At 44.1% G+C, this 144179-nt stretch overlaps 5 protein-coding genes across 6 annotated transcripts in view; 2 read left to right on the top strand and 3 right to left on the bottom strand.

Annotated features, from left to right (window-relative positions):
- gfm2 (GTP dependent ribosome recycling factor mitochondrial 2) overlaps nt 1-10456 on the bottom strand; it is an 11818-nt gene extending 1362 nt beyond the window's left edge. The window contains exons 1-17 of the mRNA XM_056290828.1: nt 10248-10456; nt 10086-10170; nt 9910-9955; nt 9705-9802; nt 9471-9596; nt 9282-9370; nt 9077-9165; nt 8888-8948; nt 8497-8682; nt 8297-8377; nt 8007-8155; nt 7689-7829; nt 6857-6956; nt 6496-6682; nt 4635-4711; nt 4335-4473; nt 2822-3007 (exon numbers count right to left, since the gene is read on the bottom strand). Coding sequence (XP_056146803.1) covers nt 2822-3007; nt 4335-4473; nt 4635-4711; nt 6496-6682; nt 6857-6956; nt 7689-7829; nt 8007-8155; nt 8297-8377; nt 8497-8682; nt 8888-8948; nt 9077-9165; nt 9282-9370; nt 9471-9596; nt 9705-9802; nt 9910-9955; nt 10086-10170; nt 10248-10256 — 1849 coding nt within the window. The 5' untranslated portion in view covers nt 10257-10456. The remainder of the gene's footprint in view (nt 1-2821; nt 3008-4334; nt 4474-4634; nt 4712-6495; nt 6683-6856; nt 6957-7688; nt 7830-8006; nt 8156-8296; nt 8378-8496; nt 8683-8887; nt 8949-9076; nt 9166-9281; nt 9371-9470; nt 9597-9704; nt 9803-9909; nt 9956-10085; nt 10171-10247) is intronic.
- Nucleotides 10457-10822: 366 nt separating this feature from the next.
- On the top strand, nt 10823-17827 carry nsa2 (NSA2 ribosome biogenesis homolog (S. cerevisiae)). The gene is made up of 6 exons (XM_056290795.1): nt 10823-10971; nt 11964-12151; nt 13102-13252; nt 14771-14950; nt 15139-15331; nt 17546-17827. Exons 1-6 carry the CDS (start codon nt 10969-10971, stop codon nt 17611-17613), a joined length of 783 nt encoding a protein of 260 aa, XP_056146770.1. The 5' UTR covers nt 10823-10968; the 3' UTR covers nt 17614-17827.
- A 9095-nt stretch (nt 17828-26922) lies between these two features.
- Nucleotides 26923-35996, bottom strand: tor1 (torsin family 1). Of its 2 annotated transcripts, none has more exons than XM_056290739.1 (5): nt 35615-35996; nt 33836-34101; nt 33563-33738; nt 27545-27672; nt 26923-27408 (listed from the first exon to the last, which is right to left on the bottom strand). In XM_056290739.1, exons 1-5 carry the CDS (start codon nt 35811-35813, stop codon nt 27164-27166), a joined length of 1014 nt encoding a protein of 337 aa, XP_056146714.1. In that variant the 5' UTR covers nt 35814-35996; the 3' UTR covers nt 26923-27163. The 2 variants fall into 2 exon arrangements, with proteins under 2 accessions (XP_056146714.1, XP_056146715.1); XM_056290740.1 differs by lacking the exon at nt 35615-35996 and adding an exon at nt 35057-35319.
- A 21995-nt stretch (nt 35997-57991) lies between these two features.
- Nucleotides 57992-128200, top strand: agpat2 (1-acylglycerol-3-phosphate O-acyltransferase 2 (lysophosphatidic acid acyltransferase, beta)). Its single transcript, XM_056290749.1, has 6 exons — nt 57992-58696; nt 92541-92674; nt 106898-107073; nt 107362-107457; nt 124520-124592; nt 124846-128200. The coding sequence occupies exons 1-6, from the start codon at nt 58521-58523 to the stop codon at nt 125001-125003; spliced, it is 813 nt and encodes a 270-aa protein (XP_056146724.1). The 5' UTR covers nt 57992-58520; the 3' UTR covers nt 125004-128200.
- Nucleotides 128201-129211: 1011 nt separating this feature from the next.
- Nucleotides 129212-139016, bottom strand: egfl7 (EGF-like-domain, multiple 7). The gene is given in 9 exon segments (XM_056290593.1): nt 129212-129736; nt 130366-130528; nt 130865-130941; nt 133671-133874; nt 134453-134548; nt 134671-134783; nt 137486-137608; nt 138936-138967; nt 138969-139016. Coding segments are annotated over 9 exon segments (876 nt in total). The 3' UTR covers nt 129212-129716.
- Between the last annotated feature and the right edge of the window lie 5163 nt (nt 139017-144179).

The raw sequence follows: 144179 nt of genomic DNA, 5'->3' as shown, positions 1-144179 counted from the left end.
TGTGTGGAGAACTATGGTAGATGAGTAGCTGGTACCTGCTCTTATTGTCTGAGGTCTGCCTGGCATATAGTCTTATAACCACTTACAGATGGAATTACACAGACCAAGGTCCCTAAGGTTTCGCAGCAACTTAGACGGTACAACGGTATTAAATGCAGCGCTATAGTCTATAAACAACATTCTGACATAGGTGTTTTGTCCTTCAAGGTGTTTTAACAGTATGGACAGCCAATGACACAGCATCTTCCACACTTCTACTTGACCGATAAGCAAACTGTAGTGGATCAAGGTTGGCAGGAATGTTAAGATTTATGTGTGTCTTCACTAATTTTTCAAAGCATTTCATTACTGAGGTCAAAGCAACAGGTCTGTAGCCATTAAGACAGGATAGGGGTGATTTTTTTTGGGTACTGCCCAATAAGGGTTTTCTTAAAGCGTGTAGGAACCACACATAGTGACAATGGCAGGTTGAAAATGTCTGTAACAACATTTGCTGGCTGACTAGAGCAGGTCTTAAGGACACGAGATGGGACACCGTCTGGGCCGGCAGCTTTGCGTGCTTTGACAGATTCAAAAACCTTACATCAGCCTCTGTCACTTGATGTGTTACCTCGTTGGGTGAGTACTCAACAAGGTTTTGTGTGTTGTCCGGTGGTCCCGAGTTAAACTCAAAGCGAGCACAGAACCTGTTCAGGTCATCAGGGAGTGAAGCGGTGGTGTTGGTAAAAACCACCCGGCTTGGGTTTGTTGTCTGTTATTTGCTTGCAGACCCTGCCACATGCGCCCGGAGTCCCCGCCGTCGTAATGCTGTTCTAGTTTATCCCAGTATTGTTTTTTGGCTGAGTTGATGGTTTTCCTCAGCACGTACCTGGCTTGCTTGCAGCAGTCCTTATCCCCGGCTTTAAAAGCGGCAGTCCTTGTAATCTCAGCCAAATGTTGTAATTGAGCCAAGGTTTCTGATTCGGATAGGAGCGGATGGTACGAGTGGGAATACAGGTGTCCGTCCACACAGAATAAAACACAGTCAGTAACTTTATCAGTGTATTCGTTCAGGTTCAGAGGGTTTCTACAAAACAACCAGTCTGTTGAATCAAAAAAGCTGCTCGCCCAGACGGCATCCCTTCCCGTGTCCTCAAGGCAAGTTACCTTCAGCTAGCTCAGGTTTCTACTGACATTTTAACCTGTCCTTGCCATTGTGTGTGGTTCCACTGTTTTCAGAAACCACCATTGTGCCTGTACCTCAGGTAACACCTGTCTCTTGCCTTAATGAATACCGACCTGTTGCTTTGACCTCTGTTATTATGAAGTGTCTGGAAAGATTGGTCATATCAAATAGTATGACAATTTAACATTCCTGCTACCCTTTGACCCACTGCAGTTTGCCTACTGTTCCAATAGATCTGTAGATGATGCTATCTCACTTGCTCTGCATACTGCTTTAGTACACCTTGAAAAGAAAAATACCTATGTCGGAATGTTGTGTATTGATTACAGCTCTGCTTTGAATACAATTGTACCATCCAAACTAGTGTTGAAACTCAAGAGGTCCTGATCTGGGCAACCCCTGATAGGCAGGCCCCTGACTGTGAGCATAGATAAAACATACTCATCCATATTAGTTCTTAGGACCAGCGCACCTCAGGGCTGCTATCTCAGTCCCCTATTGTACAGTCTGTTTAGACACAACTGTGTTGCAAAATATGACAACAGCATCATCAAATTCACACAAGACACCCCAGTGACTGGACTAATACGTGACAGTAATGAGAGGACCAGAAGGGAAGTGGAAGATTTAACCATATGGTGCCATGATGACAACCTCTGTCTAAATGTCAAGTAGACAAAAGAAATCATTGTTGACTTTAGAAAGATCAGAGAAAAGCACATCCCTATTTCCATCAGCGGTTCATCTGTTGAAATTGTGGACATTTCCAGATTTCCCCGTTTACACAAGAAACCCTCACATGTCTCAACACCAACTGCATCCTCAAGAAGGCTGTATTTTCTGAGGCATCTCAAGAGTTTTGGTACATGAATTTTTATCGCAGTACCATGGAGAGTGTCTTGACAGGCTGTATAACAGTGTGGTTTGGCAACCTGACAGCTCAGGACTACAGACTGCTTCAAAGAACTGTAAAGACAGCAGCAAAAATCCACTCGCTGCAAAAGGAAATCCCAAAACATTATTAAGGTGACCAGCCACCCCGCTCACGTTCGGTTCTCGCTCTTTCCATCTAAAGAATGCCACCGGAGCATCGAATCACACACCACCTGTCTCAGTAATAGTTTCTTTCCACAGGCAGTCAGGTTGCTTAACAGCTGACGCACCCATATGCACCTATACATCATTGTGTTATTGTGTACTGTATCTACTACTACTACTACTACTTTCGCTGTGTTGTATGATTGATAAATCCATGAGGCGTGTGAGAGGGACGTGTGTCGCCACGCCCAAAACGACTCCAAATAAGCCACAAGGTGAATAAAACCATGAACTCCACTGTGCTACACGAGAGCACTTCTCTTCGTGATGACGTAAGCGTGCTCAGGCCCGAACGTTGAGCGCAATGTGAGTGCAGGCTAGTGGGGGAGTGGAGAGGGAGGACGATTGTGCTCGGGCCTAGTGTGAGTCCGCCCCAAGATTTACTGCGAAACATTTCAATAACATCGAAATACACTTCATTTTCCAAGCATCGTGAGTTCGATAGCTTCTTAAATTCAGTTTCTGCCGAGAACGATTTTGCTCCATAACTAATTTTGTTCCCACAGAACCCGTCGTCTGCAATACTTTAATTAGCTCAACGGCTTCAGCCTGTGTTACCTTGAAGGTAAGAGGAACGCACGCCGTTCTCCACCGCCTCCTTAACTTCCAGGGACAGCTGCACATCCACTTCCTCTTCAAACATTACGTCACAAGAGCTGCCTACAGAGTTGTCCACAAGTGGACGAACCGCAAGGTTCACGGTCACAACGTGTCTTCTCTCCCCCACAGTACGATCCAGTGTATCTGTAACAAACAAAAAAAATTAAGCCTTTCCAGGACTCCATGCACTTAACACAACTCAGTCTCTCCAGTCATTTATTGATTGTACCCAGGGCCTGGGTACACCTGACAGTGAGGAGTTTTGCCAGGGGGACGTAGCGCTATTCCCCCCAGTTCCCCCTCCCCCCCAAACAGGCGCCCCGCCCGACCAGAGGAGGCACTAGTGCAGCGACCAGGACACACATCCACATCTGGCTTCCCACCCGCAGACACGGCCAGTTGTGTCTGTAGGGACGCCCGACCAAGCTGGAGGTAACACGGGAGGCCCTGTTTGAACTTGGACACATGAGGCCCTGCTCACTGACATGCATGAATCACAGTCACGCACACACATAGCTGTTTTGAGTCTATTGCACACAGTTATTCTAGTTCTGCTGCACCCATAATGTCAGTGTAATACATTTTAACAAGTTGAATAATACAGCATCATCGTGCACATAGTCTCAGCTAGGACTTTTTGCTATTATACGATTTCAAATGGGGAAAAAAAATCAACCGTAAAACTTTTGGCTTTACATCAAGTCAGCTCAGCTGTCACTTTATTTTGGCATGTTGCAGTACGACTACGTTGTAATTCAACATTTCAAGTCTACACAGATCATTTCTCATTGTGCGTAGCTTACGGTCACAGCCACATTCACCTGCTAGCTCTGGACACCAGCTCAGCCACCACCTCTCTGGAAGTGTTGACAAAATTAATCCAGCGGTCCTCACAAGTGTCTTATACGAAAATACACACGCTGCAAATAACAGGGCGGGGCTCAGTTATAGCAGCTTTCAGTTTGCAGACGGTGTCTTTACCCAACTAAATTCTTAGCTCACTGGTTTATCCTTCGTGAACGGCCGTTCTCAGCTCACGAGCCAGGGAGCTGAACTGAACGCTGTTCGGCGTGCGGGACTATGCAGTCAGAGCTCTGGTCAAGCACCGAACGAGTCGCTGAACAAAACCATTGAACGAATCTTTTTAATGAGCCGATTCTAATGAGTCAGTGCACTGAAAAGAACTGCTTTGCCCGTCACTATAGTGAGCAGCATGTAACAATACACACACTGTGTAACAATGCAATATTGAAAATGAAAAAACCTGAATAATTTTGTTAAATTTCTTCATGTGACCTTGACCATGCATAGTGGAATTGACACAGAGGTTTCAATTTAGAAGGACGTGGGATCAAGAACAGTCATAAAAAAATTGCATATTAAAAAACAAAAACTGCAGGATTACAGGCCAGGAGTGAGGCCCTGTGCGGTCGCGCACTTTGCACAGCCCACGTGACAGTTCTGATTGTACCTGTAGTAGAGATGTGCTGGAGAATAGTCTCCCTGTAGGCCACCTGTAGTGGTCCAAGGTGAGTCTCAATGCCATACTCTCTCCTGATCCGGTCATGGATGATCTCAATGTGCAGCTCTCCCATCCCACACAAAATGGTCTGAGAGTGGATATTAAATTGACAGTGAAAACTACATTTTGTAAATGTTGTTGATGTAATGTTAAATAAAATACAAAATAAAATCAGGGCATTACTATAACAATAATAAAAATAATGATAATAACTGTTACTAATACCACCCAACAGTATGATAACCTCACCTGTCCGGAGTCAGGGTCAACCCTGACTTTGAGGCTGGGGTCTTCTCTCTGAAGGCAGGTGAGTGCATTCTCAAGATCTTTCAAAACAAATCACGAAGCATTAATGGTAAAGGTTATTATACTGATATTTAGCCACTTATCATTTTTCAGTTTTACTATCAGGATGACATGCTTGCTAAGACCAGGGCGCCAATGTTTCCCCTTGGCTTTGAAGCCAAAGGGCGTTTAAATCTGCAGGGGGCGACAAAAATGCTGCCAAAAGAGGCATTTCTCCATAGACCACCATTATAATCTGAAACAGAAACTTGGTAATTACACTGTTTCCGGTGTCCAGTCAGCATTTGAAATTAAAAGAAATAAAAATAGATTTAGTTGTAAAAGAACAGTCATCCATTGCCTGAAAATTTCCTGAATTATTTAAAAAAAATCCATATTAAACATAATACATTGTGCAAAGGAACGTTAAGGATGAATTTCATGATAAACTTCGTCCAGATCTGTGTGCGTAGATCTACTTTATCTAACATCACTGTATCAGCATAACTGTGTCCATCTGTCTTCATGTTTGTCCTATTTAAAAGTTTACATCATTGATCAGCATCTGGTACACGGTTTCTGATGTGCATGCAGGTGGCTTGAAATGAACAACACAGCACTTTTTAATGAAGCCTAACTATTAGGTTTCTAGTGATTTGTGATCGCGTTACTATGCTGCAGTGGACTTTAGTTAGATCCATTGTGCGCACTGCCTTTTTAATATGGTGGGGATTATATATACGTCGCTGCTGACTGGGTAACACCTCCGACACACCCACCAAACAAGAGAAAACATAGCTCAAAGCCCATTGCACACTGCCTCAAGGAACCATGCTGCTCAACCCGGAAACCGTAGCAAAACGGCACACACCGTTTTCAGATTGAACGTGCCCCCATGGGTGGTTGAGGTGATTATAAGCTGGGGCTTGGATGTCAAGTCTGTTTCTGATTTGGTGTACTCATCACCGCAGATGCAGTCCGTCCCTAATCTAGCAGTAATTGGTTGGAGCACATGCACTACATCTGTGTGGCACCATCATATAACCACACCTTCCAATGACTGCCAGTTCAGCTGAAGAGGTAAATTACTTTGTGACTGCAGTAGCTCTTTAAGTGTGCCATGTTCTCCAACTAGAAATCTTGTCAAGTTGTTACAGGTGTAACAAGCTTTACTGTCTGTTCAACCACTCACTGTCAATAAATTCAACTACCATTCAAATGGTGACTGCAAAGCATTTACTGGACGAAAGCATTTACCTTTCGTCTTTTGGACAAAAGCTTCATTACCATTACTGAACAAAAGTCCATCCGTTCTATCCATTATCCAATCCTGCTCTCAGGGTCACAGGGATGCTGGAGCCTATCCCAGCAGTCATCGGGCAGCAGGCGGGGAGACACCCTGGGCAGGCCGCTAGGCCATCACAGGGCTGACCTATATATTGCTGATACTTATAATATATTGTAACAATCATGAATAAGTAGACTTGCCAGCCCCTGGCCAACGGGCCAGCGCCTCACATAAGTAGGCTGGCGAGTCTACTTATGCGAGGCGACTTATGCGAGTCTACTTAGGTGAGACTACTTTCAAATGGACAAATGTCCATTTGAAAATTCAAAAACTAGTTGACAATGTTTATGTTTGTCAACATGATCGATAATGTTGAATAGCCATTTTAACCCTAATGTCTAGGAACCATTTTTCAAGAGGCAGCCTTACCAGCTGCCTCTCTTGAGGAAAGATGGCATGGTGATGTAAAATACCACTAACAGAAATCGTTTTAATGGTTTTTCAATTAGGTGCTCATATTGTTTGATTTACACTGACCGGTCTGTTTGGCCATGGTGGGTGGTTCTATAGAGCAGAAGAAGACTGGCTCAGGAACCTCTACCCCAGACAGGATTAGATTTGCTTGCTCTCCACTTTTCTTTCCTTTATCCCCATCCTCTTGGGCCCGGCAGGCTGCAGCTGCTGCTGAAGCCTTGGATGAAACAATGGTGTCCCCCGTGACTGTCTAAATGAAAGACAAACATATACAAACATATGTACCACGAAAATTATGACTTTCGAGGAGGAAATAACATCATGAGGAAAGTACAGCATAAATAAATTACAGTGAAATGATAAAGTTAATTAGAACTTTGAATACGGTAAGCTTTATAGAGCGAAGAAGAGTGGGGTTCTCTACCTGCTTGAGTCCTACAGTCAGAGCAATGTTTCCAGCAGTCAGGGATGAGATCTCCACATGTTGATCAGCAAATGGCACCAATAGCCTGCTCATCCGCTCACTAGGGGGGTCCACATTCATAAAGTTATGAATTGAAAATAAATTAGATGCTGAAGGTATCACATTAAAAAGAATACAATGAAAGGCATATTGGCTGATTTTGGGAATAATACCTATTTAATAATATTAGAATGCATTCTAGAACAGAAATGGGCAACTGGTGGCCTGCGGGCCACATTCAGCCCCCGTTCTCATTCAGTACAGCCCGTGGGCTAATTTTCAAATATCAATAAATTGTTGATTTCACAGGCGTTGGAAGCAAGCGGGCCATTTGACCACATTTGAACCAGATCCCAATTGTAATTAAACTGTCCACTGATAGAGGGTGCTCCCTCGAAACACAAGAGGCCTGTAGCCAAGAAACTGCTTGCACATGGTCTCGTCTTGGTCTTGGTGGACCTCTTCCGCAACAACACACGATGAGAAGAGACATGTTCAAGGGAAGGGGGGACTGGGGGGAATAGCGTGATCCTCCCATGCGCTACATCCCCCTGGTGAAACTCCTCACTGTCAGGTGAAAAGAAGCAGCTGGCAACTCCACATGTATCAGAGGAGTGGGGTAATTGGCCAAGTGCAATTGGGGAGAAAAATCTGGAAAAAAAAAACTTTTTGTGGCCCTCTGTATCATCAAAGTTGCCCATCCTAGTTCTAGAATATACTTGTAACAGTTATCATGATCCAGCAACGCACGCAGAAGTCAGTGTGTAATTGAGGTGTAATGGGAGACACCTACATATTGTTGCTGTTGATGTTGTAGACAGCTGTCTGGGGTTTTACAGTACCAGAGTAGATCCTCAAAAAAACCAGGGGACCGCGTTGCTTGTTATGGAGAACCTTAAAGGCCAGGGCGCAAAGGTCATCCTTGTACCACTTCCTGTATGAAAATTAATGGCCAAAATGTGCAGGTGTAGAGCAAATAGAGCTACCTCAACAACCAGAAGGCTGCATGCTCAGATTGTTCATTCATATGGAATGCTTAGTTACAACAGATTATGTTAAAATGCTGTTAAGAATGTTTCTACTTCTGTAAAATAGTACACAATTTACTCACACCAGGTCATGGTGTCTCTCATTGGGTGCAGGTAGATAGGCAGTGATGGCATCTAGAAGAGGCTGAACACCTTTGTTTCTCAAAGAGCTCCCACAGACCACCGGGACCCCTTTACGTGCCAGAGTTATACGCCGCACAGCCTCTTGGAGCTGACAACAAATGCAAAAGACAAACTTGAAACAGGTCAACACATATCTCTATCCATTCTGTGCAAAAATGTGCTTCCTTTATTCCCAGGTAAATATTTCCCTTTAAGTTCTCATACTATGGTCAAACAACACAGTGCTTACTTTGGTGGAAGGAACAGCATCAAAATTATCACCAAAATCTGTTAGTAATAGTTCAGCAAACTCATCATCCAGATCAGCAATCTGTAAATGAAAAGGAAAGATGCTTTATTGGCAGAAAACATTTGAATAAAATAATTAACTTCCACTTAAATAGTATTCTTTAAGTTTTGTCAGTGTTGTGAAAATGTTATTACTTGTACCTGCTCAATTAAACCTGCCCGGGCTTCTCTGGCCGTCTGTAGGAGTTTGGGGTTGTCGGATTGACTCAGGGGTTTGATGTCAAACATACGCCCATCATCTTCTCTGGTTTTCATCGTCCACGTTAACTTTTGGTTTGTTAGCAAGTCAACCAAACCAATAAAACTCTTTCCACTGCCAATTGGAATCTGGGAAATAATTGTACATTACAACTCAACAAGAATATATGTTGGACACTGATTATAGTTATACTATCAAGAGGAAAATGACATTGTCATGGCTATGGTTAATAATTGTAACGAATTAGCTATCTTAAACATTTAGAAGATTAGGTTTACTCCTTAATGACTTGACCTTATTTTAATTTCATAAAATGTTTTAATTTATATTTACCTGGAGGAGGACTGGGTTGGCTTGGAGCTTATTCTTTATGCTCTCGATGGAAAAACTTAAACTATGGGGAAAAAATGTACTTTAAGACTCCTTATCTCAAATCTTAAAAAAATCCACCCTAATTCTACAAAAAACAAAACAAAAACAAGAACAATTTTTTAAAGGTTGGTGAAATGTTGTATCACTGACTTTGCTGCTGGCTTATCCATCTTGTTCAGGAAACAAATACAAGGCACACGATGTTTTTCTGCTTGTCTCCATACTGTTAGAGTCTGAGCCTGTTAGCATTAAAAACAAAACGGAAAAACACATAAGTTTAGAGCATACCTAAATATCTAGCAAAACAGTTTTAGAAATCCAAAAATAAGCAGGTTCAGATTGGTAGAAAAAAAACCTCAACACCAGCGGAGGCATCAAACACAGCAACTGCCCCATCAAGAACACGAAGTGCCCGCTCCACTTCTAACGTGAAGTCAACATGTCCTAAAATAGACACATTCATGCAAAACACAGATGACTTTTAATTTCTGTCAGTTTTAGTCCCTCAGAGACGTCTTCTTAAATGAATTGTCACTGATTTTACCTGGGGTGTCTATTAGATTTATTCTGTGACTTTTCCAATCAAAGGTGACTGCTGCTGACTGTATGGTGATCCCTCGCTCCCTCTCCTGAACCATAAAATCTGTAACTGTATCCCCATCATCAACATCTAAAAAAGAGATTGAGAGAAATAATAAATAAGACTGCCAAGGAAAACAATATAGGGATAATTAAATGATTGAAAAATGTCAATATCTTGTCTTTACCATAAACTCACCTCCCAGTGTCCTCGTATAGCCAGCGTAATAGAGCATTCTTTCTGTGGTAGTAGTCTTTCCTGCATCTATGTGGGCCAAAATGCCAATGTTTCGGATCCTATGCATATAGCATTAAAGCATGGGCATGAAAGGTCAGTTTGGATCCGAGAACACATTCGCTCCAAAAAACATTTTCAAAAAGTAATTGCAGCTACTATCACTTACTTGGATATATCTGGATTAACCACGGTTCGCAAAGATTTGACATAATCTGTGATCATGACCAAGGGGTACGTACATTAGTGGTGAAGTGACTGGAAAGTAGTATCATTTTGTGACACGATAAACAGAGACAAATTAAAACAGCACACAAAAGTGTCAAATCAATTAAATGACTCTACCTGGAGTTAGGCTGTAATGCCTTCTTACACGACCGATTACTCTCCAATTGCGCATTTTGATCCCATTTCTTAATAAATACCTACCCTGTGGACAACAAAGGTAGTTTTAGATTGATACAACATAAGCCATTGACAGCAAAATTATTATCATTGACCTCTTACCAAAGCCATCGTGCTAAGAGTACCGAAGCCCTTTGGTCGGATGTTCAATATTTGTTATAGCTTCAAAACCCGAACCTAAATCTCTTAATGACCACTAGCTGAGACCATGGTGAGGTCGCAGTCAAGAAACTGCCTGGACGAAGCAGCGTCAACTCAAATGTGTTAGCTATGGTGTTTACTCGGGTAGCAAATATTGATGTGTACATCAACATTTCATTCGGCCCCATAGAGAAATATTGATTACAACGACTTTTTAACTAAACTGTGCGAGCCATTCAACTGTCAAATGACGTCCCTTTTGGTTTGCCGTACGTTTTCAAAACACGTCCCACGAGAACAGATCCCCTCGTCTACATAGTTCCAGGCAAGCAAACAAAATGTTCGGTGTTCTTTCTTTGTAAGAGTAGAATCGTTTTGCTATATAAATCCAGAGTAACGTGCACATTGCAATAATTATGATATAAAGTGAATTCTTTGGTGTAAACCAATATCACAATATAGTAATACAAATGGGTACGTAATGCGCTTGTTCCCAGCCGGCTATGCTGACGGAATGCACAACTCGTGACGTCACGATGACGTACTTCCTTTAAGTACTGGCGTTTGGGGACGGCAACACCTACGTCCCAAGCGGCGATAAAAAAAAGACGAAATAACCGGTCCGGTGGAAACAACTTCAACCCGGTGTACATCCACCGCTATATTAAAATAAAAAGGCAAAATGGTAAGGATGCAGCTGCTTATATTCTGTTATTTTAAACCTATAAAAGGCTGTACGTCGAGTTAGCATGGTGCGCTATTACGCTTACACGTGGCTAAGTAGCGTTTCAGCACGACTTTCCGAATATAAAAATGGCATTACCGTAACTTTACTTAAGCATTTTTTTATACATTAAATTTGCTGCCGTCAAATGTATCGGTATTATTGGCTCGGTTACTGAAATATTTTGATAAATGTATAAAACGAGATTGTTACGTTTGAATTGAATGTAAACAAAGTTGTTGTTTTGAGATGCGTTTAGTGCTGCGCAAGCGTGAACGACCCCAAGTTTTCACCAAGTTTGGCTTTTACTTTGAACCGGGCGAACGTGAGCTGAAGCTTGATTTTAAACACGAACTAGCCCAACCCTGAGAATAGAAATGATCAGATTTATGTGAACGTCGTTAGTTTTACCCAAATGCTGTGCAAGTTTTCTTACGATGATATTGTGTCATATTGGGCCATATTGCCCGGCCCGACTGTAGCAGTTTTGTCTTACTTTTTTATTAGTCTTACTATTTTCACTATTCGTGTTAAAACCCCTATTGTAGCTAGGATAAGGAATAACAACCCTATAGTTGTAATCTATGTTTCTAATTTGGTATTTGGGAAACACAGGTTCTGATGAATATCACAGTGAATTTACCAAATCCAGATTCATAAATTATGATCAAATGAAAAGTTCAATTGTGTGAGACATAACGTGGAAGTTTTTCACCTATCTAAAAGTCGAATTCAAATTTTCTCCCTTCTCCAGACACACATGTATGTGTGTGTGTGCGCATATATAATGTGTGTGTAGGAGAGATACTGTTTTCATGATGTTTTGCATCATCCAAGAGCTAATACTTGCTTTTTGTGCTGTGAAATTTAGGTTGTTGTGCAGTGGATCTCAGCATTTCTAGATGTGTTGCTATGCATATATCTCAAATTATGCTTGTCCTAATAATTTTTAGCCCCAGAACGAGCACATTGAGTTGCACCGCAAGCGTCACGGCTACCGTTTGGACCACCATGAGAGAAAGAGGAAGAAAGAGAGCCGTGAGGCCCATGAGCGATCCCACAAAGCCAGAAAGATGATTGGGTTAAAGGCCAAACTTTACCATAAACAGAGACATGCTGAGAAGATCCAAATGAAGAAGACGTATGTATACCCCAGTCTGTCTGATAAATGCTTATTCCCCTTCCTGAGTGCAGGCTTTCAGTTGTTTCCTCTAGTGTTGCCTTACTACTATTACTACTACTACTACTACTACAACTACTACGTTTTTATTGATTATTTTTTTTTGCCTTTGCTGCTAAGGTAACCTAACTGCCCCACAAAAAGAGACAAGGGGGAGGGCAATAAAAACATAGACCTAAAAGTTGAAGTAAATTGGAAATTATTTGTGCTGATAGTAGTACTAATAATAACTCAATAAAAATAGTAATAATAGGGCTTCCGGGTAGCGTAGCAGTCTATTCTGTTGCCTACCAACACCAGGATCACCGGTTCGAATCCCTGTTTTACCTCCAGCTTGGTCGGACATCCCTACAGACACAATTGGGCGTGTCTGTGGGTGGGAAACTGAATATGGGTATGTGTCTTGGTCGCTGCACTAGCGCCTCGTCTGGTTGGTCGTGGTGCCTGTTCAGTGGGGAGAAGTAACTGGGGGGATTAGTGTCATCCTCCCACGCACTACGTCCCCTGGGCAAAACTCCTCACTGTCAGGTGAAAAGAAGGGGCTGGTGACTCCACATGCATTGGAGGAGGCATGTGGTAGTCTGCAGCCCTCCCTGGCTCAGCAGAGGGGGTGGGGCAGCGATTGGAACGGCTCGCAAGAGTGGGATAACTGTCCAGATACAATTGGGGAGAAAAAAGGGGGGAAATAATTTTAAAAAATAGTATTAATAGCTAATATAGTGTTGTCATTATTGTTATAATTATAACTACTGGCTGAATGAAACATTGCAATGTGGAATTATTTTTTAACGGAAAGGAAACTGCCCAATGAACCCTGGGCAATAGTAAGCAAGGAAAAAAATATTTACAAATCCTCATTAACAAAAAAAATATTTGTGAAAATAATTTGGATTCTACTTGGGCCTTTGCAGCATCAAAATGCATGAACAGAGGAAGACTAAACAGAAGAATGATGACAAGACCCCAGAGGGAGCAATGCCCGCCTACCTGCTGGACAGAGAGGGACAGTCTCGTGCAAAGGTCCTCTCCAACATGATTAAACAGAAGAGGAAAGAAAAGGCTGTAAGTATTGGTTGATATCTGCTTGTTTTGAGATTTCTTTTAGATTTAAGGCTTTTTGTAAGTGTGTGATGGTCTCTGGCATGCCACTGTCAATATTCAGTATCATACAGAAACAAAAATATGGACCGTTTCTTTTTTTGCAAAACAAATCACTCACATGTGATCGGTCATCTTAAATTATAGATGTAAACCTGTCCAAAAATGGCTTAGGTTTCTTCAGTGCTCCCCCCCATTATTTTTTTTATTACTGTGATTGTAACATAAAGAATGAAACTATGTATAGGGGTGCAGGGACATCCTTACCCAGAAAGACAGTTTTCATAGAACACAGTGTTTCCGCTGGTAACATTTTTCCATGGCGACCTGCTACAGCAAAATCATTACCGCCACGGCAAAAAATAAACAATCAATCATCTAATCCAACGCTTTGGTGACACAAACATCCCCCTCCCCTGTGCAGACATTTGGAATTCAGTCAATTAATGGCCTAAATTCAAGTGATTGCATATGTTACCTTTCCAGATGAGGGGCTCCAAACTATAGTAGGGAGACCTCCAGGTTTAGGCTTTTTTAACGGACTTTTAACCTGACTCATAGCAGGTCACAGTAACAGTTACTGAAAGCACAGCCTTTAAGTAACTATAACAAAAAAGACAGAAGGACCGTTATTTCGAACAGCTCTCGGGAAGGAGCAAAGCCATAAGATCCAAATCCCTTCAAAAAGTCGTAATTCCCAACACTTACCCTCTCCCTTTTTCTTAACTACAGAGTTTGACTGTTTAAGTCTTTTTTACAGCCTCTATTCTGCCCTGTATCTGTGACCATAGAAATGGCTTCCGCCACCCCAGCTCACCCTTGCCTTTTGCTCTCTGCCGTTATAGTTGAGTTGTGTCAGCTGAGGTGAACCTTCTTTCTCACACCAATTTCTTCAGCCATAACCTCCCAACTCCTGGCTACTTCTTTTTTTGTCTTCCATGGGTAGCTGTCTAATGGGGTGTTACAAAATATGGACTATCGGTGTGTCAAAGTAACGGTTTTGCTGTTATTTTAAACTAACTTGTGCACAGGTTCAAAAATGCTTGGCTTGAATAGGGTATATGATAAAATAGAAAAAATAAACTTGGACACAACCCAATTTATTACAAAACAGGTTACAGTAAAGTCCACCATTCTTATTCATAAGAAAGAATTATAACTTAAGATGTTATTAAGAGGTTTTTTTCGAGAGTTGCTTTTAGGAACATTCTTATGAACTTCTTATAACTCATGTTAAGAACGTTCCAGCCCCAGTTCTGCTCCACATTCCCCAAATCTCCTGTTTGTGTGACACTGCCCCAAGTTTTATGGGGTGCGCAGAGAACCACTGGCCAAAATCAAAAATCATTTCAACTATTTTGCCTTGGGCGGTCATATTCTTACTGTGGTGAATCACCATTGTAGGGTAAATAAAAGGGAAGCACTGTTCTTACACAGATCAGTATATGCCCCCTAACTAATGTTTTTTTTTCCCCCAATTAGGGTAAATGGGAGGTGCCCCTGCCAAAGGTACGGGCTCAAGGAGAAACAGAGGTCCTCAAAGTAATCAGAACAGGAAAGAGGCAAAAGAAGGCTTGGAAGAGAATGGTCACAAAAGTGTGTTTTGTCGGTGATGGTTTCACTCGGAAGCCCCCAAAGTATGAGCGTTTCATCCGTCCCATGGTAAGATGACACTACATTTCATTTAATCTATTTTTTTAGGATAAATGTTTTGTACATGTACTTTTGTGTGCTTAATAAATAGTTGTATATGTTCACTCATGTAATAGGCAGGAGTGGATGGATTATAAACTGCTGTTGTCACCATTTAAACGTCTGGGTAACATGAGATTTATCCCTTTCTACTCTAGGGCTTGCGTTTTAAGAAGGCTCACGTAACACATCCAGAGCTGAAAGCTACTTTCTGTCTCCCCATCTTGGGAGTAAAGAAGAACCCTTCATCACCCCTTTACACAACATTGGGCGTCATCACCAAGGGCACAGTGATAGAGGTCAATGTCAGTGAACTGGGTTTAGTTACACAAGGAGGAAAAGTTGTCTGGGGTGAGTGCAAAATTGTCTTTTAACAAAACATCTAATTATTACTTCATACAATACTTGGTGCAAGACTGAAAGCAAGTATGATTCCACAACTGGCTACAGTGTTCATTTATGTATTTGTCACTACCTGTTGAATCAACAGTAAACACAGAATATATTGGTTTGATTAATGTATCCTGAAATTGAGATGGAATGATTGTGAAATTTGGTTGCAATGAAGATGTCAAGTGTTTCATCTCAACTCAAAATGAACTATTGCTCATTTTGTCCAATAAACATTGCAAAATATATTATTATTTGAAAATGATGTATATCTTGTCTTCATGCATGCTCAATAATCCAGGTAGGAAAATCAAAGAAGGTAGTGTCAGTTCATCTGGACACAACATTTATCAACAGAATCGTTTCATCACTCATCTAAGTGACCTCTTCAGTCTAAACTGGCTGCAGGTATCCCCAGCCTTATAAACAATACATTGGCATAACGACCCAAACCAACGACCAATTTCATATGCAAATAGGCGTGACCATTAATTAGAGTTTCATTGGCCATGTGTACTATCACAGAGGATTTGGGAATGTTTGAACCGTGGTTTGAATGGGGAGTCTACAGTGCATCCGGAAAGTATTCACACCCCTTCACTTTTCCCACATTTTGTTATGTTACAGCCTTATTCCAAAATGGATTAAATTCCTGTTTTTTTCTCATCAATCTACATACAATACCCCATAATGACAAAGTGAAAAGGTTTTGTAGAAATTTTTGCAAATTTATTAAAAATAAGATATTGCATGTACATAAGTATTCACACCCTTTACTCAGTACTTGGCTGAGGCACCCTTGGCAGCGATTACAGCCTCAAGTCTTCTTGGGTATGAAGCTACAGGCTTGGCACACCTATATTTGGGGTATTTCTCCCATTCCTCTCTGCAGATCCTCTCGATCTCTGTAAGGTTAGATGGGTAGCGTCGCTGCACAGCTATTTTCAGGTCTTTCCAGAGATGTTCAATTGGGTTCAAGTCTGGGCTCTGGCTGGGCCACTCAAGGACATTCACAGACTTGTCCCAAAGCCACTCCTTCGTTGTCTTGGCTGTTTGCTTAGGGTCGTTGTCGTGTTGAAAGGTAAACCTTCGCCCCAGTCTGAGGTTCTGAGCGCTCTGGAGCAGGTTTTCATCAAGGATCTCTCTGTACTTTGCTCCATTCATCTTTCCCTCGATCCTGAATAGTCTCCCAGTTCCTGCCGCTGAAAAATATCCCCACAGCATGATGCTGCCACCACCATGCTTCACTGTAGGGATGGTATTAGCAAGGTGATGAGAGGTGTCTGGTTTCCTCCAGACGTAACATTTGGCATTCAGGCCAAAGAGTTCAATCTTGGTTTCATCAGACCAGAGAATCTTGTTTCTCATGGTCCGAGAGTCCTTTAGGTGCTTTCTGGCAAACTCCAAGTGGGCTGTCATGTGCCTTTTACTGAGCAGAGGCTTCCGTCTAGCCACTCTACCATAAAGGCCTAATTGGTGGAGTGCTGCAGAGATGGTTGTCCTTCTAGAAGGTTCTCCCATCTCCACAGAGGAACGCTGGAGCTCTGTCAGAATGACCATTGGGTTCATCTCAAGGATGATCAGTGGAAACAGGATGAACCTGAGCTCAATTTTGAGTGTCGTAGCAAAGGGTGTGAATACTTATGTACATGCAATATTCCAGTTTTTTATTTTTAATAAATTTGCGAAAATTTCTACAAAACCCTTTTAACTTTGTCATTATGGGGTATTGTGTGTCGATTGATGAGGAAAAAAAAGGAATTTAATCCATTTTGGAATAAGGCTGTAACATAACAAAATGTGGGGAAAGTGAAGTGGTGTGAATACTTTCCGGATGCACTTTATGTGAAGACAGAATGACCATCCCTGAACTGGGGGGCTAAGAGCCCCAAATCTTTTGTGAATAGTACACATGGCCATTGAAACTCTAGTTAATGGTCACAGCAATTTGCATATGAAACGGATCGTTGGTTTGGGTCGTTATGCCGCTGTATTGTTTATAAGAGTGGGGACACCTGCAGTCAGCTGAGACTGAAGAGGTCACTTAGATGAGTGATGAAACGTTTCTGTTGATAAACGTTGTGTCCAGATGAACTGATTAAACTTTCTTTGATGTATATATTAGTTTGCTTTGTTACGTTGTAATTTTGTAACTAAATGGTTTTTGTTTTCCAGGTAAATATGCCCAGGTGACTAACAACCCAGAGAATGATGGCTGCATTAATGCGGTTCTGCTAGTGTGAAAGGACTTCTGCCTTACATGGACTACTGTTAACACCATGGATTTATTGGGCCTATGTGGTTGAAATAATGAACACAGAAGATCAATACGCCGACGTCTTCAAATCATTAAACCATGTTGATGGATCGCTTCGCAACTAAAGAACACTCAAAAGGAAAATGAAAGCTGCACTTTGCTCAGTGAAATGTTTTGGAAATAAACCGGGCATGATAATATTTACTTTTCCTTTATTTGTTTTAGTAACATGTTTGATGTTGAGAGTATCAAAAAGCAGGCTGTCTGTCATCCAGCAGGGATTTAGTATCGTCTCTTACTGATTTAGGGATGGAGTAGATGTGACAACAGTGTCAGTGAAGATGGCAATGATAATTGACCTTTCGCAAAGCCCCCCCCCCCTCCTTCAGTTACTGTTACTACGCCTGCCAAGCTTTCCAGAACCATCCAGGAATTAGCCAGAAAAGTCCAAGACACGAAGGAAGAAATCAGCAGATTCCCAGAGAAAACAAGTGATGTATTTTGGAGTAATTCATCCTTAATATCATCCCGTGCAAGGCAGAAGGGGTTACAGTATGCGGGGGGAGGTATACATTCAGAATATTAAGCTTGAGTGGACTCCGGGCCGCCGGGTGCGACTAACTGAGGGTACATCTATAAATGTAGTTATAGTAGCTCATTCTGTCAGGTAGGAAATACTATCTATCAGAATGGACTGCTACCTCTATAGATGCGGTTAAAAGTAAGGCAAGGCAAGTTTGTATAGCACCTTATCATCGCAGAGGTCACTCAAAGTGCTTTACAGGCAAAAAAGGGGAAAAAAACAAAAGCATAAATAAAATAAATACAAAGTACAGACAATTTTTAAAAAAGTACCAAGAAGTTTCAAATTTAGTAAAATAAAAGTGCCATAACGCTGATTAATTAAAAGTAACAACAATCGGAGCAGAATATATAAAAATAGCAAAATATACAAAACACACACACACATACATAAACACACACACCATGAACTTAGCCATAGGTTGTTTTAAAAAGTAAGGTATGACTGTGTGCGTGTGTGTGTGTGTATGTTGGCCCTGTGTGATGGCCTGGTGGCCTGTCCAGGATGTCTCCCTGCTTGCCACCCAATGACTGCTGGGATAGACTCCAGCATCCCCACGACCCTGAGAGCAGGATAAGTGGTTCGGATAATGGATTGATGGATGGTTTTTAACCTGCTTTTAAATGTGTCCACTGTGGGGCCTCCCTCAGGTCCTCAGACAGGTCCATCTACTCTATCTACCTAGCTCGAGGGATGGTTAAAAGACCACTGCCATCGGACTTCAGAGTTCTTGCTGGTTTATATAGTGTGGTCAGCTTGAGATGGAATATAACGGGTAAGATGGGGCAAGCCCATTAAGGATTTTACAAGTCAGCAGAAGCACCTTGAATTCTGATCTAACATGGATAGGAAGTCAATGAAGGGAGGCAAGAATCGGTGTAATATGGTCAAATTTTCCAGATTTAGTTAGGATTCTAACTGCAGCATTCTGAACCAGCTGAACACTTTTAGTGGCAGACCTGAAAACAGAACAATACAGTAATCAAGTCTGGATGAAACAAATGCATGTATTAGAGTCTGCGTCAGCCATGGAGGGAAAAGACCGAATTTTAGCTATGTTACATAAGTGGAAAAAAAGGCAGTCTTGGTGATTTCCTTAATGTGCTTATCAAAAGAAAGGCTGGGATCAAACATGACACCACCAATATTTTTGGCTGCCACACTTTGTGAAGCCACAGAGTTGTCGATTGTTATCGTTACTTGATCAAATTGGTGTCTGTGTCTAGCAGGGCCAATGACCAGCATCTCGGTTTTATCTGAATTTAAAAGGAGAAAGTTACGTAACATCCAATTTTTCACAGTGGGCAAGTAGGTCTCTAAATTAGTCATTTGAGTATGATCATCAGCCCTTATAGGCACATACAGCTGAGTATCATCAGCACAGCAATGGAGATGTATTCCATAACTGCGTATAATTTGGCCAAGAGGTGAAATATAAAGAGAAAAGTAGAGGGCCAAGAACTGAGCCCTGAGGCACACCATGTTTAACATCAGAGAATTTTGATATAATATTACTATAGCAGAAACAATGTGTTCTTCCAGATAAGTAGAACTTAAGCCAAGAGCGAGCTAAGCCAGAGACACCAAAATAACAATTTAATCTATCTAAAAGTATACAGTGATCGATGGTGTCAAAGGCTGCACTAAGGTCAAGTAGTAGACGCACAGAAGTGGAATCAGAGTCCATAGCTGGTAAAAGATCGTTCACCACTCTGGTCAGAGCAGTTTCAGTGGAGTGACAGGGCCTTAAAGCCGATTGAAAAGGTTCATGTAGATGGTTTTCTTCTATATGGGTCGAAAGTTGTTGATACAAAACACTCTTTCGTACTTTAGAAAAGAATGGAAGATTACAGACTGGCCGATAGTTATTAAGAGACCCTGGATCGAGGTGCGGTTTTTTAAGTAGAGGTTTAACCACAGCTGTCTTAAAACTGCTGGGAACAATGCCAGTAGTAAGTGATAAATTAACAATGTCTAGCATTGTAGGTCCCAGAAAAGGCCAGAGGTTTTTAAAAAACGTTTTGCTGGTAAGGGGTCAAGTAGGCAAGCAGTTGGTTTAGAAGCTTACACGAACTTAGTCAAAGTATTAAGAGAGATAAGCTGTAGTAACTGGGACTGTCAGTGACTCATTGTATAGATATGAATTTGGTAAGACATGATCTGCAGGAGTAGCTGGAGTCGAAGAACTAATTTTGTTTATGATTTCATCAACCTTATTGCAGGAAAAAGTCTAGAAACTCATGGGCCATGAATGGTAAGCAGCTAATAGACAGCTGCTTTTTTAGTAAGTTTAGTAAGTTTGTACGTTTTGTTTTAGTCTTGCCGTTGAAACAATAAAAATGAACACTGCTATACACCTCTAATGTCATTTCCATCTAAATGGTGTAGAAGAAGCTCACACCAGTCAATGGAACTGTCACCCTCCTGTAATAATAATAATAATAATGCATTTTATTTGTGGGCGCCTTTCAAAACACTCAAGGACACCTTACAGAACATAGTTAAAAAAAACGACAGAAAAACAGCACTGTATCAGACAGCGTAAAATCAAAACAAAGCAGGGTAGACAATAAGAAGTTAACACAACAGGTAAGTATAAAATCAACATCTGCACAAAACTCAGTGAAGCGTGGATCAGACTGAATATGCCAGTTTGAAAATGTACGTTTTGAGATGGGGAAGGTTGAAAGAGAGTCAATGTTGCGAATTTGTTGTGGGAGAGAGTTCCATAGACGGGGGGCAGAACGACTGAAGGCTGTAGTCCCCATGGTAGTCAAGCGGGGCGATGGTGTAGTGAATTGGAGAGCAGAAGAGGATCTGAGAGTGCAGGAGGGCGTGCGGATATGAAGGAGTTCAGAAAGATAGGAAGGAGCTAAGTTATCAAGGGCCTTAAAGGTGAGTAGCAGGATCTTGAAGTCAATACGGTATAAAAAAGGAAGCCAATGGAATTGCTGAAGAACAGGAGTGATATGATCTACTGAAGGAGTTCTGGTAATGATACGGGCAGCTGAATTCTGGACCAACTGAAGCTTGTGAAGACACTTGAGGGGAAGATCAAAAAGGATAGAATTACAGAAGTCAATACGGGATGTAACCAGGGTGTGAGTGAGTATGGCTGTGCTTTTAGGTGTAAGTGATGGCCGAAGACGATTAATATTGCGTAGGTGGAATTATGCAGACCGAGTAACATTGTAGATGTGAGTTTTAAAAGATAATGTGCTGTCCAGGATGACACCCAGACTCTTAACCTGAAGCGATGGGGGAACTATAGAATTGTCAATAGTAAGAAAAAAACTGTCTGTTTTGGCCAAAGTAGATTTAGTGCCAACTAAAAGGACCTTAGTTTTATCACTATTAAGTTTGAGGAAGTGGTATGAAAACCAGGATTTAATTTCTAGTAAGCAGTCAGAAAGGGATGTGGGCGGAAGAGTGGAGGTAGGTTTGGTGGATAGATAAAGCTGGGTGTCATCCGCGTAGCAATGAAATTGAATGCCAAATTTCCTGAAAATGTAGCCAAGAGGTAGTAGGTAAATAATAAATAGAAGGGGTCCCAGTACAGAGCCCCGGGGAACACCGGTAGTAACAGGAAAGGAGTGAGAGCTCAAATTTTTAAGTTGGACAAACTGTACTGTACTCAGTTTAACTGGACTGTACTCAGTCTCATCTCCTTTCTTGATTCATCCAACAATTGCAGAGTCACCAGATAATTTCTGTGGAGACCCTGTCCTGTCCTTTGCATCTTCTATACCTCTGCACCATACCCTTATGGTGCACTTTCTTGCAGCACAGTGCCCTCCTGAAACTGAGATTTCTTCACCATCTCTTTGGAACATGCTAAATGTTGATTCAAACGAGTCCAGGAGAGTAGGAGATGTTGCGGAGGGCATGTTTAAATCCCACCATTGTGCCCTTTTTATCATTAGGTAATGTCTCAAGAGTAGTAGTAGTAATAATAATAATAATAACAATAATAATAATAATGGATTACATTTATATACCACTTTATCTAGACAAAAAAATAATTTAGAATTAAATTCTAAGTTTAATTCTAAAGAGATTTCCCTGTTGAACAACCACTTATTCATATTATGGCAGGTCTAATGTTCTGAATATGTATTACAGTATTTCCTGTTTTGGTTGCGTCGAGGGACTTTTATTCTGAAACTACGAATTGATTCTTAGTATTTCCTATCACGAACGAAAGAAGGAACATTAACGGTGAAATGAAATCTCATTAAGTCGAATTTTAATGTATTAGCACCCTCCGAAGAGGCACAAGGTTAGTGTTCTTTGTATTGTATTGTTGTGTGTTTTTGTGCTTTGACGTAAGTTTGAAGCCTTAAGGAACCTCACAGCTCTTCTAGGTTGAGTATCGGTTAACAGATGTGAGCAAATGTTAAGCTAGGGTAACGCTTGAAGCTACATGGCTATGCAGCTAATGTATTTCTATTTGTGCTTTATATCTAGCTCTTACGGTGGTTGGGGGTTTTTAAATAAATGAAAAATCATCAGTTGAAGTGTTGACCATCATTCAGTGGGGATGCTACAAATGGATTCATTTATGTCATGGTTTAAACTCTAACAGCACATATTAAACATATTGTAGCGATTTCGGAGGGCAGTCCGGGAGACCGTCGCCCCAGCCGGGACGCGAACCCGTGTCTCCCACTCCGCAAGCGACAACGTTAACCAGTCGACTAAATGATCCGATCCGTTAGTCAGGACCAACGTGTCTACTTATCCGTGCACGTTACACTATAGTTTACTGGGAAACGTGGTGTGATGGATTGTGGCCCTACAGGAAGGGTAAGGCAGTGTATAAAATTGACATAAGTTAAATAGACGGGGCGTCCGGGTGGCGTGGAAGTCTGGTCCGTTGCCTACCAACACGGGGATCGGCGGTTTGAATCCCCGCGTTACCTCCGGCTTTGTAGGGCGTCCCTAGAGACACAAATTTGCCGTGTCTGCGGGTGGGAAGCCGGATGTGGGTATGTGTCCTGGTCACTGCACTAGCGCCCCCTCTGGTCGGTCGGGGCGCCTGTACGGAACTGGGGGGGGAATAGCGTGATCCTCCCACGCGCTACGTCCCCCTGGTGAAACTCCTCACTGTCAGGTGAAACTAAGCGGCTGGCGACTCCACACGTATCGGAGGAGGCATGTGGTAGTCTGCAGCCCTCCCCGGATCGGCAGAGGGGGTGGAGCAGCGACCAGGACGGCTCAGAAGAGTGGGGTAATTGGGCGGGTACAAGTTAAACTAACTTGTACCCTAACTGTGCAAGTTAAATAGACGACTTGTATCATAGCTTTAAATTTGAAGTGTGTGATATTTTACTTCTTTACTGCTCCCACTGGTCCTTCACCATCTTAAGTCACCAATAGAAACCAGTTCATCCGCATCTCGCACAGCGCATCCAAAATCATTGGCCTTCCCACCCCTGACGTAACAGACCTCAATAGCAAAGCCAGGATACACAGAGCACGAACCATAACTCAAGATCCCACTCACCCCCATAAATCATGACACACATCGCTAAGATGGGGATGCAGGTACAGGACCAGGACTCTCACCTGGAGTTTTGTTCCTCTGCCACTGAAGTTCTAAACTCAGTCTTGTGTTCATGTGTTGTTGCCTCCCTGTCCTGTCTGTATTTCGTATGATACATATGTGTACATGTTTGTGAGGACAATAAAGTATCCATCCATCTATATATCTAGTCATCAACGTAACATTTAAACATGACAATATTGTCAAAAATGACAACTTGTCAAAGACACAAACATGTTTTTGGAAAATCCTTCAAGTTATCTGCCATTTCTTAAAACCTTTTAAGACAATACTGATCAGACATGATTGTAATGAGATTCAAGTCATAACAAAATGGAAAGTTTATTTGGAATTATGTACTTCTGATTCCATATCAACTTTGACCTGGCGCCATTTTGACTGCATTAATGAGCAGTCTTTTACTTTGGTATTGAAATGTCATCATGCTCGCTGACACAGTCGACCGCCAACAGTTGCTCTAAAAGTCAAATAAGGCAAGATTTGCAGGTTTTATTTTAAAATTTCACTGTCAATAACATCTAGATGCAAAACTGTTTTAAAACCAGTGTACATTACAAATGTATCAACTACAGTGTGACTTATTTTCAGCTAGGTATTCAAAATCAAAGCAAATAAAATTACATATGGTCAGCAAATTTCACTTTTCTGCTTGATATTACCTACATTATGATACACGTGTACACAGCCTCCCTATAAATTTCATTCCTCAATTCAAGTTCTTACTAAAAATGAGTGAGCTACATTTAATTTTGCAATTATATGTGCAGACTCATGATTAACACGCGGAGCCAATATTTTCTTTGCATTTACAGGTTAATCTTTTCTTATATACTAATAACCTTTAATCCCAGATAACTGTAAGACCATCAGCATATTGCTGTAGAAACAAACTCAAAAATCAGCACTGGAGATGCATTCCTACAAGATAGGCAACATAATTAACAATTCAATGTACAACAATTCCCCAAAACATTAAAACCATTGACAGGTAAGTGAATAACATTGATTATCTTGTTACAATGGCACCTTATAAGGGGTGGGATACATCGGGTAGCAAGTGAACAGTTCTTGAAGTTGATGTGTTGGAAGCATGAAAAATGGGCAAACGTAAGAATCTGAGTGACTCTGACAAGGGCCAAATCGTGATGGCTAGACGACTGGGCCACAGCATCTCCAAAATAGCAGGTCTTGAGGGGTTTTCCAAGTCAGCAGTGGTCAGTACCTACCAAAGTGGCCCAAGGTTACACAACTGGTGAACTGGCAACAGGGTCATGGGTGCCCGAGGCTCACTGATGCGTGTGGGGGGCAAAAGCTAGCCCGTGTGGTCCGATCCCACAGAACAGCTACTGTAGCTCAAATTGCTGAAAAAGATAATGCTGGCTACAATAGACAGGCATCAGAACAGTGCATCACAGCTTGCTGCGTATGGGGCTGCATAGCTGCAGATCAGAATGCCCATGTTGACTCCTGTCTAGTGCTGAAAGTGCCTGCAATGGGCATGTGAGCGCAAGAACTGGACCATGGAGCAGTAGAAGAAGGTGGCCTGGTCTGATGAATCACATTTTCTTTTACACTATGTTGACAGCCGGATATGTGTGCGTCGTTTGCCTGGGCAAGAGATGGCACCAGGATGCACTGTGGGAAGAAGGCAAGCAGGTGGAGCCAGTGTGATACTCTGGGCAATGATCTGCTGGGAAACCTTGGGTCCTGGCATTCATGTGGACGTTACTTTGACACGTACCATCTACCTAAACATTGTTGCAGACCAGATACAGCCTTTCATGGCAACAGTATTCCCTGATGGCAGTGGCCTCTTTCAGCAGGATAATGCATCCTGCCATACTGTAAAAATTATTCAGGAATGGTTTGAGGAACATGACAAAGAGTTCGAAGTGTTGCCTTGGCATCCAAGTTCCCCAGATCTCAATCCAATCGAGCATCTGTGGGATGTGCTGGAAATATAACTCTGATCCATGGAAGCCCCAACCTCACAACTTACAGGACTTTAAGGATCTGCTGCTAAAGTCTTGCTGCCAGATACCAGATGACACATTCGGAGGTCTTGTGGAATCCATGCCTCGACGGGTCAGAGCTGCTTTAGCGGCATGAAGGGACCTGCACAATATTAGGCAGGTAGTTTTAATGTTTTGGCTGATCTGTGTCTTCGACTAATTGCAAGTAACTGCGGACTGTTAAAGCTGAACCGCAAGGCAAAGCTCTCAGTCAATCTTCAAGGCAAAGCTCTCAGTCAATCTCAGTCAAAAAACCAGTCAATCTTTGTTCCAACCCTCATGGTCATGAGCTTTGGGTAGTGACCGAGAAAGGGTGAGATCGCAGATACAAGCGGCTGAAATGAGTGTCCTCCATAGGGTTTGTGTGTTCAGCCTTAGAGATAGGGTGAGGAGCTCGGATATGCAGAGAGAGTTCCGAGTAGAGCTGCTGCTCTTTTGCGTTGAAAGGAGCCAACTGAGGTGGTTCGGGCATCTGATTAGGATGCCTCCTGGGCGCCTTCCTTTGGAGCTTGTCCGGGCATGTCCAACTGGGAGGAGACCCCGGGGTAGACCCACAACTCACTGGCAGGACTACATGTCCAATCTGGCCTGGGAATGCTGTGGGATCCCCCAGGAGGAGCTACAGGGCGTTGCTGGGGATAGGGACATCTGGAGTTTCCTACTTAGCTTGTTGCCACCACAACCCGACCCCGGAGAAGCGGCTGATGATGAAATGAGATGTGGACTGTCACGACAGTTAAATAATTATGTTAGATTGACAAGGGAGTTTGTACAAATCATAGAAGCTGAGGCCAATACAGCAACTTTTTGCCCAGCAAAGATGTCCCTGTGCAAAATAGCAGAATTGCTTTGTAGCAATTATCCTGATAATTTGTAATATTGGGCTATACAAATAAAATTGACTTGACTTGATAATCTGACACAACGGGTTTACAAACAGCTGAAAAATAGTAAGAATTTAGGCCTGTATTTTTGTCAGCGCATAGCAGATGTTAGCTTTATAATTATTACTGTGTATGTTTGTAGCGGTTCCTCGGGGTGAATAAAACAAAACAAAGCTAAACAAAACAAAAAAATAAAAATAGGAGATAGTCATCAAGATTCTCACGAACATACAACATAAAAAGGCAAGGATCTCGCACCTTGATTAGTTACCAAGATTTCACTGAAATCTTCTGTCTTCTTTTAATTCATTGCCCTCATGCTGTCCAAGCAGCTAGTCCATTAAGTGTAAGAGAGAGGTCCTGATGATGTCCTCCATATCACTCTGTTGTTAATCTAACTTTATTTCCTCTCATCTGTCATCCGTTTGAGAGCAGTTTTTTACAAAGTGTACACAGTCTGTAAATAAAAGCACCTCCATCGGAATCTGAGTTCATTTATAGTAATCTAGTTTGGACGATATAGTTTTGCAGCCTTTGACAGAAAAGACTCTGTCCTCTTTAGGATAGTAAACAACTTCCTGGGCCACCTGGATAGCAATATTTTGATTTTGTTCCCAGCCCCTTGCTTCCATCTCAGTTTTGGCACACTGGATAACATGTCGGTATTCCAGAGGTAAGAATGGAACAAAGACGTCCACAAGGTTCTTGTCTATTAAGTCTGTATGCCAAAAGCCACCTACAGAAAAACATTGCAAGGAGACGCAATTATGAGAAAATCAGTGGAATTTAAGTAATCAGATACATTTTCACGAGATATGGCTCCAGAGTACACAACATTTTTGTAAAAAAGTGACAATTTTCTGAAAACTCACTTTTCTTGTTGTTGAAAACTGACAGAGAGAGTAGTGTTTCCAGGTCTTTCAGTTCCATATCCTCTCGCTTTCGCCCTGATTTCTTGAAGTCCAAAGCTGCTTGCGTAATACCATCTCCTCCAGCATTACTGTGGATAGTACCATTGACAGTGTATCAACAGTAATTAATCCATGATTCACTCTCATTTCTGCACTCTTCACAATAAGCACAAGAAAACACAAAGGAGACTACCAAAGACCGTAGTCTACACCTAGGCCTATTTTTTTTTTTTTGCATAACAAGGGAAGAACTAAAATGAATTTGGAATTTGTTTGTTCTCATTGTGAATTAGTTTTTTTTCCCAGTTTAGCCATTCTGTGAATAATAATGTTTAAAATTGTTTAACACAAAAGCCACACACAAGGACACTCTTTACATCTAGGTGCAAAGCTATAAGAAAGGACAAAAAAAAAAAATCCCTGAAAGAGCCAATATGCTCCCTTACTTAATCTTGATTATTCATGTGAATTAAATAACAACTATAAACAACTTTTCTACTAGTTCTTTCTGCAAAGTCATAATGGATGCTATTGTTGTAAAAGATGAGCTGCCTACCCAAGCTGCACCAAACCCTTTCTTTGACTGAAAGGCTTAATGAAAGGATGCAACATGCTTTTCTCTGTAAACAGATGCCCCACTCTGGCACGAGACCTGTAATTAGGGATGCACGATATTGGATTTTTGCTGATATCCGATATTTTTCAACTCATTTTGGCCGATTGCTGATATACGCATATTTTTTTCCACCTAATTGCAGAGAACATCAAGTTTCTCCTGTAGTGGATTGAACTGAAGCTGTTACACTGCCCATGAAAGCAGCACGCACACACATCGTGCTGCTGATCTCTGTTTTTACGCAGCTGGTCTATTTTTTTTTCTATGCGCAACTATGCAGCAACAAGTAAAAACTATAGAGAAATGGGGAAAATGAGTACAATCTCTTTACAAATAATTAAAATAATTACCTCATTGCACCAGAGGCAATGCAATGCAGCAATGCAATATTTTAGGTTTTTTATCATCCATCCATCCAAGCCGCTTATCCCAATCGGGGTTGCGGGGATGCTGGAGCCTATCCCAGCTGTCATTGGGCGGCAGGCAGGGAGACACCCTGGACAGACCACCAGTCCATCATAGAGGTTTTTTATCATTGCACATTAAAATAAATCAATCAAATCCATGTGTATCCATGATCCTGTAGTTAAAATGATCTATGTCTTTATGCATGCTCAAAAATCCACATAAGAAAACCACAGAAAGGGCGTCCGAGTAGCATAGCGGTCTATTCTGTTGCCTACCAACACAGGGATCGCCGGTTCGAATCTCTGTGTTACCTCCGGCTTGTCGGGTGTCCCTACAGACACAATTGGCCGAGCCTGCAGGTGGGAAGCCAGATGTGAGTATGTGTCCTGGTCGCTGTACTAGCGCCTCCTCTGGTCGGTCGGGGCGCCTGTACAGGGGGGAGGGGGAACTGGGGGGAATAGCGTGATCCTCCCATGCGCTATTTCCCCTGGCGAAACTCCTCACTGTCAGGTGAAAAGAAACGGCTAGCAACTCTACATGTCTCGAAGGAGGCATGCAGTTCGGGTGAGGGGGTGGAGCAGCGACTGGCACGGCTCGGAAGAGTGGGATAATTAGCCGGGTACAATTGGGTAGAAAAGGGGGGGGGGAATAAAAACAAAAGAAGGTCTCAGTAAGCTGAATCAGTTCATTTGGACACAACGTTTATTGTAAGAGAAACGTTTCATCACTCATCTAAGTGACCTCTTCCGTCTCACCTGACTGCAGGTATCCCACCCTTATAAACAATACAGTGGTATAACGACTGAAACCAACGATCGGTTTCATATGAAAATAGGCCCTTTTCACAATGACGCCAATTAACTTCTGCCTTTCCGCGAAGCAGGTTATCTTCACTTCCGTTTGCGCCATAGACGACTCATGGATGTAGAGACGACTTCTGAAAACGCAGGAATGCACAACCTGAAGTAATTTTGAAAGGTAACGTTAAGACTAGCTAATCATAGTCATATGATTATGACTATGATTCTGTCTGTCTGTCTTTCTTTAAAGTAATTTTTTCTGACCATCTATCTATCTATCTATCTATCTATCTATCTATCTATCTATCTATCTATCTATCTATCTATCTATCTATCTATCTATCTATCTATCTATCTATCTATCTATCTGCCAGGCATGGCTGAAATATTTTAGTTTTCGTCTCTGAATGGTCGACAGAAGGATCATATTTGTGCCAAGTTGTTGTAGCACACTTTCATTTGTCGTTTTTCTATCCAACTTAGTCTCCGCAAACGGCGGCAAAACCACATTTTGGCAGACTGGCCATATGACTGTTTATAGTATCTTCATTTTCAGATTGGTTGAGATGTCGTGATCGTTCCATAAGTTATTTAGTGGAATTCAAGATCTCTCTCTCTCTCTCGCAAGATCCCTCTCTCTCGCTCTCTTGTAAGATCTCTCTCTCTCAAGATCTCGCTTTTTTTCTGACTATGATTTAAAGTTATTGCCTTTAACCTACGTTATTTAGCATAATCAAACAGGTACCGTTTGATGAAGAATTTGTAGCCTTTATCGAGTTTGGACCGTTTGGTTAATGCAAATGTTTCGGCAATCCGTGGTACATCATCTAGCCGAATTTCAGGCAGGTTTGTGAGCGACTGTGTACTCCATAGTCCGTCCGGAAGTTAGCATACCCTGCAAGGAGTCAGAACGGAAGTTCTGTGACGTCATGTGAAAAGGGCCTATTGCCGTGACCATTAATCAGAGTTTCAACTGTGGGTGAGACAAACTAATTTTACCATCGACGCGTCTAGATGACACCACTTTCCAACATGTGACTGAGTTCACAGAGAAGACTCAGCAAAAGAGGTTTGACCCACTTGCTGCACGCCAAAGACATCGACAGACAACGGACGGTGCCCTAAATGGCAGACAGAGAGACGAATGCCAGACACATGTCAACGATGTGGACAAGTGGTTGAGGAATCTGTCTGACAGTCAACTCACCCAGGTGGAGAAAGACGTCCTTACTAAAGGGCTGAATTTTGCTGTCACGTCGCGGCAAATCCCACTAGTGGAACTGATCACAGCCACAAAATCGCCGATCCGTAAAAACATCGTGGACCCAGACACGGAGCAGCTGCGGACGAACGTTTCAGCCTGCCTCAGCAATGTGAAGGCACCGCTGTTCAACATCAGCAGAGACGAGAGGAAAGCACTCACAACTCTCGGTAAGGACAATAACATTATCATCCTTCAGGCAGACAAAGGTAGATGCACTGTTGTATTAAACCAGACAGACTATCATGAGAAGGTTTCGGAACAGTTTCCTCCACTCTTGTACATCACCCTGTTCCTCCCTCTTCTTGAAATATCTATTTATCACAGCAGTTTCCACCCTTTTCCAAAAATCTACCACCATCTGTCCTTCCACATGTCCCTCCTTGACGTCATACCTACCCATCACCTCCTCATCACCTCTGTTCCCTTCACCAACATGCCCACTGAAGTCCCCTCCAATCACCACTCTCTCTCCCTTGGGTACACTCTCCACCACTTCATCCAACTCACTCCAGAAGTCTTCTTTCTCTTCCATCTCACACCCAACTTGCGAGGCATATGCGCTGATAACATTCATCAATACACCTTCGATTTTCCAGCTTGGTACTCATCACTCTGTCCAACACTCTCTTCACCTCCAGCACACTCTTGACATACTCTTCCTTCAGAATTACCCCTACCCCATTCGACATGGTAGAAGAGTTTGAACCCGCCTCCGATGCTCCTGGCCTTACGCCCCTTCCACCTCGTCTCTTGCACACACAGTATATCTACCTTGCTTCTCTCCATCATATCAGCCAGCGCTCTCCTTTTACCGGTCATAGTGCCAACATTCAAAGTTCCAACTCTCACCTCCAAACTCCTACGCTTCCTCCTCTCCTGCTGCCTCTGGACATACCTTCCCCCCTCTCCTTGTCCTTCGCCCAACAGTAGCATAGTTTACACCAGCACGCTGCTGGCCAGCCGTACCGGTGGCGGTCGTTGGTAACCTGGGCTTCGACCGAGCTGGTATTGAAATCTGATTTATGATCCGCATATTTGATTTGGCAAAGATTTCAACAGGATGCCCTTCCTGACGCAACCCTCCCCATTTATTCGGGCTTGGGACCGGCGCGAAGAATGCACTGGCTAGTGCATCCTCAGCCTTCCTTATGTTAATTTTCTTAAATAAGGCCGTGACACGTTCTTGAGATATCACAATATTATTCTGAGGAACAAGGGACTCCCTCAACCTGGAAACATTATGAGTCAAATCAGACCTTTCAAAGCGAAAGAAAAAAGAATTAAAAATGTTTGACAGATCAGCATCCTCCACTCCATTAACACTAATAAGTTGCTTGGTCTCACTTGCACAATGGAGGCCATTGATTTGATCCCTTGCCAGGCTGCTCTAAGGCCACCACTGCTACACTGCATTTCTATTTCTCACATCTATGGAGACGGCCTTTTTGTTGAGAGGATTGCCAGTGTAAAAGATCCTTTTCTTTTTATCAATAACTGATTTGAGCTCTGTAGTTATGCAAAGTTTGTTATTTGGGTAAGTAACAACCTTTTTATTTGGGATAACTGAGTCAACACAGAATGTGATGTAAGACGAGATAGTGTCAGAAGGTTCATCAAACTCATCACAAACATCATAAAGCACTGCCAGTCAGTGCAATCAAAACATGCCTGAAGAGAGGAGACACTGTCCTCTGACCAAGTCTTTACTTGTTTCTCCCCACACCCAAGGCGCCTGAAGGCGGGTTTGTACATGGGCAAAAGATACACACTGCTATGGCATGACGCATGGGCAAGGAGTTGTAAGCGCCACACAGTGAACCATAACACAGGTCTATCGTAGTGTTTTTTTGTGTGGTGGCACAAGTCACATCCTGTTTGTATGTCCTCAGAGTCTTGTTTAAAATACAGTGGTTAAAATCTCCAAGGATAAATTTGGGGGCGTCTGGGCTGATTGAATCGAGCCTGTGTATTACATTGGCAATCAGTTTTGCAGCGGCAGATGTATTAGAGTTCATCTGTCACCATCTTACAATGCTGTGATTAAAACCATTCCCAAATCCCCTGTGAACAGTACACATGGCCATTGAAACTTTAGTTAATGGTCACGGCAATTTGCATATGAAATCGACTGTTGTTTTTGGTAGTTATTCCACTGTATTGTTTATAAGAGTGGGGATACCTGCAGTCAGTTGAGACTTTACAGGTCACTTTGATGAGTGATGAAACGTTTCTCTCTAAATAAACGTGTCCAGATGAACTGACTCAACATTCTGTGATCTAAACGATCTAGTTAATGAATTCAGTACCAGTTAAAGCATTTACCAATCAACTTGCCTGTTTTCCAAAGTAGTCTACTTGAAGTCTCCTAAGAAAACGCACTGGCACGCAATCACATGCAACACTGACGCAGTGGGTGTAGCAGGTAAAAAAAAAAACCTGTAAAAAAAAAAAACCCTCCGCCCTGCCTACGTGATACGTGGCATGCATGCCTGATCAATGGTTCACGTCATGCGCGCATAATTAAAGCGTCATTTCATCGGCCTGTCTTATTGGCATTTCGGGCTGATGCAGTAATTTCATGACATGCCGATATCATTGCGCATCCCGACCTGTAATCTTATAAAGAAAAAATACTGCTTTAACCGTACTTGGATGCAGCTCCTTCAAGCCTACTTAGCATTCGCTCTTTCTTTGTGTTGATGTAAAGAAAAAGGCACACTAAGCTGTAAAAAGTCAGATAGCGTGAATGTGGCCAAAAGTAGTTTTATGATTTTGAGGGCAGGTTCGACACCTAGTTGCCTCACAGAAGTTCAAACTTTCACTTTGTGTTTACTGTCAATTTATTCTCACATGTTTTTCCTGTTTTTTTAATGTCTTTAAGCTGTAATCACCTGAGGAAAATGAAGATGGCTTTCCGATAGCTGACTCCATCCAGTTTGACATAGTAATCCAGGAAAGGCTTTATGCTATCAGTCAGGCTAGGGTGCATCTTGTCCATTTCATCAAAGATGAACATGGATTCTGCACAGTTGGTGACATTGCCTTTAATCCACTCCCGTAACTGATTCTGCAGAAAAGAAAAACTTCATTAAGACACACAGATCACACCAGTGCATTAATATTTTGTATATAAATGGAATAGTAATTTGGGGCTCCAAGCATACCTTATAGAGCTCAAGTTTTTCAACATGTTGGAAGTGAAACGTTGATATAAATGTGTGGACAAAATTGCTTTCCATCCCCTCCTTGTAAATGTTTTGGGCAATCAACTGACTAACAAAATTCTTCCCTGTACCGCTCGATCCATGGAGAGAAAGGACAAGAGGCTTTTTCGGGTTGTCGTTGTTCATGAATCCAGTCACAGCTTTCAGAATTGTGCGTGATGCTATGTGCTGTCCATACAGTTTGCGCTGCAGGTCAGCCTCCAAACCTTAAAAAAGAAAATCATGTTAAAAAGTAAACAGTTTTCAAGATTTAAATAATAAAAATGCTCATTGTTATAGATGGTTGGGCATGTTGATCTTTTTTCATGTGCTGTAGCAAGAAGTCTTTGGGGCAATTGAAAAAAGTTAAGAAATCGAGTGCCACATCCTTAATACATTACTTCCACAACAACACCGAGCACACTATTTGGTCGCCCAAATACCATCAGCCTTTTTTTTTTTTTTTTTTAACTAATCTTGGTGCTCTGTCAGGTAGGAATCTTGGGGTAATATTCGATGCTAACCTCAGTTTTGATACACCAAACATGTCGTCCAGTCATGCTTTCTCCAGCTCAAGCTAACCTCCAAAATTAGGTCCCTTTTTATCAATAGCCGAGCTGCGAAAAGTTGTACATGCTTGTAGCTGTTAATATTTTATTGCTCTCTTTCAAGGCCTTAAATGGCTATGCTCCTGCACACACACTTCTGATCTATTGACCGGGTATACGCCCACTCGACCTTCGAGATCCGCAGTTGGCAGCCCTGCTGGTTGTTCCCAGGTTTCGATTTGTTAGAAAAGGTGATCAGAGTTTTTACTGTTAGAGCCCCCACACTGTGGAACTAAGACAAACCAAGTCTCTAGCTTCCTATAAATCTTGTCTTAAAACTGTTCTTTTCATGCGAGTTCTTACAAATGTTTGATATATGTTTTTACTGTTTTGATTTTTACTCTTACTTATTCAGTCTTGCTCTTGTTTTTGCCTTGTCTGGTTCTATTTCTTCGTAAGGCACGTTGTAACAGTGTTTTAGTAAAGTGCTACACAAATGTGATTTGTGATTATATTCTCTTGCAGCTACAGCTTCCTGATCACAGCCGTTATTAACGGCTGCTGAGTTGTCGAGTCGCCGCGACACACCCAGGGAAACGGCGAAAACGAGGAGCGACGTGTACCCTTCTCTCACCTGTAGCGTTAAACTTCAGCCATCTCGAGTCGCAGCTTTCGTGGAGGTAATTGTAAATCGACCGACCTAACGCTGCTCCGACGCCGACGACAAACGACGCGGTGAACACGTCGAACGCATTTACGACAACACTCGCAATGGCAACGTACAGCACTAAAGTTTTGCACGTTGTTATCGCTCTCATCGTCACTTATTTCCCAGAGATTAGCGTTAACGTATAACACAACAATGCAACATATAAAATCCCGTTCAGATACCAGACCGGACCGTGGTCGATAAGTCGCGCGTTTCCTTATACGTCATCAATGGGCGACAACAAAACATTCAACGCCCAGCATCGCGTCGTCGTGTTCCCAACGAATTGGCGTTGGCGGTCGTCGCCGTGCGTACCCGTCCTCGGGTTTGATGAGCTGTGTCGGACGCATCGGTTTAGCTTTACTTTTACTATCCACTGCACTTCGAAGCGTATGAGCTAACGCAGTAAGAACCTTCATATGAATACAAAGCCGTTAACGTCAAGGGTAAACGTTCAGATATACGTAGGACGTCTTAAAATACCTGATTTGTTAAAAGAAATCCACTCCGGCCGACAGCATTCGTGGAAATAGTAGAATATATTCTGGTAGCGGGCTAAAAAGCCGGTGAGGGCTGCTGCCATGCCAACTGCAATGCTGGTGCTGACGGGTTCAATCGCCAAGGCCCCGCTGGTGCACACCAGAATCCAGCACAGCAAAACGTGGCGCTTCTCGGGCGCCATCTCATGCGACCGTTGACGGTTTATTCACGAAAACCATTACGCGTATCCAATAAAAGGTGATTTATTGAGACAACTCCGACTTGTAAGCTAAAGAGAGCTGATATTGCAGGGCGAACCGGGAGGGCGCGCCACAGGCTCGAGCACGCGCAAGGCTAGACTGACGTCAGTCCTAAACCGTCATTGGCCGAGCCGTTCCGAAAACCCGATTTGTTTGACGCATGCGCGGAGACGCGTCTCCTTCCTGGCGGCGATATTATGAACCCTACATAGGCCTCGCCAAAATCCCGTTTCTGGCTTTGTCACGTGTGCGCCACCGTAGCAACGCGAAAATATGTTGTTATGGGGTTAGCGCTCATCAAGGATACGCTGTACACCCACAATTTAACCTGTCTAAGTTATCCACAATCAACATTAACGTTTTTAACTCAATCTTTGCTTGCTCCACGTTTGAGCATAGGATACTTCACCCCTTATCATGACTACAAACAAAACGAGCTCCTATATTGTAGTAATATGACTTTTACAAGTCTTACACATTAGCGCCACCTTCAGCTCTTGCACATTAGCGCCACCCTCAGGAAGATGACATATTTGACTCTGTCGTGATGTACTACTCAATGTAACCTTTTAGCTGGGGTTCATTCTGATTCTTTGTCTCATCAAGCCTCAAATGCATCACAATTATAATACCAATAACGTATCCAAGGAGCTGAGGCAGACCTTGTAACCTAAAATTGTTAGGTTAGTCAACTTAAGGCTATTCTTTCCCTCACAATCATAATTTCAACCCCATGGTTCACTTTTTAGACGATTCATAAGTTCAAATTGAAGGTAGCTAACGTTAGCTTTGCTTCGCACCGAGTTGATAGTTGATTGTTTCCTTAGCAACGCAGCGGAAATCCGACGTCCGTTCGCGGAAATCCGGCGTCCGTTCGCGAGATTTGGGACAGGGTACGGGATTTTGGCGAGGGCTATGTAGGGTTCATAATATCGCTTCCTGGCGGCATTTTTCGTTTTTGTTTACTTTTGGAATGATGGAGCGATAAGGAAATTGGACTTTTGTTAAATACTTTATTTATTTTAGGTTAAACGTCTTATTCATAAACGTAAACGCGTTAAGACACAACCTTTATTGGTGATCTTTAAAAGAGGACTAAAACTGTATTTATGGAAAATAAATTAATATTATTGATGCCTTACACTTATTAGCTTTTGTTTTGTTGTTGTTGTTGTTGTTGTTGTTTTGTTTGTTTGCTTCTTATTTTGCTTTTGTGTTTGCACTGTGTGTTCGGTTCTCCTATACATGATGCATCATTTTGGGAAAAAAATATAAAACATTTTTTTCCGTTTTTGTAAAAAACGTAAATGAATATGCATTTTTCTTGTTTTTGTAAAGAACGTCTAACACGTGGCGCTAATGAAATAGAAGAATACATTTATCCTTATTGAATAAACACCCTTTTCCTGTTTGGGAGCCAATTTCGTTATCCAGTAACAAAAGGAAAGAAAAGAAAAGAAAAAGGTTGGTAAAAGGCTTGAATTGCTTGTGTAAACTACTAATAAGACACGTTAGCCCCTAGTTAACGGATCGGACCCTTTAACCAAGCGGTTAGTGATGTCGCCTTGTGGTGCTGTACACCCAGTATCGAATCCCGCACCGGGAAAGAAAATAACCGGTTACACTTGAATAAAGTAAATGTTAAAAAGAAAAACTAAATTACCCTAACCATTCAATCATGAAAATTAAATGTATATTATGATCAATTTTAACCTAACATACTTTTTAAATTCATCACATTTAAGTGGACCACTAGATTTTGGTAGTAGCTATTGTTTAAGTCACACTCAAGATATTTTATCAATATGTATTTCTAAAGCGATGTTGCGCTCATCAACATAAAGGGTGACTTCAGCTAAACTTTCCTCAACAGATTTTTGCATTTAAGAAAAAAAGGAATAATTTTTGAACCTTTCACCAAGACACTCCTTTATTTTTGCCATGTACAACTACCCTTGGGGCGGCACGGTGATGCAGTGGTTGGCGCGGTCACCTCACAGCAAGAAGGTCCTGGGTTCGAGCCCCGGGGTAGTCCAACCTTGGGGGTCGTCCCGGGTCGTCCTCTGTGTGGAGTTTGCATGTTCTCCCCGTGTCTGCGTGGGCTTCCTCCGGGTGCTCCGGTTTCCTCCCACAGTTCAAAGACATGTAGGTCAGGTGAATCGGCCATACTAAATTGTCCCTAGGTGTGTGTGTGTGTGTGTGTGTGTGTGTGTGTGTGTGTGTGTGTGTGTGTGTGTGTGTGTGTGTGTGTGTGTGTGTGTGTGTGTGTGTGTGAGAGATAGTAGTCTAGCAGCCTGTTCAGGGTGTCTCCCCGCCAGCCGCCCAATGACTGCTGGGATAGGCTCCCGCGACCGTGAGAGCAGGATAAGCGGTTCGGAAAATGGATGGATGGATGGATGGATGGATGGGTGGGTGGATAACTATCCTTTCAACTGGTACATATAGACCAGTTCATTGACGACCCACCTGATCTGAAATTGTCCTCTTCAACGCTGTCAATCGCAACTTTCCTGCTGTGCGACGGTTTGGCGGAGGTGGAGTTTCACAAGCTGAAGGGAGGCTCAAGGGTTCCCTGGAGGCGATGGGATGCTTCCTCTGTCCAGTAGGCAAATCTCCGTCCATATCTTTGGATAACACCATTGTACCATTTGGACACCGGTGACTTAATATAGCCAAGATACTGAAATTGTATCTGTAGTGTCAGTCACACCTTTCTATGCAAAACATCTGCACAAGCTGAATGCACCACCACCAGCGACACAATGGCATTTCCCACTAAAATGAAATAAAACGGACACATTTACCAGTAGTTTGATGGTATACTTACCATCGTACCCCCCCTCCCTCCCCCCCATCCACCCCTGTATGTCTGTGTTATGTTTATCTGTTGTCTTGTTTCACCCCGTTTATTGTGACGTGACTTAGAGTGTTAGAAAAGCGCTATGTAAGTTTAATTTATTATTATTATTATTATTACCCTCAGCACGAAGACGCCACAGGAATTTCTTGTCGTCTGTTGAGGAAAATACTGAAAAATGGAAAGTGGATCCTAAATTAAATGAGTTTGAAATACAACTGCTAGCTTGTTAGCCTTGCACAATTCCATCAGTTAAGATGTACTTCAAAGCCTCTTCCTGTTTTCTTAGTCCAGGATCCCGGGTCAATGAAGGCTGCAGTGTGTCTGGCAATCCAGAGAAAACACAATTATAAGTGTAATTGAATGATCAGGTCTGTAGCCTGAGAACAAGGCTCCCTGTTGAACTTGTAGCCAGAGAACAGGCTTGGCCATAGAACAAGTCCGGTAAATGATTTTAGTCAACCTAAATATGGTTCTGTAGGCCTCATCTCCAAAACCATCAGGGCGAAGAGAGTCGAGATAAAGTATCTGTCTCTCAGCTACCAAACTAACCTGCATAGGATATTTTGTCATTATCCATGAAAACAGAACACACTAACCCCTTCTGTTGAGCTGAAAAATAAAAACCTACAAAGGTCATAAAGGGACACTGGACACAGAGCAGATAGTGATCAGCTTCATCCTGCTGCCTGCAAGCGGGTAACAGTACGGCATCCTTGGAGCTCAAGCTTTCCTAATAATAATGGGACAAAATAACACACCTCAGCATACAGAAACACTTCTGTGTCTGTGTTCCAATATAGTGTTTTCTTGGGTGATGTGTGTATGATCACAACAAAAAGAACTTACTGGCAAACAAAGCAGTGGGTCCAAATTATGTCTTTCCAGGTGGGCACAACATAGAGGTCCACAATGTGGACATCTTTTCCCTTATGGCAAGAGCATTAAGAATGCTTAAACACATATGCATCACAATATGTACATTACACAGGTGATAGTAATACCCGGTAGCATAAATTACACGCCTTTGTGCGGCGTCTCCCACAATCTTGAGGCGAGCATTCCCAATCTGAGATTAACTGTAGAAAGCAGTTGACTACACAGTTAAAGCTGCCATGTGTAACATGCATTACCTGGGAGTTTCTTGGTTGTGCAGTAAACTAAGACACTCAACACACTCACATTAGATTCCACGCACGGGCTTAAACCCAGGCTCCGAGTCTTCCGGTGTGAGGCGGATCTGGACTTGCTTCACAATCAGCTCTCCTGATGGCCGATTTTTGTCCAACACAGTCTTCAGATAAAAGTAAAGAACATTTGACATGATTAAATAATGGGAAAAAAAATACAAAATATGCAAAGGTGTCACTGGATGGAAAGATGCTTACTAGATCATCCTGAAGAGGGCCTCAGTCTTTCTCCCACTTTGCACCTAAGCATATGGATGCTCCAAGTCATGTACCCAATACCCATTGTCAAGTGACAGGCATATACCATTACCCAATGTTGAACACCCTGTCTCAGTGTAGGCCGGTAGCACCCAGCATTAAGCCTGTTTCTGGCGCCTGTGATGCCCTTGTGATTTCCGGTTCCAGGGTTATCGTGGCCCTCCGTCCGAACACATCTCTTCTCTTCCTCTGACAGCACGAGCTGCATGTACTGCCTGCTGGGCCGGTGTAGAAGAGTCTCGTCTATTTTAAGAGGAACAAAAGGAAGAAAGGCTGAGAAAGTTGCAGTTCAAATGAAAAGGACATGACTATACATCTGATTGAGAGTAAACTACAGTAAACATAAGGTCACTTGTGTACTGCTTCTCCTTCCTACTCGGGTGCAGGAGCTGAAGAAGTAAATGTAACTTTTAAATGCTGTTGGACAGCATTATATATTTCAAACCAATTACATTTGTGTATTCAGCACATCTGTTCATATCCCTCCACTGGCTCCCAGTTGCTGCCTCCGTCAAATTCAAAACCTTGATGCTCGGTTACAAAACAGCTCCCGCCTACCTGAACTCCCTCATCCGGGTCTCCCTACGCTCTGCCAATGAACGGCGCCTGGCACTTCCGCCACAACGGGGCGCTAAGTCACTAGCCAGACTCTTCTCTTCTGCAGTTCCCCGGTGGTGGAACGAGTCACCAAACTCCATTTGATCCACCGAGTCCGTCTTTAAGAAGAAGCTGAAGACCCAGGTCTTTCTCCAACACCTCCACACCTGATGGTATTCGCTTCTATGCACCCTATGCATTCTCTCTGTGCACTGCCCTGTTGACACCTATGTCCTATCGGACTTGAACCTGTTTTTTTTTGGGTATTTACTTGCGTTATTGTCTCCTGACTAGCTCCTTGCTTCCCACTGCTTCAAGGTTGCACCGGAAATTAAATTTTGTACGGACTTCTTCAAAAGGTGAGTTGCTGCCAGATTCCTCTGATAAATGGGTGCCAGACCAAATATTTCTCTCCATCCAGTCACTGAAAAATAAAGACCTATTTCTAAAAAGAACGACTCTGCCAGTCCGGATGGGAACGTCATGCGGTGTGAAATTCAGTGCAATAGTTTCCAATATGATAGTACTTGTGAATGGAATGAGGATAAGTTTACAGGTGATTTTTGAACAAAAAAGTCACAATGTAAAAGAAAATCACTAACACCAATCTTAAAAAAAAAATCCACGGGAACACACTACCAAAGGTGTTGTTATTAATAGACATGTTCTTAACCATTTGATCTTTAAAGTTGCATTTATACAATAAAGGTCAATGGCCTGTAGACCACAATCTTCATGATCTTTTACCATGGTTGCTTTCTGATAAGATTTTCTTTTCGAAATGTGGTCAGAGTTTAACTTGTTGATGGTCTTTATCGCTTTGTTAAATATGGAATGAGAATAAGTTGGATAAATGCGCCTTGAAAGACTTTCCATCTTTGTATTCGACTAAATATTTGACCACAGTTTTAATGGGGTTACCATATGTTGCCACTAGATGGCAGTCATGCATAGCTAACAATTCACACCAAGTTCAGCTGTAAACTACACTAAGCACAAAAAGTAAGGAAATGTGTGTTTGGTAGATTATTTCTTTGTTGTAACAATGCTTCTTGGCAATAAATCTTACACCGTTGGAAAGCCTGTTTATTTCCCTTTTAAATGGTGCCACATTTGTAAGGAACATGCATTTGTGGGATGAGCAGCAGAGCTGAGTATGTGGGTTGAGCCCATGAAAGATTTGCCAAATCTTCTCTGCCAATGCCAAACAGCTTATTTTGCTGTTGCTATTGACTCTTGTTTTGAGCTTCTGGTACCCCAGGTGCTGACAATCAGCTGCCTGATATAAGATTTCTTGCCGAGAAGCATTGTTACAACAAAGAGATAATATACCAAACACACATTTCCTTACTTTTTGTGCTAAGTTTAGATAGTGTAACGCTCACGGACGTTGATCCTTAACTCGCGGGTCGGAACCTTTAGTCGACTGGTTAACGTTGTCGCTTGCGGTGTGGGAGCCACGAGTTCGCGTCCCGGCTGTGGCGGTTCCCGCGGCTGCCCCCCGAATTCGCTACAATACTTTGGAAAATAAGTCTATAAACTGAATAGCCTTTGAAACCTGCTCAAAATCTTTCATAAACAAAATTCTGTCGTCTGCCAGCTGATTTACGATTATTTGGTTCTGAAGACACTCAATTGCTCAATATCTGAATTTTTGATAACAAAAGAGAGCGTTTCCACAGGAACTAAGAAGAGTGATGGTTAAAGTGGGCAGTCTTATTTCATACCTCTCTTAATTGTAAATCAAGGGGAAGTACCACCTGATAAAGACATTGAGCTATTAGTGTCCTGATAAAAGCATTTGATTACGTTCTTTCCAAAACCACAGAGTTCCAATGCCTTGAAAATAAAACAATGTTTTATAATGTCAAAAGCTTTATAAAATCAAGAAAAAGAATAAAGCCATCATCCTTTATATAATCACGCTATTCAAGCAAGTCTAGGACTAGGCGCACGTAGTTATGTTTGGATCTGCTTCTCATAAATCCTGACTGATTGTCAGTTATTTGAGAAAGCCCTTCTTTGAGATGATCTGAAAATAGGTGTGTTAGCAGTGTGTAATCATTGATGAGGAGCGTCACTGGCCACCAATTCGCCAATATTTTGGGATTTTTACCTGATTGGAATAAGAACTATTACACCTTGCCTCGTAGTCTATGGAAGGGATACATTTTCTATAGTTTCTTTTAGTGTTTCAAACAAAAGTGCTTTGATATGTTCCCAAAATATTTATAAAAGTTTGCTGTAAGGTCACCTGGGCCAGGAGAACGACCAGGAGTCAAGCACTGCGATTCCTTCTCTGGATCATCATATGAGCTCTCTGCCTCACAGTCATTCCCGAAATTCTCATTTATTTGAGGAATGAAGTCTTTGGCTCTGTCAAAGAAGGTTTTGCTGTACTGGATGAGAAATTAGAAGAATATAAATTACTATAAATGAATACATTTCATTGGCTGTTCTCTTTGGGTCAGACCCTTCAGTGTTCCCCGTTGTTCCCTGATGATCAATGTTCCCCTATTATTATTTTTTTCTGGCGGGTTTTCTCTAATCTAGAAAAATAAGAAGAATTTATCTCTCCTTCCTCGATCCATTTTGTTTTAGAGCCAACGAAATCTCCCTTTGCTTCCTTTATGTAAATATCATGCAATTTGATTTGTAGTGCGAGTCATTTCCTTTTGTCAGCATCAGTAATTGTGGATTAATTGCAGAATAGACCGCTGCCAGTGTGGCCTCTTCTAGCTGGATGGGTTGTTTTAGTTGTTTACTAAAGGATATGCAAAAGTTTCTTATTCTAAATTTCAAAAATTTCCATTTGGAGATATACGAAGACACACCGGCATCTTCAGAAACTTCAGCAATACTATTGTAACGATCACGAATGACTACATTTGTTAGCCCTTGGCTAATGGGCCGGACCCTTTAGTTGACTGGTTAGCGCAGTCGCGCGTGGTAAGGGCGACCTAGGTTCGCTTCCCAGCTGCCCCCTGAATCCGCTACATTCGTGTCAGACGTGGGATGGCGAGACCGCGAGGCCATCGGAAGCGCGTGCGCCCAGAGGCGTGAGGGAGCTGATATGCTGAAGCGCGGGGACGCGCTTCCCGAAGGGTGGGTGGGGGGGGGGGTAATGTAACGACCACGGATGACTACAACGAGTCGGACCCTTTACTTGACTGGTTAGCGCGGGCGACCCGGGTTTTCTTCCTGGCTAACCAACCCCTGGACAGTAGACCTCAGAATCTAACTGGCTGGCATTAAACTTCCAATAATCCTTATTTCGCTTGTAAGCATTAATAGGGTTCAAAGCCAAACTAATAAAATAGTGGTCAGATAAAAGAATGGTAAATATAGAACAGTCAGCAATAGATTCTTTTATACCCTCAGAAATTAAACAAAAATCAATCCTAGACCTTGAACCAAGAAAATTGATTTACATTTGGAAATATAAAGCACAATGGGTCAACCAGATTGTGACTACTGCACAATTTGATTAGATGAGGATTATTTTGATGATTTTGAAATTTAGCCATCCAACCACTCATTATATACCATAGTGAAATCACCTCCTAGTACAGTATTATCAGCTGGGTATCAAAACCCAGATCCTTAATAAGATTATTGATTTCGGAAAGTAAGCTCTTATTCTGGTTTATATTATTGTATGCATAAATATTCCCCAAAAGAACAAAAGGATGCTCAACTGACAATACACATAGGATTCGGTGTCCGTCCATGCTTTTTTTTTTTTTGGAAGTAATTATTTTGCCAGGGAAGCTGTTCAATAGAATTGCAGTACCTGCAGAGCAATTGGTTCCATGACGAAATAAAATCTTATCACCCCATTGGCTGGTCCAGAACCTTTCATCAGTTTCATTAGAATGAGTCTCTTGTAACAAAACACAATGTGGTTTCTATTCTTTTTGCAGAAAAGATAAATGGCCTTTTGTTTAACACGGTCTCTAAGGCCCCTTACAAAGTTCCAGGTATTAGGTCAATGAAGGGTTATATGAATTAAGATGAATAGGTAGTTAGGGGACCATACTTTCTCCAGCCACTGAGGATGCACAAGGCAGTACATTCTTAGTGCCGGCCCCCTCCCAGATAAATGGGGAGGGTTGCATCAGGAAGGGCATCCGGCATAAAACCTTTGCCAAATCAAATACACGGATCATAAATCAGATTCCCATACCAGCTCAGTCGAGGCCTGGGTTACCAACACCCGCCACTAGTACTGTTGGCCAGCAGGGTGTCAATGGAAACTATGCTACTGCTAGGCGAAGGAGAAGGAGAGGGGGAAGGCATGTCCAGAGGTAACGGGAGAGGAGGAAGAGTAGGAGTGTGGATGTGAGAGTCAGATTTTGAGTGTTGGTATTATGACGGGAAAAGGGAGAGAGCTGGCTGATAGGTGGAAAGGGAGTAAGGCCAGGAGCATTGGAGGTGGGTTCAAACTCTTCTACAATTGTGTGGGTAGTAGGAGAAATGGGGTAGGGGTAAATCTGAAGGAAGAGTATGTCAAGAGTGTGTTGGAGGTGGAAAGATTGAGAGTGATGAGAACGAATCTAGGAAGGTACTTGGTATGTCATTTGCACAGAGGAAGGAAGACAAGAAGACTTGGCGGTGGAATGAGGAAGTAGGGCAAAGCAGAGGAAGAGGTTGACAAAGAAGAAGTGGGATAGTCAGAGAGAAAGTAAACAGGAGTACACGGAGATGCGGCTGAAGTGAAGAGAGAGGTGGCAAAGGCAACGTAAAAGGTGTATGGTGAGTTGTATGAGAGGCTGGACACTAAGGAAAGAGAGAAGGACTTGTACCGATTGGCTAGACAGAGGGACCGAGCTGGGAAGGATGTGCAGCAGGTTAGGGTGATGAAGGATAGAGATGGAAATGTGCTGACAAGCGAGGAGAGTGTGTTGAGGAGGTGGAATGAGTACTTTGAGGGGCTGAGGAATGAATAAAATGATAGAGAGAGAGAGAGAGAGAGAAAGAGAGAGAGAGAGAGAGAGAGAGAGAGAGAGAGAGAGAGAGAGAGAGAGAGAGAGAGAGAGAAGGTTGGACGATTCGGGGATAGTGAATCCGGAAGTGCAGTGGATCAGCAAGGAGGAAGTGAAGGTGCCTATGAAGAGGATGAAGAGTGGAACGGCGGTTGATCCAGATGACATACCTGTGGCGGCATGGAGGTGTTTAGGAGAGATGGCAGTGGGGTCTTTTAACTAGATTGTTTAACCCAATATTGGAAAGTGAGAGGATGCCTGAGGAGTGGAGAAGAAGCATACTGGTACCGATGTTCAAGAAAAAGTTTCTGTTCAAGCAAGCAACAAGCAGAAACAGCTCTCCTACATCTCAGAGTTCTCCTACATCTCAGAGTTCACCACTACATCTCAGCATTCACCACTACATCTCAGAGTTCACCACTACATCTCAGAGTTCAGCATTCACCACTACATCTCAGAGTTCAGCATTCACCACTACATCTCAGAGTTCTCCTACATCTCAGAGTTCACCACTACATCTCAGAGTTCACCACTACATCTCAGAGTTCACCACTACATCTCAGAGTTCACCACTACATCTCAGAGTTCACCACTACATCTCAGAGTTCTCCTACATCTCAGAGTTCACCACTACATCTCAGAGTTCACCACTACATCTCAGAGTTCACCACTACATCTCAGAGTTCACCATGGATGTGCAGCATGTCACTGGCAAAACCAACCTCATCGCCGACTGCCTCTCCTGGGCCATGGCGGGGCCCGTCCACGTGGGACTTGACTACACCCTCATGGCAGCTGACCAGGCCGCCAACCCGGACGTGCAGGTTTTCAGGATGGCTATCACAGGGGTGCAGTTAAAGGACGTGGCTTTCGATGACACTAGTACCACGCTCCTGTGTCTATTTGTCTGTATATATCAATATAGATGTAGGACAACATTTTTTACTACATAGCAGTACAAGCTTGTTCCATGCGTCGCGCACTCACCAGCTGCTAATGCGGTTCAACAATGAAAACACAGTACACGTTTCCCCGTGTCACGCCCCTAATTTCGGTGGACAGCAACCAATCAGAGGAGGAAACTTTTGAACTATTACAACCGTTGGGGTAGATAGTTACGATGCACAGCACAGGGGTAGAAAACATTACAATCAGTGGGGTCAGGGGCGTGTTTTGAAAAAGCATTTAAAGGGCCAGGGCACTGTTGAAATAGCCTACATTTAGAATATAACAAGGTAACGTCAAATGGGGTAATTTATGTAAATCATATAGTGGGGTGGCATTGGGGCACAGTTAGAAGGGCAGGCAGTTAAAATATAAGAAACTACAACATGTAATAAATGCCACATGTGTATCATCTAATGGGGGGGAAGGTAATAAAGACATTATTTTACTTGTAGTTACAAAGGAGATATTTTTTTTCGGTGTCTACAGCTGGTGGCCAATTCGTTTCTATTATTCAAGGTGGACATATCAGGTCTGCAAACAATAAAATGCGTCTACCTCTGCCAAGCACAGATTACATCTTTTACCCCTAACTGAATATGCATTGCATTACATCTTTTACCCCTAACTCAATATGCATTGCTCTTTGTAAGGATTTTCCATGAGACAGAATAACTGATATTCTTGTCTACCAATGACCAAATGAGGCGGCTTAAGGCTGTTGCGTTTCTTGCATGCTCATTTCTGAAGCTACTCATATGGGCGTTGAACCTCATTTTAAAAGGGCTCTCTGTTAATCCCACGTGAGTGTCCACATTGCAGTTGTCTTCTCTTGTCACCGAGGCCTGGTAGATGACTCCCTCTGTCTGGCATTTTCCTTCAAGAGGACATGATGCCGTAGCATGGCATTTGCAGTTGGAGATGTTTGGCCCATATATATATGTATGTATGTATGTATGTGTGTGTGTGTGTGTATATATATATATAATCCAGTGATTCAAGTACATTCTTTATGAGCCAGTACAAGCCTGTTTCATGCCATAAGCAATCATCACTGGATTATTTTGCTCCTTATTTGTTGAGCACTTTCCCTACTGTTGAGTGTTTCTTTTAACAAAGTTTATATATATATATATGTATATATATATATATATATATATGTATATATATATATATATATATATATATATATATATATATATATATATATATATATATATATATAAACACAATCATGTTTATTAAATATACTAAGGAATCCCAAACATGAACATTACTAAAAACAAGGTATGGTAAAAATTATGATGATGACAATAAAATCCATATAAAACAATATCAGGAGGCGCTACAGCCCAAAATTGCAAAGTTGGCGCTGTGTAGTGTAAGAACTACCAGTCAGGGGCAAGGGTCACTGTCTACTGAACTGAGTAGGAAAATTTAGGTGAAGACTCACTCTAGCCAAATGGAAAAGGGTGGTGAGATTACACACACACACACACACACACACACACACACACACACACACACACACACACACACACACACACACAAAACTAAAGATAAAGTGCAAGGTACAAACACAGCAAACACCATACAACTGTGCAAGAGAAGGAGTGGTTACTTGGTGTGATCGGCCCTGGTTTGAACAGGCCCATGACTCCCTTCCTGGATGGAGTTCTGGAACACAGAGAGAATCATTAGGGAGGGCAGATGGGAAGTCTAGACACGTCTAAAAAAACCTCTTAGAAACTTGCATAGAACCTAGGTAAACCAGCAGCCAGTCCTGCAAGAAAAGAACCACAGAAAAAACCCACTAAATGAGTATTAAAGAGGGTTATAAAGGAGGGTAAGGCTTTACCTTAACAGTCACAAAATGGGTTAAATCAGCTCTCACAGGGCAGGGACAGGCTTCACCTCTTTATCGTCAGCTCTTTCTCGCTTTATCAACAACCCAGGGAGCGTGCTGATAGCCGGGGGAAACTCTGACCTACAACCTTAAAACACTCAGTCAACTCCCCAAGCCACATACAGGACTTCAAACCTCAAATCAGCTCACCACGGGGACGAGGGGCAGTGCATTCACAGCCTGAGGGTTTACCCGGTATTTATATATAGAGGAGCATCAATGAGCTGCACCTGGTGCCCATTGGAACCGGATCAGGTTCACTTAAGGGGGACTGAAATGTAAGTTGGACTAGCTAACGCCCTCTGGCCTCCCATTCCCTCATCAGGAAAAAAAAAAGTAAACTACCAGCCCAATTTACTATGTCCTCTTCTATAGTACTGCAAAAGTTACTTATGACAATTCCAGCTCTGAACCAAAAACTAAGACACTAGTATAGCCTAAGCAAACACAACTGAGAGGGAGAGTTGTCATCAAAACCAAAAACAGCTAATTTCTAAAGCACACAAGATGCTGACAATGGGGTGTGAGGGTGAAAAACAGACGACAGCCACCCCTTCCTACCACACCAACAACATTTCATGTAAGACTACACATCATGACAGTACATATAGTCAAGTGACCATTAGCAACAGACACTTCATAACAATGGACAGGGAACAGTGATCATGGCATTTTGGAAAAATTCATTCATTCATTCATTCATTCATTCATTCATTCATTCATTCATTCATTCATTCATTCATCAGCTGCTTCTCCGGGGTCGGGTCACGGTGGCAGCAAGCTAAGTAGGGCACTCCAGATGTCCCTCTCCCCAGCAACGCCCTCCAGCTCCTCCTGGGGAATTCCAAAGCGTTCCCAGGCCAGATTGGACATGTAGTCCCTCCAGCGAGTTCTGGGTCTACCCCGGGGTCTCCTCCCAGTTGGCCGTGCTCGGTAAACCTCCAAAGGAAGGCGCCCTGGAGGCATCCTAATCAGATGCCCGAACCACCTCAACTGGCTCCTTTCGACACGAAGGAGCAGCAGCTCTACTCCAAGCTCCCTCCGGATGTCCGAGCTCCTCAACCTATCTCTAAGGCTAGAGAGACTCAGAACTCCAGAAGTTCTGAGTCTCTCTAGCCTTCTTTTATGCTGGAAACAACCACCACAAACAAGCAATACTGTTAATATCCCGGTTCCTCTTGACTGTCTCATTATGAGCGATCACATTCCAGCGTTATTGCACATTCAGCTGGAGCGCTATTCTGGTCCGCCCAAATGTTTTAAGGCGAATTGTAGCTTTCAGATGACTTCGGAAATCAGAAGATCCATCGTTGGCCCATGTACTATCAGAATCAGAATTAGAAATCAGAGACACTTTATTTGTCATTTCATTTCATGCACTTGCACACACGAAATGAAACGAGACATGGTTTCCCCTAGCCCACAGCAGTGCAACACAAACACACAACCACATCTAAAAACTACATGAACGACGAGAACACATATATCCAAACTATTACATATATTAAAACTAAAAAAAAAAAAAAAACTAAAAAAAATCACTGTCCAGGAGAACGAAAGCCAGAACGAAAGCCAGCCCATGTTTGGCATGGGCTAACAGTTAGCTTAGTCTGCCCCGCTTCCACATCCTGTCAGACCGCCCTCGGTGTTTCCTCTTCGGGCACAGCTCTGGTCAGGGCCGTGGTCCTTGGGCCCATAGGACACAGCAGACCAAGCTCTCCCAGCCGATCCAGTGCCAGCTCTTCAAGCCATCGAACAAAGACAAATTTAGACGCAGATGTGGAAAAAGACACAGACTGAGCTCCCTCAGCCGATCCAACGCTGGCTCTCCCAGCCAGACACCTTTGACACACCTCCGTGCATTCCACACGACGGCACTAAAAACACAGTCAAGTCTAGGCAAGGCCGCTGCCAGACCGCCCTCAGTGTTATCGGAACTGCCGGTCTGCCTGGGCTAACAGTTAGCTTAGCCTTACCCGTTTCCGTGTCCTGTCAGACCGCCTTCAGTGTTACCACTTTGGGCGCAGCTCCAGGCAGGGCTGTGGTCCCTGGGCCCACAGGATGCAGCAGACCAAGCTCTCGCAGCCGATCCAGCGCCAGCTCTCCCGGCCATCAAACGAAGACAAACTTGGATGCTGATGTGGAAAAAGACACTGTATGGATGGTACTGGGTGGGGCTGCCGCAAGTGTGAATTTGCGCCGCCATCTTCCCACACCGATACTGGGTGAGGCTGCTGCAAACGTGAATTTCTACCCACATCTCCCCACACTGGAAGCAGAAGCATAGGAAACATAGCATATCCTGAGACTTTATAGTATTACTTACCCAGACCTGTCCTGGTAGTCTGTATAAAGAAGAAGAAGATAGGTGCGTCTGTTCTTTCTCATTTTGTTTGTTGAAGCTGCCAAACACAAGTAAAGCTAAAGAAAAGCTACTTCTGGAGTTCTGAGTCCTCACTGATGTTTTTTTTTTTATACACGATGTTATATTGGCGACAAGGACAATCTGGAGATAATCAGCAACCTGGCCAATGTGCACTGATTGAGTTATTGATTGCTTGATTGTTGGAGATTCTAGCAGGACAAAGGACTTGATGAAGGGGGGGAAGAAACATGCAGGTGAGATGGGCGACAATTTGAACGCTGCCACTATTTGATACAAAAGCGCACGCATGGGAGGAATACTGTGAAATTATGGGACATTTCTTTACTGCAAAGGACATTGAGGATGAAGATAAGAAGAAATCCATATTGCTCAGTGTGGTGGGTTCACAAACCTACAGCTTGACCCAACATTTCAACCCAACATTTCCAGATTTGTTGTCTTTGAGAGAGTCAATACATTTTTATACCTCTTTTAAACTCACTTTCTGATCACAAATTGATATAAAACTGTCATCATTGACTTTAATGTTCATATGTCTCAATGCCTTTAATGTCCACATGTTTTTAAGAAACATGTCCATATTATCTTCATTTCCATAAGCAATGGCATATAACTTCTGATAAAAATAAGCTACATACTGCGAAATGACTTGTTTGTCTTCACATACCAGATCCCAAGCCGCTCTCTTAGATCCTCTGGCGCTGGCCTGCTCAATGTCCCTAGAATGAACTACAAAAAATATGCATTTTATGTATGAAAGGTGCTATAGAAATAAATTTTATTATGATCATTAATTTTAAGTTTACACAGGGATGATAGCTAATAATTCTTTTTTTCACAGTTAAAGAAGTATTTGGTGCATTTTTCACCTTGCTCTAACCTCTTCCTCCTAGACCTGACAAAGGCGCCCCTGGCCTTACCCTCATAAATTTTGTCCAAATCAAGTTGTAGAGATGACAGTTCTCTCAGTTCTTCTGATAGTGTACTATTTTAGTAATTATCTGGGATTATCTTCCCCTGTTTGCTCTACCAATCCCTTTCCCAACTGATAAAGCTAAATTTCTAATGTCATATTTCATTAATTCCCAACGTTTTCCAAAATCATCAGTTAAATTTGCCTTGCGCCGCCGTCTTCCCACACCGGAAGCAGGAGTTACATGGCGTCTTTGTGGATTTAGAGAAAGCATATGACAGGGCGACAGAGAGGAGGCGTGGTGTTGTATGAGGAAGTCGGCAGTGGCAGAGAAGGTTTGGGGTACATCAGTTATCATTTAAGTCAACAATAATGTGGTTTTAAACATGAGTAGATCCGGCCAATTTAACTTTAGTAGAGCCAAATAAAAATAACCACGTCCTCTTTTCATATCAAGTCTGCATACGTTGATTGAAACACTGTTTTCTATACCAACTAATGACAAAAGACTCAACAAAATCAAACTGCGCTTTAATGATGTTTATTATAGCGCTTTTAATTTTTATAGGCGTGGGAAGATGGCGGCGTGAACTAGCGTTTGCAGCGGACTCACCCAAGTTTGTGTCTTTGTGTGACATTTTTTTATCTTTATTCATTTATTTATTTTTGTTGGTCGATTTTCCCCCCATTCACTTAATGGCTAGGCGAGCTGGCTGAGACAGCTTATAGCCCTTCCGGAGCTGTACGGCCCTGCCCAGAACTGTACCCAAGAAGAAACACTGAGGCGGTCTGGCGGCGGCTTTGCCTAGCGTCAACTTTGCAGTGTTTTTGTCTGCGTCTGCGTTGTCATGTGGAGTCCGGGGGAGGTGTGTCGAAGGTATCTGGCTGGGAGAGCTGGCGTAGGATCAGCTGAGGGAGCCTGGTCTGCTTCGTCCGATGGGCCCAGGGACCACGGACCCTGCCTGGAGATACACTTGATTTCCACTTGGTCAAGATTAATCTTCTAGCCAGTAGAGTGACAAAAGCTAAAACGTCTTTTTTGTTTTTGATTTAGAGAGGGAAGGCAATGAAGGGGAGACCCCAAACAAATCACTGAGTGCATTTGGTTCTATTTTCCCCCCAATTAATCTCTGGTAGGGTATTGAAAATCTCATCTCATCTCATCTCATCTCATCTCATCTCATCTCATCTCATCTCATCTCATCTCATCTCATCTCATCATCAGCTGCTTCTTCGGGGTCAGGTTACGGAGACACGTCCCTCTCCCCAGCAACACCCTCCAGCTCCTCCTGAGAGATCCCAAGGCATTCCCAGGCCAGACTGGACATGTAGTCCTTCCAGGGAGTTATGTGTCTCCTCCCAGTTGGACATGCCCGGAAAACCTCCAAAGGAAGGCGTCCAGGAGGCATCCTAATCCGATGCACGAACCACCTCAACTGGCTCCTTTTGGTGAAAAGGAGCAGCGGCTCTACTCAAAGCTCCCTCCGGATGTTCGAGGTCCTCACCCTATCTCTAAAGCTGAGCCCAGACACCCTACGGAGGAAACTCATCTCACTTGTATCTCGCTTGTATCCGCAATCTCACCCTTCTAGTCACTACCCAAAACTCATGACCATAGGTGAGGGTGGAAACGAAGATTGACTGGTAAATTGAGAGCTTTGCCTTCCGGCTCAGCTCCCTCTTCACCACAATGGTTCAGTACAATGTCCGCATTACTGCTGATGCTCCACCAACCCGCCTGTCAATCTCCAGCTCCATCCTACCCTCACTCGTGAGCAAGACCCCGAGATACTTGAACTCCTTTATTTGAGGCAACAACTCATCCCCAACCCGGAGGGAGCAACCCACCATTTTTTGGTAGAGAACCATGGCCCCAGACTTGGAGTTGCTGACTCTCATCCTGTCCATTTCACACGCAGTGGCAAACTGCCCCAATGCGCACTGGTGGTCACGTTCTGATGAAGCCAACAAAACCACATCATCTGTGAAGAGCAGAGATGCAATTCTGAGGTTCCCAAAACGGACACACTCCTCACCTTGGCTGCGCCTTGAGATCCTATCTATGAATATTACAAACAGTATCAGAGAAGAGGGACAACTTGGGCGGGGTTCCGACACTCACCGAAAATGTGTTTGAATTTGTGTTGAGAATGTGGACACAGCTGTCACTGTGCTTATACAAGGACCGGATGGCTTGTAGTAACTGCCCTGGTACCCCATACTCCCGCAGTACCCCCCACAGAGTGCCCCGGGGTACACGGTCGTAAGCCTTCTCCATGTCCATAAAACACATGTAGACTGGCTGGTCAAACTTCAATGCCTCTCTTAGCACTTCTGCAACGATAAAGAGTTGGTCCGTTGTTCCACGGCCAGAACAGAATCCGCATTGTTCCTCCTGGATCCAAGGTTCGGCAATCAGTTGGAGCCTCCTTTCCAGCACCCTAGAGTAGACTTTCCCAGGGAGGTTGAGCAATGTGATGCCCCGATAATTGGAGCACAACCTCCGGTCCTGTTTTATAAATATGAGAACTACCACCCCAGTCTGCCACTCCACAGGTACTGTCCCTTACCTCCACACAACACTGAAGAGGCGTGTAAGACAAGACAGCCCAACAGTGTCCAGAGCCTTCAGCATCACAGGTGAATCTCATCCACACCTGGTGTCTTGCCACTGGGGAGCTTCTTAACTACTTAACTACTTCTTAACTACTTAACTAACGACCTCGGCCAGGGATATGGGTAGGGCTTCCCCTGAGTCTTCAGGCTCTACCTCCTCCACTGAGGACATGTTAGCCGGGTTCAGGAGCTCCTCAAAGTGTTCTTTCCACCACCCCCAGTCCGAGTCAACAGTTCCCCTCCCCGGCTGAACACAGCCTGAGTCAAGCCCTGCTTTCCCTTCCTGAGTTGCCAGATGGTTTGTCAGAACTTCCTTGGGGCCAACCAAAAGTCCTCCTCCATAACTTCACCAAACTCCTCCCACACCCGAGTTTTTGCTTCTGCGACTGCCAAAGCTGCAGCCCTTCTGGCCTCCTGTCTGCTGCTTCAAGAGACCCCTGGGCCAACCAAGCCTGAAAGGCCTCCTTTTTCAGCATGACAAGTTTCTTAGGTTGCCACCTCAGCAGGCACCAATGACCTTATGACCACAGCTCCTACCTGCTGCATCTGCAATAGAGCTTTGAATATGGTCCACTCAGACTCCATGTCCCCAGTCCCCCTCGGGATACACGAGAACCTCTTCTGGAGGTGGAAGTTGAAGACCTCACAGACAGGGGCCCCGCCAGATGTTCCCAGTTCACCCTCACTACACGTTTGGTTTTGCCAGGTCTGTCCAGCAGCCTTCTCCACCATCTGATTCAACTTACCACCAGGTGGTGATCAGTTGACAGCTCTGCTCCTCTCTTCACCCGAGTGTCCAAAACATACGGCTGCAGATCTGATGATATGACTACAAAGTCTATCATCAATCTTCGGCCTAAAGTGTTTTGGTACCAAGTGTACGTATGAACTACCTTATGTTCGAACATGGTGTTTGTTATGGCCAATCCATGACTCGCACAGAAGTCTAATAACAAGGCACTGCTCGGGTTCTGACCAGGGGGGGCATTCCTCCCAATCACACCCCTCCAGGTTTTTCTATCGTTGCCCACATGAGCGTTGAAGTCCCCCAGCAGAACTATAGCCTCCCCAGGCGGAACCCTATCCAAGACATGCCCCAGAGACTGCAAGAAGGCCTTATACTCCAAACTGCTATCATGTGCATAAGCACACACAACAATAAGAGCCTTCCCCCCAGCAACTCGCAGTCATATATAGGTGACCTTCTCATTCCCTGGGGAGAACTCCAACATGGCGGCGCTCAACTGGGGACTTGTGAGTATCCCCACACCCACCTGGCACCTGTCACCTTGGCCAACTCCTGAAAAGTAAAGAGTCCAGCCCCTCTCCAGGAATTCGGTACCAGAGCCCATGCTATGTGTGGAGCTGAGCCCAACTATATTTAGTTGGTACCACTCCACTTCCCGCACCAGTTCAGGCTCCTTCCATGCCAAAGAGGTGACATTGCACGTCCCAAGGACCAATCTGCAATGTCGGAAGTCAGCTCGCCGAAACACGAAGTCAGCACGCCTTTGCCTGCTGCCTGGCCTGCATTGCCCCCTACCCCAATGCTCATCCCCGTGCGTGTGGTGGGTCCACGGGGTGGTGGGTCCATGTTGTTTTTTCAGGCTGGGCCCGACCGGGCCCCATGGGCCAAGGCTGACGAGCTCCCTTCCCATGCCTTGCTCCAGGAGGGGGCCCCGGTTTCCCTTTTCCAGGCGTGGTGCTGTAGCTCTGCTGTAATAACAATAAATGTAACTACAGTACAGCATTAAAATTGAGTGAGAATTTGTGTATAGGTATAAAAAACATTAAAGAACCATTTCTTACTTTTCAAACTCACCACCGACCACTGTGCCCGGAGCGGGTCGCGACCGAGGGAGGTGGGCCGTTTGACGCCAGAAACGAGAGCCCACTCAGGGCTGGCTCCCTGCCTCACCGAGTAAGTGACAAAACGATACGAGCTTTTCACCTCTCTCTGAACGCTTTATTATTTCGTTCTCCCTTTCTCCGATGCATGACCCTGACTTGCATCACATTTACGCTTTGAAGCCATGATCAGGTGGGTAAAAAAAAGTCAAAACACAACGCACACAACAATGTTTACGCGATCCGACTTAAAAATGGCGACGATGGCGTGGCGTTGTTCTCCCTCGGGCCAACGAACCGCCTAAAACTGCCCAAAATACGACTGTAGCAGGGGGAAAGTTCTTATGGGTTTCCAGGATATGGGCACTCAGCATGCAAGCGGAGTGGATTTGGTCTGGAAAGGAGTGTGAAATGGATGGTAAAACGTGCTGAGTTTTGATGAGGAAAAGTGATGATGACAAAACCCATATTTATCGAAGTGGAAGACATATTCCTCCTTTTAAAGGCCTAATGGTTCCTTTGCCCAGGAGTAGCGCCGAGAGACCCGCACAATTACTGAGATGTAGAGGCCAAAAAAATGTATTACTGCACATCTGCCAAGTCTAGTTGCCACCAGCAGCGGAGGGGGGCACCAGAGCTCGCTCACTTAAGTGTCAAGGACATGCTGCCATAACGGGAGTAACAAAAGGGCCTATCATTAAAATGTTGCCGGTATGTGAAGGGGATTCTGACATGGCTGTGGATTGGTGCTGGTGGCATGGGATTATGCACTGAGTCACTGTACCAAAGAGCTCTTACTAAACATGCTGCAACTATTCCTCTAAGGGATGTATGAAAAACATCCCGTGCATAAGCCTGTGTGTGCCCAATGACTGCTGGGACAGACTCCAGTATCCCCGAGAGCAGGATGAGCGGTTTGGATAGTGGATGGATGGATCCTGTGCATCAATATTTATCTTTTTATTTGAGAGATTATGATCATTTAATGCAGGCGTCAGTAGTTTTAACACAATTGGAAAAAAATGTACTGTTGGCTGAAATCTCTTCTAAATTAAAACAAGTTGTTATCCAATAAACATTTTCACTGAGTAAACATTCCCCTTGCATTCCGATGTATCACGTCTAACCAACTTTGAATTGCGGCAGCATTTCGCAGATTGATGGGTGGGTGGGGGGGGGGGGGGCTCGTACACCCTCCTTTCAGGTTGGAGATGTAATGCCGTTTTCCGAGCCAACATTACGCAGCACACCTTTTGCGGATTGTAAATCACGGCACCGGTGTCAGCCCGGGCAGTAGGCGTCCTTTCCGCTGTGCACACCCTTTTATAGCCCGACGACAGCTTCATCTAAATGATAAAACCTTGTGGGCATAGCCTGGTAATTAAGTATCTGCAGTTCACGCATACACAAGCCATACTCTTGTTGTGAACGAATGGCTGAACCTCAGTGGCTTGCATCTGCAGCCTTATTATCTCGAAAGGGAAAAAAAAAGCATCCCGCTTTGACAGTCAAATGAACTAAGCGAAACGGCCATAAGAGCGTTGCTTCATTATTTATTTATTTTTTTGGAGGGGTGAACTTTGTTTCACAAGCCGATTTTGCACACAGCCGAATTTGAACTCTGACCCCGAGATCTTCGCTCGCGCGCTCTTGTGCAAGAGGGGGCGAAAGCGGCGTCGGAGAAACAGACAAGCGGGTTGAGATTGACGTCACCCTCCCAGTCTCGCCTTTCACCACGGTTAACGCACGACGACCGCGAACGCCTGCGGTTCTCCACACATCGCGACGGCACCATCGCGCAACCGATCGCCGATGCGACCAGACGCGGCGCCTCCGCGACCGGAAATAGAAACTTCCACCGACGACGACTTGACTCCACCTCATGATGCCGTTTAGCAACAGATGAGGAGGGCTTCACGTTCGCTGTACAGACACCCCCCAAAACGCGTCCCCCCCTCCCTCCCCCCCGTCTTTACAGCGGGTCATCGGAGAAGTAGCGCGCCGCTAACGTTGTAATGTTTGTCAGGGTCGCGGTGCCACAGCTCACCGTCGCGCTATAGCTAACTGCCAGTCGGTCTTGCTAGTGGCGCTCTCGCCGAGCCGCGTTATTTCCTGCTGGGAACCCCCCCCCCCTCCCGGAGGGTCGCTATGGATGTGCTATGGATAACACCGCTGCTGCTGTTTCCGCTGCTGCTGTGGACGAGCGGCACGTTTGTTTTTTACTTCAAGAAATGTTTCTACGTCGCTTGGATGATGTGTTTGGCCTTGCTGGCGATTCCCCTGTGTGTGCTGAAGAGCGGCGGCAGAGACATCGAGAACATGAGGTGAGTCGCTCGCGTAAACACCCAGGAGCGGCGCCTTTTGACATTCAGCGCTAGCTAGCCGGACGGCTAGCCGCTCGTCGCACGGGGGGGGAAGCGGAGCCCTTTCAGAGGCAACGTTTCGTCACCGATCGTGCGGGGGAGCAACGCAAGACTTCCGGCGTACGGCGATCTTGCAGGTAGCGGGTCAAGTTAGCTCTTCCAAGGGAAAGCAAAGCCGCAACTGACGTGGATATTTGAACCGGTGGGGAAGGGTAACGCCGGGGTCGTTCACCGCTACGTTTGACTTCTGGGTGGCACGCCGCGGCGTGTTTACCTCAAGAGCGCTGCCGCCGTTAGCCCGAAGGTACGGCGCATTATCCGGCGCCCGCGGGTCCTCTCGTGCCAGCCCGGCGGCGTCGTCAAGCCGACGCAACCCCTGTTCTAGAACCCAGCCTGCCCCCGCGGCTCAGCTCCCGCTCCCGAGCTCGTGTCGTGTTCTGGTACTCCGCGTTGTCGGGGTCACGCGTAATAAGCGTGCCTCGCCTCCGTGGATCGCATCGCTGTCGGCTTTACGACGGCGTCTTCGGTGGCTTCGGTAGTCGGTCTGCTGTCCGTGGTTAAACGGGGCGGCTCACGACGCGGTTTCTGCTTGTCGGTTTCAAGTTTTCCGGAGGCTAAACGTTACCCTCGTTTTGGTGCCCGCTACCTTCCCGTTTACACGGGCTGCCGTTCGAGTCGCCCATCATCACCTTTTGATGGAATTTGTCGTGTTACACCAGAACCCCAGTAACGGGTGAGGGCAGTCGACTCCTAATATAATACCCCTTTTTGAATCGCCTGTTTTTGTTTTGTAGCAAGGGCATGTGATGCTGTGGTCAGAAGGGGCATGGGGAATCAGGTGTTCCCCCTGATTAGCAGTGTTACGTTGGAAGTGCACTCCTCACGCCACCAGGTCAATGTCTACTAGTTACTCCACTGACTTTGCCCTGCTCAGCTGACATGTATTCCCAGTAGCAACAGCAGCGCAGTGTTTGCCTCAGTGCCAGTTTGGAATAGTTGTTTCACTGTTATTACCCAACGTTTAGGTGTCACATTGCACTGTTGTCCCATCCTGCTATCCCAAAGGTTATTTGGATCTGCCCACTATGTCAGAGTGTCTATAACAGCGACACAGGGCATTCGAGAAAGTTCAGCCGTAGGCACACACACTGGCACATTGACGGTCTCTGACACGAAGTACACTGATTCGTTAAGGAAGGGCCAGTTTGTCACAATAATTTGCTCCAAATCTGGTGCACGATGCAAAAGCCTTAATTGTAGGATTGACTCTTGCTTTACAGCTGACTCTGTGGATTTGGACTGTGTAGTATAAGCGACGTGGGCCTGATTAGGCTTCAACGTACAATAAGTCACTCGATTTCAATTTAGCAGTCATGTGGTTATTGCTTTTTAGAAATGGCTTCCCCCCCCCAGTTTTGAACTCGATGTTGGTATTTGTGCATCGCCATGAGTGATCTTTGGAGGTTGTAGTGGAGCTTATTATGTTCGGGTTACTGCAGTTCAAAATGCTCATAATAAGCCTATGTGACAATTGGGACTGGAGTACTGCTTTTAACTTGGCTTCCAACCTGAATCATCAAGTTGACCCAACAACATAAGTTAAAAGGTTAGTGGCTCAGTATCTTATCCACAGTGGCTTGAATTCTCATAAATAATACCGTAAATACAAATTCTCCTATCAGTTAACAACTATTTTTTTTAAAAATTTGGTTAAGAGACTGTTGCCTTCAGTAGTTCAGGGATGTAAATAGGTTTTCAATGTAGTGAGTCTCCGGGACCCACAGGTGGTCATTTGAGTGGGTCCCCAGTATATATATATAATTTGTTTTTTTTTGACAAATTGATGTCATACATAGTTACAAGTATGCTTGACAGCCTCCTCATCATATTCTTCATATATCTTATAATTCCATTATAATTCTGCTATCCTCTTTCAGTGTTGTATTGGGTAAAATGTGTAAACACAACATCCATTGCACGTTGTCCGTCTTGGGAGAGAGATCCCTTCTCTGTTGCTCTCCCTGAGGTTTCTTCCTATTTTCTCTCCCTGTTAAAGGTTTTTTTTTTATGGAGTTCCTTATCTATTGCGAGGGTCTAAGGACAGGATGTTGTGATGTCGTAAAGCCCCCTGAGGCAAATTTGTAATTTGTGATGTTGGGCTATACAAATAAAATTGACTTGACTTATTATACCCATGTATGTTTTGAAAATTTAACTGAAAATTAAACAAATATCATTCCAAATTTGAAAACTTAATTTACAAAACATTACCACATCATCAAAGACTACAAAATTAAAATAAAATGGTGTCTATAGCAACATAATAGCACCAACATCAGTTATCAAATAGAGTTGAGTATAACACATGTGAACAAAACAATATTCAAATAAAAACAAAATGGTGCCTGTAGCACCAAATTAGCACCAAAATTAAATATAATGCACTGCATAAAGCCTTACATCATCGGTCATCATCGACATGAGTGACAGTGGCCGCGTGAGTTTATTTACCAATACCAAGTCTGTAGCCTTGATTGTTGAAGTGAGGTCTGCGCGGTGGGCTTGTTGCAGATAAAGTAGCATGTCGCGATGATTGAACACAGGATCTCTTAAAAATGGTGACTGGTGGCGAGGTTTCTTTCATTTATTTCTAAGATTTCATTTTTGTAGGATTTTGTTCACTCTTTTTCTCACCAATTCTGTCCGGCCAGTTACCCTATTCTTCCCAACTGTCCCGGTCGCTGCTCCACCCAGTCTGCCGATCCGGGGAGGGCTGCAGACTACCACATTTCTCCTCCGATACATGTGGAGTCGCCAGTTGCTTCTTTTCACCAGACAGTGAGGAGTTTTGCCAGGAGGATGTAGCGCGTGGGAGGGGAGGATCACACTGTTCCCCTCAGTCCCTCTTGCCCCCCGAACAGGCGCCCTGACCAACCAGAGGAGGCGCAAGTGCAGCGACCAGGACACATACCCACATTCGGCTTCCCACCCGTAGACACGACCAATTGTGTCTGTAGGGACGCCTGACCAAGCTGGAGGTAACATGGGGATTCAATCCGGCGTTCCCTGTGTTGGTAGGCAATGGAATAGACCTTATTTCTATGATTTCAACATGGATTTGTTGTTCACAATGTAGCATTATCAGGGGAAAAAATAGGGTGTGTCAGATGTGCCCCCTTGATGCAATAGATAGTGAGTTTACTGCATCATTTCGGATTGAAACGCATCAGATCCAGGACGCGTACCTATTTACATCAATGGTAGTTGACATGTGAAACTTTCTGTCACATGTCCTCACCTTACATCACCCACTTGTGCACTTGTGTGTTCCGTCTTTCTGATCCAATGTCCTTTTGGCTATCCTGAAAAATTAGCTTGAGCTTTGACATCTTTGTCTGTTGCACAGTGGTCACAGGTCACCTTTGCCTTCTTCTGTCAACAGCCAAGTAACCTACCCAAGGTCAAGTCTGTTATCACAGATAAATGAGGGTAAATGTTATTCTCTGTAATTAAAAATGGAATTTGGATTTTGATTAAAAGAGTAGAGGAAAGGTTGGGTGATTTTGGCTATGGAAAAAAAAATGCAGCTGAAGCAGACATTCTTAACCAGTCTCACAATGGCGAACACTGCAACAGTGTCTTCGCTGTTGCATAATCATTGTCGTTTGCACAAGGTTAGATGCGTTGTCACTGCCGCAATTAGCTTCAAGATAAGACATGAAGAATTTGCCCTGTTTGCTCTTTATTTTTCTGGAAGTTGAATCAGTTCATCTGAACTGACCCAACTTTCTGTTATTTTCTTACTTGACTGTTCCAGTCAACAATACATTGTTGCGATGCCTTTGATGAGCCAGTAATTGATGATTGCATAAGTATAACATGATAGCAAGCTTTTTCTACTGGTTTAATTAAAAAGGAAACATGCCTTTGATTAATTAAAAAATACTGACTTTAGTTTTCATGTTGTGATGAAATCTTTGTGTTGTTGGGATGGTTTAACAGGGTGTCAAATTGGCCCTTCATTACTTTTTTTTGGGGTTCAAAGCTTGTTACTGGGGAACGGGAAAAAGTAGTTATCTTGAGTATTGTGACCTCCGCACCCAAATTTGTATCACCTAGCCATTTGGACGTAATCAATTTGCAGCATTTCTATTAAATAGGAGTAGTGCATTGAGATTAGACCAGAGCAGTAACTACAAGCTGCGAATGAAAAATTAATTTTAGGTGTCAACTCCATAAAGCTAGAGTGTGGGACTTTTACATATAAATGAATGTCTCTGACATTCAAGCCTTTGCCAAACAAGTTCACACAATGATGATTGAGCCTATCACCACCAGATAAATCTCTGTGTTTCACAGGATACACAGAGTTTTAAATCTGGTGTGGGATGACATTCCTGCACTGGCACACCGGAGATGATGCTGCGTTTTACTTACGTCAAACAGCAGTGATTGTTTTGCCAGAGCTGAACTTCGGTTGTGGCGCCCGGGTAGTGTAGCGGTCTATTCCGTTGCCTACCAACACGGGGGTCGGCGGCTCAGTTCTCCGTGTTACCTCCGGCTCGGTCGGGCGTCGCTACAGACACAATTGGCCGTGACTGCAGTTGGGAAGCCGGATGTGAAGAGTAGGGTAATTGGCCAAGTACAGTTGAGGAGAGAAAAAAAAGAAAGAAAAAAAAAAGCTGAACTTCAGGCGGCACGGTGGCGCAGTGGTTAGTGTGGTCGCCTCACAGCAAGAAGGTCCTGGGTTTGAGCCCCAGGTAGTCCAACCTTGGTAGGTCATCCCGGGTCGTCCTCTGTGTGGAGTTTGCATGTTCTCCCCGTGTCTTTGTGGGTTTCCTCTGGGGGCTCCGGTTTCCTCCCACGGTCCAAATACATGTAAGTCAGGTGAATTGGCCGTACTAAATTGTCCGTAGGTATGAATGTTTGTGTGTGTGTGTGTCTCGGCCCTGTGATGGCGTGGCGGCCTGTCCAGGGTGTCTCCCCGCCTGCCGCCCAATGACTGCTGGAATAAGCTCCAGCATCCCCGAGACCCTGAGAACAGGATAAGCGGTTCAGCTAATGGATGGATGGAAGCTGAACTTTGGTGTGGCGACTCTGTGCATAACTGTAGTCCACTGACTTCCGGTTTCTACTGCCAGTTTCCTTTGACCTGCACCTACCAGCAAACGGGCGAAAAGTTTCAAGTTGTACATAGCAGGTTTAGTCCACAATTCCGTCCGTCCGTCCGCTCATCCTAATTGTGGACATAACTAGATATGTACAACTTGAAACTTTTCACCTGTTTGCTGGTAGGTGCAGGGGAAAGTTTGTCGACAGTTCTGTGCATGTCGCTGAGAGTTATCCATGGTAAGTCTTGCAGGCGTCGCGAAAAATATGCCATTGTCAGTAGCACACGCCAACAAACAGGAAGCTGGCATGACCGCTGCAGTAGAAACCGGAAGTCAGTGGACTACAGTTCTGTCAGAAAGCTTCCAGGCTTGGAAGCGATGGCGGGAAAACCCAAGAAGTGTCCAAGAAAAGTTTCTGATGCTCCAGAGGAAAAATAAACTTGGTGTTCTGAGTAAGGATTAAAGTAAGAAAAGAAAAAAAAAAGAAAAAGAAAAAAGAAAGAAAGCGATCGACAACCAGGGCAAACACGTATAACCGTTGGCGTAGCCTTTTCCTATTGGAGAGCGCCGAAAGAAGAGACGTGATTACTTTCACTGCCAGAAGGGGGAGACTAAACTTTCTCAATGCAGGTTTAAAGGGAAAATTCAACATTTTTTTTAACCATCAAAGTCAACGTCAAAGTATCTGTCTACGACAGGGATAGCGCATGAAATACAAAATTCAGTTTTTTCTGCATCTCTGGGGTGTCAGTGAAACCCAGTTAAAAAACAAAAAATAGAGCCCAGCAGGGTTTCTGATATTCTAATCTACTCTAAACACACTGTTCAAAAATTGGATCCTCATTCTCTTGGCTTAGCTACATTTCCAGTGGTGGAAATGACACCCCCCAACACTGCACAGCATTGGGGGAGGCTTACGCACAATGCATTGTGGTATGAGTAGGTGCTGTGAGAAAGACTGTGAGTTGAAGAACACCAGTTCCTCCATCAAAATAGACTAAATTACTCATCAGTGCTGACTGCGCATACGCAAGGCCGTCGGTGAAATTTCCCTTTAAAAAGCAAGCTGTATTATGCTCTTAATATGAGTGTTATACAACTTACTTCTTTAATATGGGATTTTATTATATCATTTATAACAAATATTTAAAATTTTTCGAATTTTTGAAATTAGTTTTTAAACTAAATTCGTTTCTAGAGTAAACCTAAGGATTATTATTTTTTTATTTGGGACCAGTTTCCTGCAGATCAAGGGCTATGGCGTGGTGATATCCTGATGGACAGGACAATGCAAATTTTGAGTATACTATGTTCGCTTAAAGTCATAATTTTGGGTGGCATAATTCGTCTTGGTAAAAAAAATGTCCCGTAGCAAGACACCCAACCCCTCATTGCTCCTGATGAGTTATTTGATTGTGACCTTGCATGATTGACACCACTATCGGGTTGTGTGTGTGTGTGTGTGTGTGTGTGTGTGTGTGTGTGTGTGTGTGTGTTTGCATGCGTGCATGTGTGTGTGTAAGGCATTAATTGTAAAGCACTTTGAGTGACTGTTGCAGCTGGAAAAGCGCTATATACAATATGTACAATATATTAAAAAAGGCTACACACCCCTGTTAAAATGGCAGGTTTTTGTGATGTAAAAAAATGAAACTAAGATAAATCATGTCAGAACTTTTTCCAACTTTTAATGTGAAATTGCAACCTATAAAATTCATGTGATAAAAGCTGAAACCTTTTTGGGGAAAAAAATAGTAAACTTACAATAATATGGTTGTGCAAGTGTGCACACTTCTAAACTAAAACTTTGTTGAAGCAACTTTTGATTTTATTACAGCACTCAGTCTTTTTGGTTAAGAGTCTGTCAGCTTGGCACATCTTGACTTGGCAATATTTTCCCAGTCTTTTTTGCAAAAACGTTCTAGATCTGTCAAATTATGAGAGCATCTGCTGTGCATAGTCCTCTTCAGGTCACCCTACAGATCTTTAATTGGATTCAGGTCTGGGGTCTGGTCAGGGCAGTCCAAAATGTTGATCTTCTTTTGGCGAAGCCATTCCTTTGTTGATTTGGATTTATGGTTTGGGTCGATGTCATGCTGAAAGGGAAAATCATCTTCAGCTCTCTAGAAAATACCTGAAGTTTTTGTGCCAAAATTGACTGGTATCTGGAGCTATTCATCATTCCCTCCACCTTGACTAAACTCCCAGTTCCGGCTGAAGAAAAGCAGCCCTGAAGCACGATGCTGCCACAACCATGCTTAACCATGGGTGTGGTAGTGTTTTGGTGATGTGCTCCATTATTTATGTGCCAAAGATACCATTTGGAATTATTGCCAAAAAGTTCAACCTCGGTCTTATCAGACCATAACACATTTTTCCACATGGCTGTGGGAGACTGGATATATATTTTTTGCAAAATGTAGCTGGGCTTGAATGCCTTTTTTCATGTGAAAAGGCTTCCGTCTTGCCAACTTACTCCATAGCCCAGAAATATGAAGAACACGGGAGATTGTTGTCACATGTAGGGAGGAACCAGTACTTGGCAGAAATTCCTTCAGCTCTATTAATGTTGCTGTAGGCCTCTTGGCAGCAGCCTCCCTGACCCGTTTTCTCCTTGTCTTCTCATCAATTTGGAAGTGACGTCCTGTTCTTAGTAATTTTCTTCATTGTGTTCCATGGTAAATCTAATGCCTTGGAAATTCTTTTGTACCCCCTTGCTGATTGATACTTTTCAACAATGAGATCCCATTCATGCTTTGTAAGCTCTCTGTGGACCAGTTGGATGCAACCAAGAAGATACCAGGAAAATTCTACAGGAACAGCTGAACTTTATTTGGGGTTAATCACAGTCACTTTAACCGATGGCAGGTGTCTATTAACTTAACATGAGTTTGAATGGGAGTGGTTAATTCCGTACACAGCCACATCCCCTATTATGTAAGGATGTGCACACTTACGCAAACAGGTTGTTGTAAGTTTTGTATTTTTATTTTTCCCCTAACATATTTCTTATTGTTTTTTATTTTATTTTTATAGGTTGCAGTTCACATTAAGGGTGGAAAAAGTTCTGACATGATTTATTTTGGTTTCATTTTTTTACGTCACAAAAAACCTGCCATTTTAACAGGGGTGTGTACAATTTTTATATCCACTGTAAATGCAGTCCACTCATCAATCTGCCTTGGTAGTATAAAATGAGGCTGACCATTGCATCAGTTATGATTGCTCGTGTCAGGAAGTTCCGCCAGACCGTTTTCAACCTTGAGGTTTTGGAGAACACAACTGAACTGGTGACAATAATGTGGTGAGAAGACATTCTGTTTTGATGACAATGCAAAATTGTTTTTTTGCCAGCAGAATGGCCAAGAATTGAGCAGTGGTTAAGAAAAAGTTTTCCAGATGAAGAAGTGGTGCAAAAAACATAACTGCAAGTTGACCACATGAGTCAAGAACCACCATCCAAGGCAGATGAGCTTGCTCCGGCTAGGTTAAATCCTTAGGCGTTAAATAATAAACTTTATTTTAACATTTTGTTTGAGCTCAGAACAGGTTGGTATGGTGCTAGAATGGTAGAACTGATTGCCTTCATGATAAGTCCAACAATAAAAAACAAGCTGCATCATACAGCTGATTCAAGTGGGAAAATCTTGACTATGCTTTTTGTCACATCCTGAAGAATATGCACATTTCCATCAACCCCCTCGACATCCATCCATCCATCCATTAGCCAAACCGCTTATCCTGCTCTCAGGGTCGCGGGGATGCTGGAGCCTATCCCAGCAGTCACTGGACGGCAGGAAGGGAGATACCCTGGACAGGACGCCAGGCCATTACAGGGCCGACACACACACACACACACACACACACACACACACATATTCACACCTAGGGACAATTTAGTACGGCCAGTTCTTCTGACCTACATGTCTTTGGACTGTGGGAGGAAACTGGAGCACTCGGAGGAAACCAACGCAGATACGGGGAGAACATGCAAACTCCACACAGAGGATGACCTGGGATGACCCCCAAGATTGGACTACCCCGGGGCTCAAACCCAGGACCTCTTGCTGTGAGGTGGCCATGCTAACTACTGCGCCACCGTGTCTTGATATTGCCTGCTTAATATCAAAAACTCGGAGACCCCTGTGACATAGGCGGCAAACATAGGGTCCAAAGCATCAGACAAGCTAAGTAGAGAAGCAATATGTTGGCATAAGCCAACTAAACATTTTGAGTAGGCTTGTGAGAAGCTGAGGTGTGGTGTTCTTCTACAGCAGGGGTCCCCAACCTTTTTACCCCCGCAGCCTGGTCTTATATTTAGAATATTTTTGTGGCCAGCGAGTCTGCCATCTGATGGAGAGGGCTGTGGTGTCATGACAGAAACATTGTGTATTGGAATATGGCTACAATATTATTAGTGTCCTTGTTAGAAGTTAAGGCAAACCACTTATGACGTCCATAGGAAATTTGGGTAAACCAAATTAATTAGTTTCAGATCTAAAGTTGAAAATTCTTGATTACAGGGATTTCTGTCTTTGCTTTTTAGAGAAACACACATACAATGACTTTGAATAATAGACGCATTTATTAATGGCTAAATGTCTACCAACAATAGTAAATCAGAATCAAGTAGATTCTGATTTACACTATTGTTTTTCTAAGTTATTGAAGTTATTTAAGTAAGTTATTTAACTATTTAACTATTTAAGTTAGTTATTTAAGTAAGTTATTTAAGTAAGTAGTGTACACTTAGAAAAACACCATTGTTTTTCTACGTTTTTCTGCTTCCGGTGTGGCAAGATGGCTGCACAAACTCACGTTTGCAGCAGCCTCACCCAGTACCAGTGTGGGAAGATGGTGGCGCGAACTTACGTTTGCAGCAGCCTCACTACCATCCACGCAGTGTCTTTGTCCTTGTGTGCATCTAGGTTTGTGTCTTCATTTGATGTCTGGGAGAGCTGGCACTGGATCAGCTGGGAGAGCTTGGTCTGCTGCATCCTGTGGGCCCAGGGACCATGGCGCTGCCCGTAGATGCGCCCGAAGAGGAAACACAGAGGGCGGTCTGACAGGAAGCGGAAGAGGGGCAGGCTAAGCTAAGTGCTAGCCCATGCAGACCGGCAGCTCCGATAGCACCAAGGGCAGTCTGGCGGCGGCCTTGCCTGCTGTTGACTGTGTTTTTGGTGTCGTCGTGTGGAGTGCGGGGAGGTGTGTTAAAGGTGTCTGGCTGGGAGAGTTGGGTTGGATCGGCTGGGGGAGCCTGGTCTGCTGCGTCCGGTGGGCCCAAGAACCACGGCCCTGCCTGGAGCTGCGCCCGAAGAAGAAACACCGAGGGCATTCTGACAGGTCACAGAAGCGGGGCAGGCTAAGCTAACTGCTAGCCCATGCAGACCGGTGGTTCTGACGGTCATCCTGGCTGGCCTTCGTTCTCTTGGACAGTGATTTTTTTTGTTGCTTAGTTTGGATATGTGTGTAGTTTGGATTCTATGTGTTCCAGTTTGGATATACTATGTGTTCGTGTGGTTTTTGGATATGTGTTTTTGTCTTTGTGTTGCACTGCTGTGGTTTGGGGAAAATGATATTTCATTTCATATATGCAAGTACATGAAGTGAAATGACGAAGTGTTCCTGATTCCTGAATGAAATGATCCCTTTTAAGTGGCAAACCAGAGCTTATCACTTAGTTTGGCGATGGTATAAAATGGTATGTGATTTTCAGATCTACCAAAGAAGTTGAGACGCTATGAACTGAGTAAAATCTTTCTAAGATGTAAAACTGACATCTTAGATTGCTGTTTGACTTCAGCTCTGATCAAAGGCAGTAGACATGACTGGAGCCTACTTCAGGTGAAGCATCGCTGTAGAGATGATTTGGTCAGATGGAGGCTGCTGTAGTTGGTGATGTGGGTTTACTCCTGATGTCCATGTGGAAATTAACTTGCAAGTGAGTTGAGGTTGCCTGGCAACGATGTCAAGCATCAGCCGATTCTTCATTGATGTCCCCCGTACAGGTTGTGTGTAGTATGCCATGGGCCACTGCCTGGGTCCCTTAGCAACAATCAGACACTGGTAGGCGAGTCTGGTAGTGCCTTGGCAACATTCTGGAGTTAGTAGGCAATGGGGATCTTTCAAAGAAAGTTGAATCAGTTCATCTGGATGCAATGCTTATTGACAGATAGGTTTCATCACTCATCTAAGTGACCTCTTCAGTCTAAACTGACTGCAGGTGTCCCCACCCTTATAAACAATACAGTTGCATAATGACTGAAACCAACGATCAGTTTCATATGCAAATATGGGCATGACAATTAACTAGAGGTACAATGGCCAAGTGTACTATTCACAGAGGATTTGGGAATTTTTGCATTCACAGCATTGTAAGATGGCGACAGATGTACTCTTAGCCCCCCCCCCCCCCCCGGTTCAGGAATGGTCATTCCTTCTTCACATGGATGGCCTCTTTTTTTTTTCCTTTTGATTTTTCTCCCCCTTTCTCTCCCCAATTGTACCACACCAATCACCCCACTCTGAGCCATCCCAGTCACTGCTCCACCCCCTCTGCCGAGCCGGGGAGGGCTACAGACTACCATATACTTCCTCCGATACATGTGGAGTCGCCAGTTGCTTCTTTTCACCTGGTGGTGAGGAGTTTCGCCAGCGGAATGTAGCGCGTGGGAGGATCACGCTATTCCCCCCAGTTCCCCCTCCCCCCTGAACAGGCGCCCCGACCAACCAGGGGAGGCGCTAGTGCAGTGACCAGGACACATACCTACATCCCGCTTCCCACCCGCAGACACGGCCAATTTTATTTGTAGGGATGAGGACTGTAATTAAATTACTTGGCCTGACAGTTGAATACACATAATGCAAAGGGTGGTGGGTATTAAATCGTGGCCTACTCCTAATAGGAATATTGTAAGGGCCATGGGATGAGAGAGAACACACCTTTAGAAGACCTGGATTACACAGGGCAACAGGTGTTAACGAACTGGAGACGTGTTTTATGTAACAAAGGTTTTTTTTATCTATACTTATGGAACTAACCGGGGGGACTTTGGAGTGTAAACAGTCATTCATGAATACAGGACCACATAGCATAATGAAAATTGGCTGCTAACATGCGGCTATCCAGCTTGTTGGGGTGGATACTGTCTCTTCTGAAAAGGGAAAATCATTCCCAAGACAAATCAAAATTGTCAATGAAGCTCAAACTATTAGCTCTGCAGGCGGAATGGAGCCAAGTGTGGAGGCTGAGGATTCTGTTGAAGCGCCCTACTCCACGGGCCACTGTGGGAATAGGACCGGAAATAAAAACAGATTTTCCAGAAGAACTTAAAAAGTTAAAAAGGTTGTTAAAATCCTTTCTAGTTAATTCAGACTGCCGACAAGCTGCATCATTTGTTCCCACATGCACTATCACTCGGTTGGCAGCAAGCTAAGCAGCCCGGGCGCTTAGCCAGGATGACAGGGACCATGGCTCCAGGGAAACAGTGTGTAGCTGCGTTAAAGAAACAGATGTTCCTGATTATGGAATCCCCCGCTGTTAATGTCGTTGGGGAGAACAAGGGATGAGGAGCTGACGGCTGTGGGTTCTCAAGGCTGGAGAGAGCATAATCTTTTTGTGCAGGCTGTGTTAATGTCGCTGGCTGATGAAGGGGTGTCTGGGCTAGCAAGTGTTGGGACGAAGCAGTGACAACAGACCTGTGAGAGGGATTCCCTGCCAACTCGGGGTAAGGAAGACTTCAATTTCTGAACACAGCCTCTCTCAGAGTCTTATGATGGGAAGTCATTGACCGGGATGAGGGCTGATGATTTGGCTTTGCAGTGGAGCGGCAAGCCACCTGAACATTGCTAGCCACAGGAGGTGTGAAAACTGCAGTGTCGGCACACATCATTGTAGGGAAGGGGTTCAGATCAGGAGCATCGGTTGGGTTGACCGGGGTGTCATCAGCAAAGGCGGAAAAACCCGGTCCAGAAAGTAAAAACCCTAACTATGTCTTTACTCCACCCATGTACTAAACCATCAGATTGCACTGACTAGTTTCCCAAATCAGCTGGTTTAATATATGGTTGGAGTAAAGACACGGTTAGGGTTTTTCCTTTCTGGACCGGGTTTTTCCACCTCTGGTCGTCAGACAGTATCACGTAGTGGTTGGAGAGCCTTAGGCAAGGGGGAGAGGCAGCTCTGTTCAAGTCTCTCTTATGGCTCCGGAACACCACTTTGGGCCAGGACAACTGGTGGTTAGGTGTCGAGCAGCAAGCAAGCCGTGGGCTAGCTGTGGCATTAGCATTTTGCTCACTGACAGGCTGCTCATCCAGAATAAGAAACTTGTTCTTCAGCCAAACCTCTGATGAGACATTAGTGGAACTGTGTTTGTTGTGTCTGACTCTTCTTTTATCCCGGAGTGTCAGTCCAGAGCTCAGGGTTTGACACTGTGGGGGTAGAACAGGTCCTTGGTTTAGCCGATAGAACAAATCCAGATCCAATGTGGTGTCGGTCTCAAGCGGTACTCTTAGGCCCTTTAGGATCTTTGCTCTGTTGGTGCATTTGAGCAATAGTCAAGTAGTAATCTACTACACTGACCTGATCTGACTCGGTAAAAATAATGTGAAAGTAATTTTGTTGTCTGGGCAATAAAAATTCCTAAATTACAACACGTGAGACTTTCCTTGTGATAAAAAAAAAAACCAAAAAAAACCAAAACAAAACAAACTCGGCTTACTCAGTTGAGAGGAGATATGGAACAGAGGACTGTTTGAAAAAGGTGTAAATAAAAATAAAGTTGAATTGAGCAAACTTTGTGAAATAAAGAAAAAAAACCCCCGCAAAAATACTAAGTATAAAAAGAAGTGGAAAAATAAGAGAAAATTTGAAATAAAAGAAGACTTGGGGAAAAAAGACGTAAAAGAGCCTAGGGAAAAAAACCTTAGAAAAAAAATTTGGAAAAAACTAAGAAGAGCTTTAGAAAAAAAAAGTTAAAAAAAACCCAACAACTCAACAAAGATATTTACTTGGCTATTTATCCACCCTTGCCGACGCTGAGAGCAGGCTAAGCAGTTTGGATAATGGATGGATGCTCTGGGTATTCCACTGGCAGGGTAGGTGGTTTTCACACCATGCATCTCAATCTGCTTCCTTACTGGCACTCATTGCATGATTTTTAGGCGAGCAGATTATTTAATTCAGTCTACTCGCGCAAGCTCTCACACCCAGTTTAAACACCATGGTCAATCGACAGTGACAGAAGAAGACGACGAAGAAGAAGAATTATTTTATTAATCCCTGTGGGAAATTCCTCCTCTGCATTTAACCCATTCTAACCGTGTAGGTACGAGCGGTGAGCAGCCGCAGTGCAGCACCGGGGACCAACTCCAGTTTCTTTTTTTCTCTATGCTTTAGTCAGAGGCACAGATGGGAGTATTAACCCTAACATACATGTTTTTGATGGTGGGAGAAAACCGGAGCACCTGGTGGAAACCCACGCAGACGTGGGGAGAACGTGCAAATTCCACACAGAAAGGAGCTGGTATGGCCTGGGGTTTGAACGCAGGATCAGGAAGTATATTACAGCGTATTGTATAACACATCAGAGAACATATGATTAAACAGCAATCGTTCTATTGTGGCGGACACTAGGGGCTATGCCTCTTACCCAGCAGGGCTGTGAGCTGGGGGCGTGGTTTATGTTCCCGGGCTCTCTGGTGCAAGGTTGTTCCTGTTTCAGTTTGGTTTTAGAGCTGAGGAATAAAGTTCAAACTCGCCTTCGTCTCCTGTGTTTTTCCTCATCCTGCCACATTGGTGACCCCGAATTGAACACGTTTGGAGCAGAAGAAGAGTGTGAATCCACCTCGGCCACGCCGCCCCAACTCTCACAGCCGGCTGTTCTCGCCGCGGCTGTGAAGCTCCCAGAGTTCTGGCAGAGCGACCCGGCTTCGTGGTTCCAGCATGTTGAGGCGCTGTTCCACCTGCGTGGAATCGCTGCGGACGACTCCAGATACTATTTGGTCATTGCTGCGCTGGACCAGCAGTCCACACGCCGTGCCATGCAGCTGTTGCGCGCCCCCCCGCATCACGGTAATACGTCGCCCTCAAACATCTTCTGCTCCGGAGGTACAGCCTATCTGCCGCAGAGAGGGCAGATAGAATCCTTTCCCTATCTGGTTTGGGCGACGGGACGGCTGTGGATCTCATGGACAATATGCTGTCGCTGCTAGGCTCGGACGAAGGTGGGTTCCTTTTCCCGCACGTTTTCCTGCGCCAGCTCCCGTCTCCTGTGCGCGCGGCTTTGGCGAACTCCCCGTGTCTGGCCGCTGGTGACTGCCAAGGTTTGGCTGAGGAGGCCGATCAGGTGCTGCTGGCTACCAGACGGTTCTCTGTGCAGAGTGTGGCATTGGAGCCTCTGCAGCCGGCGTCGGAGGACGCGGACCCGGCAGTCGTGGCTGGAGTGACTGCCCAGAGCGGCCTCTTTTTATCCACCAGCGGTTCGGCGGCAAGGCGAGGCGCAGCGTCCCGCCATGCACGTTTGAGGCGGTGGGAAACTTCAGGGCCAGCGCTCAGTAGCAGCTGTGGGCACTGGTGGACGTAGTGAGCTGCTCTTCATTAAGGACTCAATATCAGGAAGACGGTTTCTGGTGGACTCGCAAAAGAGCCTACTCCCTCCAGCTAGCACAGACGTGTCAGCCGAAGGCAGCGGCCCACAGTTGAGTGCAGCTAACGGTTCGTCCATTGCGACGTTTGGCACAAGGTTTGTGACTGTTTGTTTCCACGGGCGCCATTTCGAGTGGGACTTTGTAGTCGCCTCCATTACTGTTCCTATTATTGGCGCGGATTTTCTGTGTGCTAATGGTCTGCTGGTTGATGTTTTAAACCGCCGTTTAATTGATGCTGTGTCTTTCGCCACTGTTCCGTGCGAGACAGGGGGAGCCGGGCCGTTAACACACGCTAACTTTTTAGCACTGGGTGATGTTTTTCAACGTTTGCTGGCGGATTTTCCATCGGTGACTACACCTGCCTTTTCCACCGCGGTTACGAAACACGGGGTAGAACATTTCATTCCCACTCTGGGACCGCCAGTTTTTGCGCGCGTGCGGCGCCTCCACTCGGTAAAATTGGCTACAGCTAAGGAGGAGTTCGCCATCATGGAGCGTCTGGGTATAGTTAGGCGTTCCAACAGCCCGTGGGCCTCGCCGCTTCACATGGTGCCCAAGGCGGATGGGTTGTGGCGGCCTTGTGGCGACTTTCGCCACCTGAACAACGTCACCGCCAATGACCGCTATCCCATCCCACACATACAGGACTTTTCCATATGCCTGGCAGGTACCACTATCTTCTCTAAGGTGGACCTGGTGCGCGGCTATCATCAGGCTCCCGTGCGCGCAGAGGACGTGTCCAAGACTGCAGTGATCACCCCATTTGGGCTTTTTGAGTTCATGCGCATGCCTTTTGGCTTGAAGGGGGCAGCGCAAACCTTTCAGAGGCTGATAGACTCGGTGTTGCGTGACCTTGCTTTCATGTTCGTTTATCTCGACGACATATTAGTGGCCAGTCCGTCAGCTGAAGAGCACCTGGCGCACCTGAAACAGGTTTTCCGACGTCTGGACAAACACGGCCTGATAGTCAACCCGGCCAAGTGTCAGTTTGGACTGCCGGTGATTGACTTCTTGGGTCATCGCATTTCGCCACAAGGCGCGGTCCCGTTGCCTTCGAAGGTGCAAGCGGTGGCGGAATTTCCCCGCCCAGTCTCTGTTAAGGCATTGCAGGAATTCTTGGGCATGGTGAATTTTTATAACCGTTTCCTCCCTCGCGCTGCCCACATCCTTCAGCCACTTTACGAAGCCCTGCGGCTTAAGAAGGCTAACGGCCCTGTCGACTGGACTCCCGAACGGGTCCAGGCCTTTGACGGAGCTAAATGTGCCCTGGCTAACACTGCCCTCCTCACCCATCCCACACCCACGGCCTCCATAGCTTTAACAACCGACGCGTCTGACATAGCCGTGGGGGCTGTGGTTGAACAGCATGTGGCGAATGCGTGGCAGCCACTCGCATTTTTTTGCCGCAAACTGCGAGATAGCGAGTGCAAGTACAGCGTTTTTGGCCGGGAGTTGCTGGCACTGCACCTTGCAACCCGTCATTTCCGTTTCCTGCTGGAGGGTCGCTCCTTCACGGCTTATGTGGGTCATAAGCCGCTGACTTTCGCCATGTCCAAGGTGAGCAGCGCCAACTGGCGGCCATCTCCGAGATCACAACGGACATTCAGCATGTGGCCGGGAAGTCCAACCATGTTGCTGATTGTCTGTCGCGTGTGCTTGTGTGTCCTGTGCACCTCGGTGTGGATTTCTCCACTATGGCTGCTGACCAGCCCAGTGATCCGGACGTCCTTGCCCTTAGGTCAACGCGTACCGGCCTCAAGCTAGAGGATGCTGTGATGCAGGAAGGCAGTCCTGCCCTCCTCTGCGATGTCTCCACCGGCCGTCCCCGCCCCCTTGTTCCAGTGGCTTGGCGCCGTCGAGTTTTTGAATCGATTCACTCCCTCTCGCATCCTGGAGTTCGGGCGTCGGTGAAGTTAGTCGGTTCCAAGTTTGCTTGGCCTGGCCTCCGCAAGGACGTCAAGGGGTGGGCGGCTGCATGTGTGGCGTGCCAGTGCGCTAAGGTCCACCAGCACACTAAGTCGTCCCTCGAACCGTTTCCGATCCCGGCCAGACGTTTCGACCGTGTGCATGTGGACCTGGTGGGCCCTCTACCTTCTTCACAGGGTTTTACGCACCTGCTCACATTGGTAGATTGGACCACCAGGTGGCCAGAGGCTGTCCCTCTGTCCTCCACAACATCCTCGGACGTTGCACGCGCGTTTGTTTCCTCCTGGGTCGCCCGTTTCGGCAATCTGTCAGATATCACCTCAGACAGGGGCCCCCAGTTCGTGTCAGAGCTCTGGTCGGCACTTGCGCGATCCTTGGGTGTGCAGGTACACCGCACTACCGCATACCACCCTCAGGCTAACGGCTTGTGTGAAAGTTTTCACCGGTGCTCTTGGATGACAACTGGGTGGACCGTTTACCTTGGTTTATGCTCGGGTTGCGTTCAGCTCCTAAGGAGGACCTCGACGCTTCGCCCGCTGAGCTGGTGCTTGGTCAGCCGCTCCGCGTCCCTGGGGAATTTTTGCCTGGGAGTTCCGCTCCTCGACCCCGTCTGGCCGTTTATCCTTTTTTGTCCGACAGCACTCGGGTTCCAGGCCCCATTCACCACTGTTTTCCGCGGTCGTTCGTGCATGCGGAGCTCATCTCGACTCGTTTTGTTTTTGTACGGCATGATGTTCACCGCTCGCCCCTCCAACCCCCATATGATGGCCCATTTCGGGTTCTTGAGTCGGGTCCTAAGGGTTTTGTGCTAGATATGGGTGGGCGTAGGGAGCGTGTCACGCTTGATAGGCTTAAACCGGCGCACAGGGTGGCAGGCGAAGTTGTGTTTCCGGCCCAGGTTCCCCGTCGGAGTCGTCCTCCTTCCAGGACCCCGGCAGTGTCTTCACAGGTTCAGCTTTCTGCTTCTCAGCCGGCATTGGACTGTGTTTCACCTACTGTTTCGGCTAAGGGATGGCGCAGCCGTTATGGCAGGCTGCTTAAGCCTCCAGTGAGGAACCGATTTTCTTTCCAGGAGTCCCTTCTGGGTGTTCGGAGGGAGGCTGTGTGGCGGACACTAGGGGCTATGCCTCTCACCCAGCAGGGCTGTGAGCTGGGGGCGTGGTTTACGTTCCTGGGCTCTCTGGTGCAAGGTTGTTCCTGTTTGAGTTTGGTTTTGGAGCTGAGGAATAAAGTTCAAACTCGCCTTCGTCTCCTGTGTTTTTCCTCATCCTGCCACACTATTACATTAAATACTTATCCAAAATTATGTCAGTCTGAACTATTTAGCAAGACAAGTTTCTGTACCTACTAGCAGTAGATGAACAGAAGTTAACTACCGATTCATTAATTAACTTACGATTAAAATGCAATTTCATGAGAGAAGATTAACTGAATAACATCAAGTAAAATAAAATGAAAAGAAATAACAAAATCAAATAATAAATGTTGGATAACAGCATATCGCTTGACCAAGAGACCTAACACCTGTGGTCACTAGATGGTAGTATCGTTACATGGTAGAAATGCAGTTAAAATCTTGAATCAATATCTCAGGCAATTTAAGCATTATAATTATGGGGCCTAGATCATTGTTCATGGAATTGTTTGCACAGTAATAGTAGTTGGGTTACTAGAGGGTTAAACAGTTAATTCATATCAACTCAGACATGTACAGAAACCAAGAGAGTTACCTTAAAGCTCTGTAAGGAATTGTTGAATTTATGACCTCAGATAAGGTCAACAGCATCTATGACATATGAGAGAGGGGTGTTCATGTGATTGTTTTGTGAGTGTGTGTGTGTGTGTGTGTGTGTGTGTGTGTGTGTGTGTGTGTGTGTGTGTGTGTGTGTGTGTGTGTGTTAGAGTTGGGGAGAGGCAGGAATAGAGAGTGAGAGGAGAGAATGCAACTTGAATTGATTAAAGTCATTATCCTGACTAAGAGAGAATGTGTGAAACTTCGAATACACAACTCCCATCTTCACCAATGATGAGATTAGAAACTTTCCTCTTCTGTGGAAAAGAGTTCTTGTCTTGTTGGAGATGTAATTAACTCCTTCTTGTGATCAACGGTGAAGATAACCTGGAAAGGTCATTATGTGTTCTCATGTCCTTCTGTAAATTGGATAATCACATCAAAAAAATGATTACTTTGGAAGGTCCTCTGGTCTGGTTGATGTCAATTTAGCACCTTTATGTGGGTTGGGTCGAAGACGAATGAGCAAACTTAGTTAATATATGAATAGACTTTGCTTACTTATCTCTGGTGAAATTCCAAAGGGGCTGAAGAGAGAGAGCGAGAAGCGGGGAGACAGACAGACAGACAGGGAGACGGTCACAGTCCGGGGAGCTTTGAGCTGTGGAGGCGAGGATGGTCCTGGAAGAGAGAAAGTGATGAAAAATACCTTTTTGTGATCAGAGTTGATGTCTTTTTCTCTTTGGATATTATCAGGGAATAGTATAATGGATAACTTGTCTAGGGCAAGACTAAATACTAGGTTATAGTCTACCTTAGGGTAGTTCTGCTACTTTGGGGTTATCTTACTAGTCATAGACAAGCTCTAGGATAGCAGTGGCCCTTATTGCTCCATTGCTGCTTGACTCGCTATCTTCCTCAATCACACCAAGATCACTGGGAGGGATATCCTGTTCTGGTTTCTTTAGTCTAATTAGCTTGCTTAATCCACTTGTGCATTTATTTAGTTTACCCTGCAGGGTCTTGGTGCGTCTGATGTAGAAATAGGTTACAGCGAAGGTTACACTGAAGGTTACGAGGTATTCTAATAATACCGAGGCTAGCAACACTGTGTCTGGGGTTGATCAAGCATACGTCAGGGGTTGACTAGGGGCCTTTTTCTGAGAGGAAATGTCCTTAAGTTACCTTATCTACAGGGGTTATATCGATGGTCTGGGTACTTTCATATTGCGTTTGGGTAATGGTATTTAGGTCTAATTTCAGGGTGTTTGCTGAAGAAGTCAGATACCATAATTTCACTTTAATACTGATCAGGTTTATAGCATTCTTTGGTACACTGATCTATAGTGTTTGGTTGGGCACCATGGTGCGAATGGAGGTGTCATGTTGGTCTTAGGTCAGAGTAGCTTTTTCCCCCTGTCCTCTTTTTTCCTGTTAGGTGAAAAAAAGTGGCTAGCAACTCCACATGTAACGGGGGAGACATGTGGTAGTCTGCAGCCCTTCCTGGCTTGGCAGAGGGGGTGAAGCAGTGACTGGGACGGGGGATTGTGGAGTAATTGGACAGGTACAATGGGGGAGCCAAAAAATTGCTTTAACCCCTATTGGAGATGTTTCAGAGTCCTTAAGGAATGGTCTTCTCCACACATCGACGAGGGGTGTCCTGATCACATTACTTCCAAAACCAGGAAAACTAAACACAGAATTTGAAAATATTCACCCAATTGGCCTCTTGCATTCAGATACAAAAATACTTTGCAAAGTTCTTGCAAGAAGGTTGGAGGGCCTGCTTCCTTGGGTGGTGGGAGAGGATCGAAATGGATTTATTCAAGGTAGACAGGGTTTTCACAATGTCAGATGAGTGCTCATATTTTATACAGCCAGAGAGGGGCGACAGACATGGCCTTCCAGCCTTGATTCAGAGATGGCCTTGATGCAGAGAAGGCCTTTGACCATGATGAATGGCCTTATCTGTTTGAGGTGCTTACCTGCTTTTGGCTTTGGGGATACATTTTGTAAATGGGTTAGATTGCTTTGTACTGGGCTCACCAATAATGTGGTCTCTAAACCGTTTAACATCTCTAGAGGTTGCCCACAAGGAAGTCCTTTATCACCATTGCTATTTATTCTTGCAATAGAACCATTTGCTGTAGCGGTGAGGATGCATAGAGACATTTATGGAATTCGAGAAGGTCATGTAGAACATAGAATTGCACTCTTTGCCGATGATGTAATCTTGCTCCTAAAACATCTAAACAGTTCTATCCCCACACTCCTAGATCTTATTAAAACAGTTGGCAAAATATCAGGATACAAAGTTAATCATTCAAAATCATCTATAATGTTACTTAATGACTTAGAGAGGAAAAATAGCAATGTTTATGCTTCTTTTTTCAACCCACCGGATAATTTCACATATCTGGGTATAAAAATTGTGCCTGAGGGGAAAAGAAATCGCTCAGATAAGTTATGAACCAATTCTGGAAGCTACTACCTTATCTGTAGAATGTTGGACATCTTTACCTATATCAAAGATTGGCAGGATAAACATTGTAAAAGTGAACATACTCCCTAAATTTCTCTATTTGTTGCAGAATATCCCCCTGCCCCTCCCTCATTTGTGTTTACTAGAATTAAGAAATTGTTTTGCAGCTTTATATGGCAAAGTAAGTATCCCAGACTACATCTATCCTTATTATATCTACCATATGACCAAGGAGGCCTTAAATGCCTAAACATCCAATGGTATTACTGGGCAGCTCAACTGTGGTCCATCACGATTTACTTTTCACTTGAAAACCCTCCTGCTTGGATGGATGTAGAATTTTGTTCTGTTACATCAAGCTTACCGTTGGGCTTGTATTTGTATTCAGCAGGTTGAAAATACCTGAGAAAAAATACAGACAACCCGATTGTATTGAAAATGATTAATGTTTGGTTTGACACTTGTACGTATTTGAATATAAAAGCCTCCTGTTCATGCTTCAGTGGTAATGTTAACTGTAAACCAGGGAAAAGTGACTCAGGATTTCGGTTATGGGCTCAAAAAGGGTTAAGGAATGTGCAAGATATGTACAGTGAAGATAAAGTACTTAGGGCCCTTGCAGAAATATCAACTAAATATTACATTCCATTGACTCACTTTTTCAAATATCTTCAAATTGGGAATTTATATCCTCATGTCAAAACCATTCATTAGATATACCTGTCATTTTCTCATTTGAGGCAGCAATTATAGGACATTGCGATGATAAAGGTTTAATTTCATCTCTGTATGGCTTGTTTGAATCTGGGTCTGATGAATCCTCAGAATCAAAACTGAGATCATAGAAGGAAGATATACAGTGCCTTGCAAAAGTATTCAACCCCCTTGACAGTCATCGCTAATTTTTGGATTATAAATGATACTCACAAATCTGTTCCTGAACAGTATTATTTTTGTGAACCCATAAACTCTTAACAGCATGTTCTCAAAGCTAAAATAAGTGATGTTTTGCTGACTTTTTGTAAATAAATTGTAGAGTACCCTTTTGCTGCAACAATAGCCATGATTCTCTAGGGGTAAGTATGTACAAGCTTTGTGCATTCTTCTGGAGTAATTTTTGCCCATTCTTCTTGGCAGAATTTGTACAGGTCTTGCTGGTTGGTGGGATGGCGCATCTGGACTGCAATTTTCAGTCTGTGCCAAAGATTTTCAATGGAGTTGAGGTCCGGACTTTGACTTGGCCACTCCAAAACGTTCACCTTTTTGTTGCTTAGCCATACCATTGTTGCTTTAGCCTTGTACTTAGGATCATTGTCCTGCAGGAAGGTGAACCTTCTCCCAAGCTTCAGTTTTATGGCAGACTGCAACAGGTTTTCTTCCAATATTTCCCTGTATTTAGCTCCAGTCATTCTTCCCTCAATTTGAACAAGGTTCCCAGTGCCTGCAGGTGAAAAGCAACCCCATATCATTATGCTGCCGACGCCATGCTTCACTGTAGGGGAGGGTGTTTGTTAAGGCATGAACAGTGTTAGGTTTGCGCCACACATAACACTTTGAGTTTTGGCCAAAAAGCTCAACTTTTGTCTTATGTGACCACAAAACCTTTACCCACATCCTAACTAGGTCTCTCTTATGCTTGATAGCAAACTCCAAGCGTTCTTTTATATGCATAGTTTTGAGCAATGGCTTCTTTCTTGCCACCCTCCCATACAGGCCAGATTTATGGAGAGCCCGTGATATGGTTGACTCATGCACATTTACTCCAGTTTCAGCCGCTGACCTCTGGAGCGCCTTTAAAGTGATTGTCGGATCATTTGCCCAAGGGAGCCCATTTAAACCAGTAGCCCCTGCCACTAGGCTTAATAATTACATAAAAAATACAATTAACACATTTCCCTACTAAATAAAGCATGTGCAGCTTATTAAACACATACACACACACACACACACACACACACATATATATATATATGTATATATGTATATGTGTTAATATTCTGCTCATTTGTCATTTGTGGAGCACTTTTATCAACACCATTGATGGTTTCCGGAAAAAAAAAATAATATATACACTGCTCAAAAAAATAAAGGGAACACATAAGCAATGCAATGTAGCTCCAAGTCAATCACACTTTTGAGATATCAACCTGTCCAGTTAGGAAGCAACACTGATTTGTGAATCAATTTCACCTTTTGGTAAATTGTCTAATTTCCACCAGGTGGAAATTAGACAATTTGCAAGACAACCCTTATAAAAGGAATGGATTTGCAGGTGGTGGCCACAGACCATTTGCCTGTCCTCATCTTTTCTGGCCGATCTTTGGTTAGTTTCTCATTTTGCTAGTGCCCTCACCACTAGAGGTGGCATGAGGCGGTATCTGCAACCTACAGAAGTTGCTCAGGTAGTGCAGCTCATCCAGGATGGCACATCAATGCGTGCTGTGGCAAGAAGATTTGATGTGTCTCCCAGCACAGTGTCCAGAGCATGGAGGAGGTACCAGGAGACAGGCCAGTACACCAGGAGACGTGGAGGGGGCCGCAGGAGGACAACGACCCCGCAGCAGGACCGCTATCTGGTCCTTTGTGCAAGGAGGAACAGGAGGAGCACTGCCGGAGCCCTACAAAACGACCTTCAACAGGCCACTAATGTGCAGGTTTCTGCTCAAACAGTGAGAAACAGAATGCATGAGGATGGTATGAGGGCCCGACGTCCATAATTGGGGCCTGTGCTCACAGCCCAACACCGTGCAGCCCGATTGACCTTTGCCAGAGAACATCTTGGTTGGCAGATTCGCCATTGGCGCCCTGTGCTCTTCACAGATGAGAGCAGGTTCACACTGAACACATGTGACAGACGTGAGAGTCTGGAGATGCTGTGGAGAACGTTCTGCTGCCTGCAACATCCTCCAGCATGACCGGTTTGGCAGTGGGTCAGTGATGGTCTGGGGAGGCATATCCTTGGAGGGCCGCACAGACCTCTACATGCTAGCCAGAGGTACCATGACTGCCATTAGGTACCGGGATGAGATCCTCAGACCCCTTGTCAGACCATATGCTGGTGCAGTGGGCCCTGGGTTCCTGCTCATGCATGACAATGCTCGTCCTCATGTGGCCAGAGTGTGTCAGCAGTTCCTGTATGTCGAGGGCATTGATGCTATGGACTGGCCTGCACGTTCCCCAGACCTGAATCCAATCGAGCACCTCTGGGACATCATGTCTCGTACCATCCGCCAACGCGATGTCGCACCACAGACTGTCCAGGAGTTGACCGATGCCCTGATCCAGGTCTGGTAGGAGATCCCTCAGGAGACCATCCGTCGTCTCATCAGGAGCATGCCCAGACGTTGTAGGGAGTGCATACAGGCACGTGGAGGCCACACACACTACTGAGCCTCATTTTGAATCGTCTTGAAGAATTTCCACAGAAGTTGGATCAGCCTATGTTCTCATTTTCCACTTTGATTTTGAGTATGATTCTGAATCCAGACCTTAATGGGCTAATGATTTTGATTTCCATTGATCATTCTTAGGTTATTTTGCTCTAAACACATTCCTCTGTCTAATAAATAAAGATTTTCAGCTGAAATATTTCATTCATCGAGGTCTATATTGTGTTTTTAGGTGTTCCCTTTATTTTTTTGAGCAGTATATATATATATATATATATATATATATATAATCCAGTTAGTCAAGTAAAATCTTTATGAGATAGCACAAGTCTGTTTCATGCTATAAGCAATCATCAGCTGTAAAATATACACTACCGTTCAAAAGTTTGGGATCACCCAAACAATTTTGTGTTTTCCATGAAAAGTCACACTTATTCACCACCATATGTTGTGAAATGAATAGAAAATAGAGTCAAGACATTGACAAGGTTAGAAATAATGATTTGTATTTGAAATAAGATTTTTTTTACATCAAACTTTGCTTTCGTCAAAGAATCCTCCATTTGCAGCAATTACAGCATTGCAGACCTTTGGCATTCTAGCTGTTAATTTGTTGAGGTAATCTGGAGAAATTGCACCCCACGCTTCCAGAAGCAGCTCCCACAAGTTGGATTGGTTGGATGGGCACTTCTTGCGTACCATACGGTCAAGCTGCTCCCACAACAGCTCAATGGGGTTCAGATCTGGTGACTGCGCTGGCCACTCCATTACCGATAGAATACCAGCTGCCTGCTTCTGCTCTAAATAGTTCTTGCACAATTTGGAGGTGTGTTTAGGGTCATTGTCCTGTTGTAGGATGAAATTGGCTCCAATCAAGCGCTGTCCACTGGGTATGGCATGGCGTTGCAAAATGGAGTGATAGCCTTCCTTATTCAGAATCCCTTTTACCCTGTACAAATCTCCCACCTTACCAGCACCAAAGCAACCCCAGACCATCGCATTACCTCCACCATGCTTAACAGATGGCGTCAGGCATTCTTCCAGCATCTTTTCATTTGTTCTGCGTCTCACAAACGTTCTTCTTTGTGATCCAAACACCTCAAACTTGGATTCATCCGTCCACAACACTTTTTTCCAGTCTTCCTCTGTCCAATGTCTGTGTTCTTTTGCCCATCTTAATCTTTTTCTTTTATTGGTGAGTCTCAGATATGGCTTTTTCTTTGCCACTCTGCCCTGAAGCCCAGAATCCCGCAGCCGCCTCTTCACTGTAGATGTTGACACTGGTGTTTTGCGGGTACTATTTAATGAAGATGCCAGTTGGGGACCTGTGAGGCGTCTGTTTCTCAAACTAGAGACTCTAATGTACTTATCTTCTTGCTCAGTTGTGCAACGCGGCCTCCCACTTCTTTTTCTACTCTGGTTAGAGCCTGTTTGTGCTGTCCTCTGAAGGGAGTAGTACACACCGGTGTAGGAAATCTTCAATTTCTTAGCAATTTCTCGCATGGAATAGCCTTCATTTCTAAGAACAAGAATAGACTTGTCGAGTTTCAGATGAAAGTTCTCTTTTTCTGGCCATTTTGAGCGTTTAATTGACCCCACAAATGTGATGCTCCAGAAACTCAATCTGCTCAAAGGAAGGTCAGTTTTGTAGCTTCTGTAACGAGCTAAACTGTTTTCAGATGTGTGAACATGATTGCACAAGGGTTTTCTAATCATCAATTAGCCTTCTGAGCCAATGAGCAAACACATTGTACCATTAGAACACTGGAGTGATAGTTGCTTGAAATGGGCCTCTATACACCTATGTAGATATTGCACCAAAAACCAGACATTTGCAGCTAGAATAGTCATTTACCACATTAGCAATGTATAGAGTGTATTTCTTTAAAGTTAAGACTAGTTTAAAGTTATCTTCATTGAAAAGTACAGTGCTTTTCCTTCAAAAATATGGACATTTCAATGTGATCCCAAACTTTTGAACGGTAGTGTATATATGTATATCTCCCCCTCCTTTTTCTCCGCAGTTGTACCTGGCCAATTACCCCCACTCTTCTGAGCTGCCCTGGTTGTTGCTCCACCCCCTCTGCCAATCCAGGGAGGGCTGTAGACTACCACTTCTTCTTCTTCTCCTCCTCCTCCTACTCCTCCTCCTCCTCCTCCTCCTCCTTCTTCTTCTTCTTCTTCTTCTTCTTCTTCTTCTTCTTCTTCTTCTTCTTCTTCTTCTTCTTCTTCTTCTTCTTCTTCTTCTTCTTCTTCTTCTTCTTCTTCTTCTTCTTCTTCTTCTTCTTCTTCTTCTCCTTCTCCTTCTCCTTCTCCTTCTTCTTCTTCTTCTTCTTCTTCTTCTTCTTCTTCTTCTTCTTCTTCTCCTTCTTCTCCTTCTTCTTCTTGTGCCACTTTCAACTCAATTTTCACCAAGTTCCTGTGCATAAAAACTTTGGCAGTGTAGCTAGGTTGGTGGGCAGTTAGACAAAGGTTCAAGGGTGTTCAATAAGCACATATGCAAAAATATTACATTGTCTAATTATTGGGTTGCCACAAATGCTGCAAATGTATATCCCATAAATGGATTGACTGACTGTTATGAAATTTGCGACCAATGTTTTTGGAGCAAGTCTTATTCAAAATCCAAAATTTGGTCTCAATTAGTTGCGGTGGGCGTGTTGACCTTTTTAGAACATCTGTACCAAGTTTTGTACTAACTGATCGAACTGTGGTCAAATAGCAGTGATGTTTTAAGACATTGGGGGTGATGAAGAAAGACAGGATTAGGAGCGAGTATATTAGAGTGACGGCTCAGGTTGGACGGTTTAGGGACAAAGGAAGAGAGGCAAGATTGAGATGGCTTGGACATGTGTGGAGGAGAGATGCTGGATATATTGGGAAAAGGATGCTGAGTATGGAGCTGCCAGGGAAAAGAGGAAGGCCAAAGAGGAGGTTTATAGCTGTGATGAGAGAGTACAGGTGGCTGGTGTGATAGACGAAGATGCAGAGGACAGGAAGAAATGGGAACGGATGATCCGCTGTGGTGACCTCTAACGGAAGCAGCCGAAAGTAGTAGTAGTAGTAGTAGTAGTAGAAGTGGTAGTAGTAGTAGTAGTAGTAGTAGTTGTAAGACAATGCTCTGATTGATATAATAAATTTGCTGATTTTTTTTGTTGTTTTCTACAAAATAAGTGCAATTATCTTGTCAAAATCCTTAAAATCACATTTACTCCTTCTCCTTCATTAAAATATCAAGAATCTATGAATATACAAAGTATCCCTGCCCTCAATCCAACCCCCTGGCCACTTGCCTGCAGCTCCCCACCCCTTGGCCACTCAGTAATTCAGTAATAAGTAAGGAGTAATTCAGCCATAAGTATACAAACCAGAAACCGATTCCAAAGAAGAAGAGCAAATTGGACAGGGTTGTGTACAAGTGGACAGGGTTATGTACATGTGGACGTGTAATAGATAACATGTTATCTATTACATAATATGCATAATAGATTACATGAACCTTCAGCTTGACTTTGTTACCAATCAGCAAATGTGTTGCTAATGGTGTACAAACCCTGGTTCTGCTTGCCAGCTCTGACAATTTATCTACCTTGTCAAGATGAACACTCAGATGCGGCATTAGGAAGAACCGCTTTGAACACCATAGAACGTCTCTGTACACCCTCCACGTCCACCTAGCTTGCGGCCAGTCTCTCGCTCTCTCTCCCTCTCCCTCTCTCTCTCTCGCTCTCGCTCTTGCTCTCTTTCCTGCTTTCCATCAAGCTCATCAACCCCGGCAGTATAAGAAACCCGGTTCTTCTGCCACTCATTGCCAGATTGTTGTTTGAGCTACTATGTTAGTCACATGTGCTTGGCCACTCTGCAACTCTTTCAGAGTATTTTCTCAGTGTTTTTGCTTATTAGTCTAATTGCCTTTTCATTGTGTTTTGTATTGCCACTTTCTGGCTCATCTGCCCCCCCGCCTGTCTGTCCTATCTGCCTGCTTGGCTGCCTCACCTGCTGGTCCACGAGCGCAGCGCAGTCCAGCCGCACTCGCTCCTTCCTCTGGCGCTGCCCAACTCTGCTATCTGCCTCCAGCTCTATGCCATCGCCTCTCTGCCGTCCTCAATAAACCCCTTTTCTCTACTCGCCTTTGTCCCCCTGTCTGTGTCTTGCAGCTGGCTTCACTAGTCTCACCCTTAACAGTTTCTGGAGAAAGAGAAAAAAAAATCTTACCGGTTGACCAACGTGTTGGCTCATACTCGGTGTGTACCCAGGATATATGGTTGGCACAGCATCGGGCTGTACTATCCATTTTATCACATCGCCACGTATACAGTTTGGCGTGAGTTTCAAATCTGGTAGTTTTGTGACAACGCAAAACAAACAGTGTTGTCCATGGTTGTGAAACACAGTGCTGTTATTTCAGAGACAAGTTTTGCACTTGTATCTCAGCCAATATTTTTGCTATTTTTCTATAGGGTACATAAAACTTAAACTTTGTGGGGGGGTGGGGTGCAGAAAATACTTAGAACCATCCATCCATCCATTATCCAAGCCGCTTATCCAAATTCGGGTCATGGGATGCTGGAGCCTGTCCCAGCAGTCATTGGGTGGTAGGGGGGAAGACTCCCTGGAAAGGCCGCCAGTCCATCACAGAGTTGTACTTTATACACTCCTAAACTACTGCTTCTGAGCTGGCCGTCTCACCAGGTCTTTGTACTGCTGAGGTGGGTACACTAGGCCTAGCCACAATAGGTTTTAGTGTGTAGTATGCATGTATTTTAGATCTGGTCTGTGGTGGTAACTGTGATGCACACTCACCACAGCCACAACCTCTGAAACGAGCATCTCTTCAGGGCACAGAATGGTGAAATATGCCAGGTTGGTCATAACATACACTATGGTTACTATGGGCAGAGAAATAACGATGGCTCGTGGAAAGTTCTTGAAAGGCTCGATCATCTCCTCTGTAACAAATACTCAGAACATTTTACATTACAACAGACAGCAAAAATGAACACCACCATGCTGCTTGACAAAGCAGCATAGTACCATATTCAGCTATGGACAGTTCACACATGGAATGCAGGTTTATTCCTCATTTAGAAGACAATTTATTGTTGACTGAGCCACAGCCATGCTGTATGGGTGATCAATGGAACAAGGTACTTGAACGTGATAACACTAATACACCATTGGTGGTCACTCGGGGCCATCTATATGACTGTCCTCCTTCTAGGTCCTTGTGGGTCTTCAGGTGGGCATAGAGGCCAATCCTGGAGCTGCATATTTTGGGGCTATGTGGGCAAGGGTGTAAAGAAGTGGTTGAGGATGTTGTTTGGGAGCTTGTCTGTGCTTGTTTTCAGCAGCACGATGGAGGCTATGGTTATAACGCTCAGCACCCTCACGGACAACTAGTCTCCAGGCTTATTTGCTGATTGTTCCCAGGTGTTAAGGTCGATGCCAAACCTTTTCATGTGGGCCTTGAGGTTATCTTTATATCGCTTCTTGACGCATCAATAATTGTGTTATGATCACATCGCAACCCTCTGAATAGGAATCTAATCAAATGGTGAGGAGCCTAGAGATTCCCACCCCAAGTATACTGGCAGTTCATTGGACAGCTACTCTCTGGGGAGAGGGAAGGGAGAGTCCTGCATGCACTCAACCTAACAGCTTTTGTTTCCTTGTGGAACCAAAAAACTGCGGTTCACATGTGCTAACTGGGTCGTGGTTTGTGGTGAACGGTTCGTTTTTTTACGGTTTGGTTTTGCGTCCCTAGTATAAACATGCCAAGGCTTGTCTTGATACTTGGTATATGTAAGCAGGAGAGGCAGGTCTGTTTGATGTAGGTGTGTCAAAGAAGCATCACTAGTAGTACTATTGACAATCGTCAGTAGTTGACAATTCTCAACAACAGTTGTTGATGCTAGTTCTGTCTGTCAGGGTTGATAGCTGTGTTTATGGTAAACCTTAAATGGTCATGGTTTACATGTAGTAGCTGCGGAATTTGACCCTTTAGTATGGGGCTACAGGGACAGTCTCAAATATTGTTTTTTCTGGTTTCCAACTTGCCAACGGAGGCATCTAATGCAAACAAATAAAGAATTGCAGAATGAGATGTGTTTTGCCATTACTGCAGGTCTGACATTTCTGTTAAAGCTGGGATAGGCAACTTTCTTTCAGTGTTATTTGCGAAAAAATCATATTGCTCATACAGCTGTAAGTACTTAGAACAGTCTGGGAGAAAATCAAGCCTCGGTGTTTGACTCAGCAGTTGTACTCAGGATCTCACAGCTTTTTGTCACAATGGATTTAATGGAGGTGGATAGATTTAAATAGCGTTCATCTTAATAAATGCTTCACCTTTAAGTACAAAAGCACTCCATAATGTCAATGTTTGAATAACTAAGAGATTGGCTGAAAATAAAAATTTTATGGACTGCATTTTATGCAGCTCTTTTCTTGCCACTCAAAGCCACTCAAATCACTTTACAATTAATTAATGCCTCACATTCACCCACACACACACATGCGCGCGCGCACACACACACACACACACACACACACACACACACATAGCCGTTGCCAGTGTCAACCTTGCAAGGTAATAACCAGCTCATTGAGACCTGTAAGGGGTCAGGTGTGTTGGTCAGGGACACCTCAAATGTTTTGTCAGGAGAAGTTGAGGATAGAACCGGCAACCTTCAAGTTACCAGATGACCTGCTCTACCTCCGAGCTTCTGCCGCCCCATTAATAACAGCTATACTTTTTATTCGCTGTGGCATTACGAATAGGTAATCACACATGTTGCCGGCGCTGTAGAAACAGTGATCTTTAGAAATACTTCATTGATTCGTAAAATAAATAATAATGCTTGGTTCACTGAAAAATGTTTTTTTTTTACATACGTAGATTATCAACAACAATATCAATTTCGCCAGTCATGATGGGAAAATTCATGCATTTGCATAAAGATGGATTAAGGAAGAGGTTACAGGAAGGAATGAGGAAGCAGAGTGAGGGGGGTGGATTTTTAATAATAATAATGATAATAATCAGTACATTTTTGAAGCACATTTCTAGACATCTAACTTTTTTCTAGACACCCAAAAAACAAAAACAAAAACAAATTTTTGGGGGTGTTGTGTCGAAGGTGCTCACATCTCAACAGTTGCCTATCCCAACTTTAAATAATAACAGTAGTAAAACTGGATCTGTAAAGAATTTCTTTGACAAAATATTGTCAGTATTTTCAGGTGTTTACCATATAGCCCACAACAGATGGTACATGGGTGGAAACCTTTTGTCATTCATTAAAACATTTTAATTGTTGTTTTCGAAATAGTATTATCGTATACATCTTGTGTATGCATCTTCAAGTTCCAGTTGAGACAGGAATGGAAGTATTGCTGTTCAACGGGTTGCTCCTGAGACACTATGCTAATCATCTCAAAGCTGACCAGTTAGGGTTATCTGACTTCTGAAATAATGATTCATATTTGTAAAGATTGTTTTGATTGTAGTATTCCTGCTAAATGCTTCTGCCTACATTATCTGGGCACAAACAGGCTGAGCCACCAGGGCACTCCCAGAAGAAAATTGTGTTCTTACCAACACTTTCCTGCATTTTTAGCCACTGTTAACAATGGCAGCTCTGAACTTTCAGAATGGTAGAGAGGAGGAACACACACAAGTGTTGGGAGAGGTGCTGAAAGCACACGTATGAAGGAAGGAAGTCGCACGCTCGTAGCCACAATGCAAGAATAGCTTAATGAATAACCAACGTTTCGACCAAACATTTCTTCATACAAGCTGTGAACATTCAACCGTTAATGAAGCTGGGGCATCCAGGTAGCGTGGCGGTCTATTTCGTTGCCTGCTGACATGGGGATTGCCACTTCGAATCCCCGTGTTACTACTCTGGCTTCGTGTGGCGTCCCTACAGACACAATTGGCCGTGTCTGCCGGTGGGAAGCCGGATGTGGTTATGCGTCCTGGTCGCTGCAGTAGTGCCTCCTCTGGTCGGTCGGGGCGCCTGTTAAGGGGGAGGGGGAACTGGGGGGAATAGTGTGATCCTGCCATGCACTACGTCCCCCTGGCGAAACTCCTCGCTGTCAGGTGAAAAGAAGTGGCTGGTGACTCCACATGTATTGAAGGAGGCATGTGGTATTCTGCAGCCCTCCCTGGATCGGCAGAAGGGGTGGAGCAGCGACCAGGACGGCTCGGGAGAGTGGGGTGATTGGATGGATACAATTGGGGAGAAAAAGGGGGAAAAAATAAAATAAAATAAATAAATTAAAAAAAAATGAAGCTAGAGCAATGATAGGATAGAGTATTGCCTTTTAGCCTTGGAGCCCCTCTAAATAAAAACTAGTTTCACACCTTTCACTTTTTTGTACGAGTGGGTCCATATTCCACTGGTTTGAACAATCTCATATTGTTCATTATTTTAACTGTACACAACAGTTTAAATAATGTAAGTGATACCCAAAACATTTTTGGACTCTAATTAAATAAACATCTGTCCTACAGGATTATCCGCTCCCTGGTTCGACATGTGAAGTATTTTCTGGGGCTTCGATTTGAAGTAAGTGGTTGGGAACACTTGCAGACAGAGGGGCCCTATGTCATCATCTCCAACCACCAGAGCTCTTTGGATGTTTTGGGTAGGTATTGCTGTTGCAGTGCTCCCCTACTGGTAAAGGACACTTCTCCTTAATATGATGACAAAATTATTCAAAAACGGTCTCACCATTTTTCTTTTACAGAAAAAAAAGTACGCTTGCAAATGTGACTGTCACAAAAACGTACTTATTTGAGGACAAATTTACAATTACTCTACCAGTTTATTGGCTAATGTCTTTTCCTGATTTTCTAATTGCCACTTTCCTGGTGCACGCTTGTGTATCCAGGTCAATGTAAGTTTTGAACCCCCCCCCCCAAAAAAAAAAGTTACTGATTGTTTTTCACTTTATTTTTATAGGTTGCAATCTGACATTAAGGGTGGAAAAGTTCTGACAGTATTTATCTTGGTTTAATTTTTTACATCAGAAAAACCTGCCATTCTAATAGTGGTGTATAAACATTATATCCTCTGTATGTACAGATCAGTTCACTCTTCACTACACTTTACTCTCCACCAACGATATCGCCTGTCCACAGTCCAAAGTACTCAAGCGCGATTTTAAGTTTTCTTAAATTACTCAACGACTGTAAAAAAAAGTTTATATTTTTGGGCTGACCCCCTCTTCATCGAGGTTTAGGGTGTTTTAGCAGGCTGCTTAGTCTCCACATGTGTCTACTGTCAGAAGGCTCCTGCACAATTTAATTTTATTTAATTTGCAATTTAAATACGTAATTTAATTTTCATTCACGCTCCCAGTCTTTTCTGGGAGCGTGAATCCTTTTTCTAACAGAGATGGTCTTCACCCCTGTCCTCAGGGCACCCGTCCCCTAGCTGCAAACATTTTCCATGCTATCTCCACCAGTGTATGTACATGACATTGCTGCAGCACTCCTGGACACAGCACCGGTCACTGAACGGAACTCTTCTTCGCTGCCACTGTCATCCCTCATCTTGTTCACTAGCTCCACCTACCGGTGTATAAAACCAAGTGTAAACTCTTATTATTCCGTCTTTGATTAGTATTAAACTAAACAATCAGTACGCAACACTTTCTGTAAATACATCAAGCCTAATAGCTGTTCCCCAACAGCCCACTGTGTCTCTACACCCTGTCACTAAAACCATAAAAGCTGCACTGCTGTAAGATCATTATCAAATAAGTCTTTCCTAATCAGTGACCTGATTAGGTCACTGATTAGATTTTAGTCATCAATTAGATTTTATGTTCCTAACTGAAACTTGGCTTGATTTGAATAACAGAGCAGTTGTTCTTACTGAATCAGCACCTCCAAATTTTAACTTCATTGATGCCCTCAGAGTCTATAAGGGGGAGGAGTAGCTGTTATTTTTTCAGACATGTTTCAATGTAGGCAGGTATCATTGGGAGACTTCTCATCATTTGAATATCTTGCTTCTGTACTGAAATGCTCTCCTTGTGTTTTAGTCGTAATTATATACGGACCACCAAAGTATTCTGGTAGTTTCTTTTATGAATTTGCTGAACCACTGTCCATTAATCTCCAGGAGATTTTAACATTCATATTGGCAACCCCAATGATAATAATACCAAAGAACTTAATAACTTACTTGACACCTTTGGACTGTCTCAACATGTCTCTAGACCCACCCTCAACCGGGGCCATACCTTAGATTTATTTATCACAAGGGGTTTTAAGTCATCATTTGTTATGGCTATTGATATTGCTCTGTCTGATTATTGCATTTCCTTGAAATATCTGTTACTTCTGACAGTTAGATTGGAAACTTTCAAACAATTATATATCAATGAGAATACTAGTGCACTCTTCATGGAGACTATTTCCCCGTCACCAAATCATGAATGTTATTGATGTCAGTGCACCTGTCAGGGTGAAATCAACTTCTGGTAAGGAGAAAAGACCATGGAGAAATGCTGCATCTGTGAAAATCCAGAAAAAAAGAGTGCCATAAAGCTGAACATAGATGGTGAAGAACTAAGCTGCACATTCACTATGACATCTACAAAGAGAAACTTCATTCCTATAATCTGGAATTGAAGAGTGCTAGACAATCTTTCTTCTCTGACATCATCAAAAAAAACAAAAACAATAATGCACACATTTTATTTGCTACTGTTGATAAGCTTACTAACCTCCCAACACAAATAACCTCTGAAATCCCATCTACTGATAAATGTAATTAATTTGCTTTTTTCTTTAGGGATAAAATTCAAAACATTAGACAAACTGTCAGTAGTTCCACATTAAACAAAAGCATGTCACCACTCTATTCACATAAAAGTAACTTGATAAACATGACCCAGTTTAACGCCTTTGATTACAAAACTCTTGAGGAAACTGTACAACATCTTAAGCCATCAACCTGCTGCCTTGACGCCTTACCAACAAGCTTGCTTAAAAATGTTTACAGCTGCTTGGCGACTGATTTACTGCAAATAGTTAACACCTCCCTCCTCAGGCATTTTTTCCAAAGATTCTGAAAACTGCAGTTTTTAAGCCTCTGCTAAAAAAGTGTAACCTGGACAGTTCTGTAATTAGCAACTACAGGCCCCTATCAAATCTAGTCTTTATAGGTAAAATAACTGAAAACGTTGTCTACCAACAACTTAACAACTTTTTAACTTCAAATAGTTTCTTAGACAAATTCTAGTGAGGCTTTCAACCCCATCACAGCATCAAAACTACTCTTAGGGTTCTAAATGACATTCTCATGAATACTGATTCTGTGAAAATTTAAATCCTAGTGTTACTCGATCTTAGTACTGCTTTTCATACTGTTGACCATTCAGTACTACTAGACAGACCGGAAAACTGGGTTGGACTCTCCGGCAAGGTCTTAGATTGGTTCAGGTCCCATCTGCACAATAGCGACTATTTTGTTTCCATTGGCAGCTACATATCTGGGACCTCTTATGTTCAATCTCTATATGTTCCCACTAGGCCTAATTATATAAAATAACAAAATCGCTTACCATAACTACACGGACGATACGCAGTTATATATATAGCCCTTTCATTGGGCGACTGTGTTCCTATAAACCCACTGCGTCTGTGCATTGACCACATTAATGACTGGATGTGCCAAACTTTCCTCCAACTAAAAGACAAAGACAAAACTGAAATAATTTTCTTTGGTGCCCAAAGAAGAAAGGCTGAAAGTTGGTGCTCTTCTTGATTCCCTTTCTTTGAAGTCTAAAAACCAAGTCATAAATCTTGGTGTTATTATTGACTGAGATCTTAATTTCAACACCCATATTACATTACATTACAGTCATTTAAGTGCATTTAACGTAGGAAATCAGGAGAACTAATAGTCATCAGAGGTCATAAATAAATCTTCTCTCTAAACAAGCATCTAAGAGCAAAACCAGTGCTAAAGTAAAAGCGCAAGAAAGATATTTTTTTTTTTAAATGAGTGAATACAATAAGTGTTAAGAGCAAGTAACAGGGTAGTAGTTCTTGAAGAGGTGAGTTTTCAACCTGCGCTGAAAGATGGGCAGCGACTTTGCTGTCCTGACATCAATGGGGAGTCCATATCAAGTCTATAACAAAATCGGCCTTTTACCATCTCAAAAATATAGGAAGAATTAGAGGATGCATGTTCAAACAAGACCGAGAAAAACTAATTCACACTTTCATTTCCAGTAGGTTAGACTACTGTAATAGTATTTTCTCAGGCCTTCCCAAAAAAAGCACTTAGGCAGCTACAGCTCATTCAGAATGCTGCTGCTAGAGTTCTAACAAAGTCCAAGAAAGCTTGAACATATTACACCAGTACTCTGGTCTCTGCATTGGCTGCCTTGTGTCATAGAACTGACTTCAAGATATTGTTACTTGTCTATAAATCACTTAATTGTTTAGGGCCTAAATATATTGCTGACCTGCTTCCACACTATGAACCCTCTAGTCTTCATAGGTCACCAGGGAGCAGTCTACTAACTGTTCCTGGGATTAAAACAAAATGTGGCGAAGCAGCATTCAGTTATTACGCTACACATAGTTGGAATAAACTTCCAGAAGACCTCAGATCAGCCCCAACTTTGGCTACTTTCAAAAATAGGCTAAAAACGTTTAAATTGCCTTTGCCTTTAATTGAAACTTCGCTGCTACTAAAAAATGCCCTCTGACTCTAAAATGCATTGTGACATTTACTCTTTTTATGCTTCTTTTAAATCTTTTTTTTTCTGTTTTATGTAAATCTTTTTGAATCTTTATGAAATTTGCTATATAAATACATTTGCCTTGCCTTGCCATACTGCTTAGATCACATTGCCACATGGGGTCCTTCAGGTGGACTAGGTGCTGTCTCAGCATGTTACCAGGTTTGAAAAACACAGGGTTGTTATGTTTCTTTCAGATTCTCTGAAACTGTTCAAAGACCCCTGCAAGGGGAAGCATTCAATTAGGGCTGAGGAAACTCTCATCTGGGATCTGAGTTGTACCAATCCCTGTGCTTGGCATTCAGCTGCTGATCCCAGATGTGATGTGACCATAAGGCATTCTGCATCCATAGTTCCACTGTTTATGGCTGGGCTCAAAAAGATTTATCAGATTAGTAAATGGCTAATCTGATAAAGAATCTTAGGTTATGTTTAATCAAAGCATTTTCATGCACATTATGAAATATCGCATTAGAAAAGCTAGATGGAAAAGGCAAAATTCACTAAAGCTTACTCAATATCACAAAAGTTTTCATGTTCGCTTGACTTGGTTTTTGCTTTTGTCGACAGAGTCTGTGTGCTAAGTGGGCAATGGGAACTCATTTGCCAAATAGAAAAATGAAATTTGAATAGAATTTAAGTACATGATCTACTGATGTTGGACTTTGCTCAGGGTTTTATTCACTTTAACAGATCTGATGGAAACCTTCATTTCATGATTGTATTTGCAAAATTTAATTATTCACTTGAAGTTTATTCAAAAGTTGGATGGAAACATAACTACTGTTGTCTTATTTTCCCAGTCCTTTCCCAGGCAGTTCTAATGTTTATCCTTCTGTAACCAATTAATCCGTAAACAATGTCTTGCCTTCACTCTGATGATTGTATAAGGCATTTTCCACATATCATATAAGGATCTTCTGAATGCCACTCAACATTATCTGGGCCTTTCCCAAAATATACAAATATATCTAGACCAGATAAATTATTGCATTTATTGTATTTATTGTTTTGCTTAATACAAAGAAACTCATGGAGGTGAATCTAAAAGCATGTTCTAACATCATAACCAATACATCACAAGATTTCTGAAATCGAGAGTTCAACAACACCATTGAAATTGCAAGAGGAAATCCCATTCATTTTCCGGTAGAGAAAATGCGCTTTAACATCATGCCAGTTTTTGTGAAATTTGATGTTTTAAATAGGAAAAGGCTGAATGGAAATGCCAAATTTTGGAGAAAAAAAAGAACAATTGTCCCAAAAACGTTTATACACTCACTTGAGATGTTTTTTGCTTTTGTCTGACAGTGTTTATTGGTTGGAGAATGGGATGTAGCCGTTGTCAAGATACTTTTTCTCAAAGCTCGGGCTTTTCTCTGTTTATTTTGTTCTTTTGAGGCAACTGAGAATTTTTGTAAGATGTGTTTCAAATAGAGCAGAGAAATGCGTGGAGTTACATCAGATGGACTTAGTTCCCAGAGGAAAAAAAATCCCATTCATTTTCCTATAGACAACAGTGGGGTTTCCATTAAGCTAGTTCTTGCAGAACTTGAGGTTTCGAATGTAAAAAAGCTGAATGGAAACACAATTTTGAAGGACAAACAAAAAACTCCCAGGTGTTACAAAAATATTCATAGGCTCATTTGAGATGTTTTTTTTTTGTTTTGTTGAATAAAAAAATGAAACGCAAATAGAAGTTAATCACATATTTTTTGTTTTTTCAACTTAATTGCTCCATTTTTTTTCGAGGGTGTTGAGGTATCGACATATAATAACTTTATTTATATAGCACTTTTGTAAAATAATGTTACAAAGTGCAAATAAATAAAACCAGACAAAGCAAAAATAAGAATAAGACCAAATAAGTAAGAGTAAAAATAAAAACAGTATTAATAAATAAAACAAATATCAAATATTTGTAAAAGCTTTTACAAAAAGAAAGTTTTAAGACAAGATTTAAGAGAAGCTAGAGACTTGGTTTGTCTTAGTTCAGCGGGAAGGGGTCCATATTGTGGGGGCTCTAACAGCAAAAGCCCGATCACCCTTTGTAACAAACCGAGACCTGGGAATAACCAGCAGGGCTCCATCTGCGGATCTTTGGGGTCAAGAGGGTATATACCAGGATAATAAACCAAAAATGTAGGAGCAAGAACATCTAAAGCCTTAAAAGTGAGCAATAAGATTTTAAAATCAATTCAAAATATAACAGGGAGCCAGTGTAGGGAGGCAAGCACAGGCGTGATATGGTCATGCCTCTTTGTCCTGGGAATGAGCCGAGCAGCAGTGTTTTGTACCAACTGCAGATGGTGGAGGGCGCCCTTGCTGATACCAGAGTAAAGTGCGTTCCAGTAGTCCAGCCAAGAATAGATAAAAGCATGTACAACTTTTTGCAGATCGGCAATTGATAAAAATGGACCTAATTTTGGAGATTAGCTTGAGCTGGAGAAAGCATGACTGAACAATGTGTTTGATTTGATTATCAGAACCAAGGTTAGCATCAAATATTACCCCAGGATTCCTAGCAGCCTGCTAAAGACTACCTGATAGACCACCAAGATTAGTAACAAAAGGGCTGTGTATGATGTAGGACATGTAAAATTACCATCATGGTTATATTCGCCTAATTCCACTTATTTATTTGCAACTTTAGAAACTTTCACTTAAAATCCACTTAATTAAATGGAAACATGCCTAATGTCAGTTGACTGGCTGTTGGAGCGTTTCTAACTGTTGGATGGTCATGAAATTCTCCTGGTTGAGTTGTCAGTGTAAACCAGTGGTCCTTTACCTTTTTGGAGTTCCGTATGCCTCAGACAGTCAACCTTCTGCTGTATTCCCCCTCTAGCACCACAGAGAACGTCCTGTCACAATGTTTTTTTTTTTACTTTTTATTTTTTGCCATGTTGATAAGTTTCACTCAGAAGTTGGTAAGCGGAATGAAGAGGTGCAAGGGATAATGAGTCCAGTTCCTTGTATCTTCTGAAGTATTTATGTAAGTGAACAGCCAGCTCACCGAGGTGCTTCCTTATGTCACATATGACACTGTTCGCAATCCTGAGTTCATGTGCACACAAAAAAACCTCGCGGTGTCGGGAAGACTTGTGTGTCATCTTTATTGACGCAGTTGGATGAGAGACCCAACTTTTTCCAACTTTCCCCACATTGAATATAGTTACTGAAAGGCCCCGTAGTCCAAGATTCAGTTCATTCAGGGGAGAAAAAACATCCCCCAAGTAGACCAATTGTTTGAGTCACTTATGATCTTGTAAGTAGCCAAACAAGCGAATAGGTTGGTAAATAAAGAAAATTTTAAGGTCATCTTTCAGTTAAAAAAAAAAACGCGCTTAGACTTTTTTCCCTTGACAACCACTTCACTTCCAAATGGAGTAACAAGGTTAAGTGTTAGTTGCCACTTTAATTGCATAACATGGAAAACAGGCGCGAGTTCAGCGGCCTTGCTTTAACGAAGTTGCTGATTTTCCCCATATTGTCCAAAATATCCTCCAGGCTGTCAGGTATTCCCTTGGCAGCAACCGCCTCTCTGTGGATGCTGCAGTGTACCCAAGTGCACACAAGTGACCGCTCCACTGTGTCTCCCCGTCATGGCTTTTTCACCATCTGTACAGATGCCAACACATTTGGTCCACGTAAGTGATGTTACAAAGCTGTTTAGCAGTCAAGCTGTTGAGTAGTTTAGTAGTCCTCCCTCCCCGGTAACCCTGGTTTCCATCATTTTGCTAAAGATGATGTCTTCTTCTGTTGACTCCCTTTGAATATACCCGACACAGACCAATAGCTGAGCCAGGCCCACTATGTCAGTTGATTCATCCAGCCGCAATGCATAGATCTCACTGGCTTGTGGGCGAAGTAGTAGGTCTTTCAAAATGTGTGCTGGCATGTTGTTGACAGTGTTGCCTGAAGAAGGCATCTTCTGTAAAGTTTTTTTGGCCTTTTCCTCCCAATGCCATATCCATACCAGCAGGGACAATATGTCCTGCATGATAGTGTTAGGCTTGCCTGATTTTGCCACTATATAAGTCTCCATGTAAGACACTTCTAGCCCTTTCTTATCAATGTTATCTGTTGCTGTTAGGTATGTCTTACTGTTCAAAAGTTGTCTCGGTTGGCGCTTAAAAGACTCCTGTGGCTTGTTTTTGAATTGGGCATGTTTTGTGTTTACATATCTGCAAGAGGGAAGGTTTCATGGCATAGTTAAATCAAACTTTGTATAAATAACATACTGTGGCTGAAGGAAGTCCTTACTCCTCGCATAAGAGAACCCCATAGTAATGTAGTTCTCATTATTTGCGCCTCTTTGACAGTCTAGCTCTGTCTGTTCAGCGGTTACCTGGAACAGGGGGGTATGGTTCTTGGGCTGCTTCGGGTTCATCGCTGATAAGCCACTTTTTCATACACGTGTCCTGGCTTGGCTCGACTCTGTTTGACTTGGTACGTCAGCTCAGCGTGGCTGGGATTTGCATTTCCATTACAACAGGGCTACCAGCTTGAAGGTCTGTCTTTAACTGATGACACAAGGTGCTCTTTAGTGATGTTCACTACTGCACTGTGCAACGGTCGTTGTAGCCGCTGATCCCGTGAGTGCTTCGGTGCTTGAGCACCCACCAAAAAGGTTGAGCACCCATGGTGAAGGCAGATCAATATAAATAAATAAATGGATGAATGAATGAACAAATTAAATAAATAAAAATATTAAATATTAAAAATATATTGCACATACACATAAGTTGTGAATGTAGCCAATGTGTATGTAAATACTGCATGATGAATACCAAGGTATGGTATTCATGTAGTTTTTTTTTTTTTGCTTGGGTAGTGATATCGGTTGTACTATTATACACACAAGTGATGTGGAGTTATGTTGTGGCCAGTGTATATGTAAACACTACCACCTCAAGACTGTGAGCTAGTATGGTGTAGCCTGGCGGTTTGTGTTTATGTCTGACAGATGACACAGCCCGGCCTCACCAATCTGCGTACAAATGACACAATATTACACTTTCACATTGCGTGCAGTGCATACGCCAAAATCCAATTTTGAGTGCAGATGATACGCCAATCCCTCTGTGGAGAGCTGATGTGTCCAAATACCACGCATCACCTTGAACGGTCATGACGTCACCAGTGAGGCTCAGTTCGCCCGTGAGGCTCAGTTCGCCCAGTTCACCTGATGCACGGACACCCACAAGCAGGTAAGCAGGGGAAACAATGTTTTTTGTAATTAAATTATGGTATTAACAGTAGTATTTTGGTTATTTTATTAACCCTAACCCTGATTGTGGATGCTTGCGCTTCTGGTGAACTGGGCGAACTGAGCCTCGCTGGTGACATGATGACCGTTCAAGCTGATGCGTGGTATTTGGACGCATCAGCTCGTCACAGAAGTTAATGGAAAGGACTGGCATATCATCTGCACGCAAAATTGTATTTCAGCGTATGCATTGCACGCAAAGTGTAATATCGTGTTTTTTTGTACAGAGACTGGTCAGACTGGGTTGGACGACAGCAGCCTAGTAAGCCCAATTCACGGTAATTACTAAAGCAAGCGCAATAAAAGACATTTTGTGACAATCATCACCTTGGTGGTATAAACTTAATTTGGGTACCCACTGGTAAAAATATTGTAACGACCACAGATTTGTGGACTCGCTAGCCCTTGACTAATGGGTCGGAACCTTTAGTTGACTGGTTAGTGCAGTTGCCTGTGGTGTGTATGACCTGGGTTCGCATCTCAGCTGCGGCTGTTCCTGGCTGCCCCCTGAATTCGCTACATTGGTGTCAGAAGTGGGATGGTAAGACGGTGAGGCCATTGGAAGTGTGTGCGCCCAGAGGCGTGAGGGAGCTGGTATGCTGAAGCATGGGGACACGCTTCCCGAAGGAGGGGGGTAGTGTAACAACCATGGATGTGTAGACTTGCTAGCCCTTGGCTAACGGGTCGGACCCTTTAGTCGACTGGTTAGCACAGTCGCCCGTGGTGCGAGCGACCCGGGTTCGCATCTCGGCTTCGGCGGTTCGCGGTTGCCCCCTGAATTTGCTACAATATAAATCGGTGCCTATGATTTTTTTGGCGTGATTTTGTTTGGCATTTACCACTTATTGCTTGAAACACGGAGACGGGATGATGAAATGGATCTAGAAGAGAGAACTTATCATTTGAAGTTTGAGGAGAATGGCAACAGAGAGAAGAAGAAGAAACAACCAATGATGATGAAGCCCATCTGACGTCATTGCAACCCACTTGTAGCTGGGTCTGCTTTGGCCTGACTCTGGACACGGTCCATCTCGGGCACGACTCAGCACAACTCGGTGCATTTAAACTAGTAATAGAAACACAAATCAACACAGCATGGTTTGACTTGGCGTGACCAAATGTTCCAATGGAAGAACCCCTTTAGTGCTGATTCTAGCAATATTAGATGGGGAGGTCATAATAGTGTCTGAGCAGCTGGTTCCACTTCCAAGGGCAGGGGATTGGGCTCCGTATGTAATGTTAGTGTCTTCTTCTGTTGCCTCTCTGGGCATAGACTGAGCCTTCTTTATTGAACTATTTATCAATGTTCCTCAAAGGAGTGATGTCAGGATAGTGTACGTGTCTTGTGATAAAGAGTGCGGCTGGAAGTTTGCACCCCCCCCCCCACAGTGAAAGAGTACTAGTCACAAGGGGTTCCAACTGAATTATGTTTGTTATGCTCATGCACTTTATAACGAAAATAGTCACCATTTAAAAATTAAAGTAGTTGTTTTCACGATTGTCCAGTTAGAATTTTCTACTTTTAGCCTTTTCTTATTTGAAACGCAATTTAAGGGTTGTGTAGGTGGGCTCATGCTCAGCACCATTGTTACAAAAAATGTCTCCAGCAGAGTGCAATCCGTGAAACACAACTCACTGTTGATTATTTTGTAACTGACATTTTAGCTGAACATTATTCCAACATATTAGACATGTTTTTTTTGTGTCTTTTTTTGTTGGTACACTAGGGTGCATGCATTTATTTTAGGTTCTGAGATTGCAGTAGGCTATTCAGCAGGGCTGTTTGGGTCTATAGGTTAAATTACAGATTGATTTGGTGTACCCCCTTGGTCTTTCCACATACCCTTTGCAGTATATGTACCCCAGGCTGAAAAGAGGGGTAATAACAATTAGCAACTGTGTTGAAAAAATTCTGGTTCCTCGAAAAAAAAAGTCAATGGTACAAGATTGTGTACATAACAGAGAAGTCAACTATGAGTCCCATTGTGCACTGTGTTTATGAAGCATCCAATCACAAAGCTTAAATTTCTGTTGCTTGTGCTGGTGAAACTTTGCAACTTCCTAAACTCTTCGGATGAAATAATAACCAGGTTTTTTTTTTCTTGGTGCTTCTGCTAACTTGAAAGCTGTTGTGATGTAGAAAAGGTTTGACCAAATATTATAGTAAATGTTCTAAATTAAAATTGCTGATAGCCACTTTAATAATTATAACCGCCTATAGCTATTAGTAGTCATTTTTTGAACCCTGCTTTAGAAAATGTATTTGTCATTGTGCCTACAAAACAAAAGAAATGACACAAGATATGACAGATAAAGCAGGTCAGGGTCACCTAATACATATATAGACATTGTTCACTGCTCAGGTAGGTTATCTATTCCTATGCTGAGCTGTTAATATTTTTTTTTGTTGAGCTGGCAATTCCTCTGTCAAAGGGTAGAAGCACCCATTGATTTAAGGAAATTAATGGGGAAGAATTTGTCCAAATATTGACTCCTAAGATAAATATGTAGTAATTTAATTCTAAAAATATTACATTTTAGATAGAGTAATGCACTAATTTTTAAAGTATTTATTGCCATGAACTGTTGCAACGTTCAAATTTGGAAAAGCAATTAAGTTTGAAATTCAAATCTGCTGGTTGGTGGTAAATCAAGCCAGCTAACTTGCCGGCTGTTACTCAGTGATGAATATACCCATATCCTGTTTTAATGTGATGATGGTGAAGAATAAATGTGGGTTTTTTTCAGTAAAAATGTCTTTTTTTCCTTGATTTGCGTGTTTGCTTTTTCCCTCCATGCACTAAAGGCCAACAGCCATTTTTTCTTCGAATCACCTCACCTTTTTCATTCTAGTTAATATGACTTCACTCAACAGAATTGATCTCTGGCTTTGAAGGGCAACACAGTGCATCCATTTTCAGCACCATTTTAGTCCTAAAACTTTACAGAAGATTAACAATATACTATATTGACAATGTAAGAATTATATATTGACTTTATTTTATTTATAAAATATATTGACTTTATTGTATTTAATAATGAACAAGTTACAGTCAGGACCACATAAGTCGACATCTGATACCTGGAATACCCTGACAACTCAAGGTTTTTTTTTTAAAGTCCTGACAGAACTTGTATATTTTTATACCAACCCAACCTAACATAAGTCGGGTTCAGATTAGTCAGAACCCTGTTAACTAGAAAACTGGTCGGTCCAAAGCTGTATTTCAGTACTGTGTAACTCAATTTAGTGATCCATGGGTTGACTCAAAGTTCACAATCAATCGCAAGGAAATGTGACCGTGACTTGTTCATGGCAGGCATTTGTCTGAAGTGGGAAATTTGATTGTAAACACATAAAACTGAGATTGTATTTAAAAATGTGTGGAAAATGGACCAATCTAGAAAGAGAGCTTTGTTTTTTGTTTTTTTTTATTGTCTGCACAGAACATTCAGAAATACACAGGATCTGATGTTAAATCCCTCGTGCTGATATTTAGGGGGCAACACTCCGACCCACTTCAACAGGCATCCGACATAAAATTTTTGCCAAATCAGTATGCGGATTGACAAGACCATACCAGATCGGTCGAGGCCCGGGTTGACAAGAGCCGCCATTGGTGCTGTGCCCTCACAGGGTAAAATCTGCTCTGGTGACCCCTGAGAAACAGGAAATAAGCTGAAAGAAGAAGAAGACACTGCAACTCAATTCAAGAAATCAAGACAGAAAAATACCTCCAACTTCACACACTTGTCCCTATATTTAAAGAGAGAAAATCATTAGTGCCGTCATAAATCTCCATAAACCTGGCTCTAAATGGCTGAGTTAGCTAAGCCACCAAACTGTAACAACCAACATGAATATATTGATATTAACAGCTGTAAGCTAATAGGATGGCCCATTCAGCAGGTCAGAAGCCTAATGACTGAAATCAGTAGTTAGCTGTTATGTAGTTGTATAAGGTACTGAAATGATAAATTAGTTCATAATGATAATGTAGAATTACTACAGATGCCATGGGGGCGTCTGGATAGCGTAGCAGTCTATTCCGTTGCCTACCAACACGGGGATCGCCGGTTCGAATCCCGGCCTTACCTCTGGCTTGGTCGGGCATCCCTACAGACACAATTGGTCGCATCTGTGGGTGTTAAGCCAGATGTGGGTATGTGTCCTGGTCGCTGCACTAGCACCTGCTCTTGTCAGTCGAGGCGCCTGTTCGGGGGGGAGGGGGAACAGGGGGGAATAGCGTGATCCTCCCACGCACTACGTTTCACTGGCGAAACGCCTCACTGTCAGGTGAAAAGAAGTGGCTGGCGACTCCGCATGTATCAGAGGAGACATGCGGTAGTCTGCAGCCCTCCCCGGATTGGCAGAGAGGGTGGAGCAGCGATCGGGACAGCTTGGAAGAGTGGGGTAATTGGCCAGATACAATTGAGGAGAAAAAAAAGGGGGGGGGGGTGTAAAAAAAACCAAAAAAAAAACAGATGCCATAGTTAACAATAAAAAGAGTGTCCTACATGAGCAGGGAACAAGACAGAATGCACTATCATGTCATGTTTGAATAAGAAGAAAGAAAAGAAGAAAGCCACTTTATTTTGCCATTGTACAGTTATTTGATTACAATGAAATTTGTTTTGTGTATGTAACCCATCCTATTATATAGGAGCATTATTACAACATGAAATAGGAACGTTCTTGCTCAAGATTGATAAGTGATTTTTATGGTTGTGAAGGTAGACTGATCAGCATGGGAGTAAATAATTTGTCTCACAACTGTGTGCATTGTATGATGTGTTTTAATGGTTATTATAATTGATCTTTTGTTCTGTAGGCCTCATGGAGATCTTGCCAGACCGCTGCACTATGATTGCAAAGAAGGAGTTGATCTACGCTGGCACGGTGGGCATCGTTTGCTGGCTGGGTGGCATTGTTTTCATCAATCGCAAGAAGACCAGTGATGCCAAGAGTGTCATGGCAGATGCTGCCAAGACTATGTTGGATGACCAAGTAATCTTCCTTCCTGTTACTATATAGTATGTTTTTGTGAGGGATATCAGAGAATGAGGCCAGAGTTTCTGTCCAAGTTTCGCTGTAAATGGCTGACTTTTTTTTTTAGAACTCAGAGGAACCAGCTTTCTCTCATCAATGGTATCATATAAAAATGACAGATCTTGCATTACTTATTGCTTTACAACCAGATATCGTATTTGTGTCCTCAAACACCCATCATATATTACTGGAGTTAAGTTAATTAAATGGCTGACTCTTTTAATCCTTGGCCTGTGTCCTCTTCAGATTCGCCTATGGGTATTCCCAGAGGGTACTCGGAATCAGAAAGGAGACCTTCTGCCCTTCAAGAAGGGTGCCTTTCACTTGGCAGTGCAGGCACAAGTGAGTTCCATGTTTTTTTGTTTAGTGTGTTGAGGGTTTTTTTTTAATGCATTTAGTTACGTTTTTTATATCAATTGATTGAAATTGGGTTAACAGCACATACATACACTACCGTTCAAAAGTTTGGGATCACCCAAACAATTTTGTGTTTTCCATGAAAAGTCACACTTATTCACCACCATATGTTGTGAAATGAATAGAAAATAGAGTCAAGACATTGACAAGGTTAGAAATAATGATTTGTATTTGAAATAAGATTTTTTTTACATCAAACTTTGCTTTCGTCAAAGAATCCTCCATTTGCAGCAATTACAGCATTGCAGACCTTTGGCATTCTAGCTGTTAATTTGTTGAGGTAATCTGGAGAAATTGCACCCCACGCTTCCAGAAGCAGCTCCCACAAGTTGGATTGGTTGGATGGGCACTTCTTTGAGCAGATTGAGTTTCTGGAGCATCACATTTGTGGGGTCAATTAAACGCTCAAAATGGCCAGAAAAAGAGAACTTTCATCTGAAACTCGACAGTCTATTCTTGTTCTTAGAAATGAAGGCTATTCCATGCGAGAAATTGCTAAGAAATTGAAGATTTCCTACACCGGTGTGTACTACTCCCTTCAGAGGACAGCACAAACAGGCTCTAACCAGAGTAGAAAAAGAAGTGGGAGGCCGCGTTGCACAACTGAGCAAGAAGATAAGTACATTAGAGTCTCTAGTTTGAGAAACAGACGCCTCACAGGTCCCCAACTGGCATCTTCATTAAATAGTACCTGTTAGAGCCTGTTTGTGCTGTCCTCTGAAGGGAGTAGTACACACCGGTGTAGGAAATCTTCAATTTCTTAGCAATTTCTCGCATGGAATAGCCTTCATTTCTAAGAACAAGAATAGACTGTCGAGTTTCAGATGAAAGTTCTCTTTTTCTGGCCATTTTGAGCGTTTAATTGACCCCACAAATGTGATGCTCCAGAAACTCAATCTGCTCAAAGAAGTGCCCATCCAACCAATCCAACTTGTGGGAGCTGCTTCTGGAAGCGTGGGGTGCAATTTCTCCAGATTACCTCAACAAATTAACAGCTAGAATGCCAAAGGTCTGCAATGCTGTAATTGCTGCAAATGGAGGATTCTTTAACGAAAGCAAAGTTTGATGTAAAAAAAATCTTATTTCAAATAAAAATCATTATTTCTAACCTTGTCAATGTCTTGACTCTATTTTCTATTCATTTCACAACATATGGTGGTGAATAAGTGTGACTTTTCATGGAAAACACGAAATTGTTTGGGTGATCCCAAACTTTTGAACGGTAGTGTACATACATACATACATACATACATACATACATACATACATACATACATACATACATACATACATACATACATACAGACGGGTGACAAATTATGGGAAAAATCAACAGTGTCTTAGTAAGATGTTGGGCCACCACAAGCCACCAGAACAGTTTCAGTGCACCTTGGCATTGATTCCACAAGTCTCTGGAACTCTACTGACGGGATGGAACACTATTCTTCCAAAAGATATTCCCTCGTTTGGTGTTTTAATTACGGTGGTGGAGAGTGCTGTCTAAACCTTGGTCAAAAATCTCCCTGGGTGTTCCACTTGTTGAAATCTGGTGACTTTGAAGGCCATAACATATGATTTACATAATTTTCATACTCATAAAACCATTCATTGACCCCTCATGCCCTGTGAATGGAGGCATTTTCATCTTGGAAGTGACCACTCCCATCAGGATAGAAATGTTACATCACTGGATAATGGTGATCTCACAGAATAACTTGTATTGATTTGCAGTGACCTCTGCCTCTAAGATGACACGTGGACCCAAACCATGCAAGGAAAACACCCCCACCCCTCAGCATTCAATTCAATTCAATTCAATTCAATTTATTGTCATTAAAAACAATGTGCAGGCACATGTTAAAAATGAAATGAGGGCTGTGGCTTCACCAAACAGTGCAAGACAGACACAGACAAACACAGCAAACACAATATAAGATATACACACATGAAGACCAAAAGCTAAAAATAACTTAAAAGAGAGCTGGAGTACAAAATATTTAAAAATATCTACAGACATTCAGTGGGTAGCCAGGTTCAGGTGGGCAACAGCTTGTGGAAAGAAGCTGTTTTTGAGCCTCCCAGAGCGCAGGGGGGAGAACAGTCCATGGTTAGGGTGGGTGGGATCTCTGCTGATGCTCAGACCCCTTCAAAGGCAGCGTTTGTGATAAATGTCTTTTATGGCTGGGAGCTGGGTACCGGTGATATGCTGGGCCGCCTTGACGATCCGCTGCAGAGCTTTCTGGTCTACTGAAGTGCAGTTGCCGTACCAGCTGCCGTACCAGCGTAACAGAGCTCCTGCATCCCCCCTGTGGGGTTGAAGGATTCAGGTTTTCCCTAAAATGTATATCAAAGAAAATATAGATGATAAATATAAATAATGTACTACAAAGAGCAGTAAACAGTTAAAAACTAAATCAAATCAGTATTTGGTGTGACTGCCCTTTAAAACGGCATCAAATATCTCAGTACACTGTTGAGCAGTTTCATAAGACAATTGGCTGATAGGGTGTTCTAAGCATTTTGGAGAGGTGCCACAGTTCTTCTGCAGGCTGGCTGTCTGGCTTCCTTCTGTCTCTCCAGGTAATCCCAGACAGCCTCGATGGAGACCACGCCATTTGTTGCAGAACTCCTTGTTCTTCTTTTCACTGAAGACATTTCTTTTATCTTTGCCTCTTGTTTGGGGTAATTGCCCCACAGCAGAATGAAGATGGGACTGATCAGACACCTCCCTGATGGTATTGCACGATGGATGAGAATCTGCTTGTAGAATAAAAAAATGATCTAGACACTTCATTAATGAACAATTATAGGCCCATCTCAAACCTCACCTTGTTTCTGAGTAAAATCAATCAATCAGCCAACCAATCAGTCAATCAGTCAACCAATTAAGGGGTTTTCCAGCAGCTGAAAAAGTTCTTGGCACTAAACAACTGTTTTGATGTCTTCCAGTCAGGATGTCGACCACATCACAACACTGAGACTGCTCTTGTTAAGGTCTTTAATGACATTGGCTTAAACACAGACAGTGGCAGTATCTTAGGCCTGGTATTATTGGATCTCAGTGCTGTATCTGACACAGTCGACCACAACATATTACTAGACCGACTGGAAAATTGTGAGGGACTTTCTGGCACAGTAGTAAACTGGTTTGAAACCTATTTAAAAGACAGGGACTTTTAGGGTCAAAACTAAACATGGAGGGGCAGTATTCAGTTTTTATGCACCACATGTCTGGAACAAACTCCCAGAAAACTGTAGGTCAGCTGCAACTCTTTTCTTTTTAAATCAAGGCTGAAGACTTTCCTCTTTGCCGCTGCATTTTATTAAATAAATCTTGAAGCTTTTGATTTTCATGTTGCACTGCACTGTAAGTTTTACTTTCTTTTTATTTGTTTTAAATGTCTTTTTATTGCCTTATGTTGCTTCTCTTAATGCCTTTTATGTTTTATGTAAAGCACTTTGAAGTGCCTTGTTGCTGAAGTGTGCTGTATAAATAAATTTTCCTTTCCTTGCCTCAACACGTGACTGTCCACGGTGGACAAGTCAGGGTTTCCTGGAAAATTCAAGGTCTGGATATATCAACATGGAATCCTGTCTCAACTCCTCTGGCCACTGCTAATCTACAGTGTCCACTGTGTTCTCCAGATTGTTGGTGAAGATCTTACTCAAGCTCTTGACTGGCTTTTCAGTCACAGATGGAATTTGGGTGTGTCCCAAAGAGAAGCTGAACTGGTCAGTTACTCTTCCTTTCCTTAGGAACTGAGACCTGGATTTTGTGGGCTTGAAGCTAGTTTTGGCCCATGGAATGATGGGCCAAAACTGGACCTGCTGATGTAGTTGTTACCGTTAGGTCATCCATGAACATTCTGATCGGGGGTTGTTGGGTGCCAGATTTAGACCAGGGACCTCTGCACTCCACTTCCACATACTTCATAAGCATAGTCATGGCCAGCTCAAACAGGGACACAGAAATTGTGCAGCCAGTGATGATACCCTTTTTTTTGTTGTTGCTTTTATCCCCTGTTTTTCTCCCAAATTGTACTTGGCCATTTACCCTATTTTCCAAGCCGTCCCGGTCACTGCTCCACCCCCTCTGCTGGTCCATGGAGGGCTGCAGACTGCCACATGCTTCCTCCAATACATGTGGCATCACCAGCCGCTTCTTCTCACCTGACAGTGAGGAATTTCACCAGAGGGACGTAGCATGTGGGAGGATCATGCTATTCCCCCAGTTCCCCCTCCCCCCTGAACAGGCGCCCTGACCGACCAGAGGAGGCGCTAGTGCAGTGACCAGGACCGCATCTGGCTGCCCACCCGCAGACATGCCCAATTATGTCTGGAGGAATGCCCGACCAAGCCGGAGGTAACACGGGGGATTCGAACCAGCGATCCCCGTGTTGGTAGGCAATGGAATGGACCGCTACGCTACCTGGATGCCCCAGATGATACTCTTTTCTAGCCAATGCCACACTGATGGTGAGGTCCCAGAGGACACCCTCAAGCTAAATTTGTTGTAATATTCGAGGATAAGGTTTTGGATCTTCTCTGGGTTGTGGTGTCTGATCAGGGCCAATTCTACCAGCTTGTGTGGGATCGATCCGTAGGCATTAGTAAGGTCCAGCCACAACACTGCCAGATTTCCTCTGCTTTCTCGCGCCTCTCTGATCAGTTGGGTTACCACACCTCTGTGCTCTTTGCATCCTGGAACACCAGGAACTCCTCGCTTCTGCACCGAGCTGTCTTTGTAGGAGTTCTTAAGGCGAAATCCTGAGGAGCGAGATTGCTTGATGTTGCTTGTGTTCTCCTCCTTAGGAATCCACACGCCTTCTGCATATCTCCACTGCTGTGGCACCTTTCCCCTCCTCTAGATAACCCTGCAGATCTTCCAAAGGCGTTCCAGAAGCCTGGGGCACCTTTTGAAGACCTTGTATGGCACTCCACTCGGGTCTGCGGCTGAAGATGTTCTGACCTCCTTGATCTCTTTCAGTGTGGGTTCATTGATGTTCAGTAGCGTGCTCGGTTTGGGTAGGGCTATAAGGGCTGCACAGTTGCCAAGGTCTTGCTCCCTCATGCTTTCGCTGTAGGTGTTGCTAATATAGCAGTTGATCTCTTCCTCAGGGCATGACAAGTGACCACTGTGTTTCTGCCCCAGTAGCTTCTTCGTGAACCCAAATGGGTTTGCAATAAAGACACTGTACTTGCGGGCCTTTTCTTTGGCCCTCTTCCTGTGCCACTCAGCACGCCAAGGGTAATTAGCCTTCCCGTTATCATGCCTCAGAGTTATGACAAGGCTGCTTTCTTTTCCTCACTTGCCTTCCTGTACTGGCTCTTGAGTGTCCTCAGCTCTTGTCTAAGTTGAGCGATCTTAACTTCCCATCAGTTTGGATTTGCAGTAGTCTTGGTGGCCCATTGTTCCTTGATGCCGAACCTCTCCAAAGTGATGCTCATTATTAAGTTGCTCATTGTCTGGAGCCTCTGGTCTGCACCAACCTTGGCTGTTGCTTCAAGGGCTGCATCCACATCTTCATCGAACAAAACCCAACAATGTCCTAATGGTCAACTTTGGGGTGTAGCATTTATGTAGGTCTATAATTCTTTGTATATGGTCTTTATGTCTCTCTTAAACCTAATCTCATGTGATAAGAAAAAGCTGTTATTTCACAAAAAAGTGCGTAGATAGGACCTTGTTCAACCAAATCCCTCAGGATTACAAACATGCATTAAACACATCAAACCATTTGGAAATAGTTTTTAATTAACAAATAGAAATACAAAAAAACCCCCCTGTAGAACATCAGAACCCTTAACAATTAACAACAACAATTAACAATTAATATCATGTTACAGCGTTATGCCATCCATGTCAGCCAATAATGGAGAAATGTCTGGCTGAGTCCTTCCCCAGTCCTGCCCCTGCCCGCCGCTGCTGAAGCTCCAAATATTCACTGTTGATTGCTACCGAAGCTCCAGATTCTAAAAAAAATGATATTCGGAACAACCGTAGAATATGCAAATGCCTCAGTCCCCCCCCCCCACCCAGAGCTATTCTCCAATAATATGCCTCAAGATTACGAAATTGTGCCATGTCTCTGTTAAACCTAATTCCATATATGTCATTAAATAGCATGTGGTTAGACACTAATTTCTCCTGTAATTGATATTTTGTCAAAACGTCATATGGGAGTTTCAGCATTGCCATATAAGAGCATCTGATCCACCCATATGGGTGAGATATGTATGCTTTATCTCCACAAACCCACCAAATATCTTTAAAGTTACCTAGAGACGTATTTGCAGGCACGGTCCAGTTAACTACATGTAGGTTTACACTCATCCTGCGATCTGGGAAATCAAATGTGAAGATTGCATGATGTGAATTGCCGCAAAAATAACCACGATAATTCCACGAATAGACATGTTACAGGCAGTGATTCGGGTACCGTTTCTAAGATCGAAGGCCATATACTGGGAGATGGAACTCTTATCTATACAGCGACAGCCAGTCTGGCTTACAGAATGGGTCATTTGTTGAAGCCAGATCTTTCTACTTGCCCATGGGTCTGCAGTTTGCCTCACTGAGGCATCAAAACCAAAAGCTTTTCATCGTCTCCCATTTACACTGCTCGTGTATGTCATTTATCACAACAGTCTCAGTCAAGTCCTTATCAAGTCAAGTCAGTTTTATTTGTATAGCCCAGTATCACAAATACAAATTTGCCTCAAGGGGCTTTACAGCAACACAACATCCTGTCCTTAGACCATTGCATCGGCTAAGGAACAACTCCCTAAAAAAACCCTTTAACAGGGAGGAAAAATAGGAACAAACCTCAGGGAGAGCAACAGAGGAGGGATCTCTTTCCCAAGACTGACAACACCGATGTAGTGAATTCGGGGAGGAGTCAGGAAATGCCACAGCCGGGATGCGAACCCGGGTCTCCTGCACCACGAGCGACTACGTTAACCAGTTGACTAAAGGGTCCAACCCTTACCATAGAATGAGAAACTTCCTAGTCCTACAATAGTCAGTATCGTCAATCCTACAGTCAATGAGAAGAACCCCCGCACTTCTCTGTCGCCTCCGTACTCCTTCTCTCCAACTGGGGTCTCCCCCCTTGGAGACTTTACCTTGTGGCAGTGGTTCAGATAGATCCATGGAGTCATGTCCTTCACCTTCACCACTGTGGGAGTACTGAAAATAACATTGAAGGGACCCATTTGTCGTGGTTCTCTCTATTTTCACTTGAAGACCTTCATGTACACCAGATTTCCAGGCATTGCCTGTCCAGGCATTGCCTGTTTTTCCTGGGATTCCACTGGCGGCCCTTGTGCTTGTTGTACCTGTGGAATTCACAGCTCTGGTTAGACATTTCAAATACACACCCATCTTCTTCATACAGTGCCACGGAAGAAAAGACTCTTTCTGGTCTCTTGAGGGGCACAATACTCGCCACAGGGAAGTGGCGAGTATTGGCAAATAACAACAAAGGGGCACAGTCCTTGGTCTACCACAAACAATCTCATGAGGTGTTGGATAAGTTTCTCCATGGCTACTATTTTTCATAGCTATTAGTGCTAAAGGGAAACACGTAACCCAATCTAATCCTGTTTCGGCACATGCTTTTGACAGTTTTTGTTTCAGGTTCCCATTGTATTTTTCCACCAACCTAGCTGAGTAAGGGTGGTATGCTGTGCTGAATTTTTGATCAGTCCCCAAGCATTTACAAATCTCTCTAATGTCTTTGGCCGTGAAGTGGACACTGCTATCACTGGACGATTGTTGGGAAATTCCAAACAGAGTGAAAATGTCCCTCACCAAGTGTTTTACGACCAATTTAGAGTACGCATGGGCTGTTGGAAACACTTTCACCTATTCAGTAAAACAATAGATTATGACGAGACAGTGACACTTGCCTTGTTTGTGCTCAGTCATATCATGTAAATCCTCATAAGCTGAGAAAAAGGACCCATTGGACATGGAATCTTTCTGGGTATGGTGGGAATTCTCTTTTTGATGTTATTTTTCTGACAAATTTGGCACTTGTAAATAAAATTTTGAACATGATCTGTGACCCAGGGTATTAACCAATCAGAACATAAATTTTCTATCATCTCCCCCCTTGCTGAATGACAAACACTGTGCCTCTAGAATGTCATTCAGAGGGACATCTGAGGTATCAGTGACTGGACAGAAATTTGCCAAGGGCACAGATGGGCGTTCAGCTGCTGCTTTAGCTGTTGTCAAACTGATGTGTGGTGAGCATTCTGGCACAAAATGGCTGCCGTGCATCGTCCAGGTGAGTGCTACATATCATTGGTGGTTGAGATGAGTTTCCCCCCTTCTCTGTGAAGCGCTTTTGGTATCTAGATAAAGTGCTATATAAATATAATCCATTGTTATTATTATTATTATTATTATTATTAAATCTGCATGTCTATTCCCTGTTGCCGCAATGTTGATACCTTTGGTATGATTGGCACACTTTATTATTGCCAGCTCTGAAGGTAAATGCGTAGCTTGTAGCAACTCTTTAACCAATTGGGCATGCTGATCAGTGTACCTGCTGCAGTCAGGTAATCCCTAGCACCCCACATACCTGACCAACAACACACAATCCCACATGCATAGGCAGAATAATTGTAAATATTAACCCCCCCCCCAGTAAACGTGCATTGGAGTGCAATCAACTCTGCCATTTGTGCACTTTAGTAGGGAGCTAGAGGGTTACTTTCCCTCACAACATAACAGTTGGTATCAGTCAATTCAACAACAGCATACGCAACCCTTCTCTGTTCTGTGTCCAGGTCGCTAGAGGCGGAACCATCTACAAAAAATGTGCTGTCAGGATTTGGCATAGGGTTCTAGTGCAAGTCTGGCTGCACTTGTTTGTCACACAGCTGGGCAGTTTCCTCGTCTGCTGTTGTCAGCAGTTCAGCTGGGTTAACCATCGTACATCGAGTAATTGTCAATTCAGGTCTGGACAGCAGAATTTCATAGCCGCTCAACCTTCTCTGGGTTATGGCCAACTTCCTGCTGCTGAGTCTACATCATGTAACACATACAGGGTGGTTGGGTGCCCAAGTGTCACTGGTGATGAGTTGTCCACACCAAACGTTGCTGCTGCCAATACTCTTTCACAGCTCTGAAGTCCTCTTTCCACTCCATCTAGACGTGTGCTGTAGTATGATACTGTCTTATATTGAGCAGTGTACTTCTGTGCCAAAACTGTATTCGCAAACCACTTTTTCTCCACTCAGAACATCAGAACAGGTAGAAATGTTTTGTATAGTATGATAGGCCCAAAGCTGGGGTGCCTTGTAGGGCGTTTTTCCAAGTCTGTAAATGCATTTTTGTTTGGTTGCTCCATGTCAGCTGGTCGCATCCTGAGCCTTTTAAACACATGTCTCTGGCCTGGCCATTTCCTGATTATCACAGATGTATTGTCTATAGTAGTTCGTTAAGCCAAGGAAACTTTGCATGTCCTTCATGGTTCTGGGTAGCTGACAGTCTCGGATTTTCTGTACTCTGTCTGGTGGAAGACTTTTCTCTCCAGTTTTCAGGACGTATTCCAAGTACACAACGTCGGCTTGCCACGATTGTACTTTTTGCTAACTGACTTTGTGTCCTTTTCCTGCCAGCTGTTTTAACAAGCCAGCAACCATACCAACATGTGCTCTGGTTCTGCTGAATGAAGGAAGCTGTGTGGCTTAGGTGTGGGCCTGGCAAGTAATTGGATTGGAGCCTCCTGGGAAAACTGAGTTTCTGCTGGAAGTGGTGTTTGTGGGCCAGTAGGGGACAGTCTTCCCTCTGGCCCTAATAAAACAACAACAACAAATCTCAGTGCCCCAGTGAAGTGATGGGGACACTGCTGTTGGAGATGTCGTCCTTTGGATGAGACGTTACCGGGGGGGCAGTCTTATCAAGAAAGGGCCGGTGTGGGTGCAGGTCTTTGTTCCAACCAAGCAGTTACAAGTTCCTCAGCAAAGACTCTACTAGTTGATTAGCGGGATCAGGTGTGTAACTGTGAGGTTGGACCAAAAAGCTGCACCCACACCGGCCCTTTCTGGATAAGATTGCCCACCCCTGCGTTAAACCGAGGTCCTTCCTCACTGTGGTCATTAAAGATCCCATAGCACTATTGCAAAGTGTAGGGGGTCCCCAAGTTTCCTGGCAAAATTCCCAGCTTGGCTCTCTCCATCTGGCCACCTAATCATCCCCCCGTGTAATTCCTCCCTCTCCAACTCAAGCTGATGTGTGGTGAGCATTCTGGCACAAAATTGCTGCTGTGCATCACCTAGGAGGGTGCTACACATTCGTGGTGTTTGAGGTGAGTTTCCCCCCTTCACTGCCAAGTGCTTTGGGTGAGAAGATGTAGCACTATATAAACGTACTCCATTATCATTATTACACTCATTTTTTGACATTTTTCCAAAGTGTCTGAGCACAGTAGCAAATCATCAACGTATTGAATGATGGTACTTCCTGCAGGCAGGTGTATGTCATCTAGATCTCTCCAGACCATTGCATTAAAAATTGTTGGAGATTCTTTGTAGCCCTGTGCCAGTATATTGTTGGTTTTTGTAGGTGAAAGCGACCAAAGGCTGAGAGTTGGCATGTAATGGCACACTGAAGAAAGCTGAACCCAAGTCGATCACGGAGTAAAATCTGGTGGAGGCTGGTATGATTATGAGGATGGTAAACGGGTTGGGAACAATGGGAAAGTCGGCAATCACCTGGGAATTCAAAGCTCTCAAATCTTGGACCATCCTCCATCGGCCTGGGGTGTGATAAAGACTTGTTGCAGGGTAGATGACTCCTGCCGCTAAAATTCTTCAGTTGTTTGTTTTATGCAATCTTCAGCTTCCTGAGACATAGGTACTGTTTTTATTGTAGGCCCATCACTCCTGGTTTCAGCACAACTTTGAGTGGTGTGAGTGCAACAGGGTTATCAAATCAGTCTCATAAACTCGGTCTCATAAATGTATTAACCATTAATTTTGGTGTTCAATAGTTATAACATAACCATTCAAGTTGATGGAATAATCAATGCTGTACCAACTGGAGTACTTTGATTGGCAGAGGATGGCTTCACTGAATATTTTCACAAAAGAGTCAGGACAACGACTTACTTCAATGAAAACAATGTTTTTAGAACAGTCAATAGTAAGAAAATCGATTCATACCAATCAGTTACAATCAATAACTGAGCAGCAATGTGATGATCAAGACACTAAGGGTGACATGAGGAAACGAGGATGTGCAAATATGGGAACTATTTGTAGGAGGGGGTATTGTAAGTATGGGGTGCATGTTAGTTAGAGGGAGAGTGTGTGTGTGTGTGTGTGTGTGGTTGTGTGTGTATTTGGGTACCAAAAGGGGGAGTGTATGTGGGTGTATTTGTGTGTACAAATGTGTTATTGCGTGGGTGGATGTGAGCGCGCTGAAAGTAGGTGTTTGTGAGAGACCTGAGGCTGCTGTCTGATTGGCTTCTTCAGATTTTCCAGGGGGCGCAGTTCTGTGCGCCCCAGACACTCCCACTTTTATTAGCAGCGAATTGGTATTGTTTTAATGGTTTTTGATCTAATATGATTGGACAATTGTTGTGGCTGTCAATCATGTTCACACCCACCACCACGCCTCGTCTCAACTGTCAATCATCCACCGTCTTCGAACACTGATAGAATCTATAGGCTACATTGTCCTTCTTAATAACTCTATGACTGTGTGGACATTAAAGCTGCTGTCAGGTGTGCTGCACCAAGGTAAATTGAGCCCCCCCCCCCCAAAAAAAGCACCAGCCGCCACTGGTAACAAGGGAAGATTCAAACAAAAGAAAAATGGAAAAACGAAAACGAACAATCGGCCTATGTAACACTTCCTATGTTAACCTCTGTTAATCTTCCTATATGTATCTAGATCACAGATGATCTCAATTAACGACACTTTTCTCACGTGAACTGATTCGACCATCCAATGAAATTAACTCTTCCACTAAAACACTAAGGCTAAATCTTGAAACTACACCATTAAGACTAACTATGCATCGACGTTTAAGAAATAAAAGGGATCTGGTTGCCTCCTCTTTCTCTGAAAACTGCGTGGTTTGTAGGAAAAGTTAAGCGGTAGTTGCAGGCGGTTAGCAGATGACCAAGACTAGGTTATCTTCCCATAAAACCGGGCTCAGCGGTAATGTGAAGTCATGTGGTCCTTTGTTCTCGTGGTCCTGCAGGAGAGGATATTTCTAAATGTGTGGTGTGCACAGTTCTGCACGCAAGAGAGCGAAGTTTGATTCCGCCATGGTTTTAAGGGCAAAATCACATCACTGGATACAATACTGTTATATCCAATAATGTTACAGTGAAAGGCGAAGCATGGGTGGAGATCACCTGTGAGGTTGAGCAGGGAGTTATGGTTATTGTAGTCCACGGGCAGCGCTTTTCCCTACACTGGTCCTGCTGATTTTATGAGACCAACATTATGTTCACTTTTTGCCCATAGACACTCGGGCACATCTTTCAGTATTTCCGCATCTTCCTCTGGCTAGACCATGAAGCGTTTCATTGCAAGTCGGTGGCTTTCTGCTGTAGAAGGAACAGTCACTCTGGCTGAGATTTTGAAATCCCCATTTCTGTTCTTCATCAGTCCTGGAATGTCTGTTTCTATGAAATCTGTGGCCAATAATCTTTTCACCCTGGCTCCCATATCTTTGGCCTGGTAGCCATCAACCTCTAATATGTGGTACTGCAGTATCTATTAGCATATTGCTGATAGACATCCTTCTTTTCTGATGTACGTAGATGTCACAGGTAGTCAATGTTCCTCTTTTCCTGTTCAGATTTTCTTTGAAATCAGGAGCATACGCAAAATTGGTTCCATCTTGTTCGTAATTGACTGCAATGATGTTCAGACTTGGGTCATTTTTCCTGTGGCTGTGATAACATCTCAACATGTTATTTCTTTGTGGTCGTATATCCATGCCAACCATATGTCTTTCTTCTTTCGTTCTTTGTCATCTTGAATGCTAGCTGGACCACTGGATTCTCCTGGGCCTCTTCAGAATCTTCCTCTCCCTGTTTTTGAAAAGAATCTGGTCATCCTCTTCCTCAGCCTCTCCTATTAGTCCACTGGTTGAATTTTGCGGAACAGGGACAGTTCCTGGCCATATGACCAACCTCATTACAGCGCCAGCACACAACATCAGCTTGTCTTGGATTGCCCTGCACGTGGGCTCCTCTTCCTCCTCTGTTATTGTAAAATCTTTGTCCCTTTTGGCTTGGTCCAGTCCCATTGGTAAATATCTGCACCAATTTTAGCGATTGAGGTGACCATTCCCATGCTTGGGGTGATGACTGCATCTGCCGTGGAGTCTATTATGTCAATGGTTGGGGTGGAGGCATAGTTTGTTGAGGTTGCTGTGGAATAACTGCCCCTTTGGTTGTATTATTTTTATCCTTGTCTTTTTCCTTCTCTTTTTCCTCTCTTGCAATTTGTGATGTTAGGCAGTTTAGAGTACATCAGTTCCATGTCAGTTCCAGACCATGGTACATATTTTGCTTGTGGGCCGTTTGTATGTGGTGACACCAATAGTGGAGCAATGACCGCTTCACCATAATGTTGCTCAGGGAACTTGGCTGGTCTCCAGCTTGTATCGTACCTGTCCGGGTCTTTTCTCATTCAATTTGACTGTCTCAAAAATCTGATAATTTCCAGGTGAGTCTGGACATTTTCAGACATAGAAAGGTGTCTTTGAATGTCAGCCATATTGTCGTCTTATTCTCTGGTCCAATCTTCAGTCTGTCGACCCCTTTCTCTTTTGTTGTGTGTGTGTTCGTCCATGTGAGGGTATGGTTTTGCAAGTGAGTCACTAATTCATTTTCTTGCTTCTCCATCACCATGTCTAGATTATCTTCTACTCGTTCAAGGTTGACAGTCCCGCCTACTTTGTATCGACATCCCACAGGACCAGGGAGGGATTCAGATGATTTTGTCCACCAACTGCATCCACCGTTTCCATATTCAACCCTCATCTTACCTTCTGTGGTGGGGTCCTTCTGTCTGTCCCTGCCATGGAGATATTAAGCTGTATATTCATCTTCCTTTTTCCGTTTTTCCCGGTCAGCTGTTTGTCGAAGTAAGATTGACGCCATACTCCCTACTCTCGAGAAGTCGTTGGAATTACTTCCACTTGCGTCAGACAGGGAACAGTTCACTTTAGGTAGAGGGTGGTCCTTGGGTGTCGGCGTAGTTGGTTGAACTGGGCTCAATTGAATTTGGCCTTGTAGGTTGCCCTCAAACTGAAGGGTTGACACAGATGTCTTCATATCATATCCTCGCAGGGATGCCAAGCTTGGGTATATCTCTACATATGCTGAAGGCGTTTCAGGTGGTGCCGTTGGTTCTGGCTTATTTTGATCAGTGTCAGTGACAAGAGGTGATGTCACATGAGGCTGATCCTTACATGGTTTGTGGTTTCTATGAACCTCAGGTTTCCTTTTTGCCAAGGCTAGATGATGTGAAATTTATTTTCTTAATTTCCAGTACCGATAGCGGAACCGGTAACATCGGATCTTATCAATACTACGGTCTTTAGCACCGGTGCCCATTTAATACTGGGTTTCGGTACCCATTCCTACTTATCGTTTACTGTAACGGTGTCTTTAGGAGTGTCAGCGTTTGCCGAATTAAAAATATCGTTATCTGCCATAGGAGACACCCCTAGTTTTTGTTTTTGTTTTTTTGTCATTGTTTTTTTTCCCGATTTGTTTTTTTTACTGTAGTTCTGTATGCATTATTATGACTATTATTATCTTCCATCTATCCATTATCCAAACCACTTGTCCTGCTCAGGGTGACGGAGTTGCTGGAGCCTTTCCCAGCAGTCATTGGGGGGGCAGGTGGGGAAACACTTTGGACGGGCTGCCAGTCTGTCACAGGGGTTAATTATTATTATTATTATTGTTGTTGTTGTTGTTATTATTGTTATCATTATTGTTATCTATGTTCAATGAGTACGATTATTTCTATTGGTAATGTGATAATAATAAAAAGTAGCAAAAGAAAAGTAAAATAAAAACTACCCAAAAAGTACAAATAATTCAACTTAATAAAAAAATAAAATAAAGGAATATGCGTTGGTATTGTGCTCAGTCAAGATCCTCAGAAAGTCTAAAAAGGCCTTTAAGATGTGACGTGACGGAGGATTGTTATTGGGGGATTAAACTTTCAGTGAGTGCGAGGTAATAAACGCCAATGTCTCAATCAGAAATAAACGCCTAGTTAAAATAACCGAGATTACCGAGGGAATAAAATATAAAATGTAAACTAGTAAATGCTTGAAACGAAATCAATAAAATAAACCACTTAGAGAAATAATACTACAGTAATGAGGAGAAACTGAGTAGCATCGGCTATACAACAAAAGACAGTGTCTGCTGGCAGTGACTGCTTGCACTCCAAAGCACAGGTCTCAGAAAGACACGCAGAACCACGGTGTCCCTCTTCTCCCAACTTTATTCTTCCCCCTATGCTTCTGTTCTTTTTCCTTTTTTTCTTCTGGCACACTTTTTTGAAAAATTATTATTTTTTCAGCATTTGACATGCAATATCCTAGCACGCTCCAGGGTAGACTCCGCCCCCCCGAACAACCCTGGCAGACACCTCCCAAAAGCTGTCAGGTGACCCCAGAGGACAGCTGAACCAGCACACACAGCCTGACTACACAATCAGAGAAAAAAGATAAATGGGAGCAGCGTCCTCCATCCCTACCGAGAGCAAAAATGTACACACACAAATAAGTAGACGCAACTAAGAAAGAAAAGACGCATATAAAAATGGGACCTGGACACACACAAAAAAAGAAAACCCTCACAAACACCCCCTATACAGAGATGAAGTGCACACAAGGCAGTATTATGTACATTTCAACGACGCACTCTTTCAGTGGTGAAAGCATGGCCGTATATTAAACGTGGTGACACACCACTTATTAGGCTTTTTTTTTGGACCCCCCCCCCTTTCTCCCCAATTGTATCTAGCCAATTACCCCACTCTTCCGAGCCGTCCCGGTCGCTGCTCCACCCCCTCTGCCGATCCGGGGAGGGCTGCAGACTACCACATGCCTCCTCCCATACATGTGGAGTCACCAGCCGCTTCTTTTCACCTGACAGTGGGGAGTTTCGCCAGGGGGATGTAGTGCGTGGGAGGAGCCCGCTATTCCCCCCAGGTCCCCCTCCCTCCTGAACAGGCGCCTCAACCGACCAGAGGAGGCGCTAATGCAGCAACCGGGACACTTACCCACATCTGGCTTCCCACCTGCAGACACTGTCAGTTGTGTCTGTAGAGACGCCCGACCAAGCAAGAGGTGACAATGGGATTTGAACCGCCGATCCCCATTTTAGTAGGCAACGGAATAGACCGCCATGCTACCCAGATGCCCTAGTGTTTCATTTATCGTTAGACTTAAGGATGGATGTATTTGACCCCTAAGCAATTTTTCCTCCCACCCATTTGTCGCTAGCCGGGCAGTTTGAGTGGAAACAGGACAGCCCCCAGGGGGAGCCACATTTGGTTCTGCTGTCCAGTTGAAGGGCCACCCGGGGACTGAGGAGATCTACTTGGGCTCTATTGGTAGCACTGGATGGGGTAGATATTGCTGGAATGATGTGAAACCATGCTGGATTTCTTTCTCTCTCTCTCTCTCTCTCTCTCTCTCTCTCTCTCTCTCTCTCTCTCTCTCTCTCTCTCTCTCTCTCTCTGTTTGTCTGTGTACCTGTTTCTCATCTCTGGCTTGCTGAGAGACAACAATGCTTGAAGAGCGTTGTGTTGCAAGTTGGATGTTGGAAGTACTCGAAAGGTGTTTCCAGGTGTTTTCTTGTTTGGAAAACAAACCAGCGGTATTCATATTTTTGCATTTATGGTATTGAGATAATTATATGTCACTTGGTTTAATCCTCCCCTTCCCTGGATCTCTCTCTTTTGTCTTTCTCCCAGGCGCCCATCATACCTATTGTGTTCTCCTCATACAGAAGCTTTTACTTACGAAAAGAAAAGCAGTTCAAATCTGGTAAACACATTTTTCTTGTTTTTTTATGTTATTTATAAATAACATTATATTATCCCTTTGGTGATAAGTGTAGATAGTATAATGGCACGTATATTTTATTTGATATATTTATTATTTAATTTACATTAGTTATTTAATTATATATTCAATTTTTATATTAATTTGAATTAATTTATATTAATTTATATATTTTAGTGCTTGGCCACCTGATATTGTGCTTACATTTAGAAATTGCTGTTTTATGCCTCAACAGGAACCATTAGGTTGAAGATCCTCCCGAAGATTGAGACGAAAGGGATGACAACGGAGGATGTGACGTTCCTCTCCGACAAGTCTTTCAACTTGATGCGCTCCGCCTTCCTTGATGTTTCTGACTCCACAACCCAGAGTAACGGGCCCTCATGCCACTGAACATTGAACACTCTCCCGACCCCCCCCCCTTCTCCTACGTCCCTGTCTGACCCCATTCTTCCCCTAAACTCAACCCCTTCGGTGTCTGTTACCTGGCCAGGAAACGACATGACACAGGTCTGTCATGAAATATATCTTGTCTACTCGACATCTGGTCCAGTCTGCCTCTAGCCTGACCCATACAGCACAGTCAGTCCCGACCCTCACTGTGTCTGCAGAAGCCACAGCAGCAGTGCTGCTCTGCAAGCTGTGAGTGGAGTGACGGACGGCAAGCCGAACAGTATGGATGTGCATTCTTCTTGCATGCCTTTTGGATAGCTTAGTCCATATTCATCCTTGGTTTCTTCATTTGCTTTAAAAACCTGCCTTTTATTGTCTTACTCAGTGGTCTTTTGTTTTTTCGTGTGCCTTTTTTTATCGTTTTGTCTTTTTCTCTTCTGTTCAGCCAATAAACCTAGGCATTTTTTCTCATTTGGTCATAGGCTTAAATGTCATTGGATATTTGTGTTCCTTTCATGCTGCCTTAGTTATCTTAAGTAGCGCACATACACACAGACTTAGACACATACAAAATACGCTTAATTTTCCTTGCCTGTTTCCTTTTATTGTATTCACCACGTCTGCATTCCAGTCTCTTGTCATTTTTCTGAAAGACAAGAGGAGCAGGGTCTTCAGGAGAAGTAGTGGAGGTGAGCGGTTGATGATAAAGGTTGACCAGGGACTTTATCGATGTACCTACATGAACTTAACTCCATGTCCATATTGGTTTTTCAGCTCCCTGACCAATAGCTCAGCGGCATATTATATGATATCAAACAGCAAAGGGATAAAAGTTGACAATGTATAACAATAGCACCCCTTTTTGTCTGTCTGAATTTGGGGACTTTCTTCCTATTTTTTTCTCCCTGTTAAAGGGTTTTTTTAGGGAGTTGTTCCTTATCTGATGCGAGGGTCTAAGGACAGGATGTTGTGTTGCTGTAAAGTCCACTGAGGCAAATTTGTAATTTGTGATGATGGGCTATACAAATAAATTTGACTTGACTTGACTTGACTTGACGCGAGTTGACTCGACTTGAGTTGACTCAACTTGACTTGAGTTACCAATTTTCAATGTTGCGCGTGTCTGGCGACCACCATATGTCCTTTTTGATTTGACTTGCTTCCGCGTAGATGAGAAATGTTCTGTGTGGGACACTGGAGCAAGTGTCCTCTGGCTGTATTCTTTATTTTTGCTGTATATTTATTTCCACATTTGATGGTCTTGCTTTATTCTAAAACAAGACCACACGTTTCACTCCTCAGAGAAGACCCCCATAAGTGAACCTTATGTGTCAAAGACGATTTCATAAAGTGCAATGTCCAACTGTTCTAACATTACTGTTCCAAAGTGCAAGCTACCTGCTGTGCCATGTCCAAGTGTTTTTTGTGTGGCGTTTTATATGAGCTCATTGTTTCAAAACAGTCTGCTTGATCAGTTAGTTTCGGATTTTATCTCTTCTTTTTACTGTTCCTTTAAAAAGACAACAGTAGTATTCTTGCTGTGGGTCAGCGGCAAGAAACATGAAGAGGTTCTAGATGTGTCCTCGTTTGACTTAGGTGTTTTTTTATGTTTCTTATCTGTTGAACCTTCACTAATTACTAACAAACACAGCTTGCTCCAGTCTACATCTCAGAGTTAAATCCTTCAATCTTGACTTTGTCGATTCAAAATTATGTAGGAAGTCTAATAATGCCTACACTACAGGGAATTTTAAAACGTGGGATAAATCATGCATAAATGACATCATTGGGCTACATTGTGGTAAAACTATCACATAAGCTTATAGGTAAATAGTTGATTCAATGAGGAAATGAGGATTCAGTGAGGAAATTATGGCCTTAAGTTTGAGTTAGTTTGTGTACTTGGTCACTAAGCAGTTGCTTTTCCATGACAATCTTGTTTTTTTGGACTATGTGTTGACTGATAGATAAGCAGATATAACTGATAGTTTAATCATTGGTAATACCAGCCTTTTATTAAGCTACATCCAGGTCTTGACATTTCACGTTGCTCACTGCCTTTACTCTTAAGTTTGCAAATGGGAGTTATACCTGCAGCTTTTTTTGCCCATCAAACACCATCTGAGAATGTATTTCAGAATTCAGGATATTTGTGTACTACTAATAATGGCGTCTAACTATTTTGTTATTTTGAAGTTATTGTGTTCAAATGTGATTTTGTTTTGCATATTGTCCAGGAAATGTGTTTCTCACACCACCAAGCTGAGTGTTTACTTTCTCCCTAGAGTGATCTGTTGTGCACACAAACCTTCTGAGGAGCCCATCGTAGAAGAAACAATGGACTCGTCACGGTTCTGCCCCTAAGCTCTTCATGGTTGTATGACAGCAGTAGTTTTAGTGGTATCTTCCCGGCTCCCGGATTCCAGGCTTAAGTACAAATGAAGGTTTCATTTATCTTCAGGGCCATGATATGGAGAATATGTCCAAGTTAATAGTAGCTAATCTGTGTTTGTTTTTTTTCTCCTCATGATATATATTGGCTTATATTATGCTTATTTTTTAAAGCGCAAGTTTAACTTGAGCGGCGTATGGTTTGAATTTTAAACATTATTATTAAACCAAATTATGTCTTCAAAATTAGAAATTTGCTAATTTTGTTGATCGAGGTTATTATCCATTTGCCTTTTTTTTTTAGTAGTACAAATTTGTGATTTGTTGGACTTCACCTCATGGGCTTAAAATGATGGTGGCTAAAAGGCTCTGCAACAACCCTGTTGATTGATTAGGCTGTTGACAAATAGATGATATCTAAGATATTGGAAAAGATTAAAAGTATTCTAAAACTAAATAAAGCACTCTTATGTTGCTTTCAGACGTTGTATATTTGGGATAGGGCGAGAGGGGGGGGGTGTTGTGAGGTTAAAATCCTCTGAACTATCACCAAAGCTACTGAAGTGTGATTTGGTGATAGCTTTAGATGGATTTGAGAAGAAGAGCTGGCAGAAGCATCTTGTCCGACATCCTGCTGAGCCTTGTATGTGTGTGGTCCCCTTGTGTGAGTACATGCACAAACGGTACAGGAGCTCACTGTAGTATCTTGATTTAATATTAATGATGTAGTGTTCCTGATTTCACAAACTATGGGTACATTTGTTTGAATGCCTTGGAAAAGAATAAAGTCATTCTTTATTTCTTAAGCTTGTGCACTTCCAATACCTGCTCGGCCTTTTATTCCCCACCTGGATGTCTACTGCAACCACAAAGCATCCTTTGCTTGCTCACTGCAGGCCTACATAGTACTATATTAAGCTAATTTCTCTGTCAAGGGGCATCTGGGTGGCGTGGCGGTCTATCCCGTTGCCTACCAACAAGGCGATCGCCGGTTCGAATGCTACCTCCGGCCTGGTGGGGCGTCCCTACAGACACAATTGACCGTGTCTGCCGGTGGGAAGCCGGATGTAGGTGTGTGTCCTGGTCGCCGCACTAGCGCCTCCTTTGGTCGGTCAGGGAGCCTGTTAAGGGGGGTGGTGAGGGGGAAATCGGGAGGAATAGCGTGATCCTACATCCCCCTGGCGAAACTCCTGACTGTCAGGTGAAAAGAAGCGGCTGGCGACTCCATATGTATCAGAGGAGGCACGTGGTAGTCTGCAGCCCTCCCCGGATCGGCAGGGTGGGGGGGGGGGAACAGCGACCGGGACGGCTTGAAAGAGTGGAGGTAATTTACAATTTGGGGGAAAAAGGGGGTGGGGGAAATCCCCCCCAAAATAAAATGTCTCTGTCAGTACAGAACACATTTTAGGCGTGGTTGCAAGTAAACATAGATTTCACTTGACATACACGAGACATTTTTGGGTGACAAGTTTTATTTAAGATGTTACAAAACTGCCTAAAATGTATTGGATCTCTGCAAAACAAGTACAAGTAATCATAATTTAAATAGATATATATATATACATGACCATGTCCGCCCTATGACAGAGTGGGGCTCAGACAGAGGAGGCAGCTGCATGACGTGGAGACGAGTCGCTGAACACTGTAGTGACCACTTTTCTCCTTCACCTGATGGAGTTTTATCTACACAATAAAGGAATGTAGCGAATCTGACCCTGACACATTTGCGCATTCTGTTACAAAATGTTACAATTGTTACGTTCTGTTACAGAATGTTACAATTGTTACGTTCTGTTATAAAATGTTACAAATGTTACAAAATGTTACAATTGTTACGTTCTGTTACAAAATGTTACAAATGTTACATTCTGTTACAGAATGTTACAATTGTTACGTTCTGTTATAAAATGTTACAAATGTTACATTCTGTTACAAAATGTTACAATTGTTACGTTCTGTTACAAAATGTTACATTCTGTTACAGAATGTTACAATTGTTACGTTCTGTTACAAAATGTTACAAATGTTACATTCTGTTACAAAATGTTACAATTGTTACGTTCTGTTATAAAATGTTACAAATGTTACATTCTGTTACAAAATGTGCTGCTGTTTTTTTTTTCAACGGCGATAAAAAGATAAGCAAATAAACCTGACGTGTGAAAATCACAGTAGACCTGTGGGATTACAAGAGTGGTGGTGTACGAACAACTGGGTTTTCCAGCTTAACTCAAATACGGACATGTGGATGTTCTTCCGCCGAGGTTTCGTCGTGGCCTCGGTTGTGGAGACGGCTTCAAGATGTCCGCCACGTTCCGCGTCTTAGTTCTCCTGACATGAGCCTACGTGGGGGACAAAATGAAGACGTTGCAAACACAGTGTCTGTTTGTCACAGTATTGTCAGTGTCACATAGTGTTGAAAGGAAAGCGATTCTCAAACTGGATCGTCAGGTTACCCTTTCAAATGAAGAACCTTAATTTCCTTATAATTTCATTGGTGGGAATGGTCACCCTATACTTCATCCTCCCCACTGTAAACCAGACCTTTATAATAACAATAATATTAATATTAATAATAATAATTATTATTATTAAATAATGCTGGTATATATTATAATATAATAATAAAAATAATAATAAATTATTATTATTATTTTATATTTGTATAATAATTATTACCTAACTACGAAAAGGAGCGTCTTATACCACTTAGAGGTGAATAATTAATTATAATTAAGTCAATGAATAGATGATAATGTGGTTATTTGGGGCCCCCTTGGCTCAAGCTATTTGGTCCTCCAGGGTATAAAACAAAATGAGAATTTTGCATAATCACTTACTTTGATGGGAACAAAGAACATTTCAACAGCGTTTCATTAGGGTGAAGTCGTCCCCCGTGTGCTGTGGTATAAGTTAGGACTCAGTAAACTTATTGTGCTGTGCATTGTGTATTGGGCCGTAAGCCACTTACATGTGCCAAGGCGCTCTTCCAGGAGGCCAATCTGCTCACTGAGCGAGTCGATGCGGTCGAGCTGCTGGAAAGAGTGGGACAGAAAGGTGGTTTTCTCGGACAAGCCCTCATCCAGGGACAGGGGGAAGAGGCTGTTGAAGGGGGCCAAAACCAACTGCAACTTCTACATTGGGAGTAAAGGGGGAAGAGGACAGGGGAAAAGATGGGGGGGGGGGGAAAGAAATAAAAAGCTATTTGAATGTCTCACCAACATTTCTTATAAAGCAAAGATCTGGCATTTCAAGGGCTGTTTGGTTTAGAGTTCTGTTTTTCAGCGACCATGGGTGCTACGCATCAACTTGTATTAAAAAACAACACAATCACATCGGGAGCAGTGGTGCTCCTTGTGAGTGAGCCTGGAAGGTCTCACCCATTTGTACGGGTTTGCACCTAACGTGTGTGTACTCATGTGCTACTTTTTGCGTTAGCACATGTGCTTAAGTATGTAGAAGTCGTGCACCTTTTCCAGCAGTTCAACTCTGCTCCTCAGACTCCGTACCTCCTCGGTCACATTTTCTGCAAGGCCAAACGTCCGACCTGCAGAAACCAGACATATGGAGGAAAAGGGGGGGAAAAGGTTCAGTCGAGTGAGGGATGGTGGTAGAGAAAGAACTGTGCATGTTAAATTCAAGAGGGGATGACGCTGCTAATCCTCTTATTTTGATCACCAGTATACAGCCTTGAAAAAAGTCCTTTGAGCATCCTACCCCATTATCAATCCCTCTCCAATGATGATTTTTCCCGCCTCCCACTCTCCCGAGCTGTCCCGGCCGCTGCTCCACCCCCTTCTGCTGATCCGGGGAGGGCTGCACACTACCACAGGCCTCCTGCGATACATGCGGAGTCGCCAGCCGCTCCTTCTCATGTGACAGTGAGCACGTGGGAGGATCACGCTATTCCCCCCCAGTCCCCCCGAACAGGCGTCTGGACCGACCAGAGGAGGTGCTAGTGCAGCGACCAGGACACATACCCACAAAGCCGGGGGGGTAACACGGGGATTCGAACCGGCGATCCCAGTGTCGGTAGGCAACGGAATAGACCGCTACGCCACCCGGACGCCCTCCAGTGATGATTTCTAACCAGCGTGAGGCAATTTCACTACAAACCAGGGAATGAAACCACGTGGCAGCGGGGGAATTTGGGCCACGGGGTGAAACTTGTGACAGAGCCATAACTTCGCCTTAGCAGAGGCCGTGGATATGGGAACAGCGGAAAGGCCCGTGCACAAGAGCGCGCACTATAAATAGACAAACAGCCCACCCTCCCTTCTGTAAACAGACATATCCCACATCACTGAGAAGGAGCAGACGTGGCCTGTCTGTGTCCACCCGAGGGATCGTCCCTGTAGCAGTGATCTCATCAGGGTAAAAATAATAGTCACCCCAGGTCCCTGGCTGTGCTCGGACAGCCTACCAACAGCCCAGTCTCTCCAGATGTAGTCCATTATCGAGAAAAGAATAAGTAGAGATACGGAGTAAGGAGGACAGAGAGGAAGGGAAGGAGAGGAATGCTAGCAATGGGCCCCCCCAGCAGACAGGATGGATGGTGCAGGAATGAGAACATAAGCCCACGCCAAGAGAAGAATTAAAAACAAACCTTGGGAGTGAAGATAAAGGTAGACGGAGAGAGAGGTTGAGAAAGGAGATCGAGTCCGTACTCCCCCAGAGCACCTTGGCAGAGTCAGACGTAGAGTTTCTACAGTTTGATCTGATCGGAGGATTTTATTTATGGCTGATCCTTTGCGTGGAACAATTAATGGAATACAGTCCAAGGCATCTTTACGGGCCTCGCCTTTCCCGCAGAAAACTAAGCTGCGGAGGAGAGCGGGACTCCCAGACAGGTCCGGTAACACGTTCAACAGGCGGAGAGATAAGACACGAGTCAGTTTTATTTGTATAGCCCAATATCACAAGTGATACATTTGCCTCAAGTCTGCATTTAAGGTTTTTGTTGCTTCAGTTTCTCTCTCTCTCTCTCTCTCTGTGTCTCACTCGCCCCCGCTCTCTGTGCTGATTAGGCAATACTTCCAGGACCCTCATCAATCCATGTCACACACACTCTTGGGGGGGGAGAGGGGGGGGGGGGTGTCTTGCATATGAGACAATATCCCCTTTGGATAACTGGTATTTCATCACAGTAGACAAGTTTGGAGAAATCGTCTCTCTAAAAACTCATAACCACAATATACTTGGGCCCAGAATGGGGATGGAAAGGAACTTTTCTGCATCACCTCCAGGCAGCAGGGGCTACTTTACCCTGTTATTCAAAGTCAGCAATACACCAACCCCCCCTTCCCCCCCAAATTGTATCCGGCCAATTACAGCGCTATTCCGAGCCGTCCCGGTCGCTGCTCCACCCCCTCTGCCGATCCGGGGAGGGCTGCAGACCACCACGTGCCCCCTCCGATACATGTGGAGTCGCCAGCCGCTTCTTTTCACCTGACAGTGAGGAGTTTCACCATGGGGGACGTAGCGCTATCCCCCCCCCCAACAGGCGCCGTGACCGACCAGAGGAGGCGCTAGTGCAGCGACCAGGACACACACCCACATCCGGCTTCGCACCCGCAGACACGGCCAATTGTGTCTGTAGGGACGCCCGGAGATGACGCGGGGAATTGAACCGGCGATCCCCGCGGTGGTAGGCGACGGAATAGACCGCTGCGCTACTTGGGCTCCCCGACACGCCACAGTTTTAAACAGAAGAAACTGATTGTTTGGTGAAAAAAGAAAAACCTCATTGATGGACTACGGTGAGACGTACCTTTGTCATATGAATGGCAGAGCATAACAGAGTTGTGCGGAGTTAGAAAACAACGAGACAGGAGACGTGAGAGTAGACGTAGTCGAGCTAGCTTACTAGCTCCAACTTAGCACGTCACACATCTGACAACGACGCTGAACCGTGAACCGGAAGCGGAAGTGCATTATCTGACCCCTCGCCTCTTCCCTTAAAGGTACACCGTCCTCTTAGGTGAATGTCTCTCGATACACAGACGTTGGTCACCACAGTCGCCTCATTTAGCTCGACTTGAGGTGAGGTGGGTCCTCTCCGGGCCAGTACACACGACTGGCCCGGCTGACTGGTTTGGAGTCGGCGCCAGCCGCAGTGCATTATTACTCACGGTACGAGTTGAGAGTGGCATAGCGCGTACCAAAAGTAATAATGGACCGCGTGGCTGGCAGTCTTCCTCTCGTCCCTCCTCCGACCAGCCGCTGCGCTGCAAGACACAACTTTACACCGACACGGAGACGCGTCGACCACCTCACCTGCGTCGCTGGAGGGGAGGAGGTGCACGCCCATGGTTGCCTGGGGTTTCTGGGTGGGAGAGACTGGAACGGGAGGAGGAAGGCTCTGACAGGCGTGGCCATCTTCCGCTAGCCGGAAGCCGTCCCTGCACGCGCACCGGTAGCTGCCGGCCGTGTTCACGCACTCCTGAGGACACGGTTGTAGCTCAGCGCACTCATCCACGTCTGACAGACACAACAAAGAGAGGAGGATACGTTCACGGGTCTGCTTATACACGTGGCTACCACCCGGCGTCACGCCAAGGCGTGTAATGCACGCGCCGGTCTCAACGGGTCAGCGTCACGGTTTGCCTCGCTCAGGCGTGAGAAGTAAACGCGCGTATGGAGGCGCAGTGCCAGCAGGGGGCGATGATTAAGAGGTGAAGGCAGGTTAGGGTCAGGGTTAGGGTCAGGGTTAGGGTCGGGGTTAGGGGAGGGACTTTGGAAAATGCTGTATGCTTCTTTTCCTCCGTCGGAAGTTGCCGGCGTTGAGTTTCATCATCGCCCCCTGCTGGCACTGCACCGTCATAACACGCGTGTACTTTTCACGCCTGAGCGAGGCAAACCGTGACGCTGACCCGTTGGACCGGCGGGTGTATTACGCGCCGTGGCGTGATACTGGGCTGCACTAACTGTGGGTATCCTCGTATACTTCAACATGCTCACATGTAATGGTTGGTATATCTGTGTGGGTGTGGGTTAGTGTGAAAGAAAGATGCAGAAAAAGAAGAAAGAGTGAGTGAACGAGAGAGAGAGAGAGATACCTGTCTGGCATTGGCGTCCTCTCCAGCCCGGAGGGCATGCACAGTGGTTGGGCCTCAAACAGGTGCCGCCGTTCACGCAGGCCTCCCCGCACACCGCTGTGGAAGATAGACAACGTTGGAAAGGCTTCATGCGCGGGATGTGGAAAGACGAGCCAGTAACCTCACGATGAACTGCACGGAGACCAAATTTGGGTTTCGAAATGCTGACTTCAAATAACCTTGGTTGCAGTTGTGGGAGTGGAATCTGCGCCACCCGGGGCAGCACTCGGGGTACGAGTGTGAGTGAGGGACCACTCTGGTTGCTTGCCGGTATGCCGCCCTATATATGGTTCTGGTAAAAAAAAAAAATAGAGAGACACAAAGTTAGGTATTACCAGCCATTTAATGTAGTCAGCAATGCAGTTAGTTGGGCTGCTGTAGTGTTTGTCCTTATCTGTTTGGAAACAGTGCTGATGAGGGGGTGGACGCTTCCAGAAACTGGAGTTTTAGCAAGAGTGTGGTAGGGAATATAGAGATAATTGGAGAGAGAGAAAGAAAATAGGATGGAGGAAATGTAAACTGAGATATGGGGGAAACTCCTCACTGTCAGGTGAAGACTCCACATGTATGGGAGGAGGCATGTGGTAGTCTGCAGCCCTCCCCGGATCGGCAGAGGGGGTGGAGCAGCGACCGGGACGGCTCAGAGAGCGGGGTAATTGGCCAGGCGCAAATGGGGAGGGGAAAAAAAAAGGGGGAGGAGGGAGAGAGGAGTAAACTGAGATATTAAAGGATAATACTTTCCGTTTTTTTGTGTGGTTTTTTTTTTAACAGCCTGGTCATAATTGTCGTAGGTCTCGCCATCGTGTAAATCACCGCTGGACACAGCTTTAAAAGTGTTTTAGGGGCCATGACATATGATCCTTAAATCTGTCTTTAAAAAAAACGTCTGCTTCGGATAGACGGTGTTCATGATTTCCCATTTTGTGATTTCTCCCTTGCACCGGCAGGGCATCGTTCATCCATGTCTTGACGCATGCGCCGTAAGCCAGGTTAGAAAATCAAAGGAGGTGGAATCAGCTCATCTGGATACAATGTTTATGGACCCGATAAACATTGTATCCAGATGAGCTGATTCCATCGCCTTTGATAATTCCCCGGTGGTTTCACCTGCCTAAGCAAGAAAAGCTGGTTAAACCTGCAAGTTGAACCAGGACGCATCTCGACCATTGTCGATAATCTTGGACGTGTCGAGTCATAACTTTTGATTCTGTCGGCGCTTCCGCAATGTGTGGTTAGGATTAATTTGGGTTCAATCGGACTCGCTGAAACATGTCCGATGGTCGTCTTCCCATGGCTGCACGAGACACCGCTGTGTAGTCGAGTCCACGGTGGCCCCTTGTCTGAGATCTTCACAATGATGCCAGTGAGGGAAATGATAGCATAATGGGTATGCACAATGGAAAGACAAAACTATCAAAATAAGACCCGAGTTTTAAAAGACTGGAATCACCCTTAATTCTGAGATTTCTTGGATGGCTTTAATCCGGATCATGTGATAGTTTCTGGTACAGTCTCAGAGAGAGAGAGAGAGAGAGAGAGAGGAGAGAGAGAGAGAGAGAGAGAGAGGAGAGAGAGAGAGAGAGAGAGAGAGAGAGAGAGAGAGAGAGAGCGAGAGAGAGGAGAGAGAGAGAGAGAGAGAGAGAGAGAGGAGAGAGGAGAGAGAGAGAGAGAGAGAGAGGAGAGAGAGAGAGAGAGAGGAGAGAGAGACGAGAGAGGCAGAGACAGGGGCAAAGAGAGAGAGAGAGGCATGAGAGAGAGAGAGAGAGAGAGAGAGAGAGAGAGAGAGAGAGAGAGAGAGAGAGAGAGAGAGAGAGAGAGAGAGAGAGAGAGAGAGAGAGAGGGCTAGAGGCAAGGGATGGAGCAAAAAACATTGCCCCCCCCCTTCTCCCCAATTGTACCCGACCAATTACCCCACTCTTCCCGAGCTGTTCCGTCGCTGCTCCCCTCTGCTGATCCGGGGAGGGCTGCGGACTACCACATGCCTCCTCTGATACATGTGGAGTCACCAGCCTCTTCTTTTCACCTGACAGTGAGGAGTTTCGCCAGGGGGACGTAGCACGTGGGAGGATCACACTATTCCCCCCAGTTCCCCCTCCCTTCCCGAACAGCCATGCCGACCGACCAGAGGAGGCGCTAGTGCAGCGACCAGGACACACACCCACATCCGGCTTCCACCCGCAGACACGGCCAGTTGTGTCCCCGTAGGTAACGCGGGGATTCGAACAGGAGATAAGATGGACATTGATGATGTATAATAGAAGTGAATCAAATTTACCTCAACTCTTGGACCTAGTTGGTTTAAAGGCCTACCTATGATTATCATGGTGGTGATCGCCGTGTATGCGCATCTCTGAACAAAAGGGAAGCGAGCGAGGGTGAAAGGATAAGGGATACTGGGGCAAAAGATAAAAACGAAAGAATGAAAGTGAGCTATAGTGTGAGGTAGAGTAAGAGGGAGGGAGGAGGGGGGGGGGAAAGGGAAAAGAATTTGAGTGTGTTTTAAGTATGGAGGGAGAGCCTGTCCAAGATAAACAAGGCCGCGGTCTCTAATGGCGAGCAGTTCATTTCCTGTAGTTACACAAAGTGCTCGATATTTAGATTCCACCCCAAATGTGTGCCACGATGGCCGGGTTTGTGTGTTAGTGTGCGCCGGGGGAAGTCCAAAATCCATCTGAGACCGCACCCCCTGCTTACCCCCTTCCCCTTCTATACACACCAGAAGTGTTTTGTACCATCTCGTTGGTAAACATCCAGTGATGCAGTAAACTGGTGTCATACCAGCGGATCCGTCTGGGCCACACCACAGATAGAGATAGAGACAGAGACTGGGAGACTCGTCTAGACTCATGGTGTGGGTGGACGTCCACTTCTAAGTAGAACAAGACGGTTGAGCGTGTGCCTTTGCAATCAAGGTGGACGTTTGATTTTGGGTTTTTTTTGTTGTTGTGTGTTTGCAATACATTTTGTGTGAAAGGAGTCGCCGGCGTGCCTTACTTGTATGTGCTGCAGAGGCGGTGGCCCTGGCACAGAGTGATGTAAGGCTTGTGGACAGGCTGGATGTAGGATTCTGTCGCTAGGAAAACGCTGTACCGGTTGTCTCGTCCACACACCCTCCTCCTGAAAAAGGAAAGACACGAGGTCGAACCGTCATCCTAGCTGTCGCCTTAAAATGACGTAAAAGAAGCCGCACGCCGCAAGAGGGAGCGGGAGGCGTTGATGTGCGCTGTGCGATCATAAAGAAACGGACTCTTGAAGTGTTTTCTGAGCTCGAGACCCGTTGAGTGGCACATGCTGAAATGTCAGGCTCCTTCTTATTCAGGGAGTTTAGAGAAAACACTTAAGGTTTAACCCGTGCTAGCTGTGTCGCTTGGAGCAGTGCTCAGCCATCGTCTTGCCATGCCTTGCTTAGGGGCACAGGCAGGAGTATTAACCCTAACGTGCATGTTTCTTTTGACGGTGGGGGAAACACCCGGAGAAAATCCACGCAGACACGTTGGGAGAACATGCAAACTCAACACAGAGGACGACCTGGGATGACCCCGGACCCCGGGGTTCGACGTGGCAGAGTAAAGAGTCGATCTTTCATCTTGTTCGACCTCAGTTTAGCCTTTTGTAATTGGTGTCAGTTAATTTGCCAATCAACAGCCTATAACAGGAGCACCTGGAGAAATCTGACGGGTCCGTTAGTGTCGCACAGACGGGCAGAGCTGTTCTCTTCAGATCAAAGAAGGTGGAATCCGCTCATCTGGATACAATGTTTGATTGACAGATAACGAGTCAATAAACATTGTATCCAGTTTCAACCTGCTTTGATCTTATAAACAGGATACAATAAACATTGTATCCCGATTCAGCCTTCTTTGATCTCATTCCCTGGATTATTGCGCATGCGTCGAGACGCGTTCTCTTGAAAGTTCAACAATTCTTTGACGCGTCACAATACATTTACGTAGACAGGCATGTCGAGGAGAGAGAATTTGAATTTTGTTTTTTGACCCCCCTCCCCTCCCCTCCCCCGTTTTTCTCCCCAATTGTTATCCGGCCAATTACCTCACTCTTCCGAGCCGTCCCTGCCGCAGCTCCACCCCTCTGCCGATCCGAGGAGGGCTGCAGGCTAGTGAGGAGCTTTGCCGCCCCCCCCCAAAAAAAAACAGGCGCCCCAACCAACCAGAGGAGGCGCTAGTGCAGTGACCAGGACTCATACCCACAGCCGGCTTCCCACCTCCCAGACATGGCCAATTATGTCTGTAGGGACCAAGCCGGAGGTAACACGGGATTCGAACCGGCGATCCCGTGTTGGTAGGTAACGGAATAGACCCGCTACACCACCCGGCAGAGGCCTAACTGACAGCTCGAGTTCTGTGGGCTGCACAGCTACTGACATCCAAAACTGACAAGCGACAAATCACAATAAACACAGGAAGTGGATGAAGTGGACCGTTACCCATAGTGGCCGAAGGAGTGGGGAGTGCCTGTCCACATGAAGGACGAAGAGGGAGGAGGAGAGAAGGAGCACTTGGTACATGTCTTCCTCTTTCCCACGTTCCCTCGCTCAGTCTCGCTCTCCGTCTGCTCTCTCTGCCAACTGGATGCAAAAGAGAGGGAGAGAGAGAGAGAGAGAGAGAGAGAGAGAGAGAGAGAGAGAGAGAGAGAGAGAGAGAGAGAGAGAGAGAGAGGCGGATGAAGGGCAGGGGTTTAGCCAAGGTCTCCTTTCACAGATGTGTGTATTCTTGTATCCCCCCCCTCCCCCCCAGGAGGACGTCTCCAGCTACCTGTGAGAAGACACGTACACAAGTATGGGATTGTCTTCAGTTAAGTCAGGAAATGAAGCGAACAGACGTCAAATCGCAGCAATCAAACGAGGAGTCTCATCCACCCAGGCTTGGCGGCCCTTTGCGGAGACAAGACAACGGGATGGCTGAACTCTTGTCCCCCGCTGATGCCGTTAGAGGATCGGCCCCTGTCACGTCTAGTGCAGCACACTCCTCGGGTATCTCTGCTACAGGTCAACCCTTCTACAGAGGAGGAGACCCTCATACGTTTCCCCTCGAGAGGCATCAAGATACAGCAGACGACGAGTCAGGGTCAAAGGTCTGGATGAGAACTACCAACCCAGGCCGGAGTCAACCCCGTTAATCAGCCACCTACGAAGGCCCCGCTTCTGTGCGACGACCTGCAGGGTCGACACAACGGCCGTGCTTCTCTGAACCCCCTGGGTGGGGTGGGGTGGGGGGGTGTGGGGGGGTGCGGCTGCTGTTGATAAATCACCCATCCATCCCTTATCCAACCCGCTCATCCGAATTCGGGTCGCGGGGATGCCGGAGCCTATCCCAGCAGTCATTGGGTGGCAGGCGGGGGAGGCACGCTGGACAGACCACTGGTCCATCACAGCCCCCCCCCCCCCCACCACCACCACCACCACACCACACCTAGGGACAGTTTAGTACTGCCGATCCACCTGACCTACATGTCTTTGGACTGTGGGAGGAAACCCACGCAGACACGGGGAGAACACGCAAACTCCGCACAGAGGACGACCCCCAAGGTTGGACCACCCCGGGGCTCGAACCCAGGACCTTCTTGCCGTGAGGCCACCACTGCGCCACCTTGCCTCTCGTCGATAAATCGCCCACATCACGTGCTGATACCGTCTAATTGTGAAACCTTTTATTTTTGTATTCATGCTTATTTCTTTATATGTGTACGGACAACATCGGCTGGAGTGACTTCCGGTTATAAAACGTGTGGTTGTCCTGTTGCTGGAGCGGGGCACGGCTGGGGGAGCAGCTTCAGCCCCCATCAGCAGCCCCTCCCCCTCCCCACTAAGACGGCTTCATGACCAGCACTGAAGACACACTGTGCAGCGATGGTGTCGCACACGCTATGAGCAAATTGTGTCTGAATTTGAATTTGTGCGTGCGCGCGTGCATGGGGTGTGTTTGGTTGTGTTTTGCACACAGGAGTGGGCCTTGTTTATCTTGCGGAGCCTAGTATTTAAACACGCGTTTACCGATGACACACGCAGGCCCTGCTTTACCGACCCTTCCTCTGAATATCTGACCCCCATCGTTGACGCACAAACCCCACAGAGTCAACAGCACACACACACACACACACACACACATGCACTTCACACACTATACACAATTCCGAATTGCTGTGAACAAAGCAGATATGCAACCTTACCGTGAGACTAAACAAGAGTGAGGCACCGAAAAAACTAGTCACCCTTCCTAGAAGTACCCCCCCCCACCCTCTCCTTCTACATTATGCAACTTTAATTCACATTTTACAGGATTAAAAGAAACATGTAGTCACCTCTATGCGAAGGGGGAGTTTACAGCATACAAGTCATTCAAGCTCGCAGCATTTTTCATACTTTGGACAAGATGGGCAAAAAATCATGTCGTGCTGGAGTCCTCTTGGCACTGCCGCCGGCGCAGCGCTTGCCAACAGGGACATTTTTAAATGCATGGGTGCCCAGTCGTGGGAACCCAGTCACAAAGCACTGCCAGTTAACATGGGCAAGTGCGAGTCGGTTACGGTGCATGTCTGGGTGCTGAATTAGCTGACGTGTTTTGTCCGAGCCAATGGTAGGACGTACACAGCGAAGCCCTCGCTCATTAACGAATCACAAATCACAGTGATTCTCTCAGCACTGCAGCAGCGGGGGGGGGGGGGGGGGGTGCGCGTGCGCGTGCACGTTTATGAATCTGCGCGTGTTGAAAATCACACAAAACAGATCGAAATAGACAAGAGGCACAGCGACGCTCGCCGAGAGAGTTGCCACGTGCAGAAGTCGCCGAGATGATTGACAGCCAGGTCAGAGATGGTCGAAAGCAGTGTTACAACTTTCCCATCGACGCTCCTGACGGGACTTGACAACAGTGTCGCTGATGCTTTGGGTGATGAGGGATGACGTCATTTGACCCGTTGCATAGGGTTTACAGCTCGCGTCTTGCACGGAGCTGCTATTGTTAACCAAGACATTTTGTTTCAGCGGGAAAAAAAGGAAAAAAGAAGATCAACTAGTTTTTCATGGCAGTAATGACACAAAAGGAAGCAAACTATTTCGGCCTCTCCAATTTCCAACTGCCTGAACACGTCAAAAAACGCCGGAGATGGGTAAAGTGCCCGTTCCCGGGTTCAACAAACGCATACCGAAAAGAAAACGTTGAACTGTTTAAAATGAGCATTTAAAAGAAAATGTGCTTATTTTCACAACCTGTAAAACGTATTTTAATCACGTCTTGCATCGCTAATAGACCCCAGGACGTAAGTCAGAAGTCATGACCACGTGACAACAGCGAGAAGACTGTAAGTGAAAGGGGGGATGAGGGACAGAGGGGCGACAGTTCTGCAAAAAACAGAAACACGTGTCCTCCATAAACTCTCCCCAGTAACTTCGGATGTAGCAGGTATAGAAAGAAGGGGTTGCAGTGCAATGGACGTCATGGTCCCACACGTCAGCGTCTGTGTCCGTATGTGTGGAGACACCCTGATAGTCTACGATCCAGGTCTCACCAGCACCGATTCCACTGTTGCAGTGTATCATTGGCTCGCCGCACTGCACACTCTAACAGTTAGTAAAGAGACGAGGAAACCCACTCAGCTGGGAAAAGTGAGTAAACGAACATCAATTGTGTCAAGTTTCGACCGTTTCACATAACTTGACTTTCACATAACTTGACACAATTGAGTTCATTTACTTACTTCTCCCCAAGTGTAATTGGTTTCCTTTTTTTTTTCTTCTTCAAGTAAGCTGAACTTTTGGAATTTACAGTGTGTCGTTTATGTAGAGGTGTTCATTACAGTGGCCAACAGAGGGCGCTGTTTCACCGCACCGTAAACACCCGAATGTCACAAGTTTGCGAGAGCAGCGCTATCGGCGTTGATTAAGAATGCTCTCTCTCTCTCTCTCTCTCTCTCTCTCTCTCTCTCTCTCTCTCTCTCTCTCTCTCTCTCTCTCTCTCTCTCTCTCTCTCTCTCTCTCTCTGTCTCTCTCTCTCTCTCTCTCTCTCCCCCCCCCTCTCTCTCCCCCCACAGCTCTCAATCTGTAACCTACGTGCAGAATTAAACGCTCACTTCATGAATGACTCCATCACTGATAAAAAACGAAACTACTACCAGCCAGCAAGTTACATACCAAGCCCTGCACATCCGGCATATGGACAAGAAGACACACGGCTGAGACAAGCTACGAAACGGTCGTTCAGTCTACCTTCAACCTTCCCGGGGATATAATCCACTTCCAAAGCGAAGTCCTGGGTCGCTCCGTTTGCAGCGAGTAAACCGGGCGGCGAATCCAGTTGCTGCCAATATGCCCAAGGCTGAAACACAGCGAGTCGTTTTTTTTTTCTTCTTCTTTCTTTTTATCTAACGAGATCTAGTTTGCAGAGCGCGAAACGCTCGCGCTGTTCAACCACGATCCGCGAGAGCGTCCTTGCAGGCTGACTGTCAGGGTGCACATGGGGGGCATCGGTGGTACTCCTCCCACTCCGCCAGCTGGGAGTCCCGCGGTCGAATTTTAGGCTTGAGGGGGGACACGTGTGACGTCATTACACTTTGATGTACTGTTTTGTTATAGCTTCCCCCCCCCTCACACACCCCCCCGTTTTTTTTTTTTGCTGTTAACCTGCAAGAACACTTCCCACATTGAAAGAGATGTTTATCAGGCAGATAAACATCCACGTGCCCGAGGGGAAATTAGCCTCATGTTACGACGTCAATGGGCCCACGTTTGTGCTCGCAGGTTGAGGGAGGAAAAACTCCCGAGATGCGAGATCGCAGCAAATGGCACCATGGAAACGGTGACCGACACCCCCCCTGCTGATGAAATACATCACGTTTTGTTTCGATACACTGGGCTCCGCCTTGATCAGAGGAGGTCCACAGCTGAAGCTCGCGTGGAAGTGATCTCCACTGAGAGGGTTTTTTTTTTTTTGGGTTTTTTTTTTTTTTTTTTTTTTTTGGGGTGTCATTTGCTCTCGCGTGGCATTTACCCTCGAGGTACGCCACTCACAAGCAGACAGCGGAGAATTTCACGTGACCGTTCGGACGGGCTGGTTTGGTCGTGCAGCCTTCACAGCGGTCGGACTGTTAGATCACGTAAAACAAGGATTTGTCTGGCTGTTATCTAGCCCGACAGATTCCAGTGGAGGCACGTGCTCTGTTTAAAAAAAGAAAAGGAAAAAAAAAAAGAAAAGAAAAATTATATTCCCACTACCAAAATAATCACGCGCCTTAAGGGCCGAACCGTCCGTGCAGGACCGCTATCAGGACAACTTGACAAGAACAACACAGTTTTGCGTTTGGGTTAATAACACAACACCTATTTACACACACACACACACACACACACTCACACACAAAGCAAAGTAGAAGCAGTAAAAGCAGCAGCATGGTTTTGTCCAGCACAGCGCAGGCTGCAGGCTGCAGGCTGGAGGAAGGTCTTACCCCCGCAGTATGAGGACATCAGGTGCGTGCTTGCGCGCGGAGCGAGTCAAGGCCTCGGAGATCATCCGGGACTGACAGACCCGCGGATCAGAGGTCTCTTCCATGGTACCAGATCTCTCTCTCTCTTGTAATCGGGAATACAACCCTCGGCGGTCACCTCTCGAAGTTCCCCGTGAGCCGACTGGCGAGAAATGAAATGTCTTTGGGCGTTTTTCAGTTGCTTTTTATGCAG

This window comes from Lampris incognitus, chromosome 12 (genome assembly GCF_029633865.1).
Source record: "Lampris incognitus isolate fLamInc1 chromosome 12, fLamInc1.hap2, whole genome shotgun sequence".
In the NCBI taxonomy this organism is placed as follows: domain Eukaryota; kingdom Metazoa; phylum Chordata; class Actinopteri; order Lampriformes; family Lampridae; genus Lampris; species Lampris incognitus.
Note: the sequence above shows the minus strand (reverse complement) of the source record. Positions and strands in the feature narration are given on the sequence as shown.

Coding starts and splice junctions, on each gene's coding strand:
- nsa2 (XM_056290795.1), top strand. Junction 14,951..15,138: donor AGCGTTTCATCCGTCCCATG/GTAAGATGACAC, acceptor TTTCTACTCTAG/GGCTTGCGTTTTAAGAAGGC. Junction 15,332..17,545: donor AGGAGGAAAAGTTGTCTGGG/GTGAGTGCAAAA, acceptor TTTGTTTTCCAG/GTAAATATGCCCAGGTGACT.
- agpat2 (XM_056290749.1), top strand. CDS start 58,521: ATGGATGTGCTATGGATAACACCGCTGCTGCTGTTTCCGCTGCTGCTG. Junction 92,675..106,897: donor GAGCTCTTTGGATGTTTTGG/GTAGGTATTGCT, acceptor TTTGTTCTGTAG/GCCTCATGGAGATCTTGCCA. Junction 107,458..124,519: donor ACTTGGCAGTGCAGGCACAA/GTGAGTTCCATG, acceptor TCTTTCTCCCAG/GCGCCCATCATACCTATTGT.
- tor1 (XM_056290739.1), bottom strand. CDS start 35,813: ATGGCGCCCGAGAAGCGCCACGTTTTGCTGTGCTGGATTCTGGTGTGC. Junction 34,102..35,614: donor GATTTCTTTTAACAAATCAG/GTATTTTAAGAC, acceptor TTCTTTTTTAAG/GTTTGGAGGCTGACCTGCAG. Junction 27,409..27,544: donor AGTTTTCAACAACAAGAAAA/GTGAGTTTTCAG, acceptor GTTTTTCTGTAG/GTGGCTTTTGGCATACAGAC.